General features: G+C 40.3%; 1 protein-coding gene across 4 annotated transcripts; it reads right to left on the reverse strand.

Annotated features, from left to right (window-relative positions):
- Nucleotides 1–17233: 17233 nt before the first annotated feature.
- Nucleotides 17234–97412, reverse strand: LOC116063957 (protein shisa-6). 4 transcript variants are annotated; one of them, XM_035996434.1, is made up of 9 exons: nucleotides 97085–97412; nucleotides 95687–96608; nucleotides 91115–91272; nucleotides 85090–85185; nucleotides 84575–84643; nucleotides 28187–28249; nucleotides 27223–27243; nucleotides 25006–25164; nucleotides 17234–17997 (listed from the first exon to the last, which is right to left on the reverse strand). In XM_035996434.1, exons 2-9 carry the CDS (start codon nucleotides 96244–96246, stop codon nucleotides 17369–17371), a joined length of 1755 nt encoding a protein of 584 aa, XP_035852327.1. In that variant the 5' UTR covers nucleotides 96247–96608; nucleotides 97085–97412; the 3' UTR covers nucleotides 17234–17368. The 4 variants fall into 4 exon arrangements, with proteins under 4 accessions (XP_035852327.1, XP_031174853.1, XP_035852328.1 ...); XM_031318993.2 differs by having other exon boundaries at nucleotides 25036–25164; nucleotides 97085–97411; XM_035996435.1 differs by lacking the exon at nucleotides 27223–27243.
- Nucleotides 97413–144179: the final 46767 nt, after the last annotated feature.

The following is a 144179-nucleotide window of genomic DNA, read 5'->3' on the forward strand; positions in this document are numbered from 1 at the left end:
AGCGGCACAGCAGGGGAGTGTTGTGAGCTCCACTTTATGCAAATGTCGTCCAACACAATTCGAGCGGATACAGCCTGGCCAGCTCGGGCACCATTGTTGTTTTAAAGTTTCAACAACGTGCACCACGTTGCAGAAAAACTATTCTGTACATGAGAAACTAAAGCCTCTAAATAACTGGGATTATCTTGTTACTAGATCCCCTTTCTCACATGAACTGCAACCCTGAACTTATCTAGACATTACCCAGAGGAGCTGTATGTGAAAACGCAAATGTCCAAATCAGTTGGACCATACATTAAACAGACCTTACCCTGCCAGCTCCCTAGTACAAAGTCAGTGTATTGTCTGATTGACACCATGTGTGAACAGAGCAGAGCATTGTCCAGAGAATTCACAGTGAGCGAGTGGGCGTGTTGATGATTTCTCTGTCATGCGGCTGGCGCGAAACCCGGAAGACCCGGAAGAATACAAACATCCGAGGGTGTAGAAGAAGGGTGATTTACACGCGGCAACAAAAAATTCTAATAGAGGCGATGACATTCGGGAACTTCTGTCGGTAAGGGCCGACGCCAAATCATCAGACAAATTTAAGGAACGGCAAGAGACTCTGTTGTTTATGACTTAATTATGAACCGGCAATGTGACCGCGATGTAATTACTGTCAATGTCTGCCTCTTGCACGCTAAATTTGGAATATTCCTGGCATTCAAAGAGAAAATGGTTTAGGTCTGGACTTGGAAAAATTGGCGGTACAGATTTCCCTGAATATCGAATCCCAGCTCCCATTCACACATAACCCCATGCAGGAGATGTTAAGACTGCATGTGTGAAAGGGGCTTTACTGTACATTACAAGACATTTACTACAGTCTGCAACGTAAGCGTTTATACAGCTGAGATTCATTAGGATCCAGGCTGAACCCTTAGATCCTTCATTTAATCTTACACATACAATTAACACAGTGTTATTTCACTTTCAGAATCCAACATGTGTACTGTCAAAATCACTCCTCCGTCACCAGCCTCTTGAACTCGATCACACTGCTCAAACGTGAGGTGCAGCTTTTCCTTTAGGCTTAAGGAAATAAATCTGTGTTCTGTAGGTTTCTCTCCTGTAGAAATCAAGGTCATACATTGTCTTTTAAATCTAGGACAGTCCTCCTCATGAGACAAGTTGTTCATCTACCTCATATTACCGGGGTGGCACAGCAACCGGCTCTATGGAGGCACACACAACTGCACCACAAGAACAAATGTCAGTGTACAGCTGGGCCGGTTTATTGTAATTTAACTGTATAACTACCTCCAAAATAAGTCGATGTAATGATATACTTGAATCCTTTGTACTCATGCAAATGCACATGTGTCTGCACTAACAGGACCTGGTGATCCATGGGCATCATGTTGTGCACTCTGCAGCATCAGTGCTGTTGATTGATGAATTTGTGATGTGAGCAGCCAGCCTGCTAGAAGCCTCTCAGAGCTGTTTACTGCTGAGAAATGTATAGACCGTGGCAAGTATTTTCTTTTCTTCTGTGTGCTTACTCTTTGCCCCTCCAGTAAATTCCTCTGAGAGACTTCAGCCTAGTTGCCCAGATTAAATATCTCTGCCTGTAAATGGTCGGTCGGTTTGAGCCAGCATACAACTTTTAGCGAAGTAGAAAAGTGAGTTTGCCTCACTGCAACTAAAAATATTCAGGCAGTATAAACCCCTCACTTAAAGTCTGAAAACTTGAACAATAGGAAATTAATTGTGAAAAACACACCCTGACACGCTCGTACAGCGAAATGAGCACAGCAAACACATGCGCCCAAACACACACAAACGTCTCTGTAAACCAGCGCTGGTCTCTGTTGGTGGCTCCCTCTGTCAGATAGTTCTCAGCAGGATGCAGTCTGATCAGCAGCATCTTGTTGACGGCTTGCGAACATCCTCGTTTCATCATGTTCGAACAGTAGGAAGCCTCACGCTTCACCTCAGCCTCCTCCTCACACAGAGGAAACAGGAGGTCCCACATCATATTCCTGTGTTGCCACTAGAAACCAGACCTAGACCAGCATAAGTAACATTAAGTCAATGTAAAGATATACCCCATGAAACGTGTGGTTTTTACTCAAGTGTCATGAGGTTTCATTATATTCCTCATATTATATATGCTGTCTAAACACAATGTCAACACTGTCTCCTAAAAAATATCTGCATACCAAATGTTTTTATAATGTAATTGCTGCCTGGATTTAGTTCACAGCCATGTTTTTTTTAGTCCTGGAAGTCTACATTCTTGCACCACACAGTTGGGTTTGGGGGAATGGTGGGTGAACCAAACCATAGGACTATTGAGGTTGTATATTTTAATACGACCCATAGGAGCGGTTTATAAATTCGCGCCCCCTAGTGGTGGCAAGAAATACGACCCAAAGTAGCGTTTTCCATCCTCGTATCTAAACCAGAGAACATAACAGTCGCGGTTTTGAATCATCCCAGTCCCAGTCCACCAGATGATTGGAAGTCCAATATTTACTCTCCTTTTAGCTGCGGTTTGTACCAGCTGCTGAGAAAATATTTGGCTCTTTAGCTGCTAGCTACCACTTTCTTCACCTGCTGGTTTCTAACTATGTCTGTCTGCTGTTTACCGCCAGAGCTTGTCCTGCTGCGTCTGCAAACTGGGATTTGAGTGCTGAGACTGAACCAAACAGTAAAACTGTTGGCTGTAAAAGTCAAAACAGCGCGCTAAAAGTGACTTAAAGGCTGCAGATTTGTTGATAATAAGTTGTGAACATATTTTCTTCAGTTATGGCAGAGCAAAATTTCACGTTGCATTCCCTCATTGGAGAGGGTTTAGTGAAAACTCAACAAGTTGACAGTCTTGTGCTGTTATAACCTGAGAGGCAAGTTCAACTTTTAACCAACAAGTCTGCTTAACACAGAGCTCATGTTTTTACAACATATAAACTGTAAGAAGTTTGATAAACCCTGGAGCTTTTTCATATTGTGACGAGGTGCGAAATGTGTTCTCTCAGATTTCTCTCTCTCTCTCTCTCTCTCTCTCTCTCTCTCTCTCTCTCTCTCTCTCTCTATATATATATATATATATATATATATATATATGTATTCAGCTGGCATGTGATCAAAATGAACATGAGGGTCTGATCTCTTGCGTGCTGCACATTGATCGGGTCTGTACCCTGAACCCGTCTGAAGTCTGGAATCTCTGCTCGGCTTCATGACTTCCAAGTCCAGACCTGGGAGAAAAAAAACTCAGAGTGACATTGACCAGAAGATGGAAGAAAAAAAAACTCAAGATGAAGAGAGGAAGGAGGCTGAGAATGACAGAGAGGAGAAAGAAACCAGTGTGTGGAGAATTTAGCTAACCGCTGCCATTGTTATCTTGGTAGCAGATGGAGACTGAATTGGGTGTATGTTCTGTGATTAATGAAGGTGCTTGTCAATAAGGCAATGCAGGCGGGATATTAATTCATCAGTCTGGCAGGAGGCTCAGACTATAATTGAAGAATGTTTTCTCTGGATGTCAAGCACATAGAAAGTGTTCAATGTCATAATGTAACACAGAAAAATTTATTTGACATAAGAATCTCACCTCAAGGTCCATTTAGCAGCTTTCTGTCCTACATAGTGTTCAGCTGTAAAAGGTATCCCAGTTGACATGGAGTGTAAAGTGTAGAGATTTTAATTTTCTGATCGTCAACCTACAAACCCCAATTCCAATGAAGTTGGGACGTTGTGTAAAACGTGAATAAAAACAGAATACAATGATTTGCAAATTCTTTCAACATATATTCAGTTGAATACACTACAAAGACAAGATATTTAATGTTCAAACTGATAAACTTTATTGTTTGTTTTTTTTGTTGCAATTATTCACTCATTTTGAATTTCATGCCTGAAACACGTTCCAAAAAAGCTGGGATGGTTAATTCCCAACTTCATTGGAATTTGGGTTTGTAATCTAAAGTCGGTCCTGGGCAGGTGTTTTTTTTTTAAAGCCTTTTTTGTGTTAACAGCTGCCTGTGTTTAAATTGTGAAATGTGAAAAATATGAAATATAGGTCTTAGATAATTTAACGAGAATCTTCAAGTCGTTTATACATTGCATTCATTTGGCAAAATGCTTATAGCATGGCAATGTCATGGCAAGTCGGACAATCCTAGGTGTCTATACAATATCTTCATTCATCTAACATTCATAGTTCCCACACAATGTATTCAACTGACGTTGGTGATACCTTGACTTTTACTCTAGCGTCAGCATGAGGTTGACATTTTTGGTTCCGAGTAAAATATTTTAAAAGTATTGGAATGATTGTCGTAAAATTTGGTATAAACATTCACATTACCCACAGCAGCCCTATCTCCTAAGAAATATGTTCCCATACAACAAAACTGCATTCTCAATTACGTTTCGAGGGAAACTTGATTACGTTTGTTTTAGACGTATCACAAATACTTTTCTAATCAGTCCATGAAAGTTTGCATGGAAAAGTCAAACAAACGAAGGACTTTCTCCCAGGAGACCTCTGTTTGTGTCCTGTCAACGTTGACTTGTTTATGTACATCACGTATGTAAGGTACTTAACATAACTGACGTACGTACGTACATGAAACGCAGGCTGCTTATTGTTAACACAAACCATGATCTTTTTCTAAACCTAACCAAGTAGTTTTGTTTCAATTCACAACGTTAACCAGGTTTGCAGTCCCACAATCAATAAGAGAGTCCTCATCATATCTCTAATGCAAAAAAATGGCTAGTCACAACCCAAAGATGTCAACATTGATCCAACTGATATTTTTCATGTTAATTTTATATGTCTGGTTTATATAGGCTATAGATTTATGTAATTATGTTGATGTTGTTGTTTTTTAAACTACAATGAAATGTGATTTTAGGTGTTGTCAAGACAAGAATGTAATGTGATTTTATCTAGTGCACATGTATTTATATATTTATTTTTAATGTTAGGGTTAGGTGTTCTCATGTTAGGATGCCTATCATTACTCTCTCTGAATGCTGTGTGTAGCCAGACCTTCCCTCAGCACGCTTTAGAGGAGGGTCTGGCAAAGTGAGACTATTGTGAGCATAATAGCATACTGAAAATAGCATTTAGCTCAAAGCACTGCTGTGTCTAAGTACAGTGTGACAGACCTGCTAGCTTAGGGCGTACTCACACTTGGCCCAGCTGCCTTGAACCGTGCTCGAGCACGATTGTCCCCCCTCCCGACTCCCCCGCTGACCTGTGCTCACACTGCAAAAAACATTCAAGTCCAGAGCACGCTTACGTCATTACATTGCGGGACTCGCCGATAACAATTCCCGTTCATCTGTAAGGTAACCCGGGCATGTTTAGCGATCACACACTGATGCGTAACATGCCCAAGTCCAACCGAACCGTTTAGCATGCGGAGCAATCACACTAGTCAAACAAACCGGACTTTGGGGTCAAACCTGCTTGGCCACAGTTTATCTGAACCAAGTGTTAGTATGCCCTTAGTCTTGTTCCTTTTTTTAACAACTTTTTTACTTACTTGTTCACATTGCAAATACATTTTTCCAAGGAATTTTCTTTGCTTTCTTGGCTCCAGTGTAACAATTCACCTTATTCCGGACACTGAGACTTGCTCGACTGAATGCTCTTTCTTTCTGTGCTCAACTTCTTTTGAACGCAATGTCCATAATGAGGATATGTCCATGATATTTGAGGAGGGATTTAATAATGAATCCCATAATTGTTGTGATTGCAATTATGATGGTAATCATCATCATCATTTCCTGGACAGAATCCTCGTCCCTGATGCTTTGCATGGCTCAGTGGGCCAGTAACTCCAACGGTGGGTAAAACTGAGGTGATAGGACCGAGGTGATGAAGCATGAGCCCATTCAGCCAATCATCTGTGGTGCTTTGCCAAGCCTCATTAAGAAATTGCTCAAATCATTTCCAAGTTATGGATTATTACCTACAGGTAGCCACTTCATCAATCATTAACATCCTAATTCGTAATGGATATGGGTTATAAAAACAGTGTTAATGTGAGGACACAGCCTCAGCAATTAGCCATTTTAAAGGAGTATACTGTGAATAATATATGTGAAGTTTTCCCCTCTCTATCAGCGATTGCTGTCCCCAAACATCCAGCATCTGGTGGGGTATTCACTGGTTTGGAGGTGGTGAGTTTAATGTTTCCAGTTTGAATAAAGTACAGATCTCTGAATGGCAGCTCATCAAGACCGACAGCAAGAAAAGAAATAAAAGGCTTAGTACAATTCCCACTTCATTTCTCAAAGTCAAGAGAACAACATCAAAGTGCAATGTCTGATTTATTCTTTTGCCAGTGATGTAAAAAGACATAGATAAATAGCGTTTGGAGGTCAGTTTTAAATTTTCCTTCAGAACACTAATAAAACTCATAAAAGCTTGAGGAGCTCATAAAAAAAAAAAAATCCTTCCCCAAAAAAGCCATTCATTAAGACTGTCAGCGTTTGCAGAATAGAAACAGCAAATCGAGGTTTGTGGATTTTCCTCTTTAGGCTGTAGTTACACAATTTCCCTCTTTAAAAATAAAAATCTTTCCTTCCTCCCTCATTCAACAACTATCCATTCCACTGCAGACACTCAGGGCCATCTCGGAGACAGCTCTGCTATTGACTGCTCTCATTTAAGCAGTGGTGAAGCAGTAAGTCGGAGGGATCGATACCAGCAGCCTATACGTATGTGTGTGTGTGTGTGTGTGTGTGTGTGTGTGTGTGTGTGTGTGCGTGTGTAATGAGAACTGCCTCGGCCTATTAGCTAAATTCATCATCACACTCCCATGGTGGTATGTATGGTCGCCGGTGAATGCAGTGGTGTTTACACACTCACACTCCTTAAGCACCCCGCTCTATTAACTCTCTGCATTTACATGATGCCTGCATCCATTCGGTTCTCCCCGGAGGTGAGGAGCTCGAGCTGTGGACCATAAATACTATGAATTGTTCAATTTCTGCTCGGGTTGGACGCCGTTGGTATAATTTCAGCTCAGATAATGGTTTATATTTCTGTCCAGGTGGTTGGTCAGCAGTGGAAAGTAACCAAGTACATTTACTATTTGAGAATTTCCCTTTTTATGCGGAAAATGTTCTATGTTCAGTCCACTGCATTTATCTGAAAACCATAGGTAAAATGTTATGACTCGGCTTCTAGACCACAACAAATAGGTGACACACCATAGTAATTATGCTTCTGCGCAAAATCTACGCCGTGGCTACGTACGTAGGTACGTGGAGACACAGACCTACGCCGAACCCTATGCAGTAGCCTGACCTCTCGAAAAATGTAACTACACGTCGCGGTGACGCACGTCGCTCGGCCGTGGCTTGGTAGCGTTGCATTTCCCCCTACTCATTTCCTGGTTCTCCTTCTCCATAAACAACATGAAATCAAGGAGAGGGTTAACTTTTTCTGCTACAGATTTCCCACCATGGTCAGAAAACACAGGGGAGACACTTTGTGTCTCCCACTATGCCTCTAGAGTCGGTACTAGCTCTGAAGCTAATCACCATCACTCTACCACACACTCCCCACAAACACACATATGCTGGCCATGCTATTCTCTTAAAGAGATCGATGCACACACCAATGCACAAGTAAAAACTTCAGGCACTCAAATAGGCTACAGTGAAAGCTCTGCGTGGAGCCTCCGCACAACCATAAATCACGCTTTAGTGTGCATGTGTGAGTGTAATCTGGGAACACTCAGGTGTTCCAGGTTAACCTAATGAGCACCTGCAGAGTCAGCAGAGACACAGATGAATCATATAAATACTGCAGGGGTCGCCGTTTAGATTTTACATACAATATATGAGGTATGTTTAATATGATGTGTTGTTGTAGATTAAACTTGCAGGTGTTTAGGAACTAATTAATGGGAAAATGAAATAAAAACATGAGAAGATTGTCATGGACAGCTGTCCTGGGAGTGTTTGTTTTGTCTGTTTTTTCCCTCTCCCCCTGTTTTTTCCCTGTTTGTGTGTCTGTCTGGATGTGGAGCGGAATCTGGGTCAAGGGGCGTGGCCGGGCGAGCGGCCTACCTGCACGGCTGCTGGCTGTTCTCCATCGCCGCCGCTCAGCTGTGAGGGATTCACTTGATTGCGGCTGCAGCCTTTTATTCCGGTCGGAATCTGCATTCGGCGCCAGATCGTTTCGTTTACCACTGTGGTAACTTGGCTCCCCGCTATCTCCTCGTTTTGTGTAATCTAAGCCTGTGTTTAGTTCCTCGAGCTCTGTTCTCACCTGCTCCCTTTGTTCGTTTCCAGATTGCAGCAACCCCTGCTCGCCGTTTGCCGCAGCCGTGCCACCATTCCCCTGGATTCCCGTGAGCCTGCTTCAGCTCCTCGCCCCTCTGCAGTGCAACCCTCAGCCTGGATCCCTGTGAGCACGCGGACACGACACCCTTCTTCGTCCGCTGCTATCCGGACCTCATCGCCAGCCCAGCTAGCTGACCTTCCTTTGTTGTTTCAGTATCTCAGATTAAAGACTCGATAAACTTTACACTTGAGTTCGTGTTTGTGTGTCTCTGTGTTCTGGGTCTCAGACAAAGCCATAACAAAGATGGATTTAAGTTTGAGAAAACTGAATGGAAGTTTGATAATATTGAATAAAAGAATCCCTTAAAAATGAAGCTATGTTGACAGAAATCGGATATAGAGAATAAAAGTTTGGGAATATTGCATGCAAGTATGAGAATATGGGATGAATGAGTTTGTATTAACCATGTATGTTGCAAGAAAATGGGAGAATGTACATACAGAGTCATTTTTGTTTATGTAAATGTGTGTGTATTTCAATGGTATGTTAACCATGAAGTAAGCAATAATGAAGATAATAAATAAGGATATTGATATTTGGCTGTATAATCAATGTATTTTATTTGCATAAAGTTGTATTAGGTGTTTGTTGGCCACATAGGGGAGAAGAACAAGTTGTAAACACAACATTGAAATATCGTCTCGTTGTAAACAGCTAACGTCTTATCTTGCCTAGATAGCAGCAATTCTGTCTCCTAAAAAATATGTTCAACTAAACTGCATTCTCAATTACGTTTTGAGGGAAACCTATTTTCTTCTGGATTACGTTTGTTTCGATACCCCGGTACCAGCCGCAAGTGCACTTTGTCAAATGGTTGCAGTTTTCACGTGTTTAACGTTCACTGAATAAAAACTACTTGGTTAAGTTTAGGAAAAGATCATGGTTTGAGTTAAAATTAGTATGTTTGTTACGTAACAATAGTAACGTATGTACGTTACTTATGTGACACAAGTAAAATAAAGTATGTTGTACGTGACATAAGTACCTTTCTTAAAATGACCCATCCGTCCACCCCGACGTCCTTTCGACTTAGATTAGAAGCGTTTTTGTGATATGTCAAAAACAAACGTAATCCGGTTCCCATGGAACGTATTTGAGAATGCAGTTTAGTTATATGGGAACGTTTTTAGGAGACAGGGCTGCTAGCAGACAGAGTACCATTACAGAGTGCTCATTATCTGTCTCTTTAGCTGCTAAATGCTCCACTATGTTTACCAGCGTGTCTCTAATGTTGTTTGCTGCTGAGCAGGTAGTGTACAGTGGGTTTCTTTTAATGAATAGCCTACTATGAGAGCGGTGAGAGTGAACCATAACTGCAAATGTGTTGGTTGTGATACCAAAATAATGAGTTGAAAGACACATAAAGCTCCTGAGGGGAACTGCATAGTTGGGTGATATTTCTCTGTGTGCTCATTAAATGGGAAGTTAGGGTTAGGGTTTATACTTGAGACCATGCAGCTACTTGGACTACTGGACGAATTGCGATGTTTCCTGACGTTTGCCTAGACACCGTCACGCTTTAGGTTACACACTTGTGGACTTTGCAGGTCGTGGGAGCAACTCGCGCCAGGGAGGCTTGAACCCCGTCATAACTGCTTGCAGTTCTAGTTACAATTGACTCCTTTCACATTATCAACATAGTCATTTGAGCCTTTCTTAACATAACATTATTGGTTAGTGCAGCTTTAAATGATCTCAACAACCCCTGTTGGTCAGACGTTTGTTTGTGTCGTATTGTGTACAGCTCTGTTCCCCCCGGCTTGCTTCTGTCCTGCTATCCTTTGTTAGGCACATCAATCACTCGGAGCAGAGCTTGTCCCTCATTGTGCTGATCGGATCAGGTCGGCGGTGATATATAAGGTCAACTGCAGCCTTTTGACAACCTTCACTCTGCCACTCTGCCACAAATTTCAAAAATAATAAAATAAAGTGAAATAAAGGCAGAAAGTTCAGACTTCATCCTAGAAGCTGGCATTTGTTTTCTTCCATACAAAATGAAAAGGTCATCCCATCAGAGCAAGAATTCAGTGATACACAATGACTGAGATTTATGGGCTAATGTGGGTATTTTACATTGTTGACAGTGGCATTTGGTTTTAATAGACAGTAGTTTTCCTGTAGGCACAGACCAACTCTACTGATGGTCGCATCACTCATAATAATCTGAATGCATGTTACAATATAAACAACATCACCTTTTTGGATGGTGAATAGATGTCAATGGGCGTTTCTGATGATTCAGTGAACTGAATTAATTTACCTGAGAAGGACACCCAAAGAACATAATTAAATTGTTTAATGGTCAAATGTTTGACCATTGCTCCTCCATTTGGGCCACAGTTGTCCAAATAACCTTGTTGCTTTTTCCATCTAAATGCAAATAGTAGGGTATTGCTAGTGGAAGTGATTTCCCACTTTCAAAAAGGATTCAGATGGCACAGGAAGTGATGGGAACAGTAGGTATTAATACATGTGTCAGAAATGTAATACGAGTCTCAATACTTTTTGTTGATGGTGTCAGTGACCAGATGTACAACACACATTTGAGTTTGTGTGGCAAAGACAGGTTGGAACATGTTTTTGATGCAGTTTTTGTACAGTTTTAAACATATTTTTGTATTTCTAGAAAACAAATGCATGTGGTGGTAGAAAAAAATTAATATTTTTTGTTATTTCCCACTAATTAAGGAAGGCAGCACTGAAGAAACCTGAAACAAAAAACAACAACAAAAAAATGCTTCCAGCATCAAGAAAATGTATTGTATTTAAAATAGAAAATAGCCTATAAAAGTGAGTGCATATCTCCACCAGGTGTGTTTCCCTCTTCCCACCCAAAGAAGGGGAGGTGGGTAACAAAAACTGGGATTTATTAATTTCGTATTGTGCCTACCTTTAGTGGATCATAACATAACGGGTATGGAATTAATCTGCAGATGCTTCGGTTCAAAATGAGACCAAACTTTTCTATGTCAGTTTTTGAGCCACGAGAAGGTAGTCTGATGGGTCCAGTAGTATGCAAGATTAACTGTGGACACACACACACACACACACACACACACACACACACACACACACACACACACACACACACACACACACACACACACACACACACACACACGTCATGCTCACAGTCAGTCTAAAAACTGTTAGAAGCCTTTCTCTCCAAGGAAACTTGGGAAAGCATTCTCCACGTCACAAGTATCGACTTGCATTTTTGGACATAATCACAAATGGAGGTGTGTGTGTGTGTGTGTGTGTGTGCGTGTGTGCGTGTGTGTGTGTGTGTGTGTGTGTGTGTGTGTGTGTGTGTGTGTGTGTGTGGGGGGGGAAGAACAACAAACCAAATGAAAATAGAAATTGCCTTTTGACAACATCTTTTAACCTACTAGAAGATAAACTAGACTATAGATAAAACCTTACAAAGACTGCCATTAAGTAAATGGTTGTTCAATCACAGTCTGGGATTGCTTGTCAGTTTTTTGATATTGTGAGAACTGAAAACACCACTTCTCAAGTTCCCCATTTGATTACATGTTTATGGTTGCTTAAACCTGAGACCAACGCTAAACACTAGGCTATTCCATCTGTTGCTTTCTTTTTGTTCTGTGTTACTGGGCATGATTGTGAATAATTGACTGTGGTGCATCATTACAGTAAAGTGCCTTTAAAAGGCAGATAGGTGGAACCACTGTGCCTTCTTCAGTGGAACGCAAAGGGAACCTGGGATGGAAGAGGCAAAGCAACAGAAATAGTTAAAAAGACTGAGAATACAGGGAACTCAAGTCTCCTCTCCACAAGCCAAGGGAATTAAAACCCTCATAAACTCATTTTATAGGTTCAGTACCATGAACAAATAAGAGAAGTGCAACTGGAAATGTAGGGTTCTGTTCCAGAGGTAAGAAAACCTCATTCAAGTTAAGTAGAGTGAACAGTAGAATACCATTGTGCAAGTGGTTGAGTACTTCTACCCAGTTTCATCTTACTGATGAAATGTTTAAATTCAGAAAGATATGTTGGGAGTAAGCAACATTTCTATATTTCCTTCAGCACGTTGCCATTTTAACACATCAGTATTAAATGGAACAAAGATAATGAGTACATGCCAGCTGAGAAAATGAGGTCTTACCTCATGAAACTAGGTCTTTAGTCAGCTTGTTTAAAAAAAAAACTTAAAAAACAGGACCTCTTCTGGGGCATTAACTTTTCTATGTTTTAAGAACAATGTTAGTCTGATGTTACTATTAATTATGCTGTTAACAGCAATTTCTGATAGCTCCTAATCTAGTTTAATCTGATTTTAGCTTTCTTACGTTCAAGTGGCACTATCACATATCTTACCTAGGCTAATAGTAACCTTTTTTGTGTAGTTTTGTGAACTCATGTGAACTCCAGACAATGTTTCACACATGTAGCACACAACAGGAGATTGTCCGCGTCAGACGCGTTCTTACTCACTGAAAATACTCCCTTTGGTTTAGGCGAGGGGTGGCACCTTGGTAGTGTGTGTAGGCGACAGGACACAATGTGGTTTACACCTTGCCCACGTTGTCAGTTCGTAATTTGGTCATAAACAACAGAGTCTCTTGCGTTCTTTGAATTTGTCTGACGATTACAGCATCGGCCCTTAGCGACAGCAGTTCCCTAATCTCATCGCCTCTACAGTTAGACATTTTCGTTGCCATCTTTGTGTTTTACTGACAATGAGCTGCTCTATTCACACTTTGGCTCAATCGGACAATACACTGACTTTGTATGAGGGAGCTGACAGTTTAAAGTCTGTTTACTGTCCAGTCCAACTGATTTTGACATTTGCGCTCTCACATAGAGCTGAAGTTAAGGGTTGCAGTGCATGTGTGAAAGGGGCTTTAGCAAGCTAGTTATTTAGACTGACTCTTTAGGCAAACACACAGGTGTAAATGATTGTGAAAAGGTGTGTTAGCTGAGCCACAGGAATGGTAACAAATCTATGCTCAAACCCGTAAAAACTGCCTCCTTAGCTTAGCTACGAATATCACCTGCTGTTAGCTTAAAGGTGCTGTAGGTAGGATTGGGAAGATCCAGGACTTAGCTAAAACAATTGAACATCAACAACTTCTCAGTCCCTCCCCCCTTTCTGCTAAAGCCCAAAAACATTCTCCCAAGCCCCTCCCCCCACAAGGGAGAATGAATGCGTGTGCATGACTAGTTCTACTTGAACATAGGGTCAGTTTCAGCAAATATGACAGAAAGTTAGTATTATAAGGCTTGCCTACTGCACCTTTAACACAAATCCCCATAATGAGTTTCACAGTCACAATGATCACTATTATTAACAAATTGAATTTATCACATTCAAATTTATGTGTGAATAGCTTAAAACAACTCATTTCATAGATATGAAAATTATTAAATCGACGTATACAACACACATGATGTGCTTTAATAGTTTGTAAACAAACAGAAAATGCACAAGAACAGTCATATTTTGTTGTTATGAAGCCTTTAAATTAGTCTCATGTTATTTGTGCAATTACACAGACACCTGCTTCATTCATACCACATTTAGCTGTATGATAATAAATAAAAAAAAAACCTCCTCTTTGACTATAAAAGACATCAGCCCTAAATGAAAAGGACAACAATGCATTCATGGCAGCAAATGAACCTCACAACATTTTAAAAGTGGCTATAGAGTTATGGTGCATGAATAGGAAATATTGCACATAGATAAAAGGCTCTTGGGATGACATCATTATTAATTAAGTGAAAAGAAGTTTGTGAAGATTAGTTGAGCGTGGGGGAAGGTTACATATATCTGTCTGAAGCAGTCTACTGAACAATTAACAGCCCCCCCTCACCCATAGCTATCAAATTTTCTTCATTACCTGCAAGCACTCTCCAAGAAAAGGAAAAAAGAAAATCATATCATATATACAAAGACAATTTTGAAAAAACACAATCTCTAATTGACATCCTTTAATACAGCACATACATTTTGAAATAAGTTAAATAAATTCATTTGTTGAATTAATTTGGCCAACTTTCCACATCCCTACAAGGTAATCAATCATTAAAAAAAACACAAGACAGTCAACTTTAGAAAAAAATATGTGAGTTTTTCAACATAATCATGAATTTACAATGAGACATTGCTTTCCTACCATTGAAAAAAGATATATATCACAAATAACATCATATTCAAGCGTACATCTCAAATATCTGAACATAGAAACAACAATGTTCCTGATGTTTTACTTGTACAATAAGGTCAATTTGTAATCTGATTGTTATGTGTAAAAGATACCCACAAATGTCATAATTCCGTGCAGCATATACAAAGATTTTTATACTGCAGACACTCCAGCTGTTTGACAATAAACATACATATTGTCAAAGCCTTTGGACTCATCAGTAGAGAGTTTTGGACGCAATTGGAAATGTGTCTATGGAAAATCTACCCAAACCAGAACACTATATATATATATATATATATATATATATATATATATATATATATATACAATGGGTCTTCATTGTTTTAACTTGGGATATAATTGTCTACACATGGGACTTTATTTCCATAATTTGGGACTTTGGGATATCGTCTTGATTTGGGACTTAAATCAGAACCTATAGCCAAGACTTGAGATTAACTTGTAACTTTCAAAACATTTGCACAATGTTTCACCAATTCACTCACAGTTGCGGTTAATAAAGAGCAGTGATAGGCCTATGTGTCATTTTTCCTGCACTTTATAATTCACACTATGCATCTGCCTTGAAAAATGTGTTTTTCTCCTGCAATGATTATAAGCCACCATTGGATCAGAGCTGAGAGAGTCCATTTGGATGCATTCCGGTGTTAGGCATTGTGACAAACAGGCCCGACGAGACCCAGCTGATTATACAGAATATAACTCCAGGACCCAGTCCAACTCTGGTCCTGGTTTGTGCCTTGATCAGTAGGAACCAAGTGAACCTTAGCCTGGCATTGCCAGACTTATTTGCAAATGCGAATTAGTCTGGAACCTCTCAGTTCATTTTTTGATTTCCAAGGGGCATTCAACTGTGCAGACTAAAATGCCTCTAAAATTGACTCAATTGAATAGACCTACATCCAATCAGAGCTTAAAATATATTAATGTAGCACTGATTAACATGCAAGTTAGGGTGGTGCGTGGTCCATTTTTAAGTAGGACAAAAATGGCGGCTGGGTTACAAACTTTCTCAAATGACAGCTAAACTGTACACTAAAATGTGTTTCTGAAAACATTAAGGGGGGGGGGATATGCAATAACAGAATCTTGATTCATATTTGATCAGCACTCCCTAGTTTGACAGTTTGATCTGAGTTTCGTGAGCCTGGTGCATTCACTGTAAGGACGGTGACTTTCCTCTGTTATCTTCTTAAACCCGCTCCATATGAGATACACGGTTCTGATTGGTCCGCCCAGGGCCAGGCCGGCTGGAAATCTGTATAAATGGGATGGGAGTCTGGCTCCCAGGCTAAGTGAACGCATGAAGACCTCTACTCTCCAGTTCATCTGACTGAACAGCTGACAACAAAAGCACTGTATGCCCAACTAATTCAGTTAATGGGATTAGTGTAACAAATTTTAGAAAACCCTTCTAGTATGTACTGATTTAGGTTTGAGACTCCTTTAATTGAATTTAGTCTTTTTGAGGTAACATACTGCATCATATATTACTGTTCAAGTGTTTACTGCTGGTTCTGCTGGTAAACTATAATCAATAACATTGCACAAATGAGACGTGTGACAAAAGCATGATCGTTCAATTAAGAGCACAGGGGATTCCATACAATAAGGCATTGCTTTAATGAAAACATCTAGACAAAGCAGGTCACAGTTTTAATTAATGCTTGATTGACTAGCGACTATGACGTCCTCTTCGGTACTGATTGTTTCAGTCAAAACTATGACTTGACCTATGAGCTCCTCAGTTCAGCCACAACTAGTACCTGATATGTAGAGATGGAAGCAGCTGGCCAATCACAAACCCAGCAGAGTGGGCGGGGGAGGGTCAGCCTCATGGATGACAAAGCAAAGGAAATGATGTGTGAACAAAAATTAAGCTAATTCAAACAACCATCAGGCTCTATTGTCACCTGTGGATTCACGTCTGCAGACTGAAGCTGCTTGTCGACCGTGGTAAAAGGTTGTTTCATACACAATCATTCTATCCTACAAGCACACCTACAAAAGAAATAAATACTCCCCATGTACATATTACATCCACATATTTTGCAGACATCTGTGGAAATAATATTCATTTGGGATCTTTGCCTTATCTAAAATTAAAATTATTAATTGGGAATATAGATTCCAGGTGGGAGAAAACCAAACCAAACAATAATGCCAAAGGGCCAGCTTTTCTTGTTTTAATGCTGCTAATATAGCCTATTTACAATCATCGTATGCAACAGAAATAGCCTCTGTTTTCACTAATAAGCTGATATGTCCTGGCCGTTTACCAAAGAAGAAGAGTAAAATAAACCAAACAAAAAAAGGGAATTCATTAATTGTGCTTTTTAACCCACAAATCCACTTCATTGAAATGGGACAATTTTTAAGAGGCACCACTTGAAGTGCTTCCATCAGTCAATGAGAATCTCTAAAGCTATAACAAGGACTGAAAATACAAATAGTAAATATCAGTATATTTATATATTTAGAAAGTTAATACAATTCCCTTTCCAGTCCCATGTCCAGTTTAAAAAATATTTTCTTCAGGCTGTCAAACATCCATCTGACATGAAGGCTCCTTCTTTGTGTCAACGCGCAAAGCCCTTATGATGCTCTGAGAGAGAGATGTCTTTGCCGGGGTTGATTCTGGATGACACAGGAGGCTTGTGCTAAAAAGCAGGAAGAGTTTTTTTTTTTTTAATGGAGGAGGTTGTTTTAATAAGAAGACAGAACACCTCTGCTGAGGAGACTTGCTGATTTTCGAGATTTCTGTCGACGTCCATGGCGTGTCTCAGGAATCCTTCAGCTAACCGCTCTGCGGCTAAACAGTTACCTCGTTCTTACTGGCTGTGCGGTATGTGTGGTGGTGGCCCGGAATGTACTGTAGGTGGTCCACCGTGTGTGTCCGTCGGGAGGCAAACGCCTGCCTCTTAGACGTGCTCGCTTGGTTGTTGACCGTCAGCGTGTTGTAGGAGTCGTTAGAGGCAGTGGGTTGAGAGTGCATCTTGGTCATCTTGTGGCGGTCCATGACGGGCGTGATGGGCATTAGCATGTCGGCGTGCGACATCGCCCGAGCCATCGCCTTCTCCCGGAACTTGTCACGCCTCATCGCCGGGGACAGCAAGGGATCCTGGGAGTGGAGGCGCTCTGCCGACAGCAGCTGCTCCTCTGAGAGGTGTCGGCTGCTGCTGTACGCGGCCGCCGCCATGACGCCGTACGAAGACAAGCCGTAGTCCCCGCGACGTGGCGTCCGGGGAGGAGACAGGACGTGGTCCTGGGACATGGCCCTCTGGACTCGGCGGGGACGCTGCCGCTGCTGGTGCTGCTGGTGTTGCTGGTGCTGGTGGTGCTGCTGGGGATCTGCGTTCAGCTTCACCATGTGGGTCGGCCCCCGGCCGCCGAAGTCAGGATGATGATGCTTCCTCGCGTAGTAGTCATCTACGTCCTCACCTGAGAAGCAGAACACAAAGAGAAATAACAGTATCAAGACTACTGACCTTTGCCTTGGAAAAAGACACTCTTGGATACCTGTACTTGTACTGTAATATGGAGTTTGATTTAGCGTATCAAATTTGTTATTTTGTAATGATGTTTTGTAATAATTAGCTGTAACAAATGTATTTTAGTGCATTCTACTCTACTGTAGTTAGTGATTCCCAGATTTCCTAGAATGCCATTCAAGAACACTCACAGCCCCCAGAATATATAGTATAGTACACACTTAGGGATTTTTTTCTCACAGTGGGGCAGCAAGACCACAACATATTTGAACCGAACCACATTTACAACATGCAGGTTGCAATTTGCAGCATGAGATCATTTCCTCTTGTTTATTTTGACACATTTCATTATCAAAACAAACATAATGATTGCAACCAATGCATGAGCATGCTAGAGTCCTGTATGATTTGCCAAGTTATCTGCAATTTGCAAGCACCGATAATTTGTGATGCTGCCACTATTTGAAATCTGCATGCAAGGGGTGCTCACAAATCACTTTTGTGAAACACGGCCCTAGGACCATAAGGGCCACGAGTGGTTGAAAAGTATTGACACATTAGTCTCCATTATATTTGTCATACACCAAATCTGTTCATGAATGAATATATATTTGTGTCTCTACAGATTTAGGGAGTCTAAGCAGCTGTATGATAAGGGAACGTTTTGTTTTTTTCCTTTTGAAGGTCGATCGAAACAGGCTAAAGGGCCTGACACACTTCTACTACTTCCCAGAGAGAGATAGAGTCGACTAGGTAGGTCAAGCTGCAAGTGTTTCTATACCAGAGGTGATAATGGTAATCAACAAAGTAGTTAGAGAGTCTGATTCAAACTGTTTTGAATAGTTCTGTCCTTTTTCTTAATGAAAAACAGAACAGCGGACTCATCAGTGTAGTTGTCCTTCAGCGTGGAGAGGGCTCATCAGCATACCACAATACTCAACTGATCATGAGCTGGTCTTGCCTGAGCAGGCAGCCAGTTGTTCAATTCCTCTGCCAGAAAGCAGGTCGGTCTCTCCACTGAGGGGTCCTAATGGTAAAGTCATTTATGGCTGCATTAGGCTGCAATCAGCTCTCAGCAGACTTTTATCTACCTGTTTTTGGCAGCGATGGCACACAGGGGGACGCTACCACAGAAGCTCTCTGATTAACTGTAGCGGCTGAGGCGTCGTTACCTCTGCAGTAGGTAATTATCGCAGAACAGAGAGGTCGAATGGCCGTTTTAGGACCGTAGCACCGAGTCGTGGAGGAAAGGGATGATGGGAATTATTTGTCTGGATGCTCGGCTGTCTGGGAGAGATGTCATGCCTGGATACAGAAGGTCACCTTATTGTCCCTCCATGAGGGGTTTCATGTCCACTGCTCTGTGCATTCCTAATGAAGGAGACTCAACTTCGGCCTGTGGCGATGTGCTCCAGCATTTTTCCCTGAAGGCTTGGTTTAGATGTGACATTATGGCAGAAAATGTCAACCAAACTCAACCAGAGGCTACACGTATACAGACAATCGAAAAGCGGTGGCCCATAGCTCCATTAATAGGTCACACTTCAGTCACTGTGAGAGATCTTTAGGGATTATACACTCACATGTTAATGTGGCAGGAATGTATTATGTCCCGCTATGACAAGAAAGAAGAACTAAAAGGTGAGTCTCCGATAATAGCCAGGGGCGTGGCTGACACCAACCAATGAAGACCAAGTAAAAAACAATGGCCAGGTGGGTCATGTCATACTGATTGACACTTTGACTGTCTTTTTTAAACTCAAATACTGTTTTCATTCACTAGGTTTTTGCTTTGATTATAATATTTTCCCCAAAGATTTTAAGTTACCATCAATAAAACTCAAACCTCTCTAAAAAAAAATCTAATTAAAAGCTTAGATGGTGTGCACATCCACTGCAAGTTGGGTAAAGTTGCAGGGTGAAAAAAATATTTATAAAAGAAAATAAGAGGCATGCTGCTTTTTGTTGACATGGGTGTTTGGCCAATGTATCTAGTAGTATGTAGTATGAAGCATGTGAAAGACAAATTTTGAGAGACAACCTTTCTATTTCTAAAGTAAAGTAAGTAAAAGCTTACCAGGAATGGGAGGCATTATTGTTATCACATTTCTGCAAGTCTTTTAATGTCAAAATTCCACAGTCACTATGGTGAACACTGAAAACCAGTCTGCAGTCAGGATCAATCCCTGTGCAATAACACTCTATTACCAAGCATCCACCTTTTCAAGTAAATTATATATTTTTTATAGTGTTAAATACATAATGTAAATATCCGTCAAACTGTATACTGTCATATCCTCCTACCTTCTTATTTATCATTCTATATGTATTCCAGCACTCACCATTGCACTATTGTCTTACTGTTTATACAATCTTCATAAGGCTTTTGTTTACATTTACGTGTATGTGCATACATATTTATATATCAAATATGTAAGTTTACCTTTGTTCAGCTTGCTGTCCTTGTTGTAGCCGTATTCTGTGCAGGTACATTGAAGCCAACATAAAACCTGAGTGCAATTCCTTGTGTGTGTACACATACTTGGCCATTAAAGCTGATTCTAATTCCCATCTGATTTTGATTAATGGCAACTTAACAGCGGTTGAAAAGCAGAAGCAACTGTAGATAATTAGCGAATGAAAAGGTATTTCTGTTAAAAAAGGAGCCAAAAAGGGGTGAGTAGGACATGATTGTTTTTTGTAGTGATAGAATTAGCTCTGTGGAAATATTCTGAATATACTATGACAACAAGTAAACATGGAGGCAGTGTTGATTTTGCAGTAATTAACAGCAAATGAAAACAGGGACACTAAAATATAATAAAATAAACTTAAATCCGGAGGAATCCAACCTCTCTCTACCTTTGAGGTAGATAAACAGTACACAAAACTATTTGAGAATTCACTGTAATATTAATTTCAGTAGAAGGTTTATTGGCTACCTCAAAATGGACAACTACAAATGCATGTCCTCTTCCTTTAAAGCTGCCTTTTCTGCCACTTAATTTAAGATTGATTGTACACATGTTACACTGTTTACACTTTAAGTGAGTGAAATGATTTAAGAGGGCCGTTGCCCATTGCTTCTTCTCATCTCTGCACTGTGGATAACATGCAGCACTTTACAATTAACACGATGGCAAGAGGCTAAAAGGGTGCCAAACGTGGGGCGGAGCTGCAAACACATGGAATAGCTAACAACGGCTAATTAAAGCCCAGCTCCCACTCTGCTAGATTAGATCCAATATAAGCAGTATATTTACGTTTCAGCTATTGATCACCGAAGACTGTAATCGTATAATGCACCAACACTCGTGAAACTGGTGCAACATCAATTATAAAGTGATCTCTAGAGAAGTTTGGAGCAGGAGCGGTAATATCAAAAGGAGGGAAATGCAGCAATTTCATTTCATTTTCTCTTTTAGGGAGGATTAAAGGCGGCTTTTTTTTGGCTTTGTTAAAATGTGTTTTAATCCATTTTAGGGTAATTAAGGTGATAAACAGAGCCAAACAAGATTTTTTTCCTCCTCTTTTCTGCAGCCCTCCTTGAAAGAGCTGATTGGGCTACTTTAGAGCAGCGTTCTCAATCTCTGCCTTGTTGACATCACTGAAGGACGGATGGAAGAGCAGTCACACACACACACACACACACACACACACACACACACACACACACACACACACACACACACACACACACACACACCCCCCCCATTTAAAATAGCAAATAAACCGTACTAATTTAATTTAGTCATCATCATCTCTCCAGATGGTTTAATTAAAATCGCAACTAATTATATTATTTTTAAGGTTGTTTCCAAAGACCTCACTCATGCTTGAACCCACAAATTAATTTTTTCAGAGTGGAAAGGCTTTTCTTCAAGGGACGACTTTTCTTGCTCGTTTGACAAATTCCGCATCGCTCCTGTCTCAAATTTGAAAAACCTGTTTGTAGTTCGATGTGATTCATCTCTGTGATTTTCTGTGTGTGTACAAGGCTCTGGCGAGATAAGAACAAAGCCCACAGTTGATAAGGGAGAGAGAGAGAGAGAGAGAGAGAGAGAAGGCAAACGTATAAAAGACAAATGTTGAATGTGCTTAAAACGAGATTGCGCGGAAGCATGTTTTCATATCACACAACCAAAGACACATTTAAATGGCTTTCTCTCACTGTGTCATGTCTCTTAAGATTCAAGGTTGTTTGACAAGCTGCTTGCTTGGTCTCAAACAGAGCAGCACCAGGCCAAAAATGTTATTATGGTGAATGAGACGAATAATAAGTACTCAAGCAGCAAGCTGATGAAGATCAGTCTTTTTCCTCTTTTCCTATATCCACGACGATCCACTTGCGGGACTGCTACGGTGCCTCCAGAAATTCCGTCGGATGTCCTTCTTTTCGGCCGGATGTCTGTTACCTTCCACTTTCTTTGTGTTGGAATTTTAAACTATGAAGACTATGGTTAACTTCTTCTCAGATCTCTGCAGGGTAAATCCAGACAGCTAGCTGAACAAGTTCCTTCCCGAGGCTATTTTACAGAGGAACAGGGGCTCTGTCCGGCGCTTAGCACCGCCCAAGTCAATTGTGATTGGTTTAAAGAAATGCCAATAAACCAGAGCACGTTTTTTTCCCATCCCGGAATGCTATGTGGACTAGCCAGACACTCCTCCGCAGCGCTGTGACCCATGGATCACCAATACCAGTGATGACAACATTCCAGCCGAATAATGCCATCTAAAATCACACAAACAATGAAGATCCGAGTGACGACTATCTTACCACACCAACATTAGGACTCCCAAATGACCCAAATCACTGCGCTCAAAGTTCAAATTATTTCAAGTTTGACCTCGTTGCAGCTGACCTTTCAAGGTGCAACCAATTCCAGAACGTTCCTGCGCTGCGCTTTGCCTCTCTGGCAGCCGGCTTCATGAAAAACAAAGAATAGTGCATTCAAGTGTGTCTAGTACAACTGCATACGCAATTTGAATATCTGCTATGCATTGAATTCATTCCTGCAAATAATGCCTTAAAGAAAAAGTAAGGCACAAGTAATGCTCTGCAGTGTTTTCACAGACAAATCACTGTGAACACAGAATAGCTCACTGAGTCTAAAGGAAATATTTGTAAGAAAAGATTTACTGGCAACAAATCGGTTAAATGTGATAACTCACAACATAATACACTAGCAAGCATACAGTGTGTTTTCACGGTTGTTTTTGCATCAATGGACTGACAAAAAGGAAACGTGATGGCACACTTAGAGTAGAAGCACATATTCCATGTCTGCTTACTTGAGTGTATTAAAAGAAGTCTGAAGGTAAAAGCTGTTAGAAGAAAATGTGCCGTTCCATGAGTTAAAAGGAGTTTTCATTCTCAGACGAGAGCAGCTGCAACCGCCTCGTCCCCCTTCGATGATCTCATCGCTCTAATTCAAAATGTTTAGCTCATCTGAAAGCGGTTCATCTAAAAAACTGACGCATGAAAAATAGATGGTCTCAAGTGGAGGATCTGAAGTGTAAGTAGTCAACTCAAAATGGTAGACTTTATAAAATATTTTGTTCCTGGTGCTTTTCAAAGGTTCAGTTTGAACCACGTTTGCAAAATCCTCTAGAGCTCTGCATCAGTTTGAAACAGAAAAGAGATAAATGCATCCAGAATTCTTCCTTTTGTGCACCTTGGTATTATCTAAACAGAACATACAGATTAAATAAATGAGTTACACTATCTGTATAACACATTTTCACTCCACTATATTGCAAACCAGGATACAACAGAACATCAGGCCCACTGCATCTGCTACCCATCTCCAAGCTGCCTTTTACAAACTTCAGTTACCAATTAAATCTAACCTTGAACACCCCCCAAAAACTAATTTACAACCAACTAAATCCCATTCCGTAGACCTGTCAAAAAACCTAATTTTTTAGTTTGATAGTTACTGTGTGGTCGCTATGCTTCACTCAATTTTTAATGAGGAACTTAACCTTAAGGCCATTACTGGTGAATGTGCCATCTACTTCCGCAAAATGCTTTCTCCAAACAGCTATCAGACCAAAAGTTAGACATGAATAATCTTTAATGTCCCAGGAGTATGTTCTGAAAACTATTAAATACCACCCTGGGTTTGGAATCATTCACAAAATAAACTTACATTGGAAACTTCCTTCCAATCAGGCATTCAAAGGCCACGTTCAAAACATGTTTCATGAAGAATGACAACAGTCAAGCCTTCTTTCATACCTTATGTCCTATCTTACTGTGTTACCGTTGTGAAAAAGAAATGGGACATTTGTTGTGCTATAACTGGCTAGGTTTGTTTTATAGAAGAGAAAATATATCTCAAGACACTCCCTGGTTTAATGAAAAGATAATAAGTAAAAGAAAATCTAGATCGACATAGGAAACATGTAACAAATGTAAAGAATACTGAGCATGCACTGGTCATTAGGTTGCATCCACGTCATCATCCAGCTGAAGATAAATGAACTGTAGCATTGCTGGAACATTAAAGTGCCATCTTGTTGCCGTATAGATGCCATTCAGCTAAACAGCTAAAAAAAACCCAAAAAAAACGTAATATGTCATCAAGAGACATTAGCAACATGACATAAGCTGCAGATGGAGCCAAATTACACGCCAATTAGATGTCAGTGGATGGGCCGATAGATGAGTCGATGGGAATGGTTATGGAGGCTGCAGAGCAATGTCATGCATTTTATTTCCCTAAAAGGTGAAAAAGTGAGCGGATTATCTGCATGATGAGCCACCAAACATCTGGAGATACTTATCATGATGCATGTCTCTGTAATGGACATTTTAGATGTTTCATCAGGCCAGACACAGTGAATGTGGCAACCCTTTATTGCACAGGGCATGAGGGTGATGTCATTCCCTGTCGTTGCTTTAGTGCATCAGGCAATAAACACGGGGATGAAGGACGAATGAAGGACCACCTACTTAATCTGTGGAGAGAGGAGGAGTATTTACTTAAGTCAGACTTGAGGACCACCTCGTAGGAGGGCGGCAGATGGCTGAGGTTCTGGAAGGATCTGGACAGGGACACATCGTAGGGCTCCGTGGCTGAGGTCAGGATGTTGTTCATCCGCTGGGGTCTCTCTACAGGGGACAGGGGAGGAAGCGGTGCGGTGCAGTCAGAGAACAGTCAGTCAGAAAGACGGGTTATACACCGGGAGTCTTTACTGAAGAAGAGAAAGGGAGGCATGTAGATAGAGAGGGCAAGGTGTGATCTGGTAAGAAGTGTGGATTGAAGACTTGTGTTTGGAGGTCTTTAGCTTTTGCGAAAGAACACGTGAAAAGGTCTGGTTGCATTTGAGATGTACCACAGTTAGATTTTGCTGGAGTTATTTCCTCCAGAATCAGTAATAGCTTGTTGGGTTATTAAATACATTATATCATCAGGTGCATTCAGAACAAATGTAAAAGGGAATTTTTGCCTCACTTTATTTGAGCACTAGAATTTTCTTGCACTTTGTGTTTATTTGGTACAAACAGCCAATGCACTGACACAACATATGCTAGCTGTAGCTGGGAGGGAATCTGTATATTATGTGCTATGACTAATTTAAATACTTGAAAGAAATCTTGTTTTTTTCTGTTATTTTACACGGCCCTTTTACTATTGTTTGTACATTTATGAAATGGAGTCATCTGCAAACTGGAGCCATGTCATCAACAGCACTGGGATCCCAGCCTTACACTAGTCATATTGCCGTTCTATTGTCAAGCGAATTTTAAGCAAACTTTTGAAATGTGGCAAAAAATAAATGCAAATTAGGTGCATTTCCATAAACTGGTTTGGAGCGAATAAAATAGGCAACAGCGTAGTTTTATCAGAAGTTGGCGCTATAGTCTATGGATGGCTTTAATCCACCAGTAAACAGAGTAGAAGAAGTAGAGGTTCCTAACTGGAAACAAAACGAGTGGCCCTGGCCATCTAACCCATCTACGATGTCTGGAGAAGAAGACACGTTACAGGAATATCCGGAAGGACGTCAACAGAGGAAACAGCTAATCACTCATGGAGTCAAATGTTCGCTATGTCAGAACCTATGCAGCAATGGTGTTTCCATATCCCATTTAGAGCATCAACTCTTTTTCCACAAAGGCAAAAACAACATTTTTTCATTTTATGACATTTTACCGTTTCCATTCAGCTTTTCTAATGAAATACTTTAAAATGTGCATGAAAATATGTGAAAAGGAAACAGGGCTACTGACAGGTTTTTGGTGGGGGTACACTACTCTATGGACCATTTACTAAAATGTAGAAAAACTGTTTAAAAAAGAGGTAACATGCTTGTATGATGATCTGATGAAGGAGGTTAGAACACCCTAACAATTAAGAAGTAGTTATCAACAGCGTTTTAGAAACTATAGTGTTTCCACTAGTAAGGCAAAGTAAACTCCTTGATTTTTGAAAGGTGCCTGGTGACTTTCCCTTTGAGCATTAAAAAGGTTATTGTTTACTGAATGTTGATGAGTTGTAGCATCAATAAAATGTACCAATCTGTGCTTCTTTGCCGTCACACATTCTAAGCAAGCTGCAAATCTGTTTACTGCGTCTAAGCAGCTCAAGTGATGCTTGATTCATTGTGGAGTGCCTTCAACAGTTCTGTTTTGGGTATCAGTGATATGTGCGGCAGCATGCAGGCTCCATGCACTGCACGGAGCTCCTGTGGCTTCAGTATTTGGGACGCCAAATCATGGGTCAGGAGGCGCAGCGCGGGCGGGGGGGGCTGGGATACGGGCAGGGACTCTGGTGCGGGATTTAAAAATAGGACTGAGTGACTACTGCAGCAAGGAGGACAGGCACGGACAATACCAAAGAACATATGGTGTAGAGGGGAGACATTCACTGAGTTGTGTGCAGACTTTTTAGGGAAGATCAAGTCGGTTAGGTGAAGTGAAAGAGACGGTTAAGTGAAGTGAAAGAGTAAAGATAATGTGTGAAGAAGAGATTTTGAGATCCGATTAAAAGGTCATGGACTGTAATGCAGCGGCGTGAAATTTTTGTGACTGCAAAAAATACACAAGCATTTAGGAGAATAAAAAAATGACCCCCAGTGTGCAGGTATACGGATTTTGATCTTTACGTGATAAAGAAAAGGTGAAGAAAAAATACACATAAACACCATGTGTATGTGTATTACTTACCGTGTCTCATTTGTCTGTGGGCTAACAAGTGAGAAAGAAAGCATCAATAACAATCAATGTAAAAAAATATGTTTCAACCAAACCTCCCCAGAGGTTGCCCTTGTTCAAAGCCAGTATTGCAAGAATGTTGCCAACACAAAGAATTGGAATTATGCATAACAGCTCCCATCCCTCATCAGAAGCTAAATAGACTTCAAAATGCACTGTTTGAAGAGTTTTATTTGGTGCTGAAAGTACTTTTGCAACCCATTCTCCCAGCAAAAAAAAGGCTGCCCTGTTCAAGAGGCAGAAAAGCACCTGCAGAATGGGGACTGCAGCGCTTCATTAATGGTGGAAAAGTTTGTATAATAACTCATCGACACTGACACAGAATGTCGGCCTCTGCAGTTTATAGAATATCATAGAGGGACATTTTTTTAATAACTTGTAAGGCTGGATTTCCTCGTTAATTACACAGTGTTTCATTTCATTGCCGTTTAGATGCAGGATCATTCAGTAACTCTACACTAAAAGCTGCTCTCCTTTCACAGAAAATCACATTTAAAGAAATAGATAGGATGCAATAACAGTAATTGCATTTTCAATAACTGCAGCAACTGCACAGATGATCCTTTGATTGTCAAACATTTTATGCTTCTCATTTTCTTCAGAGGACTTCTTTATCAGTTCCTCAGATTTTAATTTCCTTGTGAAAGATATACTTCTGTCCCTGAAATTGAAAAATAGTCCATCAGAAGAATTGTTTGGCTTACTTTCCTTTAGAGACAGATAATAATGCATATCATTTGGGAAAGTCAAGTCGGGTCAATCACCACATTAAAAAGATACAGCATGATGAGATTTTGTGAGTGACATTTCTAGCATGCATTCCAAATGGACATTTTCATTATAGGTGCACACAGTGACTTTTTACAGTACATGTAATAATGTCACATCATCCAGTTACAGTAAGGACTTTTCTTACCCAGTTTAGGTGTTAGCGCAGTGAGATCCAGGTGGCTGTGCTGGTAGTCATGGTGGTGGTTTCCTATTGTGAGAAAAAGAGTTAACACTTAATTTCAACATTGTAGGTTCAAGTGACAAGAAGAAAATTAAACATGTCATCAGACTTTGCCCTTAGTCCTTACTAGTGTTGTCATAAATATCATTTTTCGATACATATGGATTCTGAACATTTGAAACGGTTTCAATTCTCATTTTCCATACCCCCTCATCTCTCAATCAGCGAGTTGAAACACACACACACACACACCCACACACACGCACGCACGCACGCACGCACGCACGCACGCACGCACGCACGCACACACACACACACACACACACACACACACACACACACACACACACACACTGCTGCAGTGCGCACATAGCGACTGGTTTTGGTTGACAAAAAAAAACAGCAGGAGTGCTGTTTTGAAATACTTTGCAAGGAAAGGCAAAGGATACAAGCACATATATTATCCCCGTGGTATAGAAAATGATGAATGCATATCAATATTTTTCAAGGTAGTGTGTGGAGTTTAGAAATTCCAGTATCGTGACATCACAAGTCCTTCCCCTTGACATCAAAGCGTCAGTTCACTCAAATTGAAAAAATAACACATATTTCCCCCTTGACCTTTGTGGTATGTAACCATGTGTCTTTGAGATTTCTTTTGCAACCCCACTAAGAGTCTAGAGTCTACTTATTCAATACATTATGCAAACCCTTTGAATTGAACATGTGTGGGTATTGTAGTGCGCTATATAAATAACATTGTCTTGCCTTAATAATCCTCACACCTTGTGGATGATCTAGATACTGTGTCACCATGGGCAAGTGGGTGAAAATATGTTCTCGTGGTGGTGGCACTTAATGTGTTAAAAATGCCAATGGAAAGCCAATGAGGATCTTTTGTTGTGGTGTCACACATATGCCCTGGTTCAAAGTAGCCCTGTGTCAAAGTCAGGTGAGGTATAAAGGTGCTTACACACCAACCAGATGGCCGACCGTCGGCAGAAAAGGCAGTCGGACTGATCAGTCGGGTCCCCGAACTCGTCACATGGGTCTTTTTTCTCCGGAAATTCACAGCCAGACTGTCATGGCGGCTTGTTCAGAATACAATCTCATATTGTACTAAAATAGTTCACCGAAACATGTTTCTGAAAACATTTTAAGCGAGAAATAGGCCATGCAGTTACTGAATCTGTCTTCATTTCAGATCGACAAAGGTCAGTTTAAAAGATTTTCGTCAGATTTTGAGAGGCTCATCCGCTCGCCATTTCCGGGTGAGTCCCGAACTGCCCTGTCTCCGACTGAGCATGTCGGGTCGGCCAAAATAAAGGCCGTCAGCTCCTCCGACGGACGACGGCATGGAACACACCGAACAGACTCGAGTCACCAACCTCGCCAGACTGTCCGACGGCCGATAATCGGCTCCGTGTGTCAGCGCCTTAAAGAGCGACAAAGTCCGTGTTGGGAGGATGTGGGGGTGGATCACCCAGGAGATCGCTGATTGCTGTTCGTGTAAAACCAAAAGTGACTGACCAAAACTCAATGCTGACTTTTTTAATACATAAGTTACATACGTAAGTTAAAATACCTAACATACTTAACCCTAACCCTACTTACATCATGTTGCCTACGTAATGTACGTTGTATGTAACTTACTTATTTTTTACTTTATCGTACCGACCGGTTTTCGCTCTGCCTCGCTCTGCAAAGTACGTCACCCGGATCGTTGGTCTGATTGGTTGAAGGACTATCCAATTGCGTACACAGTCATTTGAACTATGCCCGTTGATTATGCCTCTTGTGCAGCAGAAAATACAGAGCAGACTCCCCAGACTAATGTTCAATCTTAAAAAATTGAGTGATAGCCAGACTAACCCAAACCCCAATCCTTTCCTAAACCTAACCAACTAGTTTTGTTGCCTAAACCTAAATTGTTTCTGTGCTACCGCAACGTAATGCGGTGTTAAGAGGTTGTGGTAATTTCACGTATTTCTGTGAAATCACGTTGTTAAAGAATGTCTCTCCGTGAGTTTAGCTCGACAGGCAGTCTGACAAATGTTATCGTCCTGGTTGAGAGAGTATCAGTGTGATCCAGTCTAGTCATATACTTTTTCCCAAGATATGAGAGCTTTGATTGGTTCAGTGTGTCTCAAGTGAGCGGTAAACTGTTACGGCTCACTTATGGGAATGTGAGTGTTTCTTCTTTGTTCCATTTGACGGAATCCACAGTGTACCGCTGCTTTGCCAAAATGATTGATTACAGCGTCTTTATACGGGAACATGGAAGCAGCTACACCTCATGGTGATCCATCTTCACTGTAAGTGAATCATTTGATGTTGCACTAATATCGTTATGTGTTGTTTGAGTGGTTAAAGAACAAAGCAACATCATCTGAGACCTCCATCGTTGAGCGGCTATGGGAGTTTAAATAATTTCAGAGAGTGAAAATATTGCCTTTATTCAATTATGCTTTGTGTTTCTGAACAGCAGAACAAACAAAACATGGATATGTGATAGTTGTACCCTATTTGCATTTAAATATGTTCATCTATCATTCTATAAGAGTGCTAAAGACAATAAAAACAACTCTGATAGCTTAAACCTACACATATGAGCTCTTTAGCAAGCTTTGAACAAACAACAGGGGGGTGGTGTTTGGCTTTTATTAATGATCATTGCCTGTACTTCAATGATAATGTTTTTCCCAGCGGGTGCATGTGACATTGCTGACAATTGTTATTTGGCTTTTGCTAAGATCTAAGCCAGTGTTAAGATTCATCTTTCTTGTTTGAATGTGGTGTTGGAATGTCTTGCTTATCTCAACTGAAATTGATATTCAGTTCAGGAAAAAAAGGAATATAAAGACTCCGGTTAAATGGCTATTAAGCTGTGTACCATAATCATAAAGCAAGTCTTTGGTCTGTTCTCCCTGCAGCTGTACTCTGCTTTTCTAATCGCACAGGTTCGATCGAGGGACCAATTATAGCGGATACAGAGAGCTCAGCTAAATTACCCCGCTATGAACTTAAAACGAAAGCAGTTTTGCACCAAATAAATAACAACCTCCTACTATCTGAGTAATTGCAGAAACATTTTTTTTTTTCTCACAGCAGAGAAAACCAACTGTCACATACAATTCACACATTAAAATGTACAACGAGTGTTTAACTATGGTTCAAACGTTTATCACCCAAAGGGGACAGTTTTTCTTTGAGGTAATCTCTGGTTTCGCTTTATAGGAGGTATTTGACTTATTCATTTATTTATAGCTTTTGCTACTATTGTGCAGCAACTCTGCCGCAAAACTGAGCACACATTGTAAAAACTATCATATAATTTGTTTATGAGGAGGGTGGATTTCACGGAGAAGTCTGGTTAGAGCACTCGATAGATGTAGCCGAGAATGAATCAGCCCTGGAGAAGTGAGCAATCACACGACACAAAGAGAGAAACACATGCACCCTAAATGCAGTCATTTCTGAGACTGGAGTGTTTGATGCTTCAGTGCAGTTTGGTCAGTGGAGAACAATAGGTGCGTTTAGACACAGGTTCTGGGGTCTTTTTAAGTCCACGGCGGGCCAAAGACCTGTGAAGATTAGGAAAATTAGTCCGTTGACTATAACATGATAGGGATGAGGGCTGCTGGTGGTCAGCAGGGGTGAACACACTCTGCAGCCTGCAGTACAGTGTTCCCACTGGCTTGTGCAAATCTCTTTCTTTCTATGTCTTTTTTAAAATGAGTCGGGAGGCCGACAGCAAAGCCTAACGTCTACTGTGTTTTCAAACACAGAGAAATGTTCTCCTGTCGTCCTACAATGGTCATAAATCGATATGAGAGTACATCCTCGTTTTATGAATTAAGCGGTCGGCGAGTTAAGGCAACCGTGCTGTGTGTGTTTGACCAATCAGTGACGGTCATCCCTGCAAACCCCTACCACAAAGGTTCCTGAAAGTACTACCTTTCAATCAGGTTCTTTTTTAGGAAATAAATCCCCCCAAAAACCTAATTTTAAACCCTGGTCCCTGCGGTCAAAACACAATGAGTTGCTCAGAAGGTTCCCAGTTCCTGGGAAAGTTCCTGCGAATGACCCCAAATGCTATCTGAAAACTGCAGCAAGATGCCTGAAAAAGTGAGTCCGTGTCCTCAAGTAACCTGAACAACTAAACCGTCTTCCACCAAAAGTCAATGAAATTCAGTACACTGCTGTTGCAATAACCTACAGTCTGTTGCAACAGGCGCAATGGATGGTTTCTCTTTCCATTTGCACTTTCTACAAAGACTTGACACATGCATATATTCTGATGTTTAGAGCACACAGTATGTAACTTTACTGTTTACTTAATTGAAACAGTGAAGACACGAAAAATCCATGACATGAAAAGCTGGTATAGGAACATAATTAACTATAATGTACTGTATGTAGAAAAGTATGTGGACACTGGAAGATCATATGTGGTTATTAAACATGTAGTTCCATGGGCAATAATGTGCTGCTTTAACAGCCTCCATTCTATTAGTTTCATTTGTTTCACCAGATGTTTGAACCTGGCTGCAGGCATTTGCTCCCATTCAGCCACAAGAGCATGAGTGAAGTCCAGCACTGATGGTGGGTGATATCGTCTGGCTCTCAGTCGGCATTCCAGTTCATCTCAGAGGTGTTGGATGGGGTTGAGGTGAGGGCTCTGTACAGGCCAGTCATGTTCGAAGTTGGAAAACCATTTATTTTTCACTTCTTAAGAATATTTTTTGGGACTTTCACCTTTTTTGGATAGTTGATAGTAGAGAGACAGACAGGAACAGGGGAGGGAGGAGGGCATGACATGCAACAACCAGGGAAAAACACTTCTCTATGGACCTTTCTTTGTGCACAGGGGCATCGCCAAAGGAAATGGTCTTCACCAAGTTTAAAGCACATTATTGTCAAAATAACAGTGTATACTGTGGCATTAAGATATGCCTTAAATGGAACCAAGGGACCTATATAGTATAGTCCAAACCATTGAAAAGAGCTACATCACTAACAATATTTCAAGACAATGTAAACATAGAATACATTACATGTTAACAGGAGGAAATAGTGCATTTGTTGGGGATGAATTCACATTTGGTGCTCCAGCAGTCTGGATCAACGGAAGTACATTTCCAGGATAATTGCTTGTAACGTGCTGGGTGGCAAGCTACACACTGAAATGGCAAATTTTGAAGACAATTTGGATCGTGCAATAAGACAGGCCTGCTTGGTTCTTTCGGGGAATGATTGTAAAGATTTACAAATAATATGTTTACTGCATTTACTCTCTAACTGGGATGTTTAGGGACCAATTGGGGGGGATTGCTGTGGACAAAGTACACACGGCGATACACTGGTAAGAGGAAACTATGTTAAACCATGTATCAAGCTAATTTAAATAGCTCATGTTACTGTGTAGTGTGAACACTTTATTTAATATTTTATGTGGCGTTCTCTTTGCGGGGTGCAAATGTTCCACAAAAACAAGTTCCTTCCAGAGACTATTTTGCAGAGCCACCGTCGCTGCGTCCGGACCCAAGACGACCCGAGAGTTTTTTTTTCTCTTATCCCAGAATGTATGTGTGGTGTAGCCAGACCTTACTCCACAGTGCTGTGGAGATAAGTCTTACAATAAGAGAGTAGTGTTCCAGTGAGTATTTGGGGCAGCAGGACGTTGTACGTGGGCTGGAGTTGACAAATCTTCAAATGATCTCAATAGAAAACTGTGATCGCAATACTGAGCAGAATACTCTTACCATTGTGCAGCCCGAATATGAATGTAATGTGTTGACACATCTGGAGCCAAAGCCCCTCATTTTCTTTACAGATTATATTTAAACTGTTGCTGCTGCAGTAATACCACAACTGACTGAGAAAGTGGAGCAAATGTCAGGGGATTTCTTCTAAATATCGATTTCATCATTCACACTGAATCCAGCTGACAGAGCTCAGGACTATGTGAAGTGTATAGAAGAGAACATACCTGCTCAGTGTTAATACATAATGCAGCAGCTCTTGCTGCCAGTTAAGTGTGTCACATGGATTGGCTGTAGTAATTCAGGTGCCTCTGTCACAAATAAATTGAATGCTTCCAGGTTCCAGAGGGTGGACAGAGGGGATCCCACTGTGACCCAGATCCATTTTAAACGGCTCGCTCTGGGGAAGCTGATGGACAGACGCTGGCTGCGGAGAGAGCCCATGCTATGTCATTATGCTGGCAGAGTGTGGAGGACCATGTGGACCTGGTGGGACAGATCACCTCGTTTTGCCCTTGTGCATATGAATGTGTGTGTGTGTGTGTGTGTGTGTGTGTGTGTGTGTGATGGAGAGTCAGAGTGACACGAGAGAGAGAGCAAGACGGGAGCTTACATTTCAAGCGTCTTTACCTTCAAACTACTCAGAACTTTAACCTCTAATGGGCCTATGATGGGCAACAAACCACAGTGGAGAAATTTGAAATCTGAAGCTACAGTAGAATAAGGAAAGAATCTGCAGTTAATTCTGTTCAAATTCAGTGCTGTTGGCAACAGCTACAATTTATCATCATCACTTTGAAGTGAACCTTCAGCCAAAACCCCTTTTAGAAAGCCTACTTGAACAAATAGTCCCTGAAACCGCCCCAGGGACTAACCAGTCAGGGCCTATTATGGAAATTTAAGTTCCTTCGATGTATTTGTTTTTGAACTCCCACTGCTTCTGCACAACGGCGAATATTAGACTGATCTGAACTGATTAAAATGTACAGTATTGTTAGAGGTCTCATTATCACATGTGACAAGACAAAACAGGCATTGTGTTGTTCTCTGATGTTGGAAAGAACGAGATTATAGTAGCTTGGTCCCACATTTTTATATTATTATGTATCATATTATGTATGTCTTCTAATAATTCTATGACTACAGTATTACAGTGAATTACACATCTGAAAAATCAAAGTACTTCACCACATTGATATGGAAATTCTGTAAATCAAATAAAATGTTTGTTTCATGTATTCATTTGGAGCGAGGGGGAGAAGTTGTTCCCTTCCTCACAGATCTGATGTTTCCGTCTCTTCGGTGGACGTTTACGTCATGTGTATTGTGTACGTCATCATTCGTCAAGTCTGTTTTGTCGCATTTTGTTTTTATCAATACAGAAACGTTTCCACGTTGGCCAAGTGTGAAACCTTTTTTGTGATATTTAATTTTGGCGTTTCCAATTAGGTGTTTTTCTGCACAAATTGTAAAATTGCAAAATGTGCATTAAGCTGGGCTGCGGAACTTTAGTCTTTGCCTTCTGGCAGTAAGAGAAACACTGTAAAAAAGTGACATATGCCTGCAAGAGAGCCAGGAGCACTTTTTTAAACTAAATAAACTCCAAGTCGCTCTCTGAAATGACCAAAAGTCTCCCGTCACGTCTAGATTTTCTAAAGCCTTGAAACAGAGCCAAGAGAAGGTGCACACGTCTAGTTTTCTGTCAGACCACTTGAATTACAATTTGCTGAAAGATTATCATGGAACTTTTGCCCAACAATGCCAAAAATAAAGTGCCTACCACAGCTTTAATCAGCATTGTGTGCGTTTGGCAAGGGCTTGAATGTAACAGACATTAATTTATATGTAAAAGCATTCCAGCTTTAAACAATATGTGTGTGGAATGGAAATGCACTTACTGATTAAAATAAAGTTGTCATCCAAAGGGCTAATATTTAATACAAGCAACAAAAAGGCATAAGTGGCATTTGTTGTGGATTTCTTTTCTTTTAGAAATCAAGTGTCTTACTGCTGAAGCAAAGTGAAGAGAAATTAATGCATGTCGTGCATGCAGCTCATGCCTTAATTTATTGGCTGTAACTCATCTTTGATGACATGTTGGCATCTTGTTTACACCACATCTGCCACCCTTTAATCAACGAAACACCCCACAGCCTTTTAATTGCACATCTGAGTATACTGGGTATATAAAATGTCCACTTTCCCACTAGCATTTTTTACTTTGTGCACTTAACTCAATTATGGTATTTTTCTCTGCGCATGAATGAATCTTAATTCTGTCTTCAAGTGAACTTCTCAATATCATGACATCTTGTAAAGACTGTGCTTTTTTTTCCCGCAACATACTTTGCTGATGACAAATCAGTTAATTTTCCATCTCACAAGCAGCAGCTGTGAAAGAGACAGTGAGCTTATTTCACTGCTGCCAAAGCATTTTCTTCCATTAGCACAAACACAAAAGTCTCTCAGCCTTACCCACACAGCGTCATGAGCTGGACCGACGGCGTCTCAAGGAGTCTGTGAATTACTAACAAGGATAAGCACAGATTTATCTGATGTCTTCTCCGATATGTCAGAAGTAACATCATACAAAGCTGCCGTTATTCTTGCCGTGGAATATAGGACTCCATGAAGTAAGAGGACGGGAAAAAAAAGAGGCAACTGCAGGATCCACGTTGACAGCAGATGCTGGAATGATGTCTGGGTCTTGAGAGAAAAACCTGCAGATTCTAAAAAACACAACACTACATGGCAAAAGTATGGGGACACTGCATTAAGGGAAATCTTTATGCTACAACATGCAATGCTAAATGTATTTTTAACTTTTGTCATGTTGAAATGGGAAAGGGACAAACACAAAGTCCCCCGTGCACAAAGCCAGTTACAGAAATTGTTTTTCTGGTAAGAAGTGGACTGGCCTACACAGGGTCCAACAGCTTTGGGATGAACTGGAACACCGACTGTGAGCCGCGCTTTTCTGGGCGCTCAGTCCAAAAGCAGCACTGCATTAAAGTCGAGGTGCTGTGCCGGCATGTTGCTTCAGGAACCGGAAATGTATTGAAATTACGTGCTCAAGTCAATCTGAACCAGCCCAGTATCCCTAAATCCAACAAAATTTTGCCAACCTTAACCAAGTTCTTCTTCTTTAGTTGCCTAATCCTAACAATAGTATCCTGTGTATAATTGTAATATTTCTTCAACTTCAACTGTCTAGTAACTGCCATGCGAATATATTGTAGAAAGAAATACGTTTTGAATCATCCAATATTGACGCTCTGTCTGGTGAACCAGTTGGTTGTTTCTAACTCTCCCAAAACTGAATAACAAAATGTTCCACCTCATTTAAACTATAGGACATGAAAGAAATTCACTGTTTCAGGTGCTCTTTGAAGTAATTAAAGAGAACTTCTTGTTTCTTTTCTCTTTGTTGAACTCATTTGGCAAAGAGGGAAATTAGTTTTTAGCTTGCATTGGTACATAGAGAACATCTACAGAATGGAGCTCTTGTTGGAAAAAGTTTCATGTTGAAACTTTGATGACTCACAGTTAAATAAGCTGAATTAAATAAGACTCATGGCACAAAACACAAGACAATGTATTTCAGAAGTGATTAAGTGAAGACACACCGAGCATTTTCAGACTTTCTTATCAGGTTCGGTGGGAAGGAAAGGAAGCAGAGTATTCAAAAAATGAATTATCCACTAAGTTATTTTCCATAATTACGCTCCATGTTTTCCTGTAATTAGGTTGGTAGTTTGGCACAAAGCAACTGTTGATAAGCAGGCTGATGAAATGATTAAATGAAGGAGGAAAGGCAGGCTTTGTGAAGACACCACAAACTGGAAAATTACAACAGAGATCTTTTAATGACTTTGCAATTATGAGCCGAGGATGGCTGCTCGCTGGCAGAAGAGCGCGCGGAATCCTAAATCTAAATGTTTACATCAATTTAGGAACGCGTTTCAGTTGAGACGTGGCTAATTTGGGTTGACGTGAGTTCACACTTTGATCAGACACGATTGCGCAGTCATGCACCATGTGAGTGAACTAGAAAGTCACCCTGAACAAATGACCGAAGTTGTTGTTTAGCTTTCGATGTGTACTTCAACACCTCAGAACTGCAGGAGAGAGGAGGCGGTTTCCATTCCATGAGTTCCTACTTGAAAGTCTGTCACCATGTCTATTCAGTCCCATCTACAGTATAATACTGACAAGTGTGTGTGTGTGTGTGTGTGTGTGTGTGTGTGTGTGTGTGTGTGTGTGTGTTTCAACCCTCCCTCCTCTCCAAAAAGAACAGAGACAGGAGAACCGAGGAGACCGGCTAGGCATTACACAAGACGGCTTCCCACCATGGGCCCCCTGGGGCCGAGGATCTTTGTTTCTCCGTTATTGATTAGGGATTGTGTGTCGCAGCTCCTGGGTGCATCATGCGCTCCTGACGTGATTTTTCCAGTCAAGAGAAGGCTGACCTTGTGTGACTCCTTAACAGAAGTACGAAATGCCTGCAGACAAACTCTTGAGCTCTCCAGAGCCTGAAGGCCACAGGATATGGATGAGCGAGGAAAGAAAGCCAGGATGTGTTTTTCAAATACACACTGTGAAAAATCTCCATCTTATCCAGAACTGTAGTTACCATAGAGGAGACAGGTCATGTTTCTTTGTATTTTGTAATTTATGGGTTTTGGTAAGTAGTTGTAGGACACGGATACTCAATTCACTTTGTTTGATAAAGAAGCTCCATTTTTATGTTTTTTTAATGCACTTTGGCACCATATTTACATTTAAAGTACAAAAATAAATCCCAATGTGAATCAATTTATTGTAATGTGAATTAGAAAATAATTGGCCACCTGGCACTCTCTCGCAAGGCTGTAAGTTGAGGAATAACAAAATAATAGTAAAAGGTTTCAGTATCTCTCCCAGAGCATTTTATTCCTGGCAGTTTGGAGAAGTTCTTACATATTGTGGTCAAGTTTTCTGAGAGGTGTCAGACACTGTTTAGAATTGAATCCTATAACTATTAATTGGGCAACAGAAAAAAAAATCTGCCAGCGTATTAAGAATATGTCAAACTGTTTCCAATAGAAATCAACTTAATCCAATGTTGAAGCAGGATTGAATAAGGAACCACAAAAAAACTACACTTAAGACAAGTTGAAAAAACAGGACTGCAGAAATGCTCACATGATTATTTTCTCTGTATATTTCATTTGTCTCACATTGGTTTACGTGTTTTTTTTTTGACAAATGGAAATTCACACAAAATGTTAAAGATACTTTCAAAAAATAACAAAATAAGTCTTAATAACACCAAATGTAATGTGCGTCTGCCAACTGGTTTTAAGAAAATTTAGTCTAAAGGTCTCAAATTACAGAGAAAAAGACTTGGTGGGGCGGTGTCTTTGCAGTGCATGAAGATCGGTGACATGGGTGGATAAGAAAAGAATGGAAACACGATATTAGAAGCTGCAGCCAAGTCTGTGAGTATTATGAAATCCTAGCAGGAGATTTTCTCTGCAGATGTGTTAGCTTTTTTTTTTCCCAAAGCAGGCTTACCTAACCTTGGTGATGCTGGTGGAAAACAAAAAAGAATTGGCATCTGTGGCTCGCTGTTTAATGACTTCTCAGAGAATCCTTTACCGGGAGGCTTTTGAGTAAGTGGGTGTTTATTTTTTAGCTCTTTCCATCAGTGGAGCATTTCTTGGCTGGGTGCTGAATGCCTTTGAGTGGCTTTGTCTCCTTCACACTTCTGCCACTTTCACAGAATCTAAGCAACAAGCGCCCTTCTCTACCCTGCCTCATGAGTAATGTGTGATGATTAGAACAGATAATTACATCTATTTACATATAAATGTGATTGATACTTGTCCTACAGAGTTAAGCTTGCTTAAGCCGCTGCAGGAGCCGTTTGCCACTGATCTTGTGATAATACATCCATAATATTTGGATCCTCCATCTGAACTTCCCTAATTAAATGATCACTCGCCACGAGTAAACAATCGGGGATAATGATGCTAATTAACGATGGCTGAACACTGTGAGGCGGTACGTGTTGAGAGACACCACTAGTGCATTCTAATGGTGTTCATTATTCTTAAGACTTAAGATTAACACTATTTCATAAAGAGACGGAGTAAGGCCGTTTTTTTCCAGGAGCAGAGATGGAGCGACAGCAGCGTCGCACAGTATCTGAAGGGCCGCGGGTGTAATTGATTAGCTGCTGTCATCCACAATACCCACAGCCTTCATAAGAATCTCAAATGAACACTCCAGTGATAATGCCAGCACTTAAAATGGGAGCGCAGTGGGATCTTTTTGGAAATGTCAAGACGAACCCAAATGGTTTCCAAAACAGGAGGACCTTTTTAAATAGATGCCACAAATTCCATTTTCATTACAGCTAGCAACAAGGTCTTGATTGTGTATTCATACATTTAAGATACAATCAAGTGTCTGTTCCTTCTCCCTGCTGTGCTTTTTAATTTTTTTATTGGCCCTGCCTGCCTGAAGCCCCTTGGTGAAGGTTTTAAGAACATTTGCTCACCCTGTGTAGCCCGGTTTCAAACATGCCCTCTAGTCAGGTTGCGCCTCAACAGGTACAGGCTGCTTATTAAAACGTTGGCTTCAGGCCCAAATAGCCTCTGGGTTCTTTTGAACTGGTAACGGGCCTGCAAGTGTTCGCCAAAAGGTGTCTGGCTGGAGGTTTGACCCCCCCCCCCACTCCGGGTCACACTGAGCCTCCGTCTCCTTTGACATGCTGTAATAATCCTGACACACTTGGGGACTTTCACTCGTACTGCATGTCTCAAGTGGCACCGTGACGTTTCAAGTGGTGCCACATGTCACGGTGCAAAGGCTGAGTTCCAAATCGCATACTTTTTCTTTTCTTTTTACTTTTAGTATGTAGCAGCTGCCCTTACAAAGTATGTAATGCAGCATGCATACAATTGGGACATAATACTTCTTTATAACACTGCACCTTAAACTTTGACCCTGTTGCTCATATATGCAAAGGATTGTGGGTCAGAGTAGCCAGAAAAGCATGCTGTCTTGCATACTGCAAAATCTGACCAGATGCAGTAGGACATCCTGGTATTTCTGCATTTTACATACTATTTATTGTGAGATACTAAATATTTCTCTGGCATACTAAATAGTATGGTAGTATGGGTATTGGAACACAGGGACCGTCTCCTAGACATTATGGGTATATACTAAAATGTTTTCCCAAATATGATGTGTAAAGAAATGTAATCATCACCTGGATTTTGTTCAGAGACATTGTGACGCTGCTCGCCAATGAAATGCATGTTTTAAGGTTTTAAACCAACGCTGTCATTTTTCTGAGGGCAAGCGAAACTTATTGGGACTAAACATCTGAAAAAAAGAACAGATGCTGTCCTAGTTTAAGCAGTAATGACCTTCTCCTCACTTGTGATGAACTGGCTTGGATGTCATCCTACAGTGGTTCCAGTAACACTGCTCTAACAGGACGTGGACACCTGCTGTCCCCCAGAGGTCAGTCCTTCGCCCCATGCTGTTTTCAGTGTTCATATTCTTTCCCCTAGTCTAATTACCTTCCACAGTAGCTTCACTGCTGCACTGGTGACACTTTTTGTGTGCCTTTTTAGTCTGTAATTGTTGAGGAGGGTCTATTTGTTCACAGAGCCGATTATGTGTCCGTCTTTTGTATTCCTGTCTGTTTTGATGGACAGACGTTCTGTCAGGACAAAATATTTGGAACTGACATAAGATTCACTGTTGTCCTCACATGTTTAGGGTTAGGGCCAATGGAATCAAGATTTTGATGCTATCCCTGGAAACATATAAAATAAATTCAAATGGGCACCGACAGCAACAAGAATAATTTTTTCTTTCAGTAAAAAAAATCGATGTCAAATCAGTCTTATAAGTAAACTGCAAGTCAAGAAGCATTCCCAGTACTAGACCATACAAAACTGTTTTGTTCTGTTCAGTTATTTTCCTTTTGAAGCATAAAAAGGACTACAACTTGCATTTTGTTGTGCACCTGTGTTGTAGAATGACAATACAGTCTTTCAGGTCTGTGAATTTTGATCTTTGAAATGAAATGAGCAGTTTTTAGTGTTTACAGTGTATTTACAGTCCTTTCAAAGGCTAACTAATTAAATCATCAAGGTAGCAAAGCAATGCAAGGCCTTTTTGTCACCATGTTTAGTTGTTATTCATCTGGGATTGTAAGAGTCAAAACTTGAGACTTGTAAGTAAATCAAGTTTCGTCAAGTCACATCTCAGGTCCACATTTTCGTGAGTTGAACCCAAACAAAACTTTCCACAAATGAAATGTTTTGTGGATCAATATAACAGAAGCTTTACGGCAACACACACCGGCAGCTTATGAATGGCGAAAATTCTCATTACGATGCCATTACCTACGTGCCTTTTTTCCACCAGTGTTTGTACACCAGCACCCTTGTTATCTTCTCACTACTAAAGGTGACACATATACAGTATACAATTAACAACAACCAAACATTCGCAGTGAAAAGAAACGACACAGCAGTTCTTTTCAGAAGCGAGTTAATTGACTCGCTTCTCAGCGAGGTCTTTTTGCACTCACTGTGTGGCCACAGTTTGGTTGTCTCCCCGGAGCTCCCATGGTCCTGACTGCGGACAGACCACTAATTATACAACAGCAGGGAAGAGTATTGTTAAAAGGCAACTTACCTGCTACGACATGGAGAATTTACTGTTAAAAATACTTTTTCTCCTGCACAATCTTCTGCTTGAAAAAAAGGTTGACTTAAGGCAGGTGTGTGTTGGAGATATGAAAGAAATGAAGCCTGATCTGATGCTGTGTTGTTTCATTTAGTCTCGCGGCAAAGAAGTGAGGGGAGATCAGATTATCACGACAGGAGAAAAGGATTTATTTCGATCAAAAACAAGTGAGACAATATTTTGGGGACATTATGTATGTGAATGTATCTATGTGTATATGTATCTATGTGTGTATGTATCTGTGTGTGTATGTACTTATGTGTGTATGTATGTACAGTTTGTATGTATGTATGTATGTATGTGTGTATGTTGCTATGTGTGTATGTATGTACAGTATGTATGTATGTATGCATGTATGTATGAATGTTTCTATGTATGTACTGTATGTATGTATGCATGTATGTATGAATGTTTCTATGTATATATGTACTGTATGTATGTATGTATGTATGTATGCATGTATGTATGAATGTTTCTATGTATGAATGTATCTATGTATGTATGTGAATTTGTCTGTTGTATTGCTTGTTTCATGATGGACCCCCTTGAAAACGAGATGGTTCATCTCAAGGGGCCTTACAGAAGGAATACAAAAAAAAAACTAATCTGAATAGTTGCTTCCTATCTGATGGCAACCTTTCTGATTCAAAGGAAACAATGGGAGGAGCAGGTGAGAGGCTGGACATGAAAGAGAAGACTGAAAGAGAATGAATGTGTATGAAACAGTGAAGGGATTGTGAGCTTTTGTATGGCAGCTTTTGAAGAGGTGTCTGGTTTGTAAAAAAGGAAGAGGTCAGTGAACAGATAAGGGTAGAATAGGTGGTGTGTCACACGCACAGGTGAAGAAATCCCAGACTGCCAAACAAAGAGAAGGAGAAACACAGGCGATAGTAGAGGATGGATGCAACCCTCCCAAGGGATGCAAGGCATTTTCCGACCTAAGCAACATCAAAGAGGGGGCGATGATGAACGACAAGAAAGAGTGAAACCGCAAACCTGTTCCATAATAGAGATGTTTCGAAAAAAGCCACATCTTATATCCTAAACCTACATGTTGACACTTAAACAACAGGCGCAGTGGGATAGGAGTTAAAGCCACTACATGTAGTTGTTATCTAACTACAGTATCTTTCTGGTTATTCGGATAAAATACTGTGTCTTTAACATTCAGGCCAAAGCTCATTGGTTCCTACTGAAGATGTAAATCACATGTTAAAAAAAAACATAAACACAAAAATCAAGTATTTTTCTAAAACAGCTGTTCACCGAAACATTACTCAAAAAGGAGAAAATCTTGCATTTGCTGGGGACTATTTTCCATGGTGGAATAGTCCAAGTTTGGTGCTCTGGTGGGTATTTCTGGCAGCAGGATGGTGTATGTGGGATTGAGAAAAAATAAATTACATTGTGTTTGTTCACAGACAATACTGGGATAATACTATTTTATATTGCAGTGTTCTTTCATCATTAGGTAGCCTTTTCTTTTTCCTGGTACACATGCTTTTTTCAGAAATGCTGTACATTTCTTTAAATGTGTAAAGTCTCTTTTTAAGTATTTCCTCTCTTCCACCTCACAAACAAACTACCTGGTGAATGGGAGCAGACTTAAAACATGCTTTTACAGACCTCTAGCCACTGTGTCAGATAGTCAATTATATCAGTTCCACGTTGACATAGCTCAGAACCATTAAAACTCAGTCTTGGAGTTTGCACAGTTGTCATGCAGATTGACATTGGCAGTTGAAAGCTAGTAAGTCGACCTTGAGTTGAGATTGAGTCAAACTACTATTTTCAAGATAAAAAATGAACTTTCATGCCTAATGATGTCGACAAATTATCATTGACAAATGTGTTAAGCATTATTTTTTTGGGGCTCATAGATTAGCCCAAAAAGTTGAGTCTTAGTGAAACAATGTGTCCCAGAGCACAATGTGACATTTTCAAATTGATTATCTGTCCTACCAACCGTCCAAAACTGAAAGATATTCAAATAACATGAAAAAAAGAAAAGCAGCAAATACTCAAAGCTGAGAAGCTAGAGGCAATAAATGTTAAGCATTGTTTCCCGATGAATGAGATTAATTGATTATTAAACGTCCACCTTTTCACCTCAGAAGGAAGCATTACCTTAATGTAGACTGCTTTGGATTTTCTGGCCTTAGACAAAATTGCTAAACATGAAAACAAAACTATGGTTCCCATTTCCATTTTTAGCTCCAACATTTACACCTCCTGCTGTGCTGACATTTGTAAACAACATTACTAACCCCTATTTTCCACCCGGTGCGTCTGCGCTGCGTTCCGGAGGCGCCCGCGACCCCCGCAAGCAATCGCTGCCATTTAAGTCAATGCTTGATGTTCCACCAGCCGCGCCACGGCTCGTCCCAGAAGCCCCGCAGCCGGGCAGGAAGTGAAACAGCGAGAGCATCCAGTCAGTTTATTTATGTGTCCTCTACGACATCACAGATCTTTTTTATAAGGACAACACCAGAAAAGAGAAGGCATGGAGTTTAACTGTAGGAGTAGATACTAGCTTAATAAACACGTGATTGTTCAGTAAAGTACTAGAGACAATCAAATCTGCGAGTCTGCAGGCAAGACGCTCCACTTCTGTGACGCTCCCTGTGTGGTATGGCGCGTGGCGGACAGAACAAAACCGGAACGCAGCCGGAACGTAGCACAGAAGCGCCCAGTGGAGAATCGGAGTAAGTCATGCTACCTTTACTCCTCTAGCCTTAGAAATGCTGCTTTCTTTCTCTCATTGAAATACCCAATGCGTGTGCAGTCAACGGCAAAGTTTCAGCCTTAAAAATCCCGAGGAACACTCTTGATAGATCCTGCTATTAATGCACGGGATCAGGCATCCTGCAGGTATCGAAAAAAGCCTCACATCTTAACAAAAGAGAGAAAAAAGTCAAGCTACTTGTGATTTGCATTCCTCTGTAGAGAGTACACTGGGAAACCTTAGGGTGTTAATTTACAGTTGGAGATGAAGAGAAGAAATCAAACAACAACTTGTGAGATTGATTTGTTCAGAGACGCGTTGTGCCTTCAAGTGTCTCACACGGTGGAGCAAATGAACTTCCTGCTACCTCGTGTCTTCCATCTAAACACTCCTGCTGTCAGTGAGCCTCCACCAGTCCCATTTTCATCTTTGCTTTCATGTCTCTCACTTTTTTTTGACCCTCTAACCAAACATCTCGCGTTTTAATTAGACCCAGGAAGAGGCTGCGTCACCTTTCATGTGCATCTTCTTTTTTAACCTATTATTCAGTGTGAAAGGAGATTGCATTAACTGAGGCACGGATTCACAGTGCTTACTGCAAATACGGGCCTGTGGCTAATACACCGTGACGTTCACACAGACAGCACTTTATATATATTGAAGTGACAAAAACAAGGAAATTGCACTTCTAAGACCTGATAGATGAAAACTAAATAAATACTGAACCTAGCCAAAAGTGAGAGATGAAAATGCTGGAGGAACCGGGGTGCAAGGGAGTTAAAAAACACACACTTCTGCGACTACTGGAACAAAAAACATCCAGGCATTTCTCACGAGACAGAGTGATGCACTAACAAGCCCTCCGAGTGGCTCGTTTTTTCCACCTCTTGCTGTGTCTGTTCATTTTGGGTGCCAGACACATCTGTCTTTGGGTTCGCAGGGGTTATGACTGATGGAGATGAAATCCTAGGAGGCGTTGCATGACTGGAATACATGGAGTGATTCGGGGCTGCTGTCTGTGTCGGCTGTTGCTCCTGACCAGTGTTGGGCAAGTTACTTTCAAAATGTAATACATTATAGATTACTAGTTACTGTCATTTGAGAGAGTAATTAGTTATATTACAATATTACTGTCTCTGAATTGTAATGCTTTACACTACTTTTGCATTACTTTTGAGTTACTTTCACCAAAATAACAGCGGAAGTTTGACTTGGCAGGTAGCTTGTGAATTTCACCACTGGATTAATTAAGTCTCATCTTTATCCACTTTAATACATCATTGATTATTTATAATATTTTGTATAATTAATATGACTATACAAATTAACTAAAGCTATGAAAATAGAGAAGTAAAATGTACAATAGGCAAGTAGGAGAAAATGAAAATACTCAATTAAAAGTACCTTACAGTTGTATTGAAGTATGGCATAGTTACTTTCCACCGCTGATAAAATGCAATGATATTACGTGTAGCAAGCCTAAACATTAATTCCCGACATGTTTATATCTGTCAGCAGCTCGGACACACTGCTGTCCGTGCTGATGTACCGTCACCTGTTGGGACACAGATGTTGTCAGTACTGTCTCTGGTTCTGGCTCTGACCACGGGAACAGTGACGGGACAGCTCGCTTCAATGCAGCGTAATAACTCCTGAAAATAATATCCATCTCGCAAATGTATCCGTCTCTGCAGTCATCTCAACCATCGAATACAGCAACAGGAAATAATACTCACAGCTTTTTTTTTTTCCTGTGAAGAAATGTTTTGCGGTGTTGGTGAATTCTTAAAAAAACAAAACACCACTAAATGTTGAGTTAAAATGCGTTGTAACTCGCGTTACTGAGATTGTAACGGGTATAATATTACCGAAATTTTATTAGTAATGCTTTATATTACTGTGTTACACCAAAAAGGAATACATTACTGTAATTGCCTTACTTTTGTAACAGGAGCTTTGGAGGATAGCAAAGAGCAGCTGAAGATAGTGTTGTGAAATTGGACAAGAGGTACCGATGTGCTGCACCACAGAACAAAAATATATAGGCCGTAAATAAGTATCAAAAATAGTAATGAATCCCTGCCAAAGTCTTGCATTTTCAACTGCTTAGCAATGATGTGCAGTGCTATGAGTGAGCAGTACGGTGCTCTATTTCAGCCATAAAGATAAACTATACAACCAAAAGTATTAATAAAAAACCCTGTCCATATACTTTTGTATACTTTTGGCCTGGGGCTGTTTTTCGCTGTTTGTAGGCAGATTGCAAATGGCAGAAGTGTCAGGTTTCACACACGATTGTCCCTCACAAATTGCAGATACATTGGTACATCCTACAGCTCTCTTGCCAACCATGTCTCCTAAAAAAATACCATACACCTAAACTGCATTCTCAATTATGTTTCAAGGGAAACGTATATGTTTCAAAACATCCTCGTACCAGCGACAGGCGCACGTTGTGAAATGGTCGCAGTGTGGTTAACATTGTGAATTGAAACAAAATTACTTGGTTAGGTTTAGCAAAAGATCATGGTTTCGGATAAAATAAGTACGCTTGATATGTAACTAAACTCAGGTATGTTACCTAACTTAGTTACGTACGTAATTCAAGACATGAGTCAACGTCGACTTTTGGTTTCACACAGGAAGCGAACAGTGGTCCCCTCCCTGACTTTGATTAGAAACATATTTTTGATACATCAAGAATAAACTTATTCCAGGACAAAATACATTTCTCTCGAAACGTAATTGAGAATGCAGTTTAGTTGTATAGAAAAGTTATTTTAAGGAGACAGGACTGCTCTTGCATACTCATGCATGGTGTAAAAATGAGGGAATGAGCTCATGTTGCAAGTCTTCTTCTTTGTAAAATTATTTATTTTCTTCTCTTGAAATTGTTGTTGAATCTGTTGCTGTGCAATAAACGGTTAATTAACTCTTCCACACTGGTAAAATATTCATGTCAGTGGGCTCTGTCAGAGAAGTTGTAATTAGTATTGCAGAGGTTGATAGTGGTCTTAGATTAACTTTAAAACTATGTGGTTGACAAATCCTCAAGATCGAAGCTCTTCAAATAATTGAAGGAGGAAGACATTTAATTACAAAAGGTCTCCACCAACGTCCCAGAAATGCTGATCAGGAGTATGTTGAAGTAATGAGCCTCCGTTATGAACTGGCGGGCGCCTCCTTTACTGCTGACACAGCTAGAAACCTATCATCACCTTGGCAGATTAAAACAATTGAGCGCAAACATTTCATTTCAAATTCATGATTCATCTCCAGCGTGATGAATGAAGCCATTTGAAAGAAGAAGCCAGTCTAAGAAAGTTAACACATCAGGTCATGGAGTGGAGCACAAATAACTCAGCGCAGCGGGGAAGACGATTTCAAATCATATCCTGCTAATTAAATTTCTGCAAAAAGTCATTTTAAAGACTCCAGTGCTGTTTGAGTAGAGCGTTATGGAAATTGTATTCATTTGAAGCACATCAAAAGATAAAAATGGTGATATGAGGAAAAACATTAACTGAGATGGTGCTGGGCCACATCATTAAATCAAGGTTTCGCTGAAAGTATTGCTTTTTTACACGGTGCATGGTACAAAAGTTATTGTGTGAATAGGTGCCTATTCATAAAGTCTTCAAACATAACTTTACATAATCACAAACATATACACAAGTTTTTGAGCTGTTTCCGCTCTACATCCTAAACTCCTCCCGTCGATGCAATCCACTTCCGTTCTGGCGGGCTGGGTTTATTTTGCTAGCTAGCTCCGTTGTGCCGACAAAGCACTGATTATTGCAGTGACAAAGAGGATATAACAATTAATTAACTCTTCCTGCTAAATGGCCGCTGTGTGTGAGTGATAGCGCGGTCAGCGAGCTTGTTACGCCCGCAATCTCTTACTGCAGTTTCCAGTTAATCTTATAATGGATATGTGTGTTGAGTTATTTAAACAAACGATCGGGGAAATAAACGCCTCTTGTCCGCGAGTCTCATTGATAGAGCCTGCGGCTGGATGGAGCTCTATCAATGAGAGCTAGCTAGCCTCCTCTTAGACCTCTGAAATGAAACCCCTAATGTTCACAAAAATGCATTAAATTGAAATCGGACACCATAGTTAGCTTTATAAGACCTTGGGGTAGATGTTCTATAAGTGGCATGACGAAATTCAAACTGTAAATATACGAAAGTTATGCCGGCAGCTGGCAGCCAGCCAGCTCCGGAGCTCCGCGGAGCCCCGGTCGTCCAATAACCGAGAAACGGTGACTTTCACTGGTATGGAGTTTGCCTCTTTCTCGTCAGACTGTGTTAATTCGGGTGGGGGAGAGTAACGCCATCTTCAGTCAAAGTAGTAGAACCGTGTTCCCAAGCTAGCATCGAAATCACTGTATTTACACTGGCAGACGCTGCGCAAACCACTTCCGGCGGAAATTAAGTGCATTTGTGTAGTGTCATGGCACCACCCGGGATTTGACGCGTGAACTTGTGTATAGTCTGGATAAAAGAGTAAACCACATATGTAAGGCCATGAATCACAATGTCTCCCTGTACCCTTCCAGTCTACATGTTGTTCGTCATCTCTGTCTACTCTCATTCCCTGTCAGTAGTCTACTCTCACATTGCCAGACCTTCCTCCACAGCGCTGCTGAGGAGGGTCTGGCTAGTCCAAACAGCATTCCGTGATGGGAAAAAAAACATGCTCTGGTTTATTGGCATTTCTTTAAACCAAAACACAATTCTGGCGGCACCTGAACAATCCCAGAAGTGGAACATTGTGAATATAGACTAGCGGTCCAACACTGGCATCAAATGTGCAATTAGGAGGTGGTCACCGCATGCATACGACTTTAGAGTTGTCAGTTCTCGTGTGATGTGGTACAGAAGACACCATTTTGTAAACATAGCTGTACTGTGCAATACAGAGACATTTGTGTGGAGCTGATAGGCTTAATTAGCTTTGTATCAACTAATTTGGCAATGGCTTGAATGTAACAGACGTTAATTAATATAAAATAGTTGCGCACAAGCTTTAACACGAGTTCGTAACTAAAATGATTCTTCTCCTAACTTTTAATGACAATAATTGAGTTACAGCATCACTCAGGTAAATGTTATTAATAATAATAAAAACCATATGTAATGGCAGTGCTCACATTGGCTGTTCTGGCGCTGTTGGACAGCCTCACCAATGCGATCCAGTTCTTTGCATTAGGAAACTAGTGTTTAAACAGCCCATAGGGGCTCTAAGACATATGCTGTTACTTGTTGGATGACAGTTATCGCAGTATACCAAGAAACACATGTCATTAAATATTTACCACGCACAGTTTTATTCACTGCAACAAGACGACGGTGTAACAATCGTCTTGGGCTCCTCTCTCCAGTCTGACATTAAAGGATGCTTCAGGAGGAAAACAGGCTGAACTTGAGAAGGAGACGAGGGCAAATGAACCCGTGTGGGAACTCTTAAAATACCCCTTTAAGTAGGGCAGAACTCGAGGCTCGGGGTGTAGCACGCTGCACGGCGAACCTGTCTACGCAGACGGGACAGGAGTTACATAAAGCAGCATGAGACAGCTGGAGGTTCTGATTATAAAAAGGCGTGGTGAGGGCCTGCGTGTGATCAGGATTGGCATCATCTCACCTGCTGCATGGCGACTCAGATGACTGAGCAGACATGGGGGATTAACTCCCAGGCTTCTACTTTGAATTTTAGCACTGCCAGCAAAGCAACTTCTACAACTGGGGTGTTTTAAAACAACCGAATGGAGCGGGCGGTGGTTAAAGATTCATGGGTTGCATATTCCCAGCCATCCGTTTCACTGATGAGGTCTATAGCGAGGGATTAAGGGGAGCCATGCATATTGTTAAAAGTAAATTGGGGCATTTCAATTCTCGCAGCATTACCCAGTCTGTCCTGCACATATAATGAATTCCAGTAATGAACTGGCCTTATACAGGAGAGCACAATATAAACTATGAAGTGTTGCACAATGCAGACCACATTTGTCACCATTAAAGTCAATATTTGGTGACTGCCACAAGACGAATGTAGCCCTGGGGAAAAATGAAAGAAGCCTGTTGTAATCTAATGTGAGTCATGATAGTCTCTGTGGCTCCTGTAGGCCCAGGTAATGGTCTGCATTATACAATGCAACACCAGCTACTGTCTAGCACTTTACCTTGATGCTCTACTGTATGCATCACACTTATTACTTTGAGAAGAATAAAAATACAAGAATGAAAGCAATAATACAACAAAAAAATGATTGTGCTCAAATTGAGTTCTTACCAATAGTTTAAGTTGTTATTTTCATGTTTAGTTTTATTTTCAGAGTCGAGGCATGACTGACCCAAATATTTGAGACAAAATCACCTCCTTTTCTATTTCTGACGGTTGCCTCTGGTTACTGAGATTAACATGGAATCAATTTAACTAATTGGAGACTTTAAATGGAATTGTTTTTGTGCAGCAACTGAATCGTTGCCAAAACTGCAGCCTTGTTCAGCCAATGGAAAACAAATGATAGTGAATTGTCTATTAGCTCTGTCTTCAATTAACTTCTAAGTCTTGATTTTCTCTATAAATTTCTCCGTAAATACTTTATTTAAATGACTATAAAGTAATAGTTGTCTGTAAATCCATGGGTACACTGCAAACAGGAAATGCTAATAGTTCAATGGCATACTCATAATAGTGCCAGAAGAAACGGAGCCACCAACGAGTTTCAAAAGTTAAAAAGGTCCATAAGTGTCACTTTTTGGAAGTTGTTGGTTATTATTTGGGCAAGTGTTGGGATTGCTGTCTTCTAAAATTCACCTTCTAGTCTGTAATTTGTTTTGCAGCAAACACTCCCCACACATGTCATTGAGGGTGCAGACTTGGGCCAGTTTAGGCTGAAAAGCAGATCCAACAAGCAGCACTCAGGCCAGGTTTGGGCCAGTTTCTGAACCCAGATTTAGATCAGATGGTCATATATCAATAGTCTTAATACCAAGTGCCAGATTCAGAGTTGTATTGAATCAAATTTGGTTGGGTCTTAAAAGTCAAGATCATTTAATGCCCCTTCATCCCAGATGTTACGACAATGTTTTTCACATATTAAATCCCTTTCAGCCAGCCCGACTCTTCTTGGAGGACAACCTCTTGCTCAGCAATTCTCACTGTAAGCTTTGATTCCCCCCCTGACCAGGTAAATCCAATCACAAACAACCTAAAACTATCTGACCGTGAAGCATTTATTTTCTCCAGCAGTGTTCAGGGAACCGTCCTCACCTCCCCACCTTTTTTTTTTTTACACTCTTGAGTCCTTTGGCTTTACAAGAATCTGACAGCCACTCCTGACAGGAAGCTTGTCAACAGACGGAGGGAGAAAGCCTCAGGGCCGCTCAGCGTCTCCAGCCAGGGACGGACATTAGCATGCACAGGACATACAAGGCTTATGTCCACATCACACCATGTGTGTGCATCGTATACACTACAGGCAACTTCATTAACAAAAGCTATGTTGCCATGGCTACCACATACAGGTCAGCATGCTAACCCTTCTCAAGACGTGTAAAGATGCATTTGATTTTCTACGATCTGCAATCCTGCTCATCATATTTGTGCAAATATAGCCTACACACAAATGTGATAGATGATTTCAACCTGCACTAATCAATATTTGTATATCAACAAATAGATCTGAAGACTAAGGTTGAAAGAATCGCTCATGGTGAGAAACTCACAGAGAATTACCACCCGACTCTGCAGTTTCCCTCCGGTGCACGGAGCGACTTGCCCTGCAACAAACAGCATAAACACACACTTATAGCGCATTTCCGCCGCATGGTTCGACATGGTTCTACCTGACTTGCTCTTTTTTGGTTTTCCACTATAAGCTCTGGGTAGTACCTGGTACTTTTTTGGTACCACCTCGTCCAGGTTCCAAGCGAGCTAAGCCGATACTAGAAGGTGGAGATAAAACACTGCAGACCACTGATTGGTCAGAGAGAACCATCACTAGGGCAACATGGGACTTCCTGCACAAACCCGCTATTTTCCAGCGAGTGTCGCGATGTCTCATGATAAGCTGAGAATCTCTCCTACACTGAGGTGGTAGCCTACTATCTGTAGTAGGAAATAAAATCAAGAAGAGCACCTGGTACCAAAAGTGAGTTGGGTCAAACCATGCTGTGGAAATGAGGCCTCATAGAGAATAGCTGGTGAACATAACGGAGCATTTAGCCGCTTAAAAGCCAGATATTTCTTTCAGGAGTTAGTGAAGACCAAAACAGAGCTAAAAAGGAGAATTTAATGGAACATTTCTGCATAGTGTGTTAGGAGCCCAGACAGCAAATGTTCGCCCCTGGGCACCCTAACAGCTAAATCTGACGCACGGCTAGATGGCAAAGGCAAGTTCAGAAACTCTAAAGTCAGAATTTTGTAACATCACTATTAAATATGCAGTAGGTAAAACTAACTTTCTGTCATATTTGCTGAAACTGACCCTATGTTCAAGTAGAACTACATGAAGCAGGTAATTTAAAAAAGAAATCTGTCTCCTCTGGCACCATCTACAGGCTGTAGACGAGTAGTGTGATTTGCAAAAATCCACAGCTCCCTGTTCAGATGCACCAATCAGGGCCAGGGGGGGGTGTTTAACTGCGTGTCAATCACTGCTCATGGACACGCATTCATTCTCCCTTGTGGGGGGGGGGGTTTAGGAGACCGTTTGGGCTTTAGCAGAAAGTGGGGAGGGACTGAGAAGTTGTCAATGTTAAAATTCTTTGGCTAAGTCCTGGATCTTCACAATCCTACCTACAGCATCTTTAATATGTCAATAAACATTAAAGTTTCAGATTGAAAACTTGTAAAACATAATCCTAGTTTTTAAAACCTTTAGCTTAGTTTCAGTTTTAACAATTGTGAGTGATTAGTTTTTCATGAGTAAGGGAAAAATATAACTAATGTTCATAGAATCAGCGAAGGGATGGAACTAGAACTAGTTAAAAGAAGTTTATAGTTTGAATAAGAGTTGAGGCAACATTTAAGAAATAATCTTGGAAAAGAAAACCTGTAATATAGGAGAAAGCAGAGAGTAGAGATTTAATAAGTATGTGAGTTATTAATTCAGTGTCTGATCATAACAGTGTGGATATCACAGCAGAAAGTAGGCCGTGAATCCAAACCAAGGATCATGTAATTTTCTGAAATGAACATCGTCAGATCAAAGGCCAGCGAAGCAGAGACACACCTCTGTGCTTGCTCTCCATAATGGGGTCAAGTGTTAAATATGCCGCCTCTCGGAGTGAATTTCATTTCCTCTCTGCACTCCATCGTACTGCCTGTCTGTGTTCTAAAGCCGTTTTTTTCTCTTCCTGTGACATTTTAATTGCCACAATAACTGCAGAGTAAAAAATATTGCAAATGCAACATCAGTTAGCAGATCATCACAATTCATTTTAATCATGACGCAAGAACATCAAAGTCATCTGCAAAGTAAATATGAATGAATAGTGACATTACAGCAGCAGACGTCATCTTCAAACAGTAAAAGGAGTGAGAGCCAATCAAAAGCTGCACCTAGAAGACATCTTTCTTTCTGTCAACTGCACACATGTGAGTCTCTAATGCGCAGTGAAGTGTTCGGCTGATCTCGTAAAACCCAGCAGAGCATGTGTTAACCTCCTCTAATCCCTTTTCAAGTATATATTTCATCACTCGGTGCCAGTGTTGTTTTGTTAAGCTGCATGTACACCAGTTGTTTGCCGAAGGGTTCCTCGGTCATTGCACCACGTTCCCCTGAAATCTAATGAACTCATCAAAACTGGGACTTTTCAATCGAGATCCCCACTGACTGCTCGGCTAATTGAATTTCCCTCCATGAAAACACATGGGACTACAAAAGGACTACTGTAAATCTCTTGGAGTGATGCGTCTGTGTGGGTTATGGAATCCTCTGAAAAAGATGTATTTTTTTAATGACTTAAATGTTCACAAAGAGTGAAATCACTTTGCATTTCATTGGAATGTTCAAAATGCACATCTTGCAGCAGGAAGGAGATCCAGATAGGCTAGTGTACAGCAGAGAGCCTTAATGATAAAACATCTGATTTCATTGTAAATATAACAACATGCACCATACTGTTTAATGAAATGCTCATGAACACTTTACTTATTCCTAATTGTACTTAAAGAATGAATGCTCTTTGTTAGAGTGTCTATTTATGGAGCTGTGTGTCTGGATTGTCCTGATGGGTTTACAGTATATGGAGAACACTATTCAGGAGCTTTGCTCAGTGCATCATTTTACCTCATTTTAGTAGCTCAAATTTTTGTTAAACCGAGGAGGAGTCTACACGAGAAATCTGAAAAACATTTAGGGTAGTAATTACATGGATGACACTTGGTGGAAAGTAACTAAAGTACATTTTATGCAAATACGTTCAGTTTTGAGTTACTTGTACTTATACACTTATATACACACATTTCCATTTTATTTTACACAAAGTGACATGTATGATAAGAGTAGTGTTCCCTCAATAAATTATGAGAAAAAGAAAGCGTAAAACTATGAAACAAGCAAACATAAATGCTACACTACAACTGAAGAAAAACAAATCCGATGGATTACTTAGTGCAATGTTTACAAATGCATACATTCAAATAACATATGCGATGATGGAGTGCAGCAGCGAGTGTTCCTGTTCACATGGCTGCTGGGCACACAAAACCTTTATCACATGCATTGAGCCTTTTCTAAAAAAGTAATCACATTCTAAAAGGTTGTGAGACCTTTAATAAAAAACTTAATTATTGTGATGGCTTTTTCGACAATCTCACATATTGCATTACTAGAAAGCATCATTTCCAGAGTGTAAAGATTTCTTACTACTCCCTTGACAAATTGAGAATAATAAGGGGTGAAGAGACTCGGTCATTAGCTCACCAGGTGTAGACGTCTCACATTTAAAAAGGTCCTATGTTATAAAACCTGAGATGTTCATGTCTATTGATTATAAAGCAAGTCGAGGTGCCATATAAACACTTTTGAAAGTATCAAAACGCTCAATCCACAAAGAAATGCACAGCCCGTTTTCAGAAACTGTGTCTTTAAACGAGCCGCCAGGACTTCGTTTCGGTTGTGATGTCACAATACAACGTAGGTAGAAAGTACCGCCACAGTGGCGTTACATAATTCCCCGGCTGCAATGACAGTTCAGAGATGCCGAGAGCGTTCAGAGATGCCGAGAGCGCAGATGCGGAAAACCCTGAAACCCTGACCAATCAGAGCAAACTGGGCTTTTTTGGGAGTGGGGGTTTAAAGAGACAGGCGCTAAAACAGAGCGTTTCAGACAGAGGGTGAATACAGGTATATTCAGAAAGACAGTACGAGAAATAATGTGTTTTCTGAACATTAAAGCATATAATTGTGTTCTAGTAGAAACCCAAATACAAATATGTCCCTTTTAAAAGCTTTGGGCTTAAAAACATTGGGAACAAAAATGTATAGTTCGTTCCAAACACTTCCAATCTATCACTCAGTAACAACTATTTTCTTAATCCAAAAATCCCCACTTTTAAATACAAATTGTCCATAATTTTCCAGAATCAAGTGTGATTTCCTCGATTCTAATGGAACCTGCCTGAACCGGACCCAAACAAATCATGCTGTCTTTTAGAAAATACCTAAAGAAAGGAAATTTCCATAAGATTCGCTAGAATGATTTATTTAATTTTATTATTAATTATTATTGCAATCGTTTAGTTTTTTTAAACTTGTTTTAAGATGATATTCCTTCACAAAATCGACTTGCTAACATTGTTAATCTTTGTTCAGTGGACGGTGTTAGAAGCAACAGCAGTGTTAATACTCCAGTTGAAGTTCCCACTGCTTACCGGCAAAAATTTGGTAAAGTCCGACCGACATCACGTCATGCTTCTTTTAAAAACACTCATTACCCAGTGTGCTGCCCCTCATCAGCCCAGTTCTCCCCTTGTGACTGAAGAGAATTTAATGGCCGAGGTTAATAAAGGAGCCAGCGTGTTCATCTGCATTCAATGCGTCAGGCTGCAGCTGAAAGAGCAGGTGGAACTTGAATTTTCTACCATCACAAAGAACAAACCCGTTTTTCAAGCCAACAAGGATCCCTGAAGTGTCACAGAGAGGAAACACCATCTGTGCACAGCAGTCAAGCCCGTCAGGACTGCTGCAGTGTTCAGGGAGATTGTCAGATCAGGACATTTAGATTCTTTAACCACAACAATAACAACAACAACGGATGTAACAGTGAAGGAAGAATCTGATTAACACAACGCCGTGGGGTAAACACTGTAAGATAAGCCTTTACTGGAGAAAAGTTGAAACACTCCTCTCTATATCTGCAGGTTGCACTTTTATTTATTTTAATTTTACATTAAAGAGACATTATTGTGCTTGTGCTTTGAATTTGCTGCTCTGTAGAGAACTCAAGTGATGATAACGACACGTTTTGATGGTGGCATCGAAAGTTCCCACGGCATTTCTAGTTTTAGCAAGTATTGAATAAATACATTTCCAAAACTAAAGTACTGCAGAAAACCAAAGCCATTTAGGACCATACCTTGTTTCAACTATTCATTAAAACTTCTGAATTGTGTACCTCACAAATACACAGAAAATAGAAAAGTATTTTTCAAAACAAATCAGATTTCATCTCACAGTTGAGATATTGAAAGATGTGATTGATGTTATGGAATAATATGAATGATTTAAGCTTTCTGCATGAATTAAAGGTTTTATAGGAAAAAGCATCAGAAATCTGTCAGAAATGGTTCACCTCTTGGTTTAGGATTGATTATGTTGTCCCCCACTAATGATGCCATTTCTTTCTCGAAGCACAGAAATACACCGGTATGAGGCATAATGACAAATTAAGCGTCATCAATGTTTGAGCAGCTGCTTCTAGTTTTGCGGACAAAATATTTTTTTGCACTGCACAGAAATGCCAGCAAACAGCAATGACATATCACATCACTGTCTGAGTTAATGTGCTTGATTGACACACAATGTAGATTTTTGACTTGGGGGAATGAAAACAAAGCAATGTGCTCAGGGTTCAAAATTAACTTTTTTTGTCTACCAGCCAAATGGCTAGTGATTGCAAATTTTACCAGCCACTCAATAGATTACTATTATTTTTTTTGGCTGGTTAGCGAATTAAATCTACCAGCCACTTGCATATTTTACCAGCATTTGGCTGGTAGATGGTGCTAATTTTGAACCCTGAATGTGCTGCTTTTTCAAGAAAATTGTGAAGAATTTGATTGAAGTCAAAAGGACATTACAGGACTTAACAACTACAAGTGAGCCTCTTTGCTCACCATGCAACAAAAAGCATCAAAATCACCTCCATGGATCCTGACCACCATGCTGGTGCCAAACATCCATTCTGATGCCAAACACGCTGTCACATTTTGGGCCAAACTTATCCTGGGTCAATCTCTTGGTTGATTAAAAGGACTCTGAAAACACTCAGAGTTATTTCTGCTGTGTGGAGTGAGTGGCAGCTCGATAATGATCTCAGTGGGGAAACCTTGATGAGCTTTGAACGCGGTTGTCGACTCTGATGCTGCACCAGGTGCCACTGAGGTTATACCTCAAACTTCACTCCACATCCTGAATGTGCAAACAGGACTGGGATGTGCCAAAAACCTGTCCAAGGTGTCACGTTTCCCGCTGGTTGTCAATAAAAGCTGACATTGAAAACAGTATTCCTCTTTTAAATGTATGTTCAGTTTGAAAAAAATAGCAGCATTTGTAAAGGAATTAAAATATTAGCTAATGGTTTAAGTGCTATTAAGATGAATGATTTTTCTCCAAATATTGTTCTGAAACATCTTAGTTTGGACTATTTGCTTTTTGACTTTTCTCTGACTTTTTGCACATACAAGTCGCTGTGCAACATTATAAATAGTCTGCATTTAGCTTATATGAAGAAGCATTACAACATACTCCGTGGCATGTTAGTTCTTAGTTGCATTAATTCATTTTGTGTGTGTATTCTTAGTACCCTGTAATTCTACATCGAGCTGCATGTCTGTTTCTCAGCATTGTAATTCTTTTACTGGTACTTCTTTCTACTCCACATTGCAAAAATCTTCATGGTGGTCTTCATTTTGTCCTGATTAACATTTGTATCAAGAGTCAAAAGGGCTAGAAGGTGTCACAATAAAGTTGTCTTGACAAAAGGAGTCCTGGATCAAGTTAAACAAGGTTAATGTCAAACACCTGTGTGGTCCTCGTTAGTGAGAGTGCCTGCACATGGCATTAGTTGTCACTAACAAGTCGATAGTGTGGGAATGAAAAACGGAAACATGTTAAAGATGAATATTTTTTGCGTAAGTGTTTAATATGAGTAATTTGCAGATATGTTCAGCATGAACATTTTGTCTGTAAATTGATATAAACCATAAATCGAGCAGGTGCCATTGAATTTCCCCCAGAATATACATTATATGGCTAATTTAACACATGCATCTAAATGTCAATTGTCAAAAGAAAATATGGGATCATCATCTGAAGAGAAAAACAGCTGCAAATCTCCAGCAGTGAAATGTTTTCATTGGTTTATTTGTGTTTGACACGTGAAAGCGAGAAAACAGCTCAATGACGGCGCGCTATGTCCTCATTTTAGTAGTTTTACGTGACTCATTATAAGCCAATCCCGGATGATTTTCTAACCCTAACTATGTATTTTTGTTGCCTAAACATAGCTAGTTCCATTTCACAATGTTAGCTATGTGTTTAAAACAGTGCCTGTTACATTAAATAGAATGGTCACATTATTAAAATTTGCACCACGGTCACATGTTACGGTCACAGTTTTATAAAGGCCATAGGTCATACATACGTTGTTTTGGGAGTCATTGACAATCAACCAAAGTATTTGTGTATAAGGACGTGTCGGTGAAAGCAGTCTGGACCATCAGCATTATAATGTGTGTTGCTCTTCAATTAAACTCAAATTTAAAATCAGGTCTTTTCCATGTCTGTGAAAATGTTTCTGAAGGGCACTGGCAACTGGCTCTTTATGATTATAGAAGACTAGATTGAATAAAGAGATGTGTTCTTTTTTTTTTATCCACTGTGTTCTTGGTGCTTTTCACACCCGTTTAACATTCGGTCTGTTGGCTGGAGAAAAAATTCAAAAAACATCAATTACTTATCTGAAAAATGCCTCCAAAGGCATTACATTTTGTAAATATTTTTTTTATGACACATAGAGTTCATTCTGTATAAAACTATATATTGTTGTCTGAAATATTGTGCTGGAAAAGGTATGCATTTCTGAAGAAAAAAAAACCTCTATTCAAGGCTCTGCTCGGGCCAGAGAGCCTTCCAATTATCAAATAAAAACAGGGATATTGTCCTTTAACAGATTAACCACACACTGAAACCTTGACAACAGAGAGAGATCCTGAAAGTCTAAGGAAACGGTGCAGGTTGAAAGAAAGCATGTCCAAGGCCTGATCTCTATTGAACAAAGGTCATCTTTTCTTTTTCCTTTTGGCAGCTGGCTTTTGTCAAGATGGCGGATAACACGTTTTATACTTAGAGGGAGAACATGTCTTTGAAAAAGGGGAGTTTTCCTACACCTTGCAGTAGACCATGGGCAGATTGTACAGATGCCACATATGGTTGGATGTGTGTTAATGCCTGGAATGACCCAGACTGGTTTCAGTTTCGCCAGTTTCTGGTTTCTCTGGCGCCGCCGCCTCCCAGTCTGCTCTCACCATTTGTTTTGTTTTTTTCTCCTCAGCCCCTCTGAAGGATGAATTACAAATGATAAAAGTGTGTTTTGCATCCAATCTCTCCAAACACAATGCTGACGCCTCCAGTAATGAGGTCGTTACTATGCATATCACAGATATCAAGAGGAATGAGCTTAAAAGCTTACGTGTTTAATTGATTAAGGCAAGCAGGCAGCCATGGCGCTTTGTAACAAAGGAGATTGTTTTCTCAAAGGTTGTGATATTTGAAAGGCATATGCAAAGAGTTTTAATTAAATATTACTATACTTTGGCTTCTATAAACAAATGAATGTCATGCTGAGGTTCAATCCAGCTACATCTATCACAGTTTAAAAATGGACAAGATCAATGTTTTTTAAAAATTATTTAAGATGCTATCAAACAGTCCATGTTTGATTAAATGCAGCAGTTTCAATGCAGCAGTTATATTGGGATTTTAAAACAGGTTTTAATAACAAACTGGTGGCTTTTAACATGAATCTCAAAACCTTTGTGAGGCGCATTAGATTCCTTTATGCCACAAACATGTTTCGTTTCTGTAACAATAAAAAATATATGTTATGATATTTGGATGTTTTAGTTTTGATGGAATACTTCAATTCTAGTAATGTCTTCGTTTTTTATACTAAAGACTCAAGACATGAAATTCAGTCAGGCTTAAGTGACAAAAGTGAGGGCTTGGGACTTGATTGTTGTGAGCTTTGATATGAAATATCCCAAAAGAATAAATAAGACAGCGTAAGGTCCTCAGAGCCTCACAGCTTGTATATTCAAATATTTAGCATCTGCTTTGAGTGGACAATATAAGCACAGCTATACAAGCAAAATGTTCAAATGCTGTGTCATCTTAATGGTCAACATTCAGAAACTTGAAAGATTTTCTTATTTCTTGACTTGGACATGAAATGACTTGTCATCAAGGACTTGAGACTTGATTTGGACTTTGTTGGACAGGACTTGATTGGACTTGAGACTTCATTGGGTATTACTTGTGACTTGTTCTCAATGACTTGACACTTGATTGGTCTTGAGACTTGATTGGAAATTACTTGTTCTCAAGGACTTGACTTCATTGGACATTACTTGTGACTTGTTCTCAATGACTTGAGACTTAACTAGACATGATTCAGGATTTGTCTTGAGACTTGATTTGGACCTGGTTGCAAGTGACTTGAGATGTGACTAGAACTAACACAGCTCTGCTTTTTTGTAATAATATCAGATATTCAGAATCTTAAAATATGTTTCATTTCATGCGCAGGATATTAATTCTTGGCCATGACAAAGCCTCAGTGTTCAGACGACTATCAGCGTTGTAAAAGTGAAGAAAAAGCCCCATTTTATTGCAAATCTTACAGATGCAGACAATATTTTTTGAGCAGTAATCAGGGGAAAACATTCCTCCAATCGGAGCTGGACATCAGGCCAGACGTGTATATAATTTTTAATTAAAGATACATTTTTGATGGATTAAGATCCACGTGGAGCCATTATGTAATACAGCTGACCTGAAACACTTTGACCAATAGGCTCTTTGTCACGTACGCAGTGTTTCCTCCACCTGAGCAGCAGAGTCTTGGAAGCCCTGCTGCACTTTGCGGTGCAATGTGACCTGGATGAGAGCTGGAGGATACTTATCTAATGTGGGGCAGCGCAGATTGCATTGTATCCACGGGGCCGAGGAGCACAGAGCTGGGAAACTTCAGGGACACAATCTGTTTAAAGCAGATAGAGATGGCCTACTATCTTCACTCTGAGAGCCTCCAGTCCGTTCAGCTCTGCCTCTGGTCGGAGGCCAAAAGGAAAATGAGAGAAAAGTAATTGATTCATTTACTCCCTGCTGATTAAATTTCATCAGAGACTAGATGAGACGTAGATGACAACAGTTTGGAGCATGGAGGCAGATGTTGCTTAACCTGCTTATTCTTTTAATGTTTCCATTAATTCACTTTACTCTTCTTGGCAATGATCAGGAGCTAATTCAATTAGGTTTTCGATAGTTAATCCTGACTTAAAGTGACTTTAATTGTTAATCTTAGATTTAAAAATGGCCTTTGTATTTGTAACTTCGTAGGTGTGTTTGAATCCGTTCCCTATCATGGATATAGTGCACTATATAATGTGTTTACCATTTTGTAGTGGTGTTCGAATACTCAGCAGTTAATTTCATTCACTATATTGTCCACTACTTAATACCCACAATGCACAGCTGATGTGAGTGTACATCAAATGTACCCTACATTTTACTCCCATATACCACAATGCAACGCGGTCGGGTTTACCGGAGGAGAAGAAGACTCAAAAAACTGAAAAGAAAAACGGACCAGGCTTTCGTTTATAAATGTAAGTCGTTTAAGTATGAGCATTTCCAATGTTTGACACGTTAGTGACCTAGCGTTTCAAAATTTTTTAAACTGTTGTAAGACGTATTATAAGTATTTTTGTTTTGGTTTGTTTACATGATGCTTGGCGCGGCCGCTTCGTCACAGAAACATCTGGCGCATCTACTGACACAACGATGTAGAGAAATGTTCGGTGTAGTGTCTGAAATCTTGTTTGTTCATTCGCAACATAGTTCACTATTTAATAAACACTCTATAGCACATATCTTCAACAGGGGGTCCGGGACCCCTAGGGGGTCCTCAGAGTCACTGCAGGGGGGCCTCCAAATTATTAATTTTTGAAAGTTTTTTCAAAAATTAAAATGTCTTAACATGAATCCAACATATTATTAGCAAATATAAATCCCCTCTGCTTACTGGCCTATAGGTAAAGTAGTCACTAAGGCAGCCATCCACAGATACAGTTAATAAGGATTCACTGTGCCACATGTATGTATGTAAAAGATGATTTATAAAATCATGCCAATAATTATTATTTTAATAGCTTTGTATTCTATGCAAAAAAGGTACGTATAAAGACTGTAGGCCGCCCTACAGGTAGGCCCAGTTTAAAGGTGCCTTAGGTAGGATTGCGAAGATCCAGGACTTAGCCAAACAATTTGAATATCAACAACTTCTCAGTCCCTCCCCCCTTTCTGCTAAAGCCCAAACGGTCTCCTAAGCCCCTCCCCCCACAAGGGAGAATGAATGCGTGTGCATGAGCAGTGATTGACACGCAGTTAGACACCCCCCCCTCCCCCCCCTCTCCCTGGTGCATCTGAACAGGGAGCTGTGGATTTTTGCAAATTGCACTACAGGCTGTAGGTGGTGCCAGAGGAGACAATTTTTTTTTTTAAATTACCTGCTTCACGTAGTTCTACTCGAACAAAGGGTCAGTTTCAGCAAATATGACAAAAAGTTAGTTTTATAAGTCTTACCTACTGCACCTTTGATATGCAACTTAATGGTATACAATATATGTAGTAGGGGGTCCCTGGTATATCTCTCTTTCAGTTAAGGGGTCCTTGGTTTAAAATACGTTAAAGACCCCTGCTCTGTAGGGCATATTGAGTGAGTGAATGAATGAGGGTTTCAGACTACATTTACACGTGGCCGGCTATTTTCATAAACGGACATTTAGAACCTCTACGTTTTCAGAAAAGTGTTTGTTTACATGTACCCGTGTATATATGCTGTCAATGTCGTTAAGCACTTCCTCTTTCTCTCTCTCGGCTGCCTAAACCTCCGTTTGTCTCAGTTTACATGCAAACGTGCAAACAAAGTTTTCCAAAATCTCCACTTTGGCCGGAGTTTTTAGAAATAATCGTTTTCTGTGATAAAAACAGGGTTTTCGTGTAAATGAGAGGCCAAACCGCAGGAAAATATCTGCGTCTTCCCTTCGTGTAAACGGGGTATCAAAGAGCTATAGATTCTGGAGAGTTGACTGGAGTTTAACGAGATTCATTCCCTCCACCTGTGTTGGTCATCGTTAGGTAAAGTACATGCACCTGTGTTGTCCTCATTAGTGAGACTAGATGCACACGGCACTGGCCCTCAGGCTGCTATGAGCTGGGAAAAGAAATCACATAAAGCTTCGTCATTTGGTGGAATTAGAGGAGTAAAAACAATATTATCAAAAAGCTTAACATAATTATTAAGCATCTATGCAAGTGTGTGCTCCAGGAGTAGAAATTATTATCTCCACTACATCTTTGAATGTGTGGAAACAGTCTGGTTACAGCTTTTCTGCCAGTGTACTCGTCTACCTGGTGTGTTTTTTTAAGTCTTCATTAAAGTAATCTAAACAATCCATAAGAACTTCCTGACACACATTAAGCATTAATGTTTTAGTTTTTTTTAACCTAGACTTTAGACCTGGAATAACTCTGATCTTGATTAAAGAAAACAAATGACATAATTTAACATGAGGATGAAACCTAACCCCTTTGGTATGCTCCAGACATGTGTAAAGGCAAATATGTTTATTGCAGTTGTGACAGTCTGCTCTTTAAGGCGATCATGGTGTAGTACTCAAATAAAGTGACACAAGTATAGTTGTGTGAAGAATTACAAAAGAGAGCTTTTGAGGGAAGGTAAAACCGTCCCAATTTACACACCTCAGCATACTTTGCCAGTTGCAGTCGGTGTGATGATGGCATTGTCTGTTTCATACATAAGTTAATAATAATAAGCCTCTCTAAATCCAAAGTACTAGCTGCTGTAAGAAGATCCAACAATCACTTTGTTTTGAAGCATTTTGCTGTTAAAAGAGTTCACCAAACCACTTGTGAGGAAGCGGATTTAAGTTTCTGTTTTAAAGGACAAATTTTTTAATTAAAACATTTTGTAGTTTATAAAAAAGGCAGATAGTTCAGTATCCAGAATATCTAAACTGTGTTTTGGAAGTAAAACAGAAAGTAAGCACACCTGAATGTTGGTAATACTCACTCATTGTACGAATGAAAATTGCACACAACTACGCCACATATGGTAGGTTAAAGGGGTGGTTCAGAATTTTGGACATAGGACCTCATTTCCAAGTTAGCCAGTGTGTTATTTATCAGTGGAGACCGTTTTCAACACTTTTCATTCAGTCCTTCCAGTTGCAGAGTTCGCTGGTGCTAGGCTAGCGCAAGTCAACAGTATCTGCTAGCCTGCCACTAAAAACAGTCTTACCCACTCCACAGTACACCCGAGGCAAATAAATTATAATGCCAGACTATCGATGTAAATGTCTGTGTTGATAGAATGTTAGAAATAAAACTACCCTTGCATCGCATTGCAATAGTTATACTTTGTTCCCTGTAGTTGGTAGCATAGGCTACAGCAGCGGCGGAGTGATATTACCTAGGCTACTGAGAAAGCCGGTTTCCATGACAATCACACGAGTTTATTTACCTGCCACTGCAATTTGCATGTAAACTGTCCGAGCTTACATGACTTTTCTGTCAGCAATTACCTAAAGTTAGCGGATAGCCCAGCCAGGTATCTACCAAGAGTGTAGCTATACCGTTAGCTAACATTGTCACTCTCCACAATGCATTGAACTGTAACGTCATCTCCTCTAACGTTGTCAGTCTCAATCTATCAGTAGCAGCTAGGCTAATGTTATGAAAGGGGCTAGCTTTATTAGCTAGAGTAGCCTACCAAAAATTATTACCTGTTCATCAGTAGCTGTTGGTGCATCTGGAAAGACGGATGGAACCGCATTCGTTGTCAGTGACTTGTGGTCCTTTAGATTACGGGGTTTTTCAAAGTCGTCTGGTCTAAAATGATCACTACACATTTGCCACTTGAGTAGAGTCTCCGCCTTGATGTCCAAGCCAGCAGCAAGAAGCCACAGTTGGTTCCTTACTGGATCTCCCAATGGAAATTTATGGAAACTTTGTGGTGCCCATCTGTTTGGTTTATTTTTACAATTTCTAAATGCACACTGAAACACCATGTTGCCTAATCCTTAGTTTCCAATCCAATGCTTCAATACCACTGTACTAGGCTACTACTAGGTGTCCCGACTGTAGTACGCTTCTCTGTTTACTTTTCGGGGCAGTAACCAGAGCAAAGTAAAATTCCGCCACTGCAGAGAAACTAGTCCCTCAAAATGTAATGCGATCATTGAGATGCAAGGGTAGTTTTATTTCTAACATTATTCTATCAATGCAGACATTTACATCGATAGTCTGGCGTTATAATTTATTTGCCTCGGGTGTACTGTGGAGTGGGTAAGACTGTTTTTAGTGGCAGGGCTAGCAGATACTGTTGACTTGCGCTAGCCTAGCACCAGCAAACTCTGCAACTGGAAGGACTGGATGAAAAGTGTTGAAAACGGTCTCCACTGATAAATAACACACTGGCTAACTTGGAAATGAGGTCCTATGTCCAAAATTCGGAACCACCCCTTTAAAGCAGGAAACAACAGATAGTTTGGGTGATAAATTTGCCTTTTGTTTTTTCTCTTCCAAGTAAGCTTGGTTAACCTGGAGGTTGGTGTATAACTTGTCCTATTGATCCCGTTTCTTGCTATCTTTTACTTCTGTTTGGCAATGTCATTGCGTTGCAATTTTATCATTACAGATAGAAATGGTGGCCACAACTACTTTCAAAAAAACATTACCAAATTGTAGTAAACTGGATAATCCCTTAAAACCCACACTGGAGCTTGGCTAGCAAGGCTTAATCCCTGGCCAGAAAACCTGTCCTGAACACTGAATCGTTATCACTAGAACAATCATCAGCTTGACACGATGGATCTGTGAAAAAATCTAATTTCTCTGCAAAATAATGCCTCTAACAAGAGCCAACCGCATGACAGCATGTCTCACACACACTGCTGCAATGTCACGTAAGTCAAGTGAAGCTCAGCCACGTCTGGAGACATCTTGTCGAGGAAACTGACCACGGATCCAGTCAGCACCTCTGGGCTTGGCTGTTCCTTTTGTCATGAGCTAATGTAAGCGCGGATGCACACTCGCCTCCCCGGGCCGGATGCTGGTCTCTACCCTTCGGATCACAAGTTCAATTAATTTCACAGTTGGCGGCACCCACAGTCATTTCACCAGGGCCTGTTGTCTAGAACTGGAGAGAAATGAGGAAAAAAATGATGCACTCCGAGCCGCAGCCGCTCCTTTTCCTCCTCGTCTCCATCCTCTTCACCCATGAAGGCTCCACTCGCCCGGAGCCACATCTGATCTGATAGGGCCACAGCTCTGCAGCATATTAAAGCTCACATCATGACGATAACGGAGAAATGAGTCGGCAGCATGCATCATTACTGAACCATAAAGACATCTCTCTTCCATCCCATTCAACAGAACATTTTAGAATTGATTTAAATTCATGAAAGAGTTGAATTAATTGACAGTCAGCAGATCAATCACATCACTTAAAGGTTTTTCAGACGTGACCTAAAGTTCAGCTCCACATGACTGAGTAAAATGTATAAAATCTTCCCTGGACATTGGCTGAGTCTAATACCGATGTTATAAACTTGTGGTATGAACATTTCAAACATTTTCAAACATATAAACTGGAATGGCAGCACTCCAAAAGCCCAGAACAACTCAATATTCTGGCCTCCGTTTACCATTTTATTTTTATAGGCTGATGTATTTTCTCAGAAAAGACACCACAGGAGTGGTATCGCCCTCTCATTAAGCAATCATCCACAGGTGTGTGGGTGAGGTGCTGACTTCCAATGAAGGAAATTCACTCGACTCTCAGTAAATGCAGTGCATTTTTGGTGGAACTAAAGCCCCGTTTACACGAAGGGAAGACGCAGATATTTTCCTGCAGTTTGGCCTCTCATTTACACGAAAACCCCGTTTTTATCACAGAAAACGATTGTTTCTAAAAACTCCGGCCAAAGTGGAGATTTTGGAAAACTTCGTTTGCATGTAAACTGAGACAAACGGAGGTTTAGGCAGCCGAGAGAGAGAAAGAGGAAGTGAGTCGTTGCTGTTGTTGCTATTTTCGGGATTCTGATTGGCTAACGTGGGCTTGAGCTTCTTGTTACACTGCCACCTACAGGTGTGGCATGCTCTTGACAGCATTGACAGCATATATACACGGGTACATGTAAACGAACACTTTTCTGAAAACATAGAGGTTCTAAATGTCCGTTTATGAAAATAGCCGGCCACGTGTAAACATAGTCTAAAAATTGAAAAATAAAAACCTATGCATGCAACTTCAAATATATGCACTTAAAACACAATTTAAAGCACCACTTTACTACAATCTTGAATGAATGAATCATGAATTCAAGCATCTCTGGATGTGATGTGAATATACTGTATATACATATTTCAGAAGTGAAGCTTCATTGTATTCAGTATCTGTCAGATTATTTTACCTGATGGGAATTTTAGCAATTTTACCACTGCAAAACTGTTATGGTTAAATTAGCCTATTTTAACAGATGTCAACCCATTTTTGGTTGACCTTTTGGTATTAAACTTCTTAAAATTGTGGCAGTTTTCACTCCTTCTCAGACAGGTCAGGCTACTTAGACAGACTGGGCATGTGAGGAGGGCTGTACGTGTTCTCGGAAACATTTCATAACTCAATTGCATCCAGTTAGTTAAAGGGGGTTGATAAGGTGTGTTTTGTATTTTAATGGCTTTGATAGTAGCAGCTAATGGCTAGTATTCTATGCAATAGGTCTTTTGTATGGCACTAACACCTCAACTCAATATCTATCAACCCATCAGTCCTTGTTTCAATATCGAGTGTCATCAAATCTAACAAGCCACAACACCAGAATTGTCTTAGGCTGTATGTTGTTTTAGGAGGTATTAGAATGTGTTGGCTCTGGCAGGATGCATTACAAAACTATTATTAAAAGTGCAACAAATTACATCTTTGAACAAGATTGGTTGTCTAAATACTCTTTAGAAATGCATTTGGACTTCACTGTCTACACTGTACCAGCACATACAGAGGATATTAAAATATAAAGTGAGACCACCAAAGTGAGTTGGCATGCCCAGATTTTGTAGAAATAACTAATGAAAAAATATTTGCATGAGATAAATGTTCAGTCATTGACCTTCTTCTTAGACCTTCTTCTTCTTGACACTGACTTAAGCCCTATTCACACGGGATAAGTATCATCTGGGGATCTCGTGTGATTTAGAAATGACCCCCCTCACATCTGAGTTCCGTGTGGCACATTCGCACGGGATAGGCAAAGCCCGTACCCCAAGAGTTGGATTCCCGGAGGTGCACAGAGGACGGCCAGGAAGAGAGGCCGCCGCACCGCACTTGGGTCGGGGTTCCGTATCTTTTTGGGCCAGGCCCGGTAGAGGCTACCAGAGGCTCACACCCTCGGGGCGTCAACTCGGGAACTTAGGTCTCCGGTCGGGCAGTGGTCTAGGCTAGGATGGTCATGAAAGGCAGCGTCCGCACCCCAAGGTACAAGGTAATACTAATACTGTGTGGATAGGGCTTTAGTTTCAAGATTCCACTTCTGATCTGCATTCCTTTTTTATTGCTGGCTAGGAAAGAAATACAGACACTGCCTCTGAACGTCTGCTGTCTGCAGTCATCCACCTATTCATTTTCTATACTGATTATCCTATTTGATGTCTTTGGAGCCTACCTTACCTGCTTTTGGTCTATGGAGGGAAACTACAGCACCCAGAGGAAGCCCAGAAAGAACCCAGCTCGCGATCCAAAACCTTTATACTGTGAGGCAAAAGAGCTGCTGTGGGCTGCACACCCAGCGCAGTGGTACGTACTTACAATAATACCTAATGCTGATGGCGCGCTGCAAACCACATTATACCCAGTGATGAATGAGAGCAAAATGGGTAAATATTGTAATGAACCATCGTGCATTCCTGCAGGCACTCAGCTGGTGTTGACTGTTAATGAGCGCTAAAGAAAAGTGGCCACACTGCTTGTTGAAACATCTCTGATAGATGTTTCACATTATGTGCGAAAAAGGCCCCCATTAGATTATCCAAACCTCACAATTCAACCAGCTCCCCTTTGCTATGCTTTGCTTTCCTGTCCTTTCTTTTCCCCATCTTGTCTTTGCCACTGTGTCAGGCCTGACAGTGCGTGCTGGTTGCTTTTCCCTGACAACACGCAAGGGAAGGTTCTAATCAGTGCCGCCCACTCTTACACAGCTCTAACACCTATGTCTTATTTCACAGATGTGCACAGTAGTGAGCCTGCAATCCCTGATCTTACAGCTGCAGCGTGCTGCTGTACGGATGCTGAATATTTCATATTGGTACAAGCGAGGGCTCCTTCATCTGTGCTTTTTTTTTTTTTGAAGAGTTAGATTTATGAATGAAGCCTGGTGTGTGTAGGATGCATCACTCGAACGATTGCAGGTCTGCCCGAAGGGTCAGCGGGAACTGGTGGGTGGAGGAGTACTCGGCTTCTCCCGTTCACAGAAAAACATTCGGAGGCAGTGACTAACGAAGCATTTAGAGGAGAAGACTCCACCGGTGTCGTCAACCTGCAGATGAGTTGCAATCGTAATTTCTGATGCCATTTTACATACAATTACCAGCCATTTGTGCCTGGAGCGAGAGCTCGCCGCAGCTCGCAATTTGACACTCGAGCAGCAGCAGCAGCAGCAGCCGTGCTGTGTGGAGAGGAGTGAGAGGTTTGATGTGGAACAAAAATCACATCTCTACCCAACTGGGCGCTGATTTGTTTGTATGGCAGTTTCCTGTCTCTGTGATGAGCTCATTGTGCCTTTACCAAGTCCTTTGTGTGTGTGTGTGTGTGTGTGTGTGTGTGTATTCTGATTGTAGATGTGTGAGCACTCCAGTTTAGATCACTGTCTATGTACACGCTACAGTCAACAAAAGATACATTTTGCTAAATTGGGAGATATAGTTTTTATCGGACAGCCATCATTTACAACCTATAGAGTAACTCAACACTAAATCCACTTTTTTTGAGCTATTACATTACATGTATTATCACTTTCTAACATTATGTTTTGATCCTGGACTCATTTTATAGCGTTACGACAGAAGTTAAATCCTTTTTTATGAGAGAAAAAACAATAATTTTGTCCACTTGACGGCCAAAAATTTGAAAAATCTAGGACGTGTCCCAGGACACTTCACCCTGAAACTACGAGGCAATGCAACATACACTGTAAATGGAACTGAAGCTGTTCTATGCTCTCCTCAAAGCCACCAGACCCCTTTTGACAAAAACAGTAATTTTACCTCACAAAAAACAGAAATTGCTGATCTACTGCTGCCTCGATCGGTTAGTTTGTTTGATGTTTTGAAGGGATAGGAACTAACAAAATTACCAAACAAACTAACCGATTGAGGCAGCAGTAGACCAGAAAAAAATGTTGTCGATGTTGTCTGGTGGCTTTACCGAGAGCATAGATAATGGCTTCAGTTCATCTTGCGTAAACTTAAACGGGGCTTTCTGACGGCAAAGTAAAGTGGGGAAATATTCTAAATATAGCATAAACTTAAACTGACATTGATTTTTTTAGCTGGGTCTTTTGTTAAAGTTTCTAAAATATGTTTATCGGCTGCCCCCCGTCCACAGCAGTAGATTGCTTAGCTTCCGTGACGACACTCCTGTCTGATTCTCCAAGCTGGGGGCGTGCCAACCGCCATATATTGTAGGTAATACACCGACTATGGATAAGTACCTCCTACAACCCCTCTTCAAAATATCCGAACTATCCCTTTAAGCTAAAAGGGAACTGTTAGGATTTGAATGCATTTTTTAATTTGTGAAGGGGGCGTGTTTAAGCTAAAACAGGGTGTTAAGTTGCTCTTTTAAAATGTTCTGTTTTCTTTTCTCGGGTAGTAACCTTGCTCATATTTAAAGATGAAAAACTATCAGTGTGTATGTGTGAGTGTTCTGCGTTTAAGCGTGTTCTGAAAAAGAGCCCTCTTTGTTTTCCAAATGAGGACATTGTCCTTCACAACACAGCCATTAACACTCAGCCTCTTCTCGCCACTCGAAGGCTTTTTCTCGTCCTTGGTTGTCAGCTTTTTTCTTGAATTATTCTGTCCTTCTGGCAGCTTTGGTTTGAATGCACTCACTCGTTATTGTAAAGGGAGAATACTTCCCCTAAGATAAAACAACGCTGCCTTGGGCAGGCCTGCCTACTGTATCACAGCTAATTCCTTGCATACCAAGACAAGCTGTCCTCTTTTAGGTATTGGTATTTGGTCGTGGCCACTGTGCTGACAGAAGCATTTCCATGTCCAGATCTGCCCTGTCCTTGCCCTCCACTCATAATAGATATTGACAGGTGCAGTGCAGATAACGCTAATCTGCATCCTAACAGGATTTCACGTGTCATTTAATGCTTTCTCATCGCTGCCGCATTCAATTCACAACTTTGTTATGCTGCTAATAGCATTTCAGCATGGCACAGCCCACGGCCTTCAGAGTGAAGAATGTGAAAGTGGATCCTGACTCGTTCATAGGTTTGCTGTCTGGGCTGAGCATGTGAACTGATGCTTATTGGACTCTTGGCATGATGAAAAATATATATCACTAAACTGCAGCAGTTATAGATTCAGGGGTTAAAGGGGTTAAAAAATTCTATTGGACTTTAATTTAGATTTTACACATTAAGATCAATTTACAGATTGAAGACTACAGTTTTGTTACGATAAGTCTCTCTTACAAACTGGACGTGAAGTTTAAAAAACATGGGCATTTAACAGGCAGCAAGGCTCTAACAATAAGACCCAGATTATTGGGTGCATTATGGGAAATGTAGGTTCTAGGAGATTGACGCATACAAGGGACTAAAAGTTAGGATATCTTCGATCATTTTTTCTCTAATCTGTCTTTTGTGAGTACCCCAAATTTATGGAATTTACATCGACAGAATGCCTTTTTTGCACTGTTGCCAGTTCCTAATATCTCCTGCCATTTCAGAATTAGTTATCCTCAGTGTTTCCTGACCTGACCTCCACACCTACCTGCTTGTGCAATAGGAAATACATATGCATTGCTTTGTCTGTTATGTTTTAGTTTTATTTTTACACTGCGTCAGAGAGATATTAGTTCACTGAAGAATAAAATGCAATTTATTGCAACAACACAACAAAAATAACAGCTTAAAAAATTGAAGATGAAGATGCTATAGGACTGTCCAGACAGAAATGATCTCCTCAGTAAAAATACACACAAGGATCCACGCCTACGTTAAACAAATACATCATACTCGCCACCACAACCTGATATATGAATTCACAGGAATATTCAGGAATATATTCTGAAATGACTGCCACAAATATATATATATATATATATATATATATATATATATATATATATATATATATATATATATATATATACATACACACACACACACACACACACACACACACACACACACACACACAGATACTATATGTGGTAGCCTTGGTATTAAAATGGAAGGACGATATATATTTCCAATTTGAGATAAAGAATGTTCGGAGAAGGTATGTGGTTTCTTAATAGATGAGATAGCGCATGTTGACGTTCCATCCGGTCAGCTCTTTAGATGTGACTTCAGTGCACAGACATGCACTACATAATGCATGAGGAGAGGATGGATCCAGTGTTAAGAAGTTATCTGTTTGTGTGTGTGTGTGTGTGTGTGTCAGGACATGATGTATGAATCACAGTATTCACTCTTTGCCATGCGGTAGTTCGGCTTGTGGGATTCTCAGAGTGTGAGTTTCATCTAACCAACCCAATCAGGTTCATTAGCCTCCTATTTAATGGACAGGCAAGATAAGGAGAGGAATCAATTCATATGGTGCATTTGGCGGTTTGCAGATCTGTGCGCCGTGACAGGATGGTCTCCTCGCTGCTTCGAATCACACTCATTGAGAAAGAAGCGGAAATTACCACTCCGGTTAACGCTGCGCTGACTTAAAATGACCTGATAAAGACCAATCAGTCTTAGTTCTGCCTGAAAACTGCCCGGCAACAGAATGAAGGTTTGGGGTTTTCATGGAGTTTCGCACAGCGAAAGGTTAAACTTCTTACTCACTCGCGACTCAAAACAAATATTGTAACCTCGATGTACACAATGATTGACGGTGAGTCGCAAAGTCTGTGACTCCAACGGAGGAGCTAATAGAGAACACCAGCTTAAAAAATAAATAGATTACGATTTGTGCCTCTGAATGGAATGAAGACTTAATCCATAGTGAATGTGTGTTGAACCTATTTGCATCCTGTTTGTCTCAGTTCTTCTATAACTCTCCTGTAAACACAACTTCCAGTGGAATTCTGACGTAATTACCGGTGTATGTTCATATAGTGTTTTTCTTCTACAAACCTTTGTTTAAATTTATATTTTAATAGATTTTGTTGTACGACATGTGTCCTACACACCCAAAGTTCACACTAAGAGCTGTTTTCACTATTAACCACCTAGACTGAAGTCGCTAATCTACTCGGAAGCTTTTAAGGAAGCCCATTGACAGAACAAAAGGAAACCCCATGAAGGTTCTGATGTGCGCACGTTTTTACACCACCTCATTTAGGACTATGTTCTCCACAGCTACAAAGAAAATGTGTTTAGTCATTGTTTGAATTGCGAGAAAAGTGTAAAAATATAAACATTGTTAAAGATGTGCTAAGTTAAGTGTCTCCTGATGACATAGAAGAGAGATGGCCTATGTGCCGAGCCGACATAATAATTAGCCACGGCCAAATTTATCCCATAGACAAACGTTTTTAATGGTTTCTTCTTTCAAAGCTGGATTAAGGAAATTGGGTTATATGAGCTTCTACATTGTTCTACACAACAACTACATGAAAATACACCAATTAGTGTTTGAAATAAATATACATTGATGATTGTGCAGTGGCACAAAATGCAAAAAGTGTCTCATGTTAACCTTGTTACCACCTGTTCCTTCAATCTTAGTGAACAAATGCCTCCTCTGCTATATTCTGACTACTTGATACATATTTCAGTCTCCCCTACTTGTTTTTAACCTTTTTGGAGAAAAGAACTTCTTCTTTAGTTATTTCTGAGAGTTATGTCGTTTGGTCAAAATGCTCACTTTACATGATTTGTGTGAGTCTGGGTTCATATCTGGCCCAGCGTGGGCCGCGACAAGCTTCCACTTGTCACACATATCACCAGGATGAAAAGTTCACAGCTCAGTGACAGAAAGCTGAGGGGGTAAAGCTTTCACTGCTGTTTCACTCTGTGTGATGCCTTGTCTTTAAGTCTCAGCTCTGTGAATGCTTTGATCGTTTCAAGACGTAAAGCTGCTCTTTGGTATTTTATGTAGTGCTGTATGGATGTGGCCAGCTCTGAGAAGAGCTGTGTTCGTCAGCAGTAAAGGTTCAGCACAGCTTATAGTGTGGAAGATGAGACCTGTTCAAATCAAAATATCACCAGCGTCGTCGTTCTTCTACTTTCTGATCACCACAGGGAACACTACTGTACTACCTTCATGGGCAATGGACAGAAAGCTTGAGTTTTGCAAAATGGACGTAGATTCTGGGCTGTTATACAGGACACAGCTCCTGACTACAATCTTAACTTCATTGGAAGTCAGTTTTGTTTTGGCTTTACTTTGAGTCCATCTACATTAATGTTTCAGCCAACCAATCAACATTACCCACTGAACAATATGTAGTAAGTGTGTAATAATGCACAGATGGAATTAATGTAATGTGTGGGCCTTAATTTAGAGGATAAAGGTGGGTCGGTTTTGTCTATTATTTGCTACAGTTAGAGTCCAGCTCAGCCCTCTGTGCTCAACAGCTTTCAATCATGCAAAAAAAGCAAACATGTCACAGCTGTAAACAACATAAGACAAAGCACTTCACAATTGGCCTGTCATTCACCCATACTTAGGTTCCAGTGTATTGCCCAAGGAGTCAGCCATGTGGACCGGGGGAGCCTGGGATCGAACCTCCAGCCCGCTCTACCTCCTGAGTCACAGCCATCCCTTTTTATTCATTACACAAAGACTAAAACACCAACTGAAATTTGAGCAAGACAAAGAAGGCAGCATGAAGCTGTACAAAAACGGATATTAAAAATAATTACGGTACACCTTATCAGCTCAAATTGTAAAGAGGCGCTGCAAAAGGAAAGGAAATCCACTCCACCCAGAACTGAGACTATTTGCAACAAATAAAATCTTGTTGCTTCTGCGTCCACACGCAGTGAGACACTGACACTTTAGAGTGGATTTTAACAAGCAGCAGTGGGCGAGCACTAGATCCAGAAAAAGCTGGACTCACCACTGTTCGATCTTTTTGAATCAATATAAAGCATCATAGTAAGAATCAATATAAAGCATCATCGTCAGGTTGGAAAATATGAGTGTCCAGTGTGCTGATGATGTCACATTACATGATTTATTGATCTATGATTCTCAAGTTTTCAGTTACCGCCTGCTCGAGTTCAGAGCCACTAACAGCAGCTTTGAGACGTCTAAGGATTTGGTAATGGAGGCAAACCGGGCATGTGATACCTACTTGGCACACTCTAACTCCCCGCCATTTGCACTCAGCTACGCAGCCATGCACAGACACGCTGTAGGCCTGGAGGGACAACAGCGCAGGGAGGTGGGAGGACTGCAGCAGTGTGTCCCAATAAGACAAGGTCACCTTAAGTGGATTGGGATGAGGGGGGAAAAGCAATTCCCTCAGGACGAAAACAGGGAGCAACTCATGAAAAAGTAATTAAGCAGGATGCACATCAGTGGATGCCACAGGCGGAGAAGGCAAGGAGAGAGATGATCAAGCCTAGAGGACGAAGGGGAATGTTTGTACACAACATATCTGGGAGATGTTCGCTAAATGCACACAACGGGATCATTTAACCTCGCACTTATTTTGGGTATACGGTGTGCTTGTTTCAAAAAATGTGAAATTGATTAGTCACACTAAATATTTCAAGCTAAAATTAAAATGTTAAACATCATCTGCTCACATGTGACGATTTGCTTTTCTCTGCTTTATTTATTATTATTTATTTAACCTTTATTTAACCAGGAAATAATCCCACTGAGATTCAGAATCTCTTTTACAAGGGAGTCCTGGCCAAGGCAGCAGCATCAAAGTCTCAACATACAGTAACAAACAGCAAACAACAGACTTGATACAAAACAGAAAAAGTACATTAAACACTAAGAAAATCAGAATTCTGTAACAGGACATGTGCATTCAGTGTTCAGGAAGTCCTTTATCCTATTTTTTAAATCTTCCATGCTAATAAAATAATCTAGATTAAGCTGACTTTGTAGCTCACACCAAGATGATGGAGCAACAACTTTAAAAGCACTTTCACCAAACACAGTACGGGTTCGAGGAATGACGTACATCATTTGCTTGTGTGACCGAAGGGTGCAGTTACCGATCAGTATATCAGTAGAGAACATAAATAAGAAGGCCGCTTGTGCAACATGGCCTTATAAAGAGACAAACCCACTTTCTCATACAACTTGCAATGATGTGTGCGGAAACCCGAGTCAGAGACAAAACGTAACATGGTACACGGAATCTAACATTTTCAGTGATGCCGAATTTACATGCATATATAAAATATCACCGTAATCAAGTGCTGATAAAAATGTTGCTTGAATTAATTTATTCCTTGCAGTTTATGTGATTATAAACAAAATATCTGTTAGGAAACAATTTCTCATTAAGAATACATTAAGAATTAAGAATACATCCACACACACTCTGACAAACTTGTGATTTTGGGTTAACCCTAACCCCCTAACCGTAACACTTGACCTAAATCTACCTGGGGGTTAGGGTAAGGGTTAGGATTGTTTGGATCATCACAGTCTAAATGGAAGCCAAAGGCAATGCATGGGCCAGCGCAGGGTTAGGGTTAGGATAGGGATAGGAGAAAAGAATTCGAGGAGGCACATATGAATCTCAAAGTTAAAGCACCCCAACCACTTTTAATCAATGCACAGTTTCTCATTCAGGTTCAGGAATCTCATTCTTTTTGAACATGTACTGTGAAACAGCCGCTTGTCTTCCATCAGAATAAAATCGCTGTTGTCCAGAGCTGTTAAATGGCCACATCGCGACAGACAATCCATCACATGGAATAGAGATGGACCATGTGAAGGGGCCAGTGAACACACCATTCGCCCCCAACACTCACTGACATCAGACATAAATCCATCCTTCACAGCCTTGGCAGCAGCCCTCACACACGCCAACAGGTAGACCAGCGGTGTGTCTGTGTGGATCCACACAAAGCTCAGAGTGCCGTGTTACAACACAGATGCATGAATATTAATGACAGCATTACTTGGAGCTTTGTTAAGCAGCTTGTTAGCTCTGACGTACTGTACATTCCAAATGTTTGTACTCTTTCACCATGACGCTTCCACGCAAACAATGAAAACACACAGTTGAGTTTGAGGTCATAGCCATTCATGCTCCAACGTGCTTTGTCTTGGAAAACAGTGGATTTCGAAGAAATAATTGTAATTGTTTTGTTTGAAATGCAAATACGAGAACAGGCTGCTGTTCAAAGCCTTTAATGTAAGTACGTATGAACCACAATATGAAAATACTCTTTTACAAATTCATGTCATGTATTCAAATATTTATTCAACAAATATCAGCAGTAAAAGTCACTGGTTTACTGTTGGCTGGAAAAAAAACCCTCATATTTGTTGTTTTGTTTCTGAGCAGTTAAAGAAAAAAAGAAAGGGAAAGAACGACAATAAAGAGGGCAGGAGGACAGGAGCAAGACAAAGGGATAAAGGATGAAAATAAGGGAAGATAGAAGAGAGGAAGAAGGAACGCAAAGGGGTAAGAATGCATAGACAAAATAAGGAAAGTATGTAAGGAGGGGAAAAGGAGGGTAAAAAGAAGTAAAGAAGGGTAAATGCAGAGCAGTGAAGGAGGGCGGGGGGGTAAAGCCAAGAAAGGAAGGAAATGAAGGCAGGGAGGAAAGAAAGGAGGGGAAGAAACAAAGAAAGGAAGGATTGAAGCTGTGCAAAAAAGGTAGGAAAGAAAGAAAGAAGGAACAGTACAAGATGAAGGTCAGCCAATTGGTAAATGTAGTGGAGAGAAAAGTACAAAGATTTAAAAGGAATGAAGGATAAAAGAACAGAAGAAAACAAATTAAGAAAGAAGAAGAAATAGCAAAGAAAAAGTACCTCAGCACGGTGCTGAAATGAATTTAGTCAAGTACTGTACTGCAGTTAACCTTTTTCCACTTCTTCACATAAATGCCGAGTGATGAACCCCGGGGGCAGGTGAGTCAGATGACCTGCGCAGATATGTTAGCTGTAGTATGTATATGTTACCTGCCAGAGAACTGAGATATGAGCCGTGTGTACAGCAGCGTTGGAGCGGGGACAGGATGCAGTCAGAGGTGACACGGATCTGTCAGTGGAGGGAGGGGCAGCTATTAAACTAAGACATGTATGACGGAGGCTGACAGGACTTCCGCTTTCAATCAATCAATCCATTTTTATTCACATGAAATCGTAATGTATTCCTATCAGCTCCTTCAGCTTCTGCATGATCCATCATGAAGCAGAATGTGGCCATGAGATCAGCACGCAGAAAAAGAGTCAGCCGGTTGAATGGCACCGGCACTCCAGGATCGACACTACAGCTTCCGCCATCCCACTGGAAACCGACACCGGCACATAGGAACGGTTGGCCTGCCAGCTCATCATCCGGCGCCTGCACACTGGCTAGCAGGTTGCCCAGCACACAAGGGGCAGTCTTTGTTCAATGCGTTGATGCTTTGCTCGGTGGCCCCTCTGATGTACAGATGGAGATGGATGCAGAGATGGTAGTGCTTGTCCACATAGTCGTGATCGTAGCCAAGGGGGTAAGCTTCGCTTCAGAGCTCGAACCTCCTATGGCGCCATTTTGATGCTACAAAACGATCACCCGACGTTAGCATTCCATTGACTGCCATTCATTTTGACGTCACTTTGACAGCGAATAACTTTACATCTGAAGCGTTTAAAGACTTTATTTGTCCATTGTTTATTTCTAAAGAAACACGACAATGTATAAAAGGCTCCATTACCTTGTACCTCACGTTATGGCTCCGTAGCAGACGTTTTTGTAAAAATAGGCTAACGATTGTGTCATAACCACGCGACTTACTGTCGCATAGTAGAGGAATTACCGTATAGTACAGGAGAAGCTTGCAGGCAGTTTCGACTTACATTAGCTGTTTAAGTTTAATTACTAATGTTAACTAGCATTTTAGTTAGCAATAATTAGCCTGTGTCCATGTTATCTCCTTAGATATACCTACGCTCTCCGTCTCTGCAAGATTGGGAATGATTGAGATTTCTCTTGGCACAGCTACCAGAAGACTTAGAACTTTCAGACAGGTTGCTCACGTCACATTTACGTCGTCTCTCTCAGTTGGAGGCTGCGCAGTAACGCTCAGTGCTCACCGGAAAAGTGCTTCTAATATCCTTCACTGGTCTCCATCCAGAGCAACGGGATCTGTTGGTCCATTCTTATATACTGTCTATGATCGTAGCCATGGGTCGTAGCTGATAGCCATCTTCACCTTTTCCTCTGTGTTTACTCTGATGTTAACATCTGAAAACCTTGACCGGCCAGGCCAGCAGGGCCTATCAGAGCCATCCCTATCATGTTGAGCGACATGGTGCCACATGCGATCCCCATCCAAAGTCAACCACATGAGCTGTGGTAGCTACTGTTAACTTGAGCTCATGTTCTCCACCTATTCCATCTTTGTTTACTCTGATATTTACATTTATAAACTTGACCGACCAGCTGGCCATCTAGCCCAGAGTAGCAGAGATAGCAGAAGGCTAGCAGAGTCTGCAGGAGTCTGGCAAGGTGATTTCCCAATCCTGATGAGCGACTCATAGCCATATGCCATCGTCGTCCAACATCAACCACATAAAGCACAGCTAATATTTCTTGAATAGACAATTCAGCATAAATTTAGCGAAGTTGATGGAGAGGCAACTGGATAGCTCAACGCCTTCTGGAAGATCAAGCTAGTTTAAAGACTGCTACTGCTATCAGGCCGCTAAAACGTATCAGCTAATACGTGCAGCGAGAGGGTGAGGGTTACAGTCAGGAATACTTTTTAAAATATTAGTCTTTAAACACCCATTTAGTTAAATCATACGAGAGGGATTCATGTGCTGTTTTCAAAACTGATAATAACATTTCAATTTTAATTGACTGGTTTCCCTGCTGCCTTTTCCAAATGTTGTCTGTTTAATTCTTGGGGTTAGTCTGGCAAGTACAAAAAGTTTCTGTTTTTTAAATGTTCTGCAAAGGGGAATAAAACAACAGCAGTTCAGATATGCCTTCTGCAGTGTGTGATAGTCATTTGGCTTCAGGGTTGAGTCATTTTAACATGTCACCCACAATGAATGTCAGTCAATTCATCACCAGCAGCAGAGCAGGTATTTTTAGAAAGATGTCGTCAGATTTGCCTCACTAAAAGTCTTCAAGGACCACTTAACAACTTGAATTTTGACAATTATATAGGATATACAGTAGTCTACATTTGTTAATATTATTTATGCATTCTACATTTTTTTTATCCAAATTTAACCTGATTTTTAACCAAAACGTCTTCTCACCTGCAAATAATCAATGGAGATTACACTTATTTGCTGTCCTGAGACCGTATTTGTGCGTCAGTGGGTTATAGCGTAGAAGTCTATATCCTTGACGTTCCACTTCCGGGATTGCTCCGGTGCAAATTCCGCCGGATGCATGTATTTTCAGTTTCCTTCCGTTTTCTTTGTGTTGGAATTTTAAATTCGGTGGATTCATGAGGACTATGGTTAACTGCTCCTCAGATCTCTGCAGGGCAAATCCAGACAGCTAGCTAGACTATCTGTCCAATCTAAGTTTTCTCTCGCACGACTATTTTGCAGCGGCTCTTAGCGCCACCAATGACGATTGTGATTGGTTTAAAGAAATGCCAATAAACCAGAGCACATTTTTCTCCCATCCCAGAATGCTGTGTGGACTAGCCAGACCCTCTTCCGCTTCGCAGCGTGTGGATGGTCTGGCAAAGCGAGACTACAGCGTAGTAACAAAGCCGACGTGTAAATGTAACTATAGGTTGGGGTGCAGAGCCTTCAGAGATACTACACAGAGGCTGCACAAACTGGTCACTTTGAGCTGCTTGTGTTAACTACAAGTTATGTGTGCTGGTAGACATTGTTGATAGTTAAAGCAACATGGAGCGAGTTTAAGAAAGGCTTTTCCTTTTCAGTAACAGAAGACATATTTTGTGATCTAGCAAACCCAATTCTGCACTGCAAAACTTCTACTCGCAGCAATCGTCGCTGTACAGTATATCACAAAAACTCTTAAGTAAAGCTGTCAGGTTGCAATCATTGGTTCAATAAAATACACCTTAAGGAGAAACACCTTTTGACAAAGCATTCTCTGGGCATTTATGTCACTTACAGCAGCAACCGTACATTAACTTGTGTGCTGAAAACTGAAATCTAAAATAATGGACCTGATTTGAAACCGACCCATAAAAAAAGCTACACAAAACTGACAAGTCTTTATATATTTTTTAAAGAGACCTGAGGGAAGTCAGGACCAGTCAGAAATATTTACAGCTTTTTCTCTTCAATTGCAAGTGGATTGTATTTGTAAAAGAACCACAGTGATGAATCTTCTCGAGAGAAATGTGTCCTGATAATTTCAGTCATTGAAAACATTAATTAATATTATGTCAAGAATTTAAGATGACCATTATATTAGTTGTGGATCATGGACTGCCAGTATTTGGATCAAGCGGCTCGTGGACTCAGATTCAATTAAAATGCTTTCTAACTCAAATACCTCTAAAACAGACCGAACAACTTAGTGGTAAGCATGAGACGCACTGTCACACATGGCTGAGCAGAAACTATTTAAGCTCAAATTTCATCAAGGAAAAATATATCAAACTTACACTGTGATTGATGATTTCTGCAAAATACAGAGCAAAACCACCAAATAAATAAATATAGGGATGGTCACTCTCAATCAGAGAAAAATGCTTAGTGTTGTAAAATCAAACTTTCACTTACCTTGCAGACACCTAAGAAGTGTTTATCAGCTGTCGACACTCACATGGTTAATGACAGCAGCCATGTACAAGTCTGACACCCTCACCTGTCCATAAAAGCCATATCAATAAACTCTGTGACTGTCGGCCATCGCTTTCATTCAAACCTGCTGTTAAACAACCACCAGTGGAAATATTGTGGCTCACAAAACCACCAACAGGAAAAAAAGTAATAAAATCTTACAACTCTGGCACTCTGCACCCAATGACTGCGCTGTGATTATCGGCCAAGGGCACTCGAATGGTCCGTGTGTGTGTGTGTGTGTGGGTATGTATGTGTGTGTTTGTGTGCGTGAAGTGTGAGGAGCTTTTCTTATCAGGTGTGAGCAGAAAGCAGGTTGTGTGGCTTTTTCTCCGGAAGAAAACAGAACATTTGGAGAACGTACCGTAGGAGAGGGGGATGTCCAGATCGCCCTGCCAGGACATCTGCCCCGATTCGTCTATGGAGTGCTGCGCTGTAAAAACACAACAACAGGCCTCTTGTTTACAGCTCATTCTCACTCCAACACTGCTTCAGACTCATTAAAACTCCAAAGAAAGACAATAGTCAGGAAATCTACTACTGTGCCATGCTGCATTCACACTGGCCAAAATGTTACTTTGTCATTGGAAGTGTGGATTTAATCATAGATATGTGTCTGTGTGTGTGTGTGTGTGTGTGTGTGTGTGTGTGTGTGTGTGTGTGTGTGTGTGTGTGTGTGTGTGTGTACTGTCTGTGGCCATTATGTGTTATAATGTCCAACTTCCGCTGAGCTGAAACAAAAGTCACAGTCATACTTCTACTACATTCATTTGGCAGAAAGAGAACGACAGCATGACACAGTAGCTTTGTGAGTGAGATGATTATTCTGGTTTTCAGGGTACTGTGAAGTGAAAAACAGATAATGAGGATGGACTTTACCTTTCAAGTGGCCACGTCCGAGTGTCACAAACCCAGAAGAGATGAAGTTGTGCATGTCTTGGCCCCCGCCGCGCAGGTTTTCTTTCCCATAGTGTCCTAGTGAGACAAAAAAGTGTGGAAAATTATTATTTCAGCAAAAATATCTGAGGCCAGTAGGGTTTCGTTGTTCTCTGGTACCACCAGAAAGTGGTGCAGCCAAATTCATATGTCCTTGCTAAATAAGTGGCGCTAGAGGCCTGGGGACATAGACTACAGCAGGTCTAGTTAGTGAACTACTATAGAAGGGGCGCTTATTTATGAAACGCTTTCTATGGGTTGTATTAGAGGGTAAGAATAAACAACATATATCAACGCATGATTTGGAGGACTAGTTGTGCTAGTCAGTCATAATAGCCTTGAAATTCCTTTTAATTTCGCTGTACTGGGCCGTTACAGAAATGAGCTATGACTCCCATGGTGTATTTCACCACATCAAACAGATCCAGTTACTTAGTTAAATGTGATGGTGGCTGGGTATTGTAGTATTTAGACCAGTTTGTCATGTCAAAATGAAGGACAAAACATTATTTCTCAGGAACAATGGTGAGATAATTAAAACAGATGGCCATAACATAAGCCAATGTGATCGAAACCTACATCATCCGGGAGTGTCCCGTGCTTCTATGTGAGTTAACATTGAGAAAAATCTGAAATGGTATCACAGAATGGGGAAACACTTTAAGCCAACAACTCAGACAGTTTGCTAATGGTCAACATTACAAAGTTAACTCAATGCAAAGATGGATTCACTTCGCCCCCACGAGCGCATTCACTAATCCATGGAATTGCATTTACAGCAATATTTTCAATTTCTGGTGTGACTGGGCCTTAATACTGAGGAGTATCTGTACTCAAATCCCCAGTCATATCTGCCATTTTATAAAGCAGTAGCCACAGATGACAAGAATACTAAACAGGTCTAAAATGGCACAACTGACAAAACCGACTCTCATGTGGGATCATCAGCTCGTCAATATGTATCGCCTAAGCATGGCAGAGATGCAACCTGCAGCTTTCAGAGCTTTCATATCACCCATGTATTAAACACTCCTCTTTCTCCACAGTAAGTGAACTAGTACATTTAATTTGAAAAATATAATTGCAGCTTTTGGCTCCTCATAGGCAAGATGATTGGGGTTGGATAAGCTTGACTTTAGAAGGGATTTATGCCTCCTTCTTTGAGGATGCCAGCACACTTTAGGTATACATTCTTTTGGATTTCCCCTGTGTTAAAAGAACACTCCGTAATGCAATTTGTACCACATTGCTGTTAACACCGCTCCGAACCAGTGCTGTAATTGTTATTGCAGGGCCTGAACACAAAGGAGCAAGACAAGGTACCTGCTAGAACCCTGACAACTTTCAATTGTCCTGTCAATCACACACAAGTCTTAAGAAGAAATAAAAGAATGCAGTGTCGATGAAAACAGCAAAAAGAACAAATAAAAACAAAAGTAAGTTGGTTTGTCAAACCTCTCCTCTCTTTCTCTCTATTAGTCCCTGTCTACTGTACATTAGCCAGCGAACAGTTAAATGCCTCTTTCTCCAAGGGAACCACTTCAAAGTCAAAAACATCACTCAGGCCTTTGGGCCTCAGGAAGCGGATATCGAACAGCATTTCAAATTATCATAATGAGAAGAAACACCTGGGACCATTCGGCCTGGTCTTCATCAGACTGAAGTTTGACACTCAAGCCAGAGCACCACAGCTCGTTTGTTTATTTTTATCAAACCCAGAGGATGACTATAAACTGATTACTGACGCACTCTGACCAGCTCTGTTATTGTGGGACCTTTGGGAAAAATCTGTAAATATCCCAAAAAAAAACCAACATATTTCCCTGCATCTAGTGATTTTAAACACAACTGTGTTGTGTCTATGTAGATGATACAGTAGAGTATATGTGTACAATGTCTCCCAGGGTGAAATGCTGGTGATTCATAACCTCGGTATGCTCCAAGGACAGCACCGTGGAGCTGAAAGCAGGTAGCTGGAGACGCTGACTGTGATATAAATTGCTCCCATGTGGCAGTATAAACCTATAGCCCCTTATTATCTCTGGAAGTGTTCCTCAAAATTGCCTGCATAATGAAAAAGATCTAACCATTTCTTTTAGAGAATAACCAGACTATAAAAGTTTTTCATCATACATTCATGAATGAGAGATAAAAACTCAAATCTCCCAATGAAAGCGAAATTTGCAAAGTTACATTTGAATTGGTCGTTAGGGAAAAGTAAACATCATCATCAAATTAGTGACGACAATCATCACATTTCTGCACTTTGACATAAACCCATTATCCCATCAAACACAAAAGGTTGATCTTAAATGATTGTTGCTGTTAAATATTAACTCAAGGTCTACTAAATATGCTATTTCAAGGCTGTTTTTCATGGCTGGGGTCCCTTAGTTCCAATAAAAGAATATTTGGACATTTTGGGAAACTGAAAATGAATCCAGTTGCTGTGAGTGTCCTTCGGAGATGATTCCATTCTCTGCACAGTGTGGAAGACATTTGTCGCCACAGCAACATAGAAACTTTAGAGCACAGAAATGAGAGAACAGAACGGAACTCTGGGAAATTGAAGTGATAATGCACACTCAAGGACGATTCAGGAAAAGTACTATCCACATCCCAAAGACACACTTTATCAGCATCTCACTGAGGTATAATAACCTTTCCGGAACATCGAGTGGGATGACTCCACATCTCATACTGCTGATGTTTTCAGTTCAATGCTCGAAATCCACCATTGCTGAATGTCATCAGCCTCTTTTTAATGTTTTCCTCCTTGGGTTAATACTTTACCTTTTGTTAGAAATGCTATACAATTGCTTTCTTTTGCTTAATAGCAATTATTATTTTAATGACACGTTTTATCACTTATAGCTTATATATGGGCAGTAATAAAAATGGAAGGAGCTACTCAATAGTACACCATCAATGGAGTGTGGCTTCTGACAGCACCAATATATAATATACTCCTTCATGCTGTTACATCAAAAAATCTATTCAAATCCATCTTTATTCTCTGACCCATTAAATCTGATCTTTCTGTGAACAGGGAGATGTTTTTAGACCAAAGAATCACTGTAGCTGCTGGCTTCCCTTATAAAGGCCAGCTTATAAACCAGATATTGATCATTGACCATTTTTATTTTACAAACCACTTATCCTCCACCTCCAACATCATGAATAGAGAATTTGTAAAGAAAACATAACCACTGCTGCCAGTGAGGTGAACTGCACCTTTCACAAAGAGAAGTAAAGATGTAATATTGATTGGTAACACTTTATAAATATAAACCCTTTTATTAACTAACCTCAAAGTCAAAAGTAAATACTGAAAGCGTGAAACCTTGTATTAACCTTGATCTCTTCAATAACGTAGGGTCATACTAAGAATTTTCTAGGTGCCAAATTGTCAGCTATGTATCATTTATGTAGCTGAAACCAAATAAAGCATATATAAATAAGCTGTGCTAACATACAAAGTAGAAAAAGTAAGTACTTAAACGAAAAAGTCAAAAGTGTGCTATTCATCTATTTTGCTTTTACAATCACTTTTTATAAAAACAGTTACGTCTCGCATTGCCAGACCTATCTCCAGTATGGTCTGGCTACACCGCTTATCTATTCTGCCACAGGGTGGAAAACAAATGCTCTGGCCTTTTCATCTATTTTGCTTTTACAATATAACTTTTTATAAAAACAGTACTCTCGCATTTCCAGACCTATCTCCAGTATGTTCTGGCTACACCGCTTATCTATTCTGGGATAGGGTGGAAAAAAAATGCTCTGGCTTTTTTATCTATTTTGCTTTTACAATATAACTTTTTATAAAAACAGTAGTCTCGCGTTGCTAGACCTATCTCCAGGATGGTCTGGCTACATCGCTTATCTATTCTGGGATAGGGTGGGAAAAAAATGCTCTGGCTTGTTTGTATTTATTTAAACCAGTCACAACTGTGTTTGGCGGCTCCAAGCCCTAATAGCGGAGAAAGAGGATGTCAGGCTTTATCACAGAAATGTATATCGAGCCAGACAATACAAACAGAGAGATCATCTGCATATTCTAACTTCCTGTAATCATTTAAAAAAAATGAGGTTAACTCTCTAGCTTTGAGTATGGAAAATGTTTCCAAAATAACTACTTTAACTTTTTCTTTTGTCACCAGTCCTTAGTTTAACCTCAATCTCAGAACTCATCGGCTATCAGTCTGATGATGATTTAGCCTCTAGGGACAACGGCCAATATTTCTGACATTTCGGTGTAGCCCGTGAATATCCGGATAACGGATAACAGACGTCCGGACCAAGACATCTTCTTCCTCTTCCGTGCACCCAGTCCGATTAGCAATTTGAGACACAACAATATAGTTGGACTTCAGAGACAACATCTTTATTAACAGATATCTGCATATGAATGCAGATAAGTAAACCAAACCAAAACCAGAACGCGTACAATACCAAAATATTGTCCCATTGCCTACAGATTATGCATTTAGTAGTATGTTCCAATGCGAAGAGTTCCTACTGGAAAATGTACTAAGTGAAGCCCAATAACGGCTTGAGCAAAAGGTATATAATATCCAGAAGTTTCATTATAAATACAATGAGCTTTGACTTTCCACACTGAAAAAAGAACAAAGACATATTTTTCCTTAAAGTCACATCACCATCATGAATTTGTCATAAAATCAGTCACGTCTTGCCTGAAACGCCTCCATCCCTGTTTGGACACCCTCCACCCTTCTCTCTGATGCCTTCTCCAGCATGTCTGACGTACTGCTACTGTTCAAGCACCAAACAATAGCAAGCGGATATGACACAGGTTGGACAACTAAGACATCTTTTCTGTGGGCGCTACATATTATGAACAAAATAACAATGTGTGGCTTTGTGAATCACACTGAAGATAATTACTACAGCCATGAGTGGTTGTTGCTTAAAAAGAAACCTAATTGTCGGCCGTTATGAGCTGCTTGCATAATCAATATATATATATATATATATATATATATATATATATATATATATATATATATATATATATATATATATATAAAACTTAAATTGAGTTCTTCAAACTCTAACTTAGGGTCTCTCTAGCCTACAAGATTGTGTCTTAACAACAAGTAATAATGTACTATAATGCAGACGTGACGAAAAGAAGATTATTTAAGACTAGATTGGTGATCAAGCATTAAATAAACTCCACTTATTGGGTAGAACATGAAAACAGGCAAAAGCATCTTCTCCTTATGGCTGGGCAGCATGTTTACACAAGTTTAAAAAGTAATTCTGCTGCAGAAAAGTTGCTCACATCCTGCAGTACAGTCTGTTCAGCTCTCCTCCGACACATTCACTCCATGTTGGGTGGTGTTGGTGGTGGTAGCAGAGAGAAGGGTGGGGGCAGGGTGACTCAAGAGTGAAACACAACACTGTTGAATCTGGGACAAAATACTAGGGCACTTAGCAAACGAGCTGATCCCTGGAGCAGGGATCTGGAGACCGACTGGATAAAAGTAGGAGGAACAGCGTTGCACGACAGAATTATCTCTGGACAAAAAGCGTGCGTCTCCCGCAGAATATGATAATTTGCATCTCAATTTTGAGCCAATGCTGAGTAGGCTTATGGGACATGAGCGTGAGGGAGACAAGAATTCAGCCAAGGCCTTGCATTTAATTCCCTATATATTTCCTTATGTGGTTCCTCTTAAGAAAGATTGAGGGGGAAAGCTTTAGATCTCACAGTCCGTCCATCTATTTCAGTGACCGTCAATCAAAGAATTTTTTGGCAGATTAAGGAAAGCGAAGGGTGTCTTTTTTTTACAAGGCTTAAGCTTTACCATCGTAATAACATAAAGTTGGATTTTTTCAAATAAACATGCAGAGACAGCTACACATACACGTTTCTTCTTCAAACATGCTCAATTTTACACTCAGAGCTATGTATCTGTATACGAGCAGTGTCACCTACCGTGGTTTGATGCCTTGGAGTGAACAGGTGTGTAGTGACTCTTCGAAGATCTGACTGGCGTCTCGTCTTTGGGTGAGCCATCAATCGCTGCAAGGTTTTCGTGTTCATACTGAGATATTGGAACTGGTCCTTGTTGCTTCAGAATGTCTGCCAGGGCTCTGGAATGAAATCACACAATTGAAATGTTTCCCTTTCCCAATTACAAACACTTTTTTTCTCTTGTCGCAATCCCCCTAAAGGTCTTCCTAATTTATTTAAATACAGCTCCAATTTAAATCATAGAGGTATGGTGCAAGCAGAGAGGAAATCCTAATTACACGCAGTCACAAAGGAGTTTGATTTTTTAATAGCACGGTACACAAGGTACAGACAAGTCCTATTATGTGTGACGGACCAGAGTTCAAGGCACATTTATTAAAAGTTAAGTCAGTGCCTCTTCTTTGAAACCACAAATTAAAAGCAATACTTTACCAACACCATTTCCAACATTTGGAGGCACAGTGTCAACCTGTGAGATGGAGTGCAGGCTCTGCTTTTTCTTAAAGAAAATGAAAGGGCAATTTAACTGTGTCAATGTCAACCTAAAGCAACCACACATTCCACTCTCCCATAACTTTGTGACTTTGGAAGACATACCATATATTAATAGCATTTCCCTTCCAGGAGAAGCACACTTTAGCAGGTTTCTTTTTCGCAGACAGTGGCGACCTGATTTTGCATTGTCCCAGTTGGCTGCTATGTCGTGTGCAGCAGGAGCTACAGTAGGAACAGGACCGACTTTTAACATATCTTTTGATAGGAAAGAATAACATTTGGCCTCGGAAACAAAACCACAGAAGTAAAAAAGACTTTTGATTGTTATATCAATTCACATGGAAATTGCAGGAGCATTTGTCAGAAATGCTGCGACTGTTTAAGAGCGCGATCAGTACTGCATTTCTGGGATTGATACTAATATTTGAGAGTTTAAAACATCTGTTAACAATATATTGGCCAATTCAAATAATTTTTTTACACACTATATATCCTAAAACCCTTTTGATGAAAAGCGTGTAATCTAAAACCAACAGTGGGCCAAGAATGGACCCTTGGAGGATGCCATAATTGAACTGATTTACAGAGTCTGCTATTGCAACTTAAGGTTACGTAAGGTTTTACATCTTCAGTTAGAACCAATGGCTTTGGGCCTGATGGCTGCAGACAGGGTGGGGAAATTGGACAGAAATGGAATCACACATTGTTGGTTTTACTCTTTGTTGGGGATATATTGACAGAACCAAAAATATAGAATACAACCAGCCTTATCCTTTTAACATAAGGCCAACAGAGTGATCAATCTAATCAAAAGCAGAACAAAACTAAAGCTCTCATCGTTTGTCATCGTTCTCTTGTAAACAAACTATGTTTATACATTGATGACCTAGAACATACCTTTGGGGTCTATGCAATCTGTTGTGTTTTATTGTCCAACATATTTGCTGATACCAGACTGATAATCTTAAATCAACTGACAATAAATCCTAATAGCAGCCTTTTTATACAAACAAACTTTGGGCTTTTTCTGTTCCTTTTGCATTGAATTTAAAGTTATTCTGCTGCAATTTATGCTCATTCAGTCGTCTTGCCTTTTAACACAGATTCTCAGTCCTGCAATCAAAGAACAGAGCATTATTCTCACCACCTAAACGACAAAAATTGCATCTCGGTTTGCCCTGAAGAATGTGATCAATACAGCCTGTTTAAACCACTGGCTTTAGCTCTCCCTCTGCATTTCTTGTGTTTCGGTGAAGGTCACAGACCAAACAGCAAAGGTCTGCCAACAGCTCAGTATTCTGCTCACAGTCCTCCCTCAGTCGCAGAAGTAAGAGTCTAAATTACATTAGAGAAGCACCCGTTTTTTAGGAGCAGACCCTTGCCAAATATAAAGCTAATCCCATGTTCTACTACTTCTTTTTGGTCACGGCTAGCAGCATGAATGTCTGCTGCCAGCCTTTGAGGTCTATTCCAGCAGAAATCATTACGACAGTTCTATGTGCCAAATGGTCGGCGAAAAAAAACAAATCATAAAAAGATAAAAGAAAACACTATTGAGCACCCAGCAAGCCATGCCTCCTTATTTAATCGACCTCTCTCTAAACCCTCATGGCTCCTGCTCATATTAAATTGGTGGCATTTTAAGCAGATCCACTTGAAAGTACACCCCATGGCTGGGATACAAGTGCAGTTAGAAGACATAAACTTCATCTCTTCATTTCTCAGAGCAGAGATGGAAAAAAGTGCTGCGTCATGAGCTTTGTTGTTCTTTTTGTTGTTTCAAATGAAATACTCTTATTATAAAATCTCATGAGTCCATATGGATATTACAAGATGACTGTGCCAGCTTTTGAAAAGACTCTTACAGTGATCACTGGAGCTTAAATTTAATCTACTGATCTACTGAAAGAGCTCCTTTGTGTTGTTGTCAGTGCTAGAATTTGGACACTTTTAATCACCCAAGAAATTGTCATTGTATTTCTAAGAAAGCTGAGTAATCCTCTTTGACATTTTCAAAGCAGCAGGAGCTAAAGTTACATGATGAGGCATAACAATGATCAATTATCTTCATGTCATTAAATCAACACAATTACATCCTCCTCTGCTCTGTCTAGAATGGACTCTGGCTAAAGACAGGTGACTCAAGTGACTCTTGGATAAGGGCAATGACTAAGTGACTACAAGTGTGTGGAAAACATGCAGTTTTAGTCGGACCTAACCCCAATTAAAACCCCATTTATACTTGTTATACTAATACTTGTTTCAGTGGGGATGGAGAGTACCCCAGCATGCACCACCACAAGACAACCTGGATAGTTATAAATCAGTCTTGTATACCATAGAGAGACAGCTGCAGGTCTTTGAACTGTGGGTGGAAACCCAAGTGAACAGGACGAAAACATGCATACTGACCACTGAGCCAGTTAAGACCACCAAATGTTTGGGAAAAAAAATCTTGTGGATAAATTAATCGTTGAATCATTTCAGCTCTTACATGATTCATCTATGTTTTAGGCCCTAATGACATATTTAAAATAATTTTTGTGTTTTTCACTGGTTTGAAGTGGGAGGGGCTCAGTTGGAAAAGTGTGATGTCACATTCTTCTGTGTACCAATCAGAATTTAGCACCATTTGCATCAAAATCTATTGACAGCTATGGGGTTGTTTGCTTATGTTGTAGTCATGAATATTTAACGGTATCAAAAAAAATTACAATTTGAAACCAAGTTTTAGGAAAGCTGTCTGAATGTAAATGGACTGCATTTAAATAGTGTGTTTCTCATCTACTGACCTCTCAAAGCATTTTACAACACCTGCCAACATTCACCCATTCACACACACATTCATACACTCATGGCAGAGGCTGCCATTCAAGGTGCCAAGCTGCTCATCAGGAGCAGTGAGGGGTTCAGTGTTTTGCTCAACGACACGTCATCACTCTCTCTGGAGGAGCCGGGAATCAAACCAGGAAACGTCAGATCGCTCTACCTCCATTTTGGACCATTTATAGCGTATAACATACTCACCATGACCATGTAGCTTATCAAAACAGCAGGAGTCTTTCAAATGGCAAATTCTGCCCATAATTTGGTCATTTGAGTTGTTTTTGGAGCAACAAGCAAGATTCAATGTAAATCTGACAACTGATCCCTGGTAGGTGTGTTTCAGAACACAAGTGCTAATAACAGCAGTTCTTTGTGTAAAACAATATATATTGAATTGCCAACATTAAGAAAGCATTTGCTGCTCTGATCAAAGTTGTAAAAATGTTGCCTTGTATCTGCTCCCTAAAAAAACATACATTGATTTCTCCATCTGGTGACCGAAATGGCCACAGGGTGAGTTTTTATGTTGCTTTAACACTCATCGAGCAATTCAGTGACCACTACTGGTGCCTTGAGGATTTAAAAATATAGTCACTGTAGAAGGGACTACTCCCATCAGGATGAACGTGATCACTCATGATGGCTTTCAGTGGCATTTACTTCATCCCTCTGGGGTAGAACGGATAGAGAATATCACATACTCCCCCTCCTGGGATTGGCACAGAATGGGATGTGTACAATGAAAAGGTATACAATCTTGACATTTTTTGATGGGAAAGCTCTGGGGAGGAGAGTAATGGCACATGCTGAAGGTCATGAGCTTAATTTGAACCCATGATATTGAGGCTGTAAGTTATGTAGGCTGCTGTAAGTCAGTTAAGTCACCAGAATAGATTTTCCCGTTAAGGCTATTGGAGGGAAATGACGGTCATGCTTTTAGTCTTATGTTACATTATTTTTCTACAATTTATACCAGTGTGACTTTGGGCAAACTGAAGATGATTTCGACCTGTTTTTTTTTTTTTTGTTTTTTTTTACAAAAATGATACATGCACTTGACACACAGCTGCAGGAATATATGGGTAGGTTTAACCCCAAAACCGGTTTGCCCACTTAAGGCTGATATGATGTTAACTTTTAAGATGTGAAATTACATGCTCTTTACACATTTTATGTTTTTTTTCATCATCTATGAAACAAGGAAAGTCTTACCTGTGCACATTCATTTCCTGAGGGGGCTTGGTGGCTTTATCATAGGCAACTTTAACACATATCCCAATGGCAATGACGAGCGCTATGACCCCGCAGGTGATGTACACCGTGGTGTTGGTCTGGTCCAGCTCCGGGTCATAGGTATCACCTGTGGGCCCCGGTGAAGGGGACTGGGTTTTGATCCAGTCCGGTGTGTTGTAGTTGGTGCAGCTCTTCTGCTCCAGGCGCTTCCCCCGGTCCGCGCAGCAGAAGCGCAGGAAGCAGCTGCCGCAACAGAAGCGGTGATCGGTGTTGTTGCAGCTGAACTCTTTGTCGTACGTCCCGCTCACGTCGTAGTAGCCCAGACAGGTGTCGTGCTGCACCCTGGGAGCCTGGACCTGCGTGATCTTCCCCGGGACGGCCACGGACAGCGGGACCGCGGTGGTGCTGCCGTTGACCTCCTTCACCTTTGGGTTCCTCCTCAGCGGGATTTTGTTCTTTTTGTTGGTGGTGGCGGCACACAGGACATTCAGCGGGTCTAAGTAAATCAAAAGAAGCAGAAGGTGCTTAATCCCCATCATTTGAGGACGCGCTGGTGTTTGTTCTTTGGCCTCCACACTCTTCTGTCTGGTCTTTCTCTGTGAATATCACTCTTCCACTTCTTACCGCGTGGAGCTTCTTGCGGGTTTCTTCATCGCAGGTACTCCTTTATGTGCCAAGCTTTGATTCGCGGACTTTGACTGGCAGATTTTGCGCTCACCAGACACACAAAGCATCTTCTGACTTTGCTGTCGTCCAGTATAAATGTCTGTTTTCTTATCAAAGTTCGCTTTGGCCAAATGTCCTGTTATGATTTCGGCTGCAGAGACGCGATAAAAACGCGATGTTCTCCGGGGAAATCTTTAGCTGTTGATCTGGAGTATGATCGAAGCTCGTAGTTACACTGTGGAGAAGAGAGGCATGTACAGAGGGATTTAGTCGGTAAAATAGGACTTTATGTTAGGCCAAATATCCACGGGAAACTTTGTTAATAAGCAGGCATCATAGAAAGAAGAATTTGGATCGATAATTGGCAAGAACTGGACTGATTGTAAACCTGCGATCACTTTCAGCACCACGGACAGCGCCCAAGTTTCCATCTGGGTGTTTGGAGTGCTTCAGCATCGAAAAGATTTGATCTTTTATTCTTTCAATTTCACTTCAAACATAAAACGGTTTTTTTTAATGGATTATAAATATGCCGCCGGGAAACGTTTTATTTTGCCTCATTCGCCTTTATTTTACGCATGAACTTTCTTTTATCGGACTTCCTAAGAGGAAACGGAGCATTGCCTTCTATTTTTTTTCTAATGAGAGATACAGAATTGAAGATACAGTTTAAAAAAAGAAAGAGGGAGGGAGAAGATGAGGAGGACTTACCGGGTTTACGGTGGCCGGTAACGGGGTTGTCTCAGTCACTGCCACTGAATCAAAGAGCCTCAGCAAGAAAAGAGGCAAGACCTCTCTCTCCTCTCCGGCCCGCGCCCCTCCACTTCTCTCTATTTCTCTCTCTCTCTCTCTCTCTCTCTCTCTCTCTCGTCACCCCCTACCCTCCACCTACGTCACCTACGTTAATTATCAATCGACATCTCCCCCCTGTGCTTTGGTCATATGCCTCCAGACTTCAGTCGATAACTCGCAGAGGTGGAAAAAGAGAAACAGAAAGATAACAGTGTATTAAAAGTTGTATGTAAGAGGCGAGGCAAGGCGCTGCTGTTGGTGTTCAGGCATCAGTGCACATGCAAGCTGCGTCCACTCACAAGTCACCAATCATGTCCTGTGTGTCTTTGTGTGTGTGTGTGTGTGTGTGTGTGTGTGTGTGTGTGTGTGTGTGTGTGTGTGTGTGTGTGTGTGTGTGTGTGTGTGTGTGTTCAGGCAAATGCGAATACATGCCTGAGCTGGTTTACTTTAGAATTATAAATCAAATGCCATGCAGATGGGGAGGTGGAGAGGATTTGGATGCTTAAAAAATGTCTGGTGCCAATTTAGATTTGTTTGAAGTAAAAGTAGTTAGTACTGGATGTTTGTAAAGGGCTATATGGGTGGAAAGTGATAATAACTGATATTAAGCACTAGCACAACATTCTGACTTTTACTATCTGAAATTTGACTTTAATATTGAATTTCTTTCTCTGAGTTTATGTTCTTAGAAACATTTATATTATTTATTACTAAGACTTTTGAGTCTTTCAGGGAAATTTGGCATATATAGAAATATGACTTTATTCTGACATTTTCTAATATCACGTTTTTCTGGGGGGGGCGGTGCGCGGTCATGGAAGGCTTGTATCATGTGGACGCGCCGACTTTTTGGGGGCGGCAGAAACTACGCACTATAGCTTTAACATCCTGAGTTTGATTCCGACTATCTGACAGAAAAATTCCAATTTCTATTTCCATTTTCCCTACACAGACTGAAAGGCACATTAAACATGTCTTCTTGTTTCATCCAACTTTAACATTCAGCTCAAATAGATCAATTAATTTATTATTTCCTTCCATAATGCAACAGTCTATCTCCAAAAAGGCATTACAATTAGAAAATAGGGATTGGAAGACAGTTATTAATAAGGTACAGTCTTTTTCATTTGGATGGAAGTTTAATCGTAGTCACAAAATCTACCAGATTTACTGAATCTGGTAAATCAGGTTGTACCAGATGGTGAAAATGAGCACATTAAAACATCCCAGACAGGTAATTTGACAGCGAAAGGAAACCATATCATATTGACTTTCAAATACTTTGCTGTCATTACCTCAACTCCACTGTCCTCATTTACTCGGATATTATCCGGCGTGTCAAAGCTCATCCATCTGGTGTGCAGACTAAAACTACTGCCAAGATTTGTTGGTCTTAGCCGACTTGAGTGCTATTTGATCAAGGTGAATGCTGTTATCACTTGTAGAACAGAGAGGTGTCATGTAGCCCCCAGTGGGGCAAGGTGAAATATGTTTTATTCTCCGCGACATTTAACTACATTGAATTTATAACACTGATAGTCTAACTAGCCAATTTATTGGAATATTGCTTCACTTGTCATGAGTGGAAACTGCCCAAATGCTACAAAGAGTAGCCCAAATTATCAAACTAGACCAAAACAATTTTTACTTACCTCATTCTAGCCCTCATGTTTCTGTTCTAAACTTTTTTTGTTGAACATTCTATAAAAATAAAAGTTATACACTTTTTTGTTTTATTAATTTACTTGCCAAGTTTGATAAAAAGTAGCCCAACAATTAGATCTGGTAGCAGCTGTTGAGCTTGCTTGCTTAAGAGGAAGGGGGCATGTGATTGGCTGAATGATGAGAAGTTTTATCACTATACTTGACATCTTAACATATACTGTACATACAGTTTCCCCTTTAGTACCTTAACAGTTGTTAAAAAACATCTTATTCTCAATTCCACACTATCTCAGAGTGTCATATACTCCTATACTTTCAGCTCCTGGCTACATGATGTTTACACTGACATATTCAACCCAAGACCTCATGATTTTTATGGCTGCACCATTTCAACGTAAGACATTTCTAGACATCTTGTGCATCATTTTAGGCACATTTTTTCCAAAAATCGAGGCTGCCATTTTTGGTATCTTTGGAAGCTTTAGCATCTGCACCAATGTTAGGATGAACAACACAAGTTTATCCTAGTTTGTCCTCGAGCCAGTTCCATCTGCTGATGAAATGTGGTTAAAAGCTCAGAAAAAAGGAAGATGAAGTGGGACATTGATTTATGATTAATTTGTCACAAGCCTATAATTCTGCATGTTACTATTGATGATGACCATGACGTCGATGATGACGTCAATGGGTGACAATGAGGACGATTATAATGATAATAACAATATGACGATAGCAATGACAACAATTATACATTATGTAAAGATGATAAAAGTAAGAGAGAAAAACGGCAGGATGGGATAGGGGGAACGCACACCAGTGTTGGATACCTGATTAATATGCCATTTAAAAAAAAACACATTGGAAAAGCAGTTTGATCGACATACCACATAACATTTTAATGCAAATATCTAAATATAGCTAAACATTGTAAAGGCACAATACATTTCATGAAAGGTTAGGTTATACAATGTAGGAAAAAAAAATTGAAGGAAATGAGAAGAATGAAAAAGATCTGCTCCATAGGCAGTGATGTTCCCTGTTTACTGTATGGGACTCTCAAAACAGACTGACAAGTCTGATCGCTGGTTACATTATTGCTAGTCTCGCATTGCTAGGCCTATCTCCATAGCACTGTGAAGTAAATTCAGGTTACACAACACTTACATTCTGGGATAGGAGAAAAAAAGCTGGGTTGTTTGCATTTCTTTAAACCAATCACAATCATCATGGGCGGCTCTAAGCTCCGGGTCCAGCGACAGTGGCTCTGCAAAATGTTCTCGGGAAGGAACTTGTTTTAGTAGAACATTTGCACCTTGCAAAAGAAAACGGCACATACAATATTAAATGAAGTTAACTGTTCACACAATACAGTAACGTGAGCTATATAAATTAGTTGGATACATGGTTAAATGTAGTTTGCTCTTACCAGTGTATTGCTGTGTGTACTTCGTCCATAGCAATCCCCACCAATTCCCAAAATGTCCCAGTTAGAGGGTAAATACCTTAACCATATTTTTTGTAAATCTTTACAATCATTTCCCAAAAGATCCAAGCAGGACTGCCTTGTTGCACGATCCAAATGTTCTTCAAAACTTACCATTTTCAGTATGTAGCTTGCTAGCTCGATGTTTGTTTCCCAAAGCGCAGAACGGCAACACAAGAGAGGGGAAGAAATATCCAACGAAACATTATCCTGGATATGAACTGCCGTTTATCCGGACTACATGATTGGTCACTGCAGGGTGATGTCGGGTTGTGTTTTGCTACAGACCACTGCAGATTTTTCTTGGCATCCCCCTGTGGCCGCCACTGCCGCTGCCTAAATGCACTACCCCCTTTCAAAAACAATGGAAAGAGCCGCCTGAGGAGAGCTGCAGTCTATGTGAACGCGGCCTAAGAAATAAAGTGTGATCAACTTCCCGGCGCCCCTGACAGCGTAGCAGATAATATGACACGGATACATGAAAAAAGGACATGGAGGTTTTGATGAATGTCTTTCCACACTGGATGCTCTGGAAGTCAGCGTTAGCAAATTGGGCCTCCATTCCTCTGTCAGTCAAATTGGCACATCAGACGGCATGTTGAGCACAAAGGGAAGAGCAATTGTCCATTAGTGTTTAACAGCTCTGAGTGTGCAAAGCTGGCCTCAGCAAAAAGCTCTGACAGGTAACGGCGGGGTCGACATTGGCTGAAGATTAATGAGACCATATTTCCACAGAAGAATGAAATAATGAATGACACAGAGAGACCTCAAGCTTCCGAGGCGGCTTTTGGAGGCAAGAGCACAAAACAATCACACAGGGAAATTAATACAGCTCTTTACGCCACTGTTGGAAGGCTCTTGAAAACACTCGCCTTGGTAATTATCACGTTGATTAGTATCACAGATATTCGCCCCACATTATCTCTCTAGTATCTAGTTGGTCTATATTTTGTCTTTCAATCAGGGGTTTTATGTGGGTCTTGATTTGGCTTATCTCAGAGCACCAACCAAAATGTCTGCCCCAGTTCTGGTGCAGAGGGGAATAGCTCTCCTCTGACATCGGCCCTGTTCAAGGGTCCGTTCCGTCGCCTTTGTTAATGAGCCAGGCAGTCTCGACATGTTTCAAAAGCTCAACACTCGATGCAAAGTGAATCTTAACACCATTTTGGTATGGCTGTGCAGTGTGCATCATTAAAGGGGCCACGCTGCTCATATCCTGTCAACCTTGCAGGTGTCTGATACTCCATACAGTGCCTCTTCACCTAAAGTGGTTCCATAATAATAATATATACTACATCAAGCACATATAGGCCTGCAGAAATAACCCTCCATTTTTAAGTTATTTGCATACAAAGCATACCATGTTGTTAAAGCTATGAGCAACTGACAAAGTGGATGATAAGTGAAGAGGTACATTTGGGGACATAAAAGTTGAGCCCAAAGTGATAAATATGAAGAAGAAAAAAACCTATAATAATAAAATGAATAAAACAAATAAAAATATAAAAATTAAACAATAGCTTGTCAAATTATTTAAGATCTTATTAAAAGTCAACTCATTTATATCAAATGTAATTCTATTATTTTCACTTTTAAAGGCGTTAAAAAGGAGTCCTAAAAACATTTTTATGTCAGTGATGGCTCCTTCCATGAAATATGCACACATATTCCAGAGTTACTACAGATTTTTTCTCAGTGGTGAAAAAAATGAGGTTTTGATTGACAAATTTACTTATTTATTAATTACAGGACTCTCTTGAGGCAGAACCAAACATTGCAGTTAATAGATAATAATATTCAAAGTGATGACAGGGTGCCTGTGCACTCTGACTGAGCTTGTTCAACTCTACCAGCTCACCTGTCACAGAGACTTTTATTCCCATGTGGAAGAGATCCTGAAGATCTGATGAATTATTTACCAAATATTATGTAAATGAGAAAAAAATCTCATGTTTATTGCCCTTATTTTCATAGAGACTGCTCCTCTCATCCTCGAGGGTATACTTTAAGTCAATTTGAGAAAACTAATGTGGAAGTTTTCTTGCTGTAGTTGATGCAGCTGCTAGATGAATATGTAAATTAACCATTTATCTTTGTTTCCAAAGATGATTATTTGATTTAGCATACTAGTTATGCGACATCTTAACCACAAACATTGAACAAACATTGCTGTATTAAAACAGTTTCAACAACATTCAAGGCAGCAAGCAAAGATATTCTGTAATTGGAAACAGAAAATGAATTACGTACGTAATACTACATCAGAAAATAACTTTCCAGTCAGAGTGCAGTACTGTATGTAAATTACATACTCCATTCAAAATACCCACAGAGCTACAGATTCATGAGAGGCCAGAGACTGTCTACTACTTCTGTATGTGTGAACCTAGTCTCACATTGCCAGACCTTCCTCCACAGTGCTGCGGAAGAGGGTCTGGCTAGTCCACACAGCATTCCGGGGTGAAAGAAAAACCTCCTCTTGTTTATTGGCATTTCTTTAAACCAATCACAATCGTCTTGGGCGGCGCTAGGCGCAACACGGGGCAACGGCGCCTCTGCAAAATAGCCTCGGTTGTTTTAAAGTCGTGCAACAGAAAACTCAGATTGGACAGATAGTCTAGCTAGCTGTCTGGATTTACCCTGCAGAGATCTGAGGAGCAGTTAACCATAGTCCTCATAAATCTACCGGAGTTTAAAATTCCAACATAAAGAAAGCGGAAGGCAACGGACATCCGGCCGAAATGAAAGACATCCGGTGGAATTTCCGGTGTCACCTGAACAATCCTGAAGTGGAACGTCGTGGATATAGACTAGTGTGAACCCAACAGAGATAGGGGACTGTGAAGGAGAGCGAGAGCAAAAAAAAAAAAAGACAGGAACTATGACAGAATAAGACGTTGAGACAGTCATCTTATTATTTGTAAGCATAAGATCCTGTCCTTCCTCAGGTTAAAGAGATGCAAGTAAAGGCGATGAAAGTCTGAAGGAACCATTGGTAACGGAGTCACGCTGCCAGTAAATTCCGTCTACTCATCAGATGGTCATATATTTTCGGAAAACCGACAATTACTGACAAGCCTAGTCGCTACACTTTGCATCAGCCTACATCCTGGACTAAACACCTGCCCATTGCACCTACTATATATTACATATACATACACATTCTGCACTCAATCCATTCAGTCTCTTTTTTTCTTTTTTCTTATGTTAAACAGCTATTTTGTAAATATTTGTTTCTGTATTTATTTGTTACTTCATATTAGTGTTCAATATATTTTTTTGTTATATGTATGCACCAACCACCAAGGAAAATTCCTTGTAAGTGTTACTTACTTGGCAATAAACCTTTTTCTGATTCTGATTCAATGTCTGTAACTTTTAGAAACCCACGATGTGTTATTCACACCCACTTCACACTGTGATTGATCAGCTGTGTGGAGGTGAGAAAGGAGCCAAGGTTTGATCTCCTCTCTCAAGATCTCTCTTCCTCCATTAGTTAGACTACTATTTCTGTCACTTTGTGTGAACAACTGAGTGCAACACCATGATTGTCTTTCTGTAGAGCTTTCTAAAAATGTGTGCCAAAATAAAAAAAAAAAAAACACCACTTTTCAAAAAGCTTTACACATTATGATACAGAATAATTAAAGGAGAAAACACGCCATCAGAAGCGAAAAAATCAAAGGTCAGATAATTAGAAAAAATAAAGATAATACTTTAATAAATAAAATGAAAAAATAATGATCAAACCCTAAAATATGTTGTAAATTGCAGTAATGTAGTAAAGTAGTTTACCCCGGTGAGATGCAGCTGAGACGCAATCCCGCACAGAGCCGGTGCAGACAGCTGCAGAGATTAAAATGAGAGCGTATCTGTTGCCTGAGATGTGCAAGGAAAACCCCCTTCTGACACGCTTGCGATCTAGACTAGGGGTTAATCAAAACAAATACACTTCTGTTCTTTAAAGAGGCAGACAAGAAGCATTTCGTTAGTGTCAATTTTTACACCCATCCCAGTTTTGGAGGTGTTACATAAACATATGGAATATTTTTTTTTATCATTAGATCAATGCAATCAATTTGGATGTAAAAGTTGTTACGGACTTATTACAATGTTGGATGCTTTGAAGATACAGAGACACCATATTGTTAAGGTTTTAGTTGTATACCTTGCATGACCACATTGACCAAAATGATGAAGGACTAATCTTTTAACACATGTATTACCTGTTGATTATCAAAGTACTTGTCATACTACTTGCATACTTACCACTGCAGTGTGTGGTTACATGGTTGTGTTATGATGTGGACAAACTGAGTTAAAGAAATAAAAGCTCTACGTTTTGAATATTTGTCTGTAAAGATGTTCAGTCTGAGGGGATCAGGAGCATTCATCAGACCGGATAAATAAAACAAAAGTTCCAGAACCCCATCTCTGTCTTTTATCAAACTCAGTAAAGCTGAGCAGCAAGAGAGACCCAGTTGGTGCATTGATTTCTGTAATCTGTCTCTATTTGACACGCCTCACTGCTCTGTGATGCATAGAAGGGGATTATAAAATACACGTAAACTTCTAATTTGGACCTGAGTGACCGGATGAGCTGCACCTTAAAGAATACATAATGCATTCTTAAAGAATGTAAAGGAGGGTCAAGGGAAATTAAAACTTTTAGCATGTTTGTTTGTTTCAATGTCTGTTTTTGAGATTGTTTGCATAAACTGTGCAGGAGGGAAGGAGTGAAAAATGCAGAGATTTTCTCAAAGAGCTCAATGATTGCAAAGTAAATATGAAAACAGAAGTCAAAAACCAGATTGTGTGTGTGTGTGTGTGTGTGCGCGTGTTCAAGTGTTTGAGTGCATCACACCATCACAGGTGTTTGTGACGAACAAACACAAATTTATGAGAAGACATCTGGCTGTCAGAGTTGATGGGCAAATAAAGTGCAGTTTAAAGAGCGAACATTCCAGTCTTTAAGAGGGAATTTGCAGCAAACTGATATATTTCGTCTCCACATGTCAAATCAAATAACATGAAAAAAATGTATTATTGTAGTAAAGGAGAAACTGCATTCTTATCATGCTGGTTTGCATGATTTGGAGAGAAGAGTGTAATAAAAGTTGCCAGAGGAAACAGAGGCCGCAGAACTGAAAAATACGATGATTTCCTCCTTTTCATCACTTGTGCAACACTAATGATCTGGGGGCTGGGGGGGGACGGACTAGAATAAAGGGTGTAAAGTTTAGAAAACAGTGCATTTGTCTTGTTTAGCTAAGATTGTGCCGGTAAACGCATTTCACCTCTGCTCCAGCCCAACTTCACATTGAATGCCGGGGCGATAGTTTGTTTTCAAGAGAAGCCTTGGATTGCTGTAATGAACTGAATAATCCTTGGGCCACAGCGATTGCTCTTTTTCTGCCTGGTTTTTTGGTGTGTTTTCTTAATAACGCCTTTCATCGAGAGCGATTACCTTTATCCATGTTAGCAGCTGTTGATGGAAAACGCACTGTAAGGACGCACAAGGAACCCTGATGAGCTTGAGGTCACATTATATGGCCAATCATCGCTTCATTTGTTCTCCTTAAGTGTGTCATAATTTTAACGGTCCGTGGCCGGTGCTCACCAGCACTTATCATGAGTGACAACTCTGGCAATTTTTTGCGACGCCTGCATGCAGTCAGAACGCTAGATGTGATGCTATTATTTCTGTTCAGCAGGCCTGACAGTATCTGGGGAGGATTACTGCTGCTTGTCTGTCTCTCCCTCATGTTGTTGTTGTTGTTGTTCGTTGTGGTGTTGGTGCCTCGACTTCGCAGGTACTGTAAGACGCACCAGTAAACACAGCCTGCAGCCTGAGTGGAGAGTGCTGCCTGTGACAAAGTCCATTCTAGCAGTGGCACCCAATCAATAATGGCCTCAGCAGTATCCTACTGCACGAGCTGTGTGTGTGTGTGTGTGTGTGTGTGTGTGTGTGTGTGTGTGTGTGTGTGTGTGTGTGTGTGTGTGTCGAGCCAGGAAGCAAAACGTGGAAAACAAGCCACCTCTTTTTTTTCTAATCTTTTCTCCCATCTCAAAGGCTACCTTAAATACAGAAAACAACAACAGCACACACAAAAAAAAATGATGTCTCTCCTTTCCAGGGCTTGATCCTTCCCCCTCCCCCAAGGGGAAAGTTGTTAAATTGTAGCTGCATACTAACAGCTTCCCCTGAATCAATTACCATTTGGAAAGAAATGTCACAGCTTTGGAAACTGTCACTGGGCACAGCGACTGAGAGGAACCAATGGTTTATTAAGCATGGAATAGATGCTGAGGGCTTTGTAAACACACACATTCTTGCTGCTATTTTAAAAAAAAAAGAAGAAAAAAAGACAGATTTCCAATTAAACTATCTTCACTCTGCAATGCAGAGGTGGAAAAAGATAGGAAATGGAAAATCCACTGGCCACATTGTGAAGGTTTCCACATGGTATATGTCCACAGAGACTCTAAAGTGTGAGTTCTATAAGTTATCATGATACCTAATTAAGCCGAGGAAAGCTACTCACTCCGAGACTCTATAGATACCTTTGCTCTGGCAAGATAACCTTTGCATGTAACTGCAACAGAAGTCCAAAGAAATTGTCCTCAGATACAAGCGTTGGCTGTGAGTGAGAAAGCAATAAGGCAGAGTGATTGAAATGTCAATATAACATTTATTTTTAATAACCGAGAGGCAAGAAGGACTTGACGTGTATTATGAGAAGAGGAATCTCTTAAGCCTTCTTCTTCCTCACATGGTTGGTGGACAGTGTTTGTTAAAAAGAGAAGAAGGGCTGATGCTCAGTCTAAACACGATTGGAGTCATTGCTCTGGTTTCATTCAGAGATATTGTATCCAGGCTGCAAAACAGTGAAGCTTTGTAACCTGTTTTTTTGTGATATAGTCTCGCTAGATTCAGGCAAGTGTAGATGGCAGGCCTGACGGTTAAATAGTGTGGGTGGTGATGGTGCAGTGGATATGACCCATGCCTTTGGTGTGGGAGACCTGGGTTCAATTCCCACTGCGATACATCAACCAATGTGTCCTTGAGCAAGACACTTAACCCATAGTTGCGCCAGAGGCGTGCGACCTCTGACATATATAACAATTGTAAGGCGCTTTGAATAAAAGCCTCAGCTAAATGACATGTAATTGTAAAAAGATTTTATGAGAAAACGTCCTCATATGCATTCCCTCAGATCACAAGGTGTTTTTTTTAAAAACAGAATGTTTAAAGACTAAATGTGCAGGGAGTTTCTTTCTTTTTTTTCTATGCTGAGTTTATTTGGCCGAGTGAGAAAAAAGGCATTAAGACTTTAAATAAAACTGTGTCTCATTCCTCTTCCAGGTTTGGATGGTAATGTTATTTACTAAAATTCCAATACATGTATTTTATTTAACTGTATTACTGACGCTGATAACAGCCAGTGTTGCTTATTAGACAGGATATTTCAAAAAGATAATGATAAAACTGATTATATTATTCTGAGTGTAAAGTACATTTACTCAAATACTGTACTTAAGTACAAATTCGAAAGGAACTTCTACTTTACTTGAGTATTTTCTTTTTATGCAACTTTATACTTCTACTCCACTACATCTCAGAGGTAAATATTGTTCTTTTTACTCCACTATAGTTATCTGACAGCTTTAGTTCCTTTTAGTTGACAGTTTTTTATGCCCTTTCTGTCTAGTGAAAACCACGTATCTCCAGATGTGTTGATGTTTAATGTTTGTGATGAACTGAAGGATGAAATGTCCCTTTATGTGTTGACAAAATTCTCCTACGTATTAAGCTAAATAAAGTCTTTAAAAAAGCCTCTTGGATCAGCTGGAAAATGTATCGTCACAAAACTGGAAACAGGACTGTTTTTCTGACACCATGAACAGTTGACTTTTTAGAGATGCGTGGTTCTCACAGGACAGCCACACTGCAGACATATGATGATCTTATAGAATATGATGCACTGCTGTAGATTAAACCAGTGGTTCTCAACCTTTTTGAGTCGTGACCCCCAGAATAATGAGGCTGGTGTTCGTGACCCCCCCAAACCCATCTGCAACGAGAAAGGGAGCTGCAAACTGGTGTAAACAGCTGTTGTTTTGTGAATGCTCTGATTAATAAATGTAAACAAATAATGCTTTACTTTAATGACAGTTTAGTTTAGTTTTAGCAGCTAGCACTGAGCCTTGTCCAATGTGCTCCAGGCTTTGTGGATTTTTGATGCGTTTGGGACTTTTTCTCTCCCCCTGACCCGCCTTCAGACCCCTTTCTGTGTTCCAGGAACTCCTCATTTACACATGAAGCTCTGAATATAACACATGAAATGTACCAAAATCTCACAGTAATGTAAAAACCATTCCGCAGTTTAGAATATGTTATTTCATTTTTTTTCTCCCCAACAATCTGGCCACCCCCAGAAATGATCTCCCGACCCCCAGGTTGAGAACCACTGGATTAAACTACCCAACAGTATATAAAGGAGTTAAAATTAGCACAACCTTCAACATCTACAGCACTAAAATACAACATACACATTAATGTAGCAGTAATATTAATCCAGAAACATCAGATATAATAGGAAAACACTGACAGAAAACATTTTTCCTGCACAATAACTACTTTGCATACTTTAAGTACATGTTGCTGTGAATACTTACATACGTTTACAGTACTAAAAGGTTTGAATTCAGGACAGGACACTTTTACTTCAGTAAAGAATCTGAATGCTTCTTCCAGCAGTGAGTCTATGTGACCAACCCGCTCTCACTCCCAACTCGTAAAATACTGACGCTTGGTCAGTGGCTCTCAGCATCAGATACCGAAGCAAAAATCACCCTTTAGTGTCTGTATGGGACGCACCGGGCACAGCAGCAGCTTGACCGCGGCGCTGTAAGATGACGTAGTATTAAGAGCCACAACGGTAGCGAGTAGTGTGAAAGACGGAAAATACGCGTAAGGAGGTTGGTTGGGGGTGTGGATGGGTCAAACACCACAGGACTTTCACCCAGGAGACCGGGGTTTCGTGTCCCATTCTTGTCCCGTGTGTTACTAAAATGTTCATTTTGTAACCCCACCCACTATCTTTATCTAAACTTAACTCTCCTGTTCTTTTGCCGCATGTCAGCTAAACTTACTCCCGACACAGGGCGTCAAAAGTGACACCAAGAGTCCCGACCAAGCGCGTCTAAATATGACGCCAAAGGAGACTTTTTGTGCCAATAACAAACGCCAAAGGCACCTGACCAAGCGTCACTTTTTGACGCGATGGGAGTGAGAATGTGTTCTGTGACGATCAACGCTCTGCTTAATGATTTGCCTTCTTGTGCTGCTGTTCCACTTCTTATTCGCTCGCTCTGCCGTAACACTACTGCAAACACTTGCTGCTCACACCGCCGCTGCTCATGTAGCATTTCTTAAGACCCACCCCCACACCCACCTGTTTCCATTGGGAGGGTTAGTTGTCGCCCCCCTTGTTGTCGCCCGCCTCTGCTCTGCTGAGCTTGGTGCATGCTTGCTGGGAGTGATGAGATCAGAGCCTAGACATCTACAAAGTAATGTCACATACTTTGTTGTCACTGTGGTGTCTTAAATAGTGATTGACTGTATGAAGAGGAATCCGCCGACACTGTTCTTGATTATAAAAAGGTTTATTACAAGCAAAGATTCAGCATCAATTTTACAAACTCCTGCAGAGAGCTTGGAGAACGACCAACCCAAATTCTTCCAAAAAGTCGTTCTGCCTTTTCTTTGTGTGAACAACGTATATATCCTATGCATTGTATCAACATAGGACGTGATATGTGTGAGTATACCATTGGATGGATAACTGACCAATCGATGCCTGTTATCTGGCACAACTCCAAAAAAGGTATCTTCTGTCTTGGGGGGACCTCTGCTCATGTTAACAATTTCCAGATGTTCTTAGTGAATGTAGAGTAAAGTTCATGCATCCTCCTTATACCAACTCTTAAGTCAAAGTGTATAGAATGTTATAGGTTGTCAATATACCACATCACATAATAAACATGAGTTTGCTGACTAAACTTTATGTTCATCCAATGAGTTAATCATGAACAAAAAATACAAAAGAGACAGTTCTGATGAGATCACATCCTTTATCTTTGTGGAATTTTATAAGATGTTTACTTTTGAATCAGCTGCTGAAGCATGTCATTTCCACGGGTCCATACCGATGAATCCAGTTTTATGCAGTTAGGCGTAAGAATTTGCATTACATTATCTCTGCGCTTATAATATTCTCTTTTCCACGTGTACGATGTCGCCTCCTTACCCAGAGCAAATGACCTAATTACTTATCGAGCCCTGTGTCCCAAAATGACACTGCACGGCTGACAGTACTCAGGCAAATATGTCCCTGTGTTTTACAATGTGCATATCTTCTTTTTATTTTTCACACTAGTGTTGAGACTTGTAAAGTGTGTTCTTTAAAGACGCTAGAGTGAACTTTGAACACACTTCTGTCAAAGCTAAAGAACACAAAACAGCCATACGTCACGAGAATTGGAAGAAAAGAGCTGCTTCTTTTCTGTAGTTTGTAAACTCAGTTATAGCACACGCCCTGCAGAGCTACAAGGGTGTCTTTGCTTTCTCCTTTCCCCAGTTATTGTTTTTAAACTGAATTTTAACTTGTTGGTGTGAAATCTAATCTCTCTCTCTCTATATATATATATATATATATATATATATATATATATATATATATATATATATATATATGGCCTACAGTAAGTGCAAATATTGAATTGTGCATATTGCAGAAGGTGTGAGGAAAGCGTTTTGGGTCCAGCAGCATAAACACAAGAGAATGAAAAAAAATGAGGCGATTAAACGTCAGCTGAGGAGAAAAATGTGAAACTCTTGAGGCAGAAATGTTCCTGCCTCTGCCCTTGCTTTTGTTCACACTTTGAGCATGTGTCAGTCTATGAATGGCTGGTGCAGGAAGATGAATACAGCCGACGCTGGCATGAGATGATGACTGATATGGTCCCATCTCACTGCTCACGGAAGATGAAATATAAGACAGGCTCTCCATACAGCCTGGAGTGAACTTTGCTTCATTTTGCCCACTTAATGGTCCAGCGCCACATGCCAGTCGGCCTTTATCACCTCCATCACTCCACTTAATCAGAAGTGCTGGCTTAAGACTCCCTCTAATCAGACCAATTAGACTTTAAGGCCTGGTCTTTCTGGCGAATGCCCTCTTAAGTCAGGAAACTCTTTGGCTTCCTCCTGCCTGGCTGGCACAGGCCCAGCCAAGCTTTTAGAGAACAACCTTGAGCATTTTTTCTTCTTATTTTTATTTTCAACATAACCTTAATTTAACAAGGGAGGTCGATTTAGAACAAATTGTTACTCACGATGACAGTGAAGATTAATGTCTCTCGAGGGTTTAAAGGGACTTCTGTATATGGTATATGCCAACAAGACAATTAAATAACTAACAGAAAAGGGCTTTCAGCAATACTTTCTCCATTTTGTGTCCTCCGCAGACACTGACAGAAGACTCGCTGGCTTTGTCATGATTCTATAAAGCATCCGTCGCCGTTGTGGCAGGCTTCAGTCACTCAGTCAGTCAGGCCTGTGAAACCTGTCCGACTAAACATCAAATGAGTGTTTTTTTCACACTCTGCGGTGCGACAGCCATGCTGAGAGATTTAATCATCATAAACAAGGCCCACATGGCGTATAAGGTACAAACTGCCAGATTGCATGGCACGTGGAGCTGTTCACAAACATCAGATCAAGATTCTAAATAGTTTTGAACGTAAAAGAGAAATTCATATACTCCATGGTTAGCACTGCAGTCATATCTTTTCAAATAAATTATAATCTAAAGAACTGGGGAACCAACTCCTCTTGTGACCTTATAATAGTTTTTGACATTTGGGATTTCTGAAACATGTTTAATCTCAGGATAATCATGGTAAATCAGACAGCACTATCCATCATAGCCATTTGTAATTACCTGCATATAGATCACTGTCACATGAAAAGGGCCATTAAAAGGAGCTCTGTGTGTGAATAGAAAACATTCAATCAAAATGCCACTGGCAATACGAGCAGCAGCCAAGAGCAGTATCCTAACCGGGACATCCCACGCTGATGGCATGGCTCCCAGGTGGGCTGGCTACATGTGACAATCACTTAAACCGGTCCATTAGAGTAGGGGGGGCTTTTCTCTCTGTGTTTGACCAGCTTGGTTCAGCTGAGCTAACAATCCTGGTGGAATATCACCAGGCCAAAAAAAAAAACTCACACAGGGTTAGCAGTTTTCAGGGTTAGTTAAAGGTTAAAGGTTTCAGATTATTCAGATTCAGATTATTCTTTTGTTTTTGTTCAACCTGGCCCTTATTTTCTTTATGATGACATTGTAGTTTTGCGCTGATATCTAATCAGATTTATGAAAGAGTTCAGCAGTGATAATTAGAAAGGGTTTAAAACAAACCCCCAGTATATTCACCACTTATCTTGAGAAGCCAACATTTTGGTTCAATGGTCTGTTGAATTGTAGTCTATATCAACAATGTTTCATTTCCGGGATTGTTCAGGTGCCGCCAGAAATTCTTCAATTTCTTTATTTCAGCGGGATGTCCGTCTACTTCCGCTTTCTTTGTGTTGGAATTTTAAACTCCGGTCGTTTCATGAGGACTATGGTTAACTGCTCCTCAGATCTCTGCAGGGTAAATCCAGACAGCTAGCTAGACTATCTGTCCAATCTGAGTTTTCTGTTGCACGACTAAAACAACTTTTGAATGTACACATGTTCCATCAAAACAAGTTCTTTCCCGAGGCTATTTTGCAGTGTCTCCGTTGCTCCGTCTGGCGCTTACCGTCGCCCAAGTCGATTGTTATTGGTTTAAAGAAATGCCAATAAACCAGAGCACGTTTTTTTTTTTTTTTCCCATCCTGGAATGTTGTGTGGACTAGCCAGTCCCTCCTCCGCAGCGCTGTGGAGGAAGGTCTGGCAATGCAAGATTAGTTGAATTGTAAAACTACTGTCAGTTCAAAGTTGAACCAGACAGTAGCTCTGTGGAATCTAATGAACACTTCAACAATGGAGACATTTGCATTTTTTTACCCCCATAAAGGGCTTTAGATTAGTGGTCTCCACCCACAGGATAAATCTGACGGGGCCTTCACACCAAACCTGATTAATTTGGTTCAAATGAACTCCGGTGTGTTTGCCTGCTTAGTGCTGTTCTTTGAGGCTGGTGTGAAAGATGTCAATCATATTCTGCCATAGACTAAACCACTGGACTTTTGCATAAAAGAAAAGACTCTGGTGCAGTTTGATAGCGGTCTGAAAGCATAAGGGCCGACCACAGTATTTTATGATAGTAGATATGTGATTTTAGCATGAAGTCATGAAAGGCTAAACTACTATTAAATCCATCTACTGATCATGAACTATCCAGGAAGCAAACCAATGTATTTACATATTAATGCAAAGAATTTTGGTAACCATGGTAACGTATGCACTTCGGGAATTTGTTCTGATGTATCAGAATGTGACAAAGAATTAAAACAGAGGTCTGTTAAGTGTGTGTCCTACTATATAACTGCCTATATATTTGAGAGAAAGAGGGAGCACACAGGAAATTCTGATATTAGAATATTAGAATATTAAGGTACAAAATGCCTCTTTTTTGTACTTTGTCTACCTATTTGTCACTATTCAACTACCGTATATGAGTCCAGCACTGATGATAATGATGCAGAAACACACCAAAACTGTACAATAAATGAGTTACCTGTCAGCCCATATAGCGATTTAATACTTCCACTTCTTGGGTCATGCGTTAAAAGGCAAGTTTTTTGTCCGGACCAAATGACCCAAACTACACTCTTGGGGCCCTATCTTGCACCCGGCACAGCGCAAAGCCCGACGCAAGTGTCTTTGCTAGTTTAAGACCGATGCAGTTGTCAGTTTCCCATCCAGCACCCACGTCGTTTAAATAGCAAATGCACCTGTGCCCCTCTGTGTGCCCATGGGCATGTTGGTCTTACAGGGAGGTGTGTTCAGGTGCATTATTGGCATATTGCTATTTTGAGGGAGTGGCCAGTGATTGCACCACTGACCAACAAAAACCTGGTCTAAAGTCAATAAAGCAGCATTTTATCATTATTTTAACAGCGCTATAAGTAAAATGTGCCTATACTTGTGTACAGCGTGCACACACAATGCTTGTTACACACACACAGGGACGCGCAGCAACACACAAACATGCAAAAGATTAAAATGTGAAATAGTATTATGATATGATCTGCTCGCGCGCTCTCATTTCATGCACGAGCAGATCAGTTTCTTCTCCTGAAAATCTCTCCTTCCTGCTTAGCAAATCCTCCATCATAATAGTAATGCGCCAAGGTATAAACGCGCCTGGCTTTTAAAGGGAATGGGAGATGACACTCTGATTTGTTTATTGCGTGTTACGCCCAAAACACACCTATGTTTAATTAAGACACTAAGTACAACCCTTTTGAACCATGCGCCTGGCGCACAGACCCTGTTTTCTGCCGTTAATCTAACAAAAGTGGATTCGCACACGCCCTAAACGGACGCCAAGCGCTTCACGCCGTAATTTTAAATTGTTAAAATAGGGCCAAGAGCTAAGAGGTCACCAGATTTATTAATGGAAACGAAGAGCAGAAAAGGAAAAGCTGCTCAAATTTAGACTATTTTTTTCTTTTCTTTTCTCGTATTTTAGTTTTTTGTCTTGTAAAAGGATCGTGAGGATACACCTTTTCATGGATCTAACACTAGAACAAATGACACAATCTGAGAGGTTAGAAGAGAAAATCTCTCTTTGGATGAACTGCTCACAATTTATTTTCAACCTGTGATGATGGATCGCAAGCAAACATTGCTCAATTTTGGTTGGAAACCACTGCTTTAGACAGTTAAAATAGAGACTTGATAACTGATAAAAACTTGTCTCACTGCGTGTGTTGCTTACTGGATCCAGGTGATGGCACTCAGTAAAGATAGAAGGTTATTGTGCAGGTTGAATAGATATAATAAAAAACATTTCACAGCTATTTTCAGAGACTCTAATCCTGCAGATCATAGCCACCCATATGTCTAAAGAGAGAAAAAGGGAGGGAGTGAAATAGTAAAAAGACCCACTGCTTTGCAAAGAAATAGAGGTTGGTTCATTTCAAACTAATGCATTCAGATCGTATGATAGTAAAGGATTATGCCGCTGTCAAACCTAAAGTATTTAAAAATGTTTGGTAAAGTTAAAAATGGGTAGAAAAAGCTTTGGCAGAACATAATTTTCTCTTTTTCCAGAGTACATCAATGTAATAACCATGAAAACAGAAATGGATATTGTTTCATACATGTGTATGTGTTTATTCCAGGCTTATTAGGTTTCTGTGAGGAGACATCTGTCACTCTGCAGATAATGTCTGCCTCTTTAATACATTTACATGTAATTTAAGTGATATTGTGCCAGACAGGAATATAAATGGCATGCATACACAGATTATATTGTGCAAAATATGGCAAATTTGACGGTAGAGGCAAGACAGATATATATTTACAATATCTGAAAGCAGATGCACACACCTTTTCCTTCTTTAAGTGCCTGACAGGCAAATAAGTGGTGTAAACTCAAACTGTATTGATTATGAGTTTGTTATTGCCTGTAGCTAAAATAGCCAGGAGGATGTTCTTCCCCAGCATGGGATTATGGCTATGAAGCTGGAGCAGCACCAAAGCACCCATAAACATCGAGAACATCCTGAAGGTTATTGCAGCTTTCTATTGCACTCTGAAAAGTTTTCTCCAGAAAGATAAAAAATAAAAATGTAGAGTAAATGTCATATAAATATCGGTAAGCTAGCGAGGAGCCAGAGAGCACATCCAAAAGTAAACCAGATCCTCTGACTGTGTTGATTTTGAAATATGGAATGTTTAGAAGTTTTGAATTTAAATATGATCAGCATCAAAATATGCATTGTAACAATCATGCAGCTTTTTCGACAATACATATAAGGATGAACAGCACAACATTTCAAGCAAGTTCATATTTAAATCTATTATATCGGCCTACGTATAAGTATTTTTTGAGGCATCCAAACAGCAAATTTGATGAAGAGTGGATGAAGTGCAAAACAATTCCTACTGTATATGGAGAGATAAGTGTCTTTGACTAAGTAATCCAGCAAAGAAAAGACATTTGCTTTTACGCCCACTAGTTTAGGAGATCTGATCAAAAAACAAGTGCTTTCTAAATCACCACACTGTGGCGCTACCTGCCATCACGTTACATCTAATCTACATTTACGTGTTGTTAAGTTACATTGAGTTACGTCCCGTCACACCCCGTCTTGTCACGTAACGTTACGTCATCATTTTAGTAGTTTTACATGACTCATTTTAGGCCAGGAGAGGGAGAACACTGCAAGACTCGTGTTTGTAGAGCACAAGACAAGTGTGGTTATTCCAACTTAACATCAGAACTCTGGTACAAAGGTGAAGTACATCAGGTTGAATGCCAATCAGTAGCATTTTCCAACTTTACAGTAGGAGGTTCGGAAACATTGATATACTATATGAGTTTTAAAACAACAGAAGATGACCAACTGAGCTCGATGCAAGTTAAAGCTGTGCCCGAACTGCAGAAACAGTGGAAACAATGGAGTATATTTAGTAGTATGGCAATGGGAAAATACAGACACGCTGAATGGACAAACAGGAACAGTTGCTGGGGCACTGAATGGCGCAGCCTATGGAAATGTTGGATATCAACGTTGTTTTTTGCCCGGGGCAAACATTTTGCCATTCTGGGCAGACAGACAGATCAGTCAGATCTTGGGATGTGTTTTGAAGATGCAACCTGCTGCTGGATAACAGGGAAAATAATTATTGATTCTGAAGTTTGTGTAGGAAACATAATGTCTCCAAATCATGGAGCAACATGTGGGTCACAAAGGGGGCTAGTAATTGCCATGCAACCTTGAATGACCCAACTTGCACATCATTACAGTGTATTTGCTTTTCATGCAGATGCTCACATCTACCCGATGTGAGCATCTGCATGCTGTGGCGTATATATGTGGCAGACAGATATAGAGAGGAGCAGGACTGAGGTTTTGGAGCAGCGTGCAGTGCGATCTGTGCCCGTCAGGTTAGGTTTTCTTGCTGGATCTCTCTGCTCCCTGCTGAGGCTGTTCTGGTGAAATAGTCTCTGAACTAGGTCACAGCTGTGCTGCACACAGTGGCATCATGGCACATTTCTCTGTGAGTGAGGACTATCTGAAGGCCGGGGGAGAAAATGAGCATGCTTGTTAAACTGCCCCCCCTCCAAGTAAGATGAGAAGAGCGAGAAGCCAAAGCAATAAATCATTAATCCACCATAAAGGGGCTGGGGGAGGAAAGGCAACATCTCTCTGTCTTTTAATATGAGGAGGATGTATGGCACCGCAGTTTGTACCTCTGCCACCTCGGTTTGGCCCTCCGGAGATACTGAGAAACTGGAGAGAAATTTGAATACACAGTCTAGAGACAGGGAATAACAACAAAACAAAAAGAGTCGTTGAAACGTCCTAGATGCCTATCGAGGAGAGGGCAACGGCAAAGCTCAGCTGGGTGTTAGTGGGTCCTAACCCTGCTTTGTCTCTTCATTCATCAACTGGAAGCAGCAGACAAAACTTCTGCTGCACATCAACTCAATTCTATAATTTTTAACTGAGCTGTATTTGCTGTAAAATGAGAAAAACATTAAAAAAAAAACATGCTGCAAACTAAAACATTACAAAGTGAACTTAACCCTTTTAATAATTTATGTATGCAAAGCTAATAGATTTAATTCCCTTCCAAGCTTGACTCTGGTGAGTTAGAGGTCTGGCATTAAATGACTTTTTCTTGCCCTCAATTACTGCTGAGAATAAAGATCACAGAATTAGAGCCGAAGTGACGCAGGTGCCCAGGTTATAAATTTGTATAATCTATAACTCTGTTGGCCCAAATTGTCATTAAGACACACTCTTATGCACTCAATGTATTAATGGCTAAATCGTAAGTGCTACCACATACCTGCCAAGGTTTTTAAACAATCTTCATGATCAGCAATAATGTGGGGGTCTAGAGAGGTCAGGTCCAAAAGGTCTTAAAAGCCAAGTTGAAGATTTGAGAAGAAGGAAATCAATTTCCCTCCCTGCTGACAGGAAGTAGCAGCCTGCTGCAACATCGTTTCACCAACTTACAGAAAGGAAGGAAAATGCTACCAAAACAGATGCATTCTTATTTCTTTTTTGCTCATGTTTTATCTTTTAACCTGGTCTATGCTTTTCCCCCGGTTACTCTTTTTGTATTCAATACATGTACTGTTTTTTAAGTTTGTGTGGAACCCAGGAAGTGTAGGTACTACAGGCTGAGTAGCCACTGGGGTTCCTAATAAACAAATAACAAACAAGCTTGGAGACTTAAAGACAAAAGAAAACCAAATTTTCATCATCATGAAGTATTGTTAGTGGTGGTGAGAAGGAGAAATGTGTGCATGCTGTTGTGCATTCACAGGTACAGTATGAGTAATTGGAAAAAGTAGTTACTGTTGTGAAACATGAACTTAACATCACAAATAACCACATCATTTCAGACTAGACTGAACTAAATATTAAAGTCAACAACAATGCTTACATGCTGATGTTTACCATGTATAATGTTTGCCACGTTCACCATCTTAGTTTAGCTTGTTGTTGAAATGTGCTAATAAGCACTGAACATTCAGCTTTTCAGGTTTGCAGGTATTTGGACATAAACAAAGTATTGGACCAATTGATATTTGACTCGATGATAGTCATTAGAAGTCTAACTGAGGATGACATGGAAGGAACATTTAATGGCAATCCAGAGCCAAGTTGAATTAAGTATATTTGATAAAAATGTAGTTTTTACAGTATCCTGACACATTGACACCACTGATATATACGGGTGTTTTGACCCCAGTGTGTTGCCCTAAAAGGGATATTTAATTTAATTTAAAACATTTTAAATTTGGGTTTTCTCAACCATAGAACCTCTGTATTCCTAAGCAAAAGCGCAACTGTGCCGCTTATTGTATTACATACCATATACGTTTAACTGCTGCCCCCGTTCACAGCAGTACATTGCTTAGCTTCTGTGACAGTACTCCAGTCTGTTTCTCTAAACTGACGGTGTGCTGACCACCATCTACTGTAGGTAATACACTGACTGTGGATAAGTACCGCAATACACAAAATTAAACAAACTTGAGATCATAGTGCACTCTGTGTACAGTCTTTGTTGACTGGTTGTTCACTGTAGGAATGACTATCTTGTTGCTAGCCATGACAGAGTTGTTGATGTTGAGAAATCGAGATATCAGAGCTCACAGGTGTACTATTTGCAATTTTTTATCTTGGGATGCATGTTGCTTACAAATTGGGGAAAGCATTAGATTTGAAACAAAACAATGGTTTCTCATTACGGTCTCTCGATCCTTCTCTGAAGAAACACAGCGCCTCAGCCGTTGCCTGCAATTGCCAGTTAATTGTAAACCTCGCCGCTGTTAGCCCTCCTTGGCCAAGCTTGCCATTAGCTGATTACTGCACACCCACTATCTTATTAATGTAAATCCCTAAAAGAAAATATGGCTGAGGCACAATATTTATTTTGCAGGCTATTCACACAGTCGACGGTCTCAGTTGGCTCCAATGCTTTATAGAGATTTTTAATGAGTCTTAACCAACCACCAAAGAGGACGATTTATTATTCCATCCTGCTGCCTTTCCCAAATGAAAATAAGAGGTAGAGGTAATCCATCTATGTTTGTATCTCAACAGTATATAATTTAGACCCTGTACTTATCTTGTCTGCACCAGGTGATATACAATGCTCTCTCCTTTGTTGACTCCTTTGTTATAAATTAATCTGTGAGCTTGTCCTATCACTTATTATGTGGCTGAGGCGGTGTTGTTTGACTGCAGTTATACTGCATCCTTAGCAAAAAGAATTATAATTGATAACAGGCCAACTTTATTGATTTACAGAAAGAATGTCCTGTTATCATATTCAAACAGACAGACAATGACATATTTCTCCATGACAGTCCTTGTTCATCATTTGTGTTTCTACAGCGTGTTTCTCAGGGTCTCATTTTTGTATCTCATTTAAATGCATTCACCGTGCAGTGCTGCTACAATGCAGTGAATGCCATTTTCTTCAAACATACATTTACTGACTTCATGTTTATAGCCACAAATTCTGCACTTCTTTTCCCCATTAAAACCAGAGAAGATGTCCGCTATCACCTCAGCATCACTCTTGGCTGCAGCCGTTGTAAAGCCCTCATCCTGTCTCATGCTGCTTGGGCACCTGCCAATATGTCCTCATTTAAGAAAGCGCCTGGGCTGATAAATGGGCGCACTCTCTCTCCCCATAACTAACAGAGTGCCCGCCGCCCATAGGGTCGACAGCGAGGTGCTCAATCTGCTGTGACAAAATTACATCTCGTATCGGCCAGTGGGATAGGAGCAGGGGCCTGCAGATTAGAGCCAAATCACAGCATCACCAGTGCAAAATCCCTTCCTACTACAGCCTAACTGGGCTCTGTCTCACTCTCTAACAATGTTACCTGATTTGCTGCAATGCTCTCCCCAAAAACAGCATGGAGCTAAGGGTGAAGATCTTTTTATGTCTTGAACCTTGAATCGATAGGCTACCAAATCAATAGAGCGAGCTCCATTGTCTCCCTGTGTGAAAAGACATCTTCTACAAAGTTGTCTGGGCCTTATCTGCCTGCAGCAATCAGCCAGTCAAACGGAGCTATAATACATTAATGTCTGTTTAATTAGCTTTTCGTAATAAATGAATTTGACCTCCCTAAAATTGTACATGCTCAGCAATATCTTTTATGTTTAACATAGTCTAAACAATTCTAGTGCCAATTCATTTTCATCAGTGAAGGATTTCTTCCGGCAGAGCCAGAGAGGGATATTTGGGCCAGGGTATTCCTGCGGAGGGGGGTAGTAACCTCTCTGTCGTCAAAATGGGCTAAATTTGGTGACATGTTAATTTTGGACTCTCCCCTTGTCTACTGGATGGGGTTGATTAATGTGGCTCCTTGTCACAGTGAGCTGGCAGAACAGGCACAGAGTTCCAAACTGCCCTCCATTCTCCACAGACAGCAAGTGTATGGCTCTGCAGTCTCCTTGACAACACAGAGAAAACTATGAATGTCATAAAGACATCTGGGCTGTGGGATCGGCTGTAGAAAAACACTAAATGATCCACCAATGAAAGAGCTGAAGAAGATGACATTTCGTTTATTATTGTTGTTGAATACATTGTAATCATGTGAAAACCATACATACATGCATACATTTGCAGACAAAATGTATGTAACAACAAAGGTTGTTGGTTCACGTACACTGTTATTGTAATGTAGTGATGGAAACAGTTAAGTGTCCAGAACAAACCAGGACGAGAGGCCAATTACAAAATATAAATTGAGTTTATTCACAAAGTCGGCATAGATTAAAAACACTAATAGGAAAAGGCCAACAGTGCCAGCGTGGAACTACACAGTAGTGACTTTAGAGGGGAAAGTGCAATGGCATCGACACTATCACTTATATAGCAAATAATGCACAGGAATAATTTAGAGGCTATTAATATGCTTTAGGACCCAATACACACAATAAAAGAGCAATAAAACAAAATATCACTGCACACTTTAAAACTCACATTAATGACATGCAGGGAATAATACCAGACTTAACACCTCAATCCACACTAGCAGGCAATAAGGGGTCTCTAAAGCTATATCTGAGCCTATAACCCTCCCTAGAATCAAACAGTGCCCGTCAACGATATATTGCACTTTACCCTTGAATAATATTTAAAAAATGAAAGAAAACGAACAAACCCAACTAAGAAAGAAAACAAATTGTACAAATAAATGCCCGTTATTATAAATTAATGTGGGGAAAAAACAGGACAGTCTGCCATACCTTTAAGTCATATAGGTTTCATTCAGACCAGCAGCATATTTTAATGTCATGATGACCAATACTAAAAGGAAAAACAAAGACCATACACTGAGCATCTCATAGTTACGTTCTACTATATTTGATAAATTTCACGGTTCATAACTTACAATCATTATCTCCGCTCCAAGTTTGAGCTTATCTAAACAGCTGACTGGAATGGTTTTACAGCGCGCCTATATGGCAACCTGTCTTCCGTCACTGCATTCTTCTGCACTCTATGAAAACAAATGCACTTCCTAATTAAACAACTTTTCTTACACACTCATGTTACAGGCTGTAGATGTTTAAATGAAACGGCACCTACCACAAGGCAAAATGTTTGGCCTTCACACATGTACACCCCGCTGCACTTCCTGATTCTGTGGATCGATAGAGAGTGAGAGAGGGAGCACAAATTACCGGTGTCCCTAAATAACCTCGGCCCTTCACAGGGCCATGACGCATTACATAAACACAACCCTTTTTGAAGGCAGCTACACACTGCACAACTGCAGCCATCGTAAATGTGCTGTGCAGGACTCAAGAACTTGAAAGATTAAGTATCCATGGAATTAGTTTTTCTAACCATACATCCATACGTTGATGAAACAAAATACTAGCCTGACAAGCCAGACCCACATCAAGATGTTGGGTCTGGGAACTCACCATTGGCAGGGCTCAATCCGAGGGGCGCGATAAACGGTTGTCTTTCAAATTCCCTCTGCACTCATTGCCAACCAGAGCAACGCTAGTTGATAGATTAAACTTTTGCCCTATCCGGTCGGCAAAACTCCGAATCCATCTTCCTTTTTTAAGAATGACTTCAGTGCTTAACTGCAAGTCTTCCAGAGCCGATTTGAAAGAGCGCTGTTCGCCTGCATCAGCAGCCATCTTATTTGTTTTCAAGTAGCAGGGAATTCACGCGGAACCGTCGCAACTCTGCCGTTCTTATGTTAAGCCCGCCCACCGACTCTATACACGATGTGATTGGTCTGACCAGAATTTGGTTTTTCCAGCTCGCAAGCCAATGGAGAGTTGCTAGACTGACCCTGGCTGCAAATTACATTTGCTGCCGCTGGGGGGGGGGGCAGAGTTCTAGGCTAACAAAATACTAGAGGTGGGCATCTTCGGTTATTTTTGGTTATCACCGATTAAATAATTACATTAATTGCATTATTGTGTGTGAGTACATTACAAACCTCAATATATAAAACAAAACAAAATCACACTGAATTAATCTCTGTACTCCACGTTGTACCAGTTGTAATGTCCAACCAGTCCTCCAAACCATTCGACGAAGATATGGGTCGTTTGTTCCTAACCCTTAAATATCACCCACGATCAATACAGGTGGTTAAAAACAAGTTTAAAGAAACCACTGGACAGGAGTGTCAGCGGGAGTTATATAACTAGGTTAGGGTTAGGGAATCTCGATGGCTTTCCCCACTTCGTCTGACGACTGGGCGGTTAGGGTTAGGTGTTAAGGTGTAAGGGTTATTTTGCTTCCTAAATGTGACGTGATGCTGAACGTGACGTTAGTGAAATAAAAAATAAAAAAATTGCTGTTAACTTTTAGTTTCAAATGGGACTCAAACCCCAATCTCCCGGGTGAAAGTCCTATTTTACACTCTTATATTTCCTCACCTTACTTCCTGCTTTGCTGCTTGAAAAAATGACGTCTGGGATCGTTTGTCAGGGGAGACAGTCTAGTAAGGTTATATGTACGAAGGTCTTTTTCACAGCAAATGTAACTTCTGACCTGGCAGGTTTAACTGGAGATTCTCTGCACTGAAATATAATTGAATACAGGTGCATGTAATACTGTATGCATGCCTGCACAGGAGACAACATCTTTCTGTTACCTTTTCTTTTCTGACGCAAATATCGGTCTGTAATTGTGTTGCTCCACAGTGCCACAGTGCAGCTTACACAGTGTATTATGTGAGGAGAATAAACAGTGCTGCCCCAAGACAGCAGTTGGATGACTAGCACAATGCTAACAAACTGAAAGTAAACACAGACCTGCCTGTGTGAGCACCTGCTCATAGTGATTAATGTGGGCACTGGGGCTAGTAAAAACATCATTACCATTCAGTCTTATTTAGTTGCCTCTGCAATACAAGGTCAGGCCAGATGTTCTGTGGACACAAAGCAGCTTATCAATACTGTTGCATTCTCATTATTAGGCAGGGATGTGTTGTAGACACATATACAGCTGTTATTAAAGTATTGTTGATCCGTTTGTATTTTCTATAAAACAATGGAATCATATCCAGCATTTGTACAATATTAACAAAAACAGCTTGATTAATCATGTAAATCTAATTAGCAAACTTTCCTCATTTTAGAGGAAACAGCTGCTCAGGTCATTGTGGATGATTGCTTTTGTCACAGCAAAGTAAGATGAATAATTTTACCAATTTGGTAATTTAAAAAACACATTTTGGGCAGTCCTGTTGGCCCAAAAATGTATACCATGTAACAGTAACAATTGCTGGTTTAAGTCCAGTTATGCAAGCACGTAATCAAGATGTAACAGTTCTTCATTACCAATGCTGACGTGCCCTTGAGCAAAGCATTTAACCTATTTGCACCAGTGGAGCTGCAGCAGATCAGACCAGTTATTTGGTAGCTTCCAAGTGTGAATGTTTGTAACTGTGTACATGTTCTGGAAAGAGATTTGGGCTGCTTATAAAGGTTAAATACAATAAAATATCTTGTGATTGATCCCATGTTTCCTGTTTCTCCTATAAAATATAAAAAAGCCATAAGTATGTTCTAAAATTGTTGTTTGATGGTTTCTATCTGAACAAATTTCAGCTCCCTCAGTGGCTACTTCTGGCTAATTCTTCTGGGCCTTCGGTGCTTTGAGTTAAAAATTGTTTGATGTACTGTATAATTCAGCCTCATGCTGTTCATTTTTATAAAAAAGAACAGCATGAAAATAAAGTAAGTGGAATTTTACAAGAGTTTATATTACAGATGTGACTGTGATGAAGTGGGAAATTACTGCCAGTTGTACATCTCAGTTAATCAACCCACTGACTAACAATTACATTGAGAAGTTAATGAAGAGTCATGTGTGTTTGCTGTGTGGAATGAAAAAAAGTGCCAAATATATCAGTTATAGCAGGTTTAAAACGTCAAAGGCAACCAGAAAACAAATTAATAAAACAGTATTGTTATGAAAGATGTTGCTTGAGTTCGGTTGAGCTTTTTAAGTGTTACTCTTTCAATGCATTGAGCACCACAAATGGAATTCTATATTTACCTCTGTTATACTGAGGTGGAGCCAGAAGTCTCATTGGAAGATAAAACCTAGACAAATAATAATGAAACCATCTGCTCCCCCCCCCGATATGCTGTTCTTGAGGTGAAATTTAAACTATCAGCACCCAGAAATGCAGTTAAAAGTTTCGATCTGAAGTACATAAAAAAAATATTTTCGAACATATTAGCAGACATGATGTTCATTGTGATGGATTACCGAATTTACCCGAATGTTTTGTTTCTGCAATGTACCGAAGAGGATTTGGGCCACATGTGACAAATCTATTTCAGTTCTTGGTTTATAGTCAAAATTCTGACTATATTTCTGACAGAACAATGACAAAAAATTCTCAGGATTCTGACTTTAAACTCAAATAAATTTTTCACATGTGGCCCTAATCCTTTGTATCGTAGGAAAATGAATGGAAACCAATGGCTGTCATTTGGCATTTAAAAAAAGTCTAAACCTCTATGTTATGTTGAAGAAAATAGTGTGGTCAATTACAGGTGCAATAGGCAAGACGATTATGCGACATTACACCTCAAATTGCAGCAGAGAGGTGCATCTTATTTCTCGTGTTGAGAACATGCAGATTCACCTTATTTGCACAGATGAGCCTTTGGCGCCTCTTTAAAACGGGACAACTCTAAATAACTAACGTTCTCACTGTGTATGGAGCACACCCAACATTAAGACCATTTGCATCAAAGAGCTGCTGCAAACAAAGTAGTGATGTCAGATCCATATGGAGAACAGGGGGAGTAAACACACCTGTATGAGACAGACAGAACTCCTATCTTCTGCAACAAGCTCTCAATCAGCGTCGCTCTGACTTGTGATTTGGCTGGCTGGGATCTTGCATGGCAACCTCATCCATCTTGATCGCTGCTCCAGAAAGCGCGCGGTGATGGGCATCGGATGACAGGCGCAATAGAGCTGCCGGTTTTATCTATCGGCGCGTCTTCTCAGCTTCACCCCCTGAGAGCTTTGAAGGGCAACTTTTTCCGACTGATAGCAGAGAGATGAATTCCAGGATGAGGCCCGGAGGCTGTTCCTTACCTCCTACAACATTACTCCATTCCCAACTTCATTCATAGTATTCATGTACAGCGCCAATGCGGCCTTGATGCGTCTTGAGCTGCTAGGCTGAGGAAGAGCCTGTTTAATGTGGCTTTGCAGGTAGATGCACAAACAAGGACTGGATACATTTTTAATCACTGAAAAACAAAGGGGGAGGCTGCAAATCAAATCTACTAATTACAATGGAGCTTTTGTGAGCACCAGGGAGAAAAACACACTGATTTATTTAACAGCATCAACCGACAGAAGAACGATTTTATACAACCATTTATTTTGAATAACTACAGCAATTTATTTGTCATGTTTTAGCATTCACATTTTCATTTCAGTTCATCAGCCTTTGTTTTTGACATTTTGTTAACAGCTTAATTTTTTAACCATGATCAAGCTACTAGAAGTCATCAAATGTGCAAATATTAATGAAACACAAAAGACGACCCACTCAACCTCCACCCCCACTCCCATAAAAAATCAACACAGTAAAGTGAGTCAATTCAACTGGAGCTATTAAGATATGCAGCTTAATTATGAATGAGCTATGTGTGGGCGTAATAAGCACGGCTAATACAATGGCTCTCACAATATGTGCCTCAGTGTATAAATTAAAATCCAGTTTAAAAAGAAAAGGGGAAAACACACCACATTACACTTTAATTATGAAGCAATAATTACATTATATTGCTGCAGGTCACAGGTTGGTCTTTCTTTGGTTTAAGCAATGAAAACAAACGTGGAGTTCAAAAGTACAGGCAACTGCAGCTCCTGAGGGTTTGGAGTTCATCTAATCTAAATCCAGTCAAATTAGTTTGTCGATTAACAGCATTACAAATAATTGCATATATATGAACTAAAACTCTCAGATTGACATTTAAAAAAAACCCGAAGAAATTACAGATTCAATAAGGGGTTTGTTTGACTTGGAGTTTTGACTATTTTAGGAACCTGTAACTGAGTTACTGATCAGTAGCAGATATGAGAACACATCTCTGAAGAAACTCCAAACAAAAATCAAAATCATGGGGATAGATAGATAGATAGATAGATAGATAGAGATAGATAGATAGATAGATAGATAGATAGATAGAATTACTGTAATATATGTAAGCAAAGAGTTTCTTTTAAACAAAGACTGAATTAGCAATTAAAAACACATTCCCACTGTCAATCCATCCACACCACCACTCTACATTTATATGCCACAATGTGCTGGAGTACCTTCAACTTGACAGTGTCACTTTGCCTAAGCAAAATGGCACATGATGTTGACGCCAGGAGGCTCAATTGCTTCGTAGCATCGAATGTTGAATCATGAAAAGTGATTATATGCAGAGAATGTTGAAAGAAACCATTACTGTACTTCGCCACCACCACTATTAGCTCAATTAGAAACTGCATCCAACATGTGTTGGAATCATGACATCCTTCAAAAGGCCACATTACTGTACCATGATGTTAGTTTATGTAATTGTTATGGTTATTTGTCTGTTTGGTTAAAGAAATGGTTGAGCAGTTTAGGATTTCTTTTTTGTGATTGCCATAAAACCAGACAGAGATAGGAAAATACATCAGTTTCATCTCTATGTGTTTATTAGCATAGAGATATGGACATGTTTAGCCTGAGCACAACACTAAATTCAGGGGGAATTACTATCTCCATTAGCTCCGTCATACAACAAGTCTTTCAACCTACAAAACATTACAGATTATGTGTCCGTTAGTCTATATCCACGACGTTCCACTTCCGGGATTGCTCCGTTGCTGCTGGATTTCACTCATTTACGTTAACCTTTTCTCAGATCAAGGTAAATCCAGACAGCTAGCTAGACTATCTGTCCATTCTGAGTTTTCTGTTGCACGACTAAAACAACCTTTGAACGTACACATGTTCCACCAAAACAAGTTTCTTCCCAAGGCTATTTTGCAGAGGCGCTTTCTCCAGCTTTTATCTGTCCAAATATTTTCTTTAAAGTGTTTGGGATGCCTGAAAGGGACAAATACACAGCAGTGATGTTCCATTAACTTGTAATATTTTTACATGCTTGGGGCCTATTAAGAAATTCACCGGGTTAATTTTCTGAGCCATTTCACGCCGGCTATCTGTACGCTTGTCAGCAAGAATGAATGTGCAAATTAAGCTTTGAGAAGTATAGCTGTAGGCCTCTTTCACAGGTCTAATGCATAATAGTCTTGTGTGCATTGTAACAGAGGCTCTCTGTCCATAAGGAGCACAATCACACTGCAGCTGGAGCCCATCATGCCTTCAGCCTAAACGGCTTCGTTATCACAGCAGGCCTGCGGAAGATTTAGAGATGAAGATGATTCAAAATAAATGTTTTTTTACTTTAATAAACAAACTTAAACATTGAGGTTTATATGCTTTTGATGTTCAGTGTTGCCATCTCAAAACTGCAAACCTGCTTTCAAATGCCAATTAGGAAATTAATAGTCTTGCTTTGCCAGACCTTCCTCCACAGCATTCCGGGATGGGAGAAAAACGTGCTCTGGATTATTGGCATTTCTTTACACCAATCACAATCGTCTTGGGCGGTACTAAGTCCCCGAAGAGCCACGGTACCACTGTAAAATAGCCTCGGGAAGGAACTTGTTTTGGTGAACATGTGTAAGTTCAAAAGTAATTTTAGTCGTGCATCAGAAAACTCAGATTGTAAAGATCTGAGGAGCAGTTAACCATAGGCCTCATAAATCCACTGGAGTTTAAAATTCCGGCACAAAGAAAGCAGAAGGTAACAGACACCCAGGCGAAAAGAGAGTGATCCGGCAGAATTTCCAGCAGCACCGGAGCAATCCCGGAAGTGGAACGTCATGGATATAGACTAGGAAAAGTAGTACTCACTTTATTTAAAATGCTTCAGTACCCGGATTTGATCAACAGTGTGCCAGATTTTTTGGTTCTTTCCTGTCAATATTTGAGAACTTTGTAGTTAATTATTACATTACTTTGATATCCTTACTACAACAACTGGCAATTAGTACATTTACTCAAGTACTGTATTGTAGTTAAGTACAATTTTGAGGTACTTGTACTTATCGTATTTCCATTTTCCACTTCTCCACTACATTTCAGAGGGTAATATTGCCCTGTTTTATACTGCACTACATTTATCATTGACAGCTTTAGTAACAATTAAGATTTTGTTTGTGACCTCAAAAACAGTGTCTATTTGGGGCCTCTTGTCATGTTGTGGATATCTGAGTTCTTAGCAGTTCCACCAAAGAGATAACTTTAAAACCAGAAGAATCTGTGAGCTCATGTTTCATTTGCTCTGGTAAATATGTCTGGCCCCCCTAACATTCAGACAGATTCCCAGCAGACCTGGCCCTGTGCGGACCAACCACAACTGTTGATGGCATATGGGGCGGGTTTAAGACCATGACTGACAGAGAACGCACCAGGCTCATGAAACTCAGATCAAACTGTGACTAGACGTTGCTGAAAATAAAGAAATCAAGATTCTGTTACTCAAATGTTTTCAGATTTTGCGCGGTCATGGAAGGCTTGTATCATTTCAGTTTTGTTGTCATTACTTAGAATTTCTCATGAGGGCGGCAGAAACTACACACTATAGCTTTAAGGCTACACATCCAATCATATAATCAGTCACAGGGGAACTTTTCAGTCACAGGGGAAATGTATTTTTTTTACATTTTTGTATTGGTACTTTTACTGGATGTGAATACTTCTTCCACAATTGTTCAATAGATATAAAAAAAACTGACTGATCTCTACGTATCCCCTTAAAAGTAAAGTAATATTAAGAACAAGAGCTGGAACAACCAGAAAATAAATGAACTCTGTAGGAAATCCAAAGAATACTTGGCAGTTTGCAGAATACTCAATGCTCTGGATAGGATTTGTCATCATTTGTCTTCCATGCCTTACTGAGACATCCATCCCTGTCAAAACTAAGAACAATGAGGAAAACAAAACCTGTGGGCCATGATAAGCTGTCAGCCGTGGTCATCTAGAGGTAGTGCATTGTCTCAGCCTACCAAAGAGAGAGAGAATTGATCTGTCCTGTTACAAATCGAAACAAGCGTCTAGGCAGAACATTTGGGAAGCAATTAGTCATATAATGTCAAGTCATTGCATTGCATCGAGGCGGCTTTATGTGTGGGAATCCCCAGGTAGCTGGAAACCTGCTGGTTGTTACAAACAGGCTGCCGGTGAACATTTGGTGGCAGTGACAAATCAATGACAGCTTGAGTTTAAACGGTGACCTCCGATGTTCTCAGAGTCATGAGAAAATACACAACTTTCCCTGCAAAGTTTTCTCATTTTAACAACATCCGGGTTCAGGTGAGGAGAGAGGTGTTTCCTGACTGCTTTCTTTGCCCTTCATGAAATCAAGAGAGGGAGGGGAAACAATTCCATCAGTAATTCCATTTTCCTCTTCACAAACTGCATATTGCTCATTAAATATTAACTGACAGGCCTGAGCTTCCTTGCATTTTGATGATTGTTTTTTTTATGTAATTATTTATGGCTGACAGGTTAAGACAGTCTGCAGAATGTCAATAAGAGCATTTCAATTAATGCAAATTGGAAAGCAAGAAAATAACCAATTAATTAATGTTTTCTCAATCATAATTGCTTCATAATTCCCCTGAAATTAGAGATTTCTGACTCGGAGTGATATCTGGGCCAAAATTATGCTTTACCTCCAACAACAGGGGTGACTGGTCGCTATAGGTCGTATAGAGTCCCAGAGGTGACACAAATAGGCAGTGTGATTGGTCAATCGTATAATTGAATACATAAATAGTAAAGAAGTACTAAGAGTGAATTTAATAATTGAAATGGATTATATTCTTCTTTTATCTCTAGTTTCCACACAATTTTTTGTTTTCTATACATAAACATACATAAACAATATTTTAGTTGATAATAATGAGAAATGCTTGTCTGAAGTGTGCTAAGATTGGTTTTGTTTGTCTAATATCAACATTATTATTCATTAAGAACCTTGTTTGTGTCCACCTGATGAATATAAAGTAAATGTTCTCTATCTTTTAGCTCTGTTTTTGGTCTCTACCAACTTCTAAAGGGAAATATTTGTCTTGCTGTGCTCGGGACATTTCTGGGTATCAACCTCGAAAACAAGTGTAGCTACCAGGTGCCAGATCATAAGCACGCTTCCAAGATGAAGCTACGAAAATGGTGGACACAAATATAGGGAGGCGAAAACGTCAAGCGGACTCATTCCAAAACAAAACTCATGCATCTGGGGTTGGCATTCACCCGCTGGCAAGAACCATTACCCTCGTTGAGCCGAGGAGGAGGGGCCAACTTTGAATGTTGTGTTTACAAACCACAACTGACAAATCCTACTTATCTGCCTTTAAGATTAAATAGTAGCCAATGAAGAATCAGAAACCTCCAACGACATTGGGTAACCTCCTGAACCATATACTTAAAACCTAAAATGGGAAATGTTGGGGGGAAATTGGTCATTTATAAAATTATTTGAATCATTTAACTGACAGTGTTATTTATTTATGTATTCAATTAGACTGATCATTGGTAAGCTTTGTCTCTAGGACTTGATATCATCCCAGTCGACGTTTGTGGAGTTTGAGTATCAGACTTTAGAATAGTCACTGACTGCATTGTTGGCATGTCTTTCCCCTCGGCTGTCCCCAGACACCAACGTTTGCTCTGATCATAATGTACCACAAGACATGCTCACTGGTAAGGTTTGATTATCAATAAGCCAGCTGAATTGAGAATGTACTTGCTATAGCTTTCTTGACAAGCTCTGACTAGCACCCGTCCACCAGGCTATTGAATTATGAAAACCATTGATGGATGAAATATGAACATCAATCTTTCTCAGCTTGTGTCTCCTGAATAAATTACTTTTAAAGTTCACTGCCATGTTTGCAGACATGTGCTTCGGAAAATGCCTTTCTGCTTTCCTCAAGTTATCTTCTGACTGCAGGGCTCCAGACTGCCACCAAATGGTCGCATTTGAGAGAATATTTGAGAGCGTGCGACTGAATTTTACATCCAGTCACACGTGCGACCAGTAAATGCGGCTAGTGTGCTAGTGGCAGAGTCTACAGTGTCACAGTCGGATGATGATTCAGAGTCAGAGGTTTGTGTGGCGAAAAAGGCCCGAACCCACCATTTTCGGGAAGACTGGCTGTGAGAATTCAGTTGGTTGAGGTACTGTAAGGAGACGAACTCCATGAACTGCGAATGTTGCAGTCGCTACCCAGAACTGCGAGTTTGCCGACAGTGCAGGCACTTCGCAGTTTAAACACAATACACTAGTTAAACACAATCTTAGCCTCAAGCATAGAGTATGTTGTGACATGTTAATAAATGAAAAAGCAACGCCACTGCCGGTTGCTTTTATAAGACAAGAGGCTGTAAATGAGAGCGCAGATGAGGCAGAGATGATGTTGAAATTGAATTCAACATCACCAGATGAATTTGAAACATCACATTGTAATTTCTGCATCTATTAGCATGTTGATTTATGGTGTGTGCCCTTACATTTTCTGGTTGCGCCCCTAAAATTTTCAGTTGGGGGCCACTGTGCTCCTAGTGAAAACAGTTACAGTGCAGATCCACCTGGCCGTGCGACGCTTCTGTCGCGCCGCGCTCCACTTTATTCCTATGGGTGACGTCAAGGGACTTTAACGCGCCCGCAAAGCATCCCTGGAAGGCTGCGCTGCATTTAAAAAAATGCCGCGCGTCAAAAAAGCTGGCCGATGCCCATCTTTATGCAAATGATTCTGTTGAAAGTGACACGACTATCCAGTAGAAGTAGACGAAAATCTTTCAAACTAACCTTTGTCGATCTGAAATGAAGACAGATTCAGCAACTGTATGGCCTATTTCTTGCTTAAAATGTTTTCAGAAACTGTGTGTGAACTATTTTCGTAAAATACTAGATCGTATTCTCAACGAGCCCGCCATGATGGTCATTTTGAAATTCAGGAGTAGCCAGACCCATGTGACGCGTTCCTCCAATCAGCTGCCGGTCAAGGGCATGGAGCATCAACCATGGATGTTTGACGTCGCGACACCACGCTTCAGTCGTGTTGCAAAAATGGATCTGCTCTGTTAGTCTGGAACCCTGCAGTGGAGGAAAATAATCTCTGTAAAAAGCAAAGTGAGTTACAATGACCACATGAGGATATATTCTCTCATCGATCTAAGCATCTGGATTGATGAGAAGTTTGTCCTATTGAGTACCCGAGGCATGAAGGCAGGTTGAAAGTCAGGCTGATTGTCTAATGATTTGCCATATTGTAAATCAATAAAATAAGATACAGTGCTTTGAAAATGCCCAATGTGAGAAACAGTGTGTTGTTCATTCTGACACTGTTCACAGTCTGCAGGGTATTTCTGTTGTGTGGCAGGGACATTTCTCAAGTTTTACAGTAATGAATGGGGTTATATTTCTTCTTTCTTGCCCTGAGTACCTATAAATAATACACTATACCCAATAGAGGGAAAAAAGAGCAAGGTGGTGTATGACATTTTCTGGATCAATAGTAAAGACATTCTATCCCTACTACGATACTAAGCTCAGAACTCTGAATCCACTGTTTCCAATTTGGGTCTCATCCCTGATTAAAAGATGCAGTATATGGACAAAATGTCTGGGCCTATACAGTAATACGTTCAGTGTCTGAGCCCAAAATCCTCCTGAATTCTGTGTGAATAGTCAGTCTAGACTTATGAATCTTTTATGGAGTAAGTACATCCTAAAATGCAAATACATGTTCTGTCCACAGAAATTGATAGAAAGCACAGTTAGACAGGTAGTAGTTGGCATTGGAACAGGAATGTGGAGAGTGTGGAAACCTTGTATTAGGCTACTGTATGTTTAGACGGAAACGATCTGAAAAGAAAACGCAAAAGTGGCGTTGCATTATTACTTTTTATTTTGCGTTTAGACGAGCATTTTGGGGGGGGAAATCTGTGTGCATATGGTGACGCAAAAGTGTGTGAAATTCAATGTAGTATGCACACCAGGCGGCTAGGTGGTAGCGTGAAGCACTGCCACACAACACCACCAAGTCCGTGTGCCTGCGTAGAACCTTCCTTCTACTTCTCTCCTTAGTAGCGTGAGTTCCAAAACATGGCGTGCTGACAATTTTATCTGGACAGATGAGGAGGTGGCACAACAGGACATGGACTGGGAGTCCTGCCAGTCAAAAATATATAGACATATGGACCGAATTTCTTCAGCAGTATGCTGTACCTGGAGGGACATCATATCCACACGAGAAAGACGCTATGGCCAAAGATGCCAACCTATTGTCACTCCCAATTCATCAGATACGGCAGGTTGGTCAGTGGCCCACAGCGTCTTATACAGACACGCAAGGCCCCCTCTAGAGTCTGTATGAGACGCATCAGGCTTTCAACTATCTCCAATGTAAACCCATCCACGGCAATTGTAGGTGCTGTATAAAGACTGAAAAAGTACACGTAGGTAGGTTGGGGATGGATAGGTCAAACAAACACAGGACTTTCACCCAGGGGACCACTGTCTATGTCCCGTGTGAAATGTTTTCTAAACATAACCAAGTAGTTTTGTTTGAATTCACAATGTTAACCACTTGTTGAAGTCTGTCTGTCTACCCTGCACCTTGAAAAATTGCGCCAAAGGGCCCTGCCCGAATGTCCATATTTTTCGAGTTGGAATTGAGAATGTGTTGGTACGTCATGTATATGTATTTTTACACTGACATTAAACGATGATAGTGAAAGGTCCATAGAACATACAATAATACAAAACGACAACCCTGAAATTCTGGAGTCTTTATACGATCATCTGTTTTCTGACATTTTGGCCAGAAGTGTGGTTTCATGCAAATCTAAAATGGAAGGTCTTGCCAAAATAACCCCCAGTGATTTGGAATTGTATTGATCCCAATACACGCCTTTAATCCACTACAAATTTTACAAATGTATTGGCAAGCATTCCTAAGACAGCTATGCTTTCTGTACTTCAAAACAACAAATGTACCTATGGCATAGATTCAGCGCAGAACTATAAATCAAGCTTAAAGTGACTATATATAACTTTTTAATGTTTCTGAAACTGTGTAATTTTCCATCTGGTGATCATAAATGACCTGTAACAGCAAACGAGACTAACAGTGAAAAGAACGCTGTTTTTATATAGTTTTTAGTAAAGCCTTAGCCCGGGTCCGATTTTTCGGACAGGTAGACCGGCGCTACAGTATCACATTCTGACGGGTCACAGATTTCTTTGTAACAGCGGAAAAGCCTCTGTTGTATCCAGCCAGGTAAAGGGTAGCAGGAAATTTCTTCATATAGGCCTAATTGTATTTTATTTTTTTATTTTTATAAGTTATCTGTTGTAGTTATGGCTGATACTGGGGCAGGGCCATCACCGGAAAGAAGGAAGTTAAACAAAGAACAACTAAAAGCTAAAAGGAAAAGTGAAAGACAACGGGCAAAATCCGAGTCACACTCGGTCGGGCTTTAACAGATGACAATTATGGGATTGTAATGATTCAAAACCAATCCCGAATTGACCCTCAGGTATGTAATATGTCTATTTCATTCATAAAATAACTTTAGATTGCGCGATGTGGTGGTACGTCAGTAGCCAACATTAAATTACGCCCCCCTTCCATTTAGTGTGGTCGTTTTATTACTTTTAGTCCATGTTTGTCTTGGCCTAATATTGTCTTTTCCCTTGTCCCCCTGAACTTGTGTAAAGTGTCCGTGGGCTTCATGAAATGCGCTATATTAATCTAAGTTATTATTGCGTTGGTTGCTACAACAAACTCTAAATGCTTTGGCTCGTGACACAGTGACAGTTATAACGTTACCCGGTTTAGCTCACGATACATCCAAAGTAGGCTATGTTACCGTATGCAACACTTAAAATGCAACGATGCATCTGTAATGTATTCTCTTATTGTAAATAAATGATTTTCTGTCCAAGCAAAACATTCCTCGCAACTTTATGACCTCCCGGTAACGCTAACTTCTAGAGCTTTACGACAGCAAGTGTGGTAAAAACACTACCGCTATTGTCCAAAGGGGGCCGCTGAAATCAGCACAAACTGAAAGTTACATATAGCTACCTTAAGACGCAAATCCATTGGAAAATAGGGTCCAGTTTGAAAAATACCGAAATTCCGCTTTAATACCGCAAAATTGTTAGGCTAAAACCTACAGCTGGAATACTTAGGAGTATATTAGGAAGTGTATGAAATCAATCAAATGTATATCACCATTGTAGTGCAGTCTATTGATAACATAACCTCATTATAATCTGAAGGCCATTATAATACCTTGTCAGCCAGCAGTATGGCTAATCATCTGCAGATTTACATTTTCATTACTGTGTAAGATGTCAAGGGCCTCTTCTGCCAATCTCCACTTATACACAAATGACACTGGGCCACATTAAGCCTGCACATGCAGAAGCATCAGTCAGCCTCATTATAAATATACTGGTAAACCACAGTGTGTGGACAGATCACCGACCCAAGGATTGGAGTTGTGTGGCATGTTAAGTTAACTGAAGACCATTCAGACAAACTTTGGCCAAACGAATAACAAGTAGTCCCTATTTTAAAATATGGTGCATTATGGTTCATACTACAGGTTTCTGTCAGCCCACAGCTTAATACAACTGCTGTGAAATACTATTACATCTATTAAAGTATTTGAATTTCACTTTTATACATTGTACGAATTAAATCCACATTTAAATGTATTGGTTTGGTTTGGAGTATCCCTGCCATTTAAAAGGTGGGGGTCACCCTGCCTTAAAGAGATGCTCATTCAGAAAGAGATTTATTGCTCTGGGTTACAGTGGAGGTGGTGTTAATGAGGAATCACATGGAGTGTCCACAATGGAAAGATTTCCATTCTGGGAAGCATGATTGTGCTTAGTAAATTTCATGATTTTTATTTGGATATTTTTGGTGTACAGGTGGAAATTTGTTACTGATAGCGGCCAGAGAGAAAAGCTCAGAGGGACAACAAAACCATAATGAATCATCCTCTGTGAACCATGATTAGTCACTGCAAACTATGTGGCAGACGCTGTACTTACTTAGGCATAGCAAGGCTTTGAGCTAAATGCTAACATGCTCACAATGACAATGCTAACATGCTGATGTTTAGCAGGTAGAATTTCAGAACAGAAAAATACTTTGCACATCTATAATATGAGACAGTAGGTCAAAAGTTGCATAGAATCTCTCCCACACTGTCTCCCCCACACTGTCTAACTTGCAAAGCAGGTAGAATATACCATGGTAACAATCTTAGTTTTGTGTGTTGTAACGTGAATGGTGTAGGCAGAGAGATCAGTTATAATTCTGTCTGTTACAGTGTAAGCATCATGCTAACATTTGACAAATAGCATTGAACACAAAGTGCAATTGAGGCTGGTGGGAATGTCATTTGTTTTTTAAATATTTGGTCATAAACCAAAGTATTAAAAAAGATTACCATTCTGACCTGATGATTAAGCGATCACCACAACACATACAATTGATCCTGAGGGGTACATGAATGCCTCTACCAAAATTCCATTGCAATCCTTCCAATAGTTGTCAAGATATACTGAAAATTAAAAATGTAATTAAAAGTCAACAAAAATATTTGGGCTCACTTTATCTAATGTATTGTACAGGCTACAATTTGGAGCAAAATTATTATTTAGAGCCATACAATCATACATATTTACAAGCAATCATATATCATGAATATATATTCTGCTCACAGATTTGTGGTTACTTTTGGAATCCTTTTTCATGCACCCTGAATTTTCTAAAATAACTAAAAATCTAAAAAAAATAATACAAATAACATAACAGTGTCTGACCATTGTCTCCTTACTCTGAAAGCATAGCTTTTGGCTCCATAATAACATCTCTCTCTCTGTGCAGAAGCAGTAAATATGGATGCCCGGCTCTCAGCATGATCAATAATTCCTTCAGCCCCAGATTCCACACTGATAAGGCACTTTGATGTGGACCGAAGTGCAGGAGCGAGAGGCCATCCTAGGGGGAGAAAATGTGAGGAAAAGAGGCTTCATTATTTCAGGCAGCTGTCAGCGGGTCATATTCAATTAGCTCTAACACGTTTGTCGGCTTGGGAAACAAAGCAACAGTATGGAAGAAGGGCTGGATAAATAAATAAATAAAACATCTTGTAATTTGGGGATCCTCTCACAGTGATACCAAATCAGAGCAGGATGCACAGCAGGCGTACTGAGAAACATCAGAGCAAGAGCACGATGTGAAACCGAAAAACAGAGATGCAATCAACTGAAGGGCAGAAAAACCCAAATATCTGACGCCAACAGACCATTTTAGCTGCACTGAAACATGTTTTTGTGGCTCTTGTTTTGAGATATAAATACTGAGAGTACTGAGAGCCTTTTCTCTCTGATGTATTAAAACTTCTATTTTGCTTTGTCCAAATGTATCTCTGATGTCCGTGAAAGAGTACAAGCACCCTTTTTGAGTCTCTTATTTAATTTCACTGGATTGAATCATTTGATATCAAATAGTTCACTAACTGCTCTGTGCAAAGCAAAAGCAGATGTAATGCTGGCTAATTAACTTAGTGACGAATAGCTATTCCAAAAAGCTAATTTAGTTGGATTTTTTTTTTTTTTTTTTTTAATGGGGCTCATGTTATTTCAACAGGGTCAGGAATTTATCAAAAAGCAACTTAAACTGAGCAGTTGAGCTATTGAGATTACATTTGCTTAATTTGCCTCTTCTTTATTTGAATTAGGTCGTCACTGTTTCCTGTCTCAGCATGTGTAAACAAACCTTTTTCTTCTCTCTAAACTGCTCCTTTGAGGTTTCTGCTAAATTAAATATGTGGCTGCTGTCTGAACTCGCAGACTTTAAATGGAAAATGTTGAGCAAAAACTGGGATGAGGACTGAAGTGGTGAAAATGCACAATGAATAAATCATAGACAAAATAATCAAGCGATTTGTTAAATAAAAAGGTACACATTTATCACCTCCTACATGCAGCAGATCTACTGTAAGCAATTAGTGTTTGTTTCTAAATGTCAAAAGAGTAGGCAGGCAGTCTGTTGGAGCAGTCATTATTTCTTGGACCTTGTGGAGCAATTAGCTCCTCAGAATTTAGTTACTTACTCTTCAGTGCACTTGTGGAATAAAAACACAGCATCAGTGCACTTCATCTTCTCTGCTGTTGTTATAAAAGTCAATGGCTAGATAGATAAGATATAAACAGTCTGATGAGTGCACTTAAACTTTATGAATACAAGAATAGTGATTTGTTTGAAACTGAAGGACATTTAAGTGCTCCAGCAGCTGTAGTTTAAAATATCCGGCCCTTTTATCAGATCTTGTAAGAAAAGTAAAACTAATAATATTAAGAAATAAATGTGGTAAAATGCCCCATTAAGGCATATACACATAAATACAGTGCAGTGCCTTCTCAAAGTATCACACCCCTTCACTTTTCTCACATTTTATGATTTATTATTCTATTTAAATATTTTTCCCTCATCTAAATGCCCCACAATGACAAAGCAAAAACAGGATTTTACACATTTTCGCTTCCTTAAAAAGAAGAAAACTGACATATCCCATTGACACAATAGACCCAGGTGCCTCCCATTTCTTTTGATCATCATTAAGATGTTTCGACATCTTGATTGGAGTCAACCTGTAGTAAATTCACCTCATTGGACATGACTGGGAAAGGCACACACCTGTGTATATAAGGTCTCACATCTTCATATAACCGCAAAACCAAGCCATTTGGTGGAAGGAACTGCCTGCAGAGATCAGACAGGCTTACACACTTTTTACTCTGCTTTGTGCCTCTAAATACCCACGCTTGCTAATGATTAAGTGCCGTTTTAAGTGATGGCCGGGGTTGGTGAACCCAAATCCCATTTGATTGGATATATTTATGTAGCTGTCCCTGACTTCAAGATGAACCATCAAAATATTTCTGTAGTCTTACAGGGGAATTTTTTTTATATAGAAATTCTCCAAACATGATTCCACTTTGATTAAAAAAAAAAAAAACACTGAGAAGGTCAACAGAACAGTTCTGTTGTGAGACCAATGTGTTTCAGCTTGTAGCCCTAATCAGGGTTGTCATGGTACACATAACGAACATTTGAAAAGGATGAGCATGGAAGAGAAACATCTAAAGTTAAAATGTATTGAGGCCAATATTATTCTTAAACTGGTAGAGAAGCAAAGGGTGTGTGCCTAATGGTGTATATGGATGACCCCATATTTGGTTTATAAACAAGGCAAGTGCATCTATGTGGAGGTACCCTAACTGCTATGTCTTCTCTTGGTAATGTGGCATACTATGAAACACTTTAGAAAATGCTGTATGGACATCAAAAGCATGAAACTGAAGCTACAAAGAGAACCTGCAGTGAGAAACATAAAAGCAAATTAAATTTAAAAGCTTAAAGGGACCTTGCTGAGCTTGACCAAGGCTTAAATTATTTTACAAGTTTTTCTCTGTATTCTGCACACATAGATGCAAAAGGGGACAAAATACTCATTCCTGCCAATGGTTTGACACTTTTTTAATTTATCTACAGTTGTTGATAAGGTGCCAAGAAATGCAACAATGTACCAGCGAAGGCAGTGAAGAATACGACTTCTATCAAGTAAATATGGATGTAAACAAGGCAGGATTCAAACTTTAAATGCAAAGTAACCTTGTATCATGACCGTGTGTGCAAAAATAACTTGGGAGAACATGTGTTGTATTATTTCTCAACCTGAATAAGTTGCCTTTCAGTGTCTCACATCTCTTTTAACCAATCGCTCTGATGGGCTTCCATGCCTGATTGGTATTCACTGGCGGTGCAGTCGGTCGCTTTCATTTCATGTAAGTTCTGCTCTGCACCCCCCCTGATTGAAATGACTTTCAATCTCTTTGTTCTGGGCAGCGGTCCAGGCCACAGGGCCGGAGAATGAAGCATTGAGGGGGTTTATTAATGTGATATGCTGCACAACCACCGACGATGACGTTCATATTTCTGCCCTGCCACCTCTGAGCAGATCGTCCAGAAGTACAAGATCACCCCAAGGTACCACTTCTGTCAAACCAAGCTGGTTCCTCCATAAAAGCTGAGCTCACCGCCACCAAATAATTTACTGAAACACCATATGTCACATCAGGTCCTGGATTCTTGCCACATATTTCTCACTAACTGTGAGAGAAAGTCACTAATTGAAGCGCTTGACAATTTGACAATTGGAAGCTAATGTCATGTGTTAGCAGGTCCAAATGGCAGCAGGAGGTTCAAGTCTGAATTTCACCCAATTGTTTAATAAGGCCAGTTTAAGTTTTTGATAAAAATCACGCCTTGTGCAGCTGAACATGATGTCAAGCAATCCACTGCTTATTATGTACTGTTACCGAACAAAAATAACAAACAGCACACTCGTTGGGAAGTAAGGAAAGTTTTAATAACTGCAGAAACTCTGCACACTGTGTATACTAATACTATCGTTAAAGAAAATCTTGTTAATGGGCTACGTGTCAGTGGAAGAGCACAAACAACAAGCACAGGTGTTATCAATACTGTTCACTGTCATTAATTGTAAAAACACATACATCACATTTATATTTACAACTAGTTTAGATGAAAAGGCCGCCATTATGACCAGACATGGACCAGATCCAGTTACACTAAAGTCAAGTCAGTCTTGTTTATATGGCCCAGAAATCACACATTTGCCTCAAATGGCTTGACAATCTGTACAGCATATGACACCCTTTGCCCTTTACCCTTAATTCATACAAAGAAAAACCCCACAAAAAAGTCTTTAGTGGGAGAAAAATGGTAAGCAAACAATAAAAGCTGACCATTTTGTCTGGACAGATGAGGAGGTGGAGTTATTGCTCCAAACAACCTTAGATTACAAAGGCACAACAGGGCGTGGACTGGGAGTCCTGCCAGTCAAAATATATAGACATATTGACCGAATTTCTTCAGCAGTATTCTGTACCTGGAGGGACATCATATCCACACGACAAAGATGCTATCTGGAATAGTCAGATATCATCAAAGCTGAAAGCCATCCGGACCAAGTATAGGCAGGCTGTGGATACCCAACGGCGGAGTGGCCATGGGCGAGTAATCACTCTATATTTTGATTTATGTAACGAAATATGGGGTGCCACCGTGAGCAGATTGGAGCAGACTTGCGTTTTTACCCTTTAGACGGGAATGCAACGGTGGAGGGTTTTTCAGATTTCCACTCTGGAGGGTGGTTTCACTTTTTTGTGTTTTTTAAGCCCCAAAAACACCGTCTAAACGAAAGGCACATCTGACAAAATATTGTCGTTTTCACCCGTGAGCGTTGTTGTGTAAACAGGGCCAAAGTCATTTTGGCCAATCTGCTTTTTCTGTCAGAGCCTCCCAGGATTGGAACAATTTTACCGCAACCCATAAGAAACTGTGCCAACTATCAGTCTTCTCCATTAAGAGCACTGGCTTATTAGAAACCAAACTTGTAAACACTAGAACAGTGAGGCTTTATTCGTATTGTCTGTTGTCCTAATCATCTATATTATTAGTGTAAAAGCTGCTCCTACCATTGTATTGTCATGCTATCTGTGATTGTTTTTATTGTTGATTCTGTGTGTCATAAGAGAAGTCTCTCGTCTATTTATTGCAGGCTGTTATGTATCAGCTTTTTACTGCTTTTTTATTGTTAATTGGGTTTTAATGCTTTTATTCTTAATGTCTGTGCTTTTAACCATTGCCTGTCCGGCATTATTATTATTGCTTTCTGGCTAACCATGGCATATTTTCAGAAACAATATTAATATGTATTAATACAACTGTCCCTGTCAAAGTAATAAACTACAGAGTAGTCAAAAGTAATGATAGTAAAATTACAAAATAAGTAATAAGAGAACAAACTAATAATATGGATCTGGGAAGACGTTGGGCAACTTTCAGTTGCTGCTAAGCATTGATAGGACCGGGAACACAAAGGAAAGAAGACAGTGTGGAGGAAAAACTCAAGGACAACATTAACACAGAGGGAGAAAAGACAAGAGATGCTGAGTGACGCTGAAGCAGTTAATTCCAGACAATAAGTGATGCCCCAAAAATGGGACATTTGGGAACCACTGGTTGTGTACATGTTGGCTTGTGACCCGTTAAAGCCAAGGGCCAACCTAAAAACGTTTTAATGACACTGTTGAGGTGGTTCGAGGCAGATGGCTGTCCACCAAGAGCCGGGTTCTGTTCGAGTTTTCTGCCTGTTAAAAGGACGTTTTTCCTCGCCAAATGCATTCTCTTGGGGGAATTGTTGGGTCTCTGTAAATGATATGTGTCCTGCGGTAACTTCTGTTATGATTTCACACTTTTTCAATTTAATTGAGTTGAACTTGGCTGTTGTCTCTCAGAATCTTGATGTTGATGTGGCAAAACCTCATTGGAAGGAGTTGGG

This window comes from Sander lucioperca, chromosome 21 (genome assembly GCF_008315115.2).
Source record: "Sander lucioperca isolate FBNREF2018 chromosome 21, SLUC_FBN_1.2, whole genome shotgun sequence".
NCBI lineage: Eukaryota > Metazoa > Chordata > Actinopteri > Perciformes > Percidae > Sander > Sander lucioperca.

Excerpts from the sequence above, each read along its gene's own strand:
- LOC116063957 (XM_035996434.1), bottom strand. The coding sequence starts at position 96,246 with ATGATGGGGATTAAGCACCTTCTGCTTCTTTTGATTTACTTAGACCCG. Across the intron at positions 28,250-84,574 it reads GGACATCCCCCTCTCCTACG|GAAACCACCACCATGACTAC; the intron begins GTACGTTCTCCA and ends TTCTCACAATAG. Across the intron at positions 27,244-28,186 it reads TGCGCTAACACCTAAACTGG|CCCACAGACAAATGAGACAC; the intron begins GTAAGAAAAGTC and ends CTCACTTGTTAG.